Here is a 121,896-nt window from a genome sequence, read left to right as displayed (position 1 = left end):
AAGCCGTGCTGTGAGGCCAATAAATAAATAAATACAAGCCAGTTTATCTTATGCTTCAACCTCAGCCTACTTTCCTTTTTAAAGAGAATTCATTTTTATTTATTTATTTATTGGCTGCGCGCACAGCTTGTGGGATCTTAGTTCCCTGACCAAGGATCAAACCCAGGCCCACAGCAGTGAAAGCACCAACTCTTAACCACTGGACTGCCAGGGGACTGCCTTCGGCCTACTTTTGTTATCATTCATCCCAACAAACACAGCAGGTTACCAGATGGCCAGAGAGGGTGTAGGTTTTTCATGCTGTTTTGTTAGGGGGAGTGGAAAGAGCTGGATCGCGGGCTCCACCTCAACAGGTATAATTCCATGTTTGTCATAAATATTAGGGATTCTGCAAAAGACTATGAAAACAGGGCTCTGTGGTTACAAAGTTTGAATTCCAAGGTCTTTTCTGTGACTTAAATACACACCCAATCGAGGATATGGACTACAAACTAAGGCTGATCACCCCTGAACCAGGTTCTAGGCAATGCTCCAGCTCTGGACAGTTTAAGAGCTGAAAATAATTAAGACTCCCCTGGCCTCAGGAACTGGGAAAACAGCTGAGTCTTGAAGAAGCTAAATTGGGAAAGGGCAGAGGTAATGCACTGAGGACTCCCATGCAAGTTCTGACACTGGAAATAGCAAATCTAAGTTTAAAACGGGCAGCTTTCCATACGAGGGCCACTGTTGGCTCCAGATGATATGTGCACCAATAGGAAATCACCTTCTGGATTAAACCCTCAGCCTGGATGAGTGGCTTACCCTCCTAAGTTACAGGTGTTTAAGCAATCTTGCTTTCCAGACTGAAGCAGATGTCACAAAGTATCCTACTCATTTTGCAGTGTTAAGTCCAAAGTAGACTAGCACTACTGATTTTATGTTTTTCCAGGAGAAACTCATTCTCCTAAGGCATGACATGCTTTCACTATACTATTGTATTTTGCAGCCCTTTGGGCTAATGGGACCCACTAGGCAGAATAACCCCATAATGTGATTTGCTGTAAAAGAAGTACAGAATAGAATTGGAGGCAGGAATGACTGACGGGGCAGTCAAAGGAAAAACTATGCAGTGGAAGCCCGGGCTGGGGAATAAAAGCTTCCAACTTCACAAGCATCTTGTCCCATCTCAGTGACTGCAGAAGCTTAGCAGTTTAGAGTAAGCTCTGACACTTACTGGGGTAAATTACTTAACATCAAAACCATTTCTGAAGGTGCTAGGAACAGTACTGGTTTATCGCAGCTCTCAATCACCAGCGGCTGCTATCATTTTCCACAATGTGAAGGTGGGGCCGTAGTAGGTCTAAACAGCTGCCAAAGTTCATTTTGAAAGGACTCCAAGGATCAAATATTTCAAATGTAAGCTGGACTTGAAAGTGAGAGCTACCTCTGGTGAAATCCCCCTTAAGTCCTTCATTCCTTATGAGACTTAATCATACACCGTAACGAAAGTCTTTATTCAGTTCCCTCTTCTATTTACCAGAATTCCACTTTAATTTGGACCTAGTTTCCAGTCTGGATTGTTCCAAAGCCTTCTAGGTTTTGGCATCCCCAACTGCTGGACTTTTAATCCAACAAAACAAACAGAACAAGCAAAATACCCTCAGAAAAACAACTCATGTGCTTAAAATTTTCTCCAGGTCCCCCATGCCTAATGGGTAAGGTCTGAATTTCTTATCTTGGCCTTACAAAGCCATCTGAAACCTGAATTAAACTGATTTTCCCAGCCTCTTCACTTCCAACTCTCCAATCCAACAAACACTCTTGTCCCAACACGTGTGTGTGTGGGTTTCAAAGTCTTCACATCCTCATCATGCACTTCCATGTTCACCCTTCAAGGCTTAGCTAAAATGTTACTTCTTTAGTGAAGTCCACCCAATTCCCCCAATGGTTTCTTCCTTCAGGTTCCATTATATTTATCACTTAATCTTTAACAGAGCACTCAACAGAGCATTTTATTTCTTTACGTCTGCCTTTCCCAGACATACTCTTTCTTCTATTTCAAACATTTTTCTATCTGCTCGATTGCTATTGCTTATAGAGTAGTTGTGGTAATAATTCATTTGAAATGCACTTTGTAAAACTGTGAAGTGTAACACACCATTACTAAACTGATCTGAAGGAGAAATGGGACGGCTGAAGCAGAAGAATGATGTTGCTACTTTGCTTTTACTGGTTCAAAGTCTGAACAGGTTGAAAACCTGTTGTAGCCATTTTATGAGAGATAACCAGCTTGTATAATGGCTTAAAAAAATGAGTAGCCCTCGAGCAGCCCACCCAAGTAAGTACCACACATAAGGAGAATCCACAAGATGTGTTACAGTTAAAAGAGTATCTATAAAAAGTTTTACTTTTTTCTGTAATTTTTAATATAAGACATCTAATGTCTTAGATAAACGGTGAGTTGATACTATCAGGAACAAGATATGGCACAGATTCCAAAAACAAATTTTTTTTTTTTTTTTTTTTTTTGCATTTAGGCTTTGCAGTCACTATGCAATGATTATCAATTCGCCAAGGACCGTAACAGTCAGATACTGGAGAAAAAGAGATATGAGAAACATCTTTTATTTTTTCTAAAGAGGTGAAAATAAGTAAGATTTCTTATATCTCTCACTCATAAGATTTTTAAACTCTTAAAAATGCAATTTCTTTTCAAAGCACATGCCATCTTAAAAAAAATCTTAGCAATGTACATTTGCACTCAAAGAAAAACATGCAGCGCATTGTCCTCTGACAAAATTCTGCATAAAAACCCCACACGACTTTCTGCAAATATGTCTGTCCCCTCTTTATCTTTTAGGGACTCCAAACCACAAACATTCAGTGCAATATTTATTGTTTCTTATTTCCGTAGGAAACACAGGACCAATGATGTCTTCTGACTACAACTGTTTCTGGATGGCTGAGCAACAGTCTCCCTCTGCTTTATTTTAAAGTACTCTCTTTAGCTTGCTGATGTAAGGTACAACTAGAATTCAGCAAAACTTGAGGATCCAAGTGGAAGATGGAGGAGAAATACTTAAGGTGTACCCTGTGCCATAAACTTAGGAAAAAAAATTTACACAATAACAAAACAAAACCAAAAATCCTCAGATTTTATCAATGCACCCTTTTAAAAAGTTTTTTTTTTTTAGATTCCTGAAAGCAGCTTAATGTGAATCAAAAGCAGTTCCTGAGTAACTGCTGTAAACAGTGTCTTTTTAAAATATATATATATATATATATATATATTTGCAACTTAGCTCATTTTGGTTCTGCCTTAATTTACCTCCCTAGCTTTTAGTTTAATCCTAGTTCCCTTCTTTTCAGTTCTCAATGTGCAAGTACAATAGCATCAGCTCCGAGTCGGCATGGTACAGATGTTTCTTGTCACTTCTGTGTGATCACCTGCATGTCTGACAGGCCAGGTTTCCAGAGTCACTGCAGGTCACAGTTCTCTCAGTCTCACAGAACCTGTGAGAGCCACGGACACTTCACGTTTTCTTCATCAGACGCCGTGACTGCCACGTGTGGAGCTTGTTGTAAGCTGTCTGGAGCATCTCCTCTATGTGACTTACCAACTGAAAAACATAGCAAGACACTTAGGCAACAATGGTAAAGGCTGGGGAAGTTACTGCTTCTGATCCAGATCTGGCACATACTTCAGTGCTGTTCCCAAGCTCTTTTTTGTTTCTCCAATGAGGTAACATGCAAGCCCTCTGTGAAGGTGTTATCAGACACATTTTGTATAGAAAGGTAAGAGGGATGGTGGGGTATAGTAGAGGCTGGAAATTCACCTGCTTTGCCTGCACTGTATGTCTGCCCTGTCATTAATCAGCCATAGGACAACATGAAATCCTGGGTTCTAGGCTTTAGTTTCTTTTGTCAAATGAGAAAGGTGAACTAAACTGGTGATTTCTAGATATAAACATAAACCTCTTGACTAAGATCAAGAGGGTAGCATCAACACTAACTTAGAGAAAATTTGAAAAATGCCCCACTCCCCTGAAGATTCTGAGGCAACAGGTCTGGGATGAGACCCAGGAATCTTTTGATTTTCAAAAGCTCCTCCACTTAATTCTGCTGCACAGGCAACCTTGTGAAGCACTTTTCTATGTTCTCTAGGGTCTTTTCCAGGTCTAACACTTCAGGATTTCAATGTAACTCAGCAGATTACAGAAAAATCTAAATGGTCTCAAAGCTTCACACAAGTATTATGTCATGCCTTAGGTCAGGACTACGTATCTTGAGCAGAAAACAATTTTACCCTCGTCACAGACATAACTAGAAGTCAACAGGACCACACTGATCTAAGCTGACAAAGACTCCTAGGGCAGAGTGTCTTTGGATTATCTGTTTCCTCGGAAGTGGAGAGTGTAATTTACATGGTTGGAAGTAAAAGTCTTATGAAAAGTCTGCAAGTCAATTTTGGCAGTATGGGGACAGAGACCAGGAAGTTCTAAATCCTTGTAGCATGCCAATAACTTAGATTCAATCTGAGATAGTTAAAAACAAAATAAACTCTTATTTACCACACCTGTTATCACTGTGTGTGTGTGTGTGTGTGTGTGTGTGTGTGTGTGTGTGTGTGTGCGCGCGCGCGCGCGCGCACGCACGTGCACAAGGGGGAGTGTTATGTTATTTACTTCTGTCCGGGAACTACACTGCTCCATAGGCTGCAGTGGCTCCACAGAACCAGTTAGAAGAGATGAACGCCACAGCCTCCTGTAAGGCCGCACATGGCCTCAGAATCCTGTTGACTACAGTGCTCCAGGCAGTGACAGTCAATTGAGAAGGCACATAAACTGAAATCTACTTGTCACCCTTGCTCTGCTGTGGGAAGACACTTCGAGCTTCTTTTCTGATTATAAATAACGTTGTTATATTTTAAGAAAAACCACTTAGAATGTTTAGGGAATAAAAATTTACTAAAAATATTACTGATGAAGATTTTTCAACTTTCAACTGTAAAACTTGTTTTGATTATCCTACTCACTGAAACACTGAACTCTAAGTTTGTACATACTACTTTTTTCCCTGTCACCTCTGAGAAGACCTGCATTAACACATAGAGAAACAATCTTGTGTGGTTGTTCTAGCCTTCCATTAAAAACAACGCTAAAAATCCTGGGCATAAGGTGACACTTCTTACCCACTTGCCATGCCCTGCTGTCAACCAGGGAAGCTGAAGGCAGACCATAATCCAGGAACTGTTCAGCTTACTTTCATAGAATGGCAATTCTACCTTTCTCTGAATTGCTACATTTGTACTTGCTACTCAGGTTTTCAAAATAAATACCCTTAGGAACATACATATAGGTTGTAAATCTATAAAGAAAGGCATGTAGGTGATTATTACAAATCCTGGTTAGTCATGGCCTTGAGAGAGTGGGACAGGGACACTCAGGGTACTGGTTCTATTTTTACCATGATTGGTGGGTACACAGATACTTGTTTTACTATTTAAAAGAGCAAATGTATTTTATACACTTCTGAATGTATGATACATTTTACAATTAAAAAACTATTCCTGGGGCTTCCCTCGTGGTCCAGTGGTAAAGAATCCGCCTTACAATGCAGGGGACACAGGTTTGATCCATGGTCAGGGAACTAAGATCCCACATGCCACCAGGGAACTAAGCCCGTGTGCCGCAACTACAGAGCCCACGCACCACAACTAGAGAGAATCCCGCGCACCGCAAGGAAGAGCCCGCGGCGCCGCAACGAAAGATCCTGCATGCCTCAATGAAGATCCCACGTGCTGCAACTAAGACCTGATGCTGCCAAAAATAAAATAAATAAATGCTCTTAAAAAAAAAAAAAAAAGCAGGCTTAAAAAAACCCCCAGTATTCCCAGCAACAGAAAAAAAACAACATATATACTCATTTACAGGAAAACAAAGTAAATTTCATCATTTTACTACACAGAGAAAAATATTAGGCCAAAATTAAATTGTTGCCTTACATTTGTGCTTAAATACTGTCTCCGAATTTTTTCTTGGAATGGGCAGAGTTTTGTAACTTGGAATCGTTCCAAATTACTTTTCATTTTCACTACCTAAAAAAAGATGAGAGAAATAATGAATTACAGACTCTCAAAGAACCTACAGGGATCAAGAGAAAAACACACATAAGGTTTCTTTTTCTTTCTTCTTCTTTTTTTTTTTTTAAGATTAACTGGCTCCACCAGGCAGAGAAGCAATATTGAATATATTCAGATTCTTTTGGTTTATAATTCATATCCTTCCTGATGTTTTTTGTGCATGCGTATAAATGCATATGTAGAACATATACAGTATACACTGTTTTAAAATTCCACTTGGTTTAACGGGAACATCTTTAAGTCATTAAATACTAAGTCGTCATTTAAAATGGATGTATCTTTAACCAATCCCTTTCTGGTAGATATTTAGACCATTTCTACACAGACAGTGGTAGAGAAACATCTCTATGGCTCAATATTTGCATACATTCATTCTTAATTATTTCCTTAGGTTAAGTTTCTAAATGTTGAATTTCCGGGTCAAAGCGTGTTTTAAAAAGGTAGTACTTGTAGTGGAGGAAAGGACTCTCTTCTTAGCAACTTGGCCATCACTGATCATTCTAAGTTTTTTATCCTTTTACAAATTATAGATGAAAAATGCGCTTTTTATGTAGCTTTAAAGATAATTTATTTGAATACTGAGTATGAAAATTTCCTAGGTTTATTGGGCCACTTGCATTCTTTAGTGAATCGCCTGTTAAAAATGTTTTGCCTATTATTTTAAATGGGGTATTTATCTTTCTCTTAAAGATTGTTTGTAAGAGCAATCTATATAGTAAAGCTATTACTACCTTTTTTTTAAATTGAATTATAGTTGATTTACAATGTTGTGTTAGTTTCTGGTGCATAGCAAAGTGATTCAGTTAACTTTTAAGATGCACGATTATAAGTTATGGAACTGGTCTGGATCTCAAGTTTCTTTGTATTCAAAATGGGTGTCAATACCTACTCCATCAGGATGCTGTGAGGCTTAAATGAAATAATATATGCAAAGTAGTGTTTGGCACATAGTAAACATCCAATACAATTTTCCAACTTCAAGATAACACTTCACTAAGTTACACTACTACAACAGCTGGCTGTGTTTGGAATCGGTTCTGACCTTTTCTTCTAGGAATGGCGTATTAACGGGAAAGCAGGACCAGAAGTGCCGTAGAAGTTCCCCAACAGCCACATACAGGTGTTTCAATTCAGACTGAATATCATTTGGCACCATCTCTGCAAAAGAAAAAGTGGTCCATAGGATAAAAGCTATTTTCCCCTGTGTGTGGTCTCTGAAAGAATGACAACTCAGAGAATAAATCTGAATGCGCACTCTACCAATACTAAACCAAGGATGTGCTATTCTGAGACAAGTTACTGATTTTGTGGCTGAAAGACCACAGAATTTAAATTTCCTTGGGGTTTTGGAGGAATTTTCAGGTTTTGCTTTAAGAGGTAGGAGAGGAAAAAAAATGTGTGACGAGCAATATCACACATTACTAGTGTGACACAGCAACGTGCCACTGTTTGTAATATTAAAACAATACTGAAACATCAACTCTTGTCTAAATATGCTTTAGGATCTGGATGCATAAAAACAAAACAAAAATTCCAGAAATGTCCCAAAGAGAAACCAATAAAACTTAGCACTCTTCTCAAATTGCTCTTCTGAGGTTATTTAGGTAAAGGGACAGCAACATGAGGTCCAGCACATACGGTTTATGGCTTGCTGTGTCCCTCCCTGCATCAGTGCTCCTCCAGGTGACAGTGCTGTGATGGTACTACTGGCAGCACTGCTTGAGAGAACCTGAAAGAAATTAAGACAAAAAAGTGGTTTCTCTCTTTTTTGGCCATCTTTTTTACTTAACATTTCAGTTCTATAGCAAAATGTCCAATACGTCTTCATTCCTGTATAAATACATAAGTTATAGCAACCAGAGTGAACCACTTTCCATGAGGCTAGAAACACAATATGTGTAGAAACAGAATACCTACCAATCTTCCAGGAATACCAGGCAAGTCCACAGGTACTTCAAAATACACAGCTTTTGTCTAGTCAAGCCCCCCTGCCTTTTTTAAAGTATAGTTGATTTACAATATTGTGCTAGTTTCAGGTGTACAGCAGTGATTCAGTTACACATGTACATGTATATATCTATATTCTTTTTTTCATTCTTTTCCATTATAGTTTATCACAAGATACTGAATATAGCTCCCTGTGCAGTAAACTCTTATTGTTTATCTATTTTCTATATGGTAGTGTGCATCTGTTAATCCCATACTCCCAATTTATCCCTGCCCACCACCCCTCCTTCTCCTTTGGTAACCATAAGTTTGTTTTCTATGTCTGTGAGTCTGTTTCTGTTTTGTAAATAAGTTCACTAGTACTATTTTTTTTTTTTTAAAGATTGGGAGTGAGTTATTTATCTATCTATCTATCTATCTATTTATTTATTTATGGCTGTGTTGGGTCTTCGTTGCTGCATGTGGGCTTTCTCTAGTTGCCGTGAGTGGGGGCTACTCTTCATTGCTGTGCATGTGCTTCCCATTGCAGTGGTTTCTCTTGTTGTGGAGCACGGGCTCTAGGTGCATGGGCTTTAGTAGTTGTGGCACGCAGGCTTATGAGTTGTGGCGCATGGGCTTAGTTGCTCCACGGCATGTGGGATCTTCCTGGACCAGGGCTCGAACACGTGTCCCCTGCACTGGCAGGTGGATTCTTAACCACTATGCCACCAGGGAAGTCCCTGTACTATTTTTTAGATTCTACATAGAAGTGATATCATGTAATATTTGTCTTTCTCTGTCTTAGCCAAGCCCTTACTTAAGTACCAACTTAACTTATGAACTCTTAGCACTGAAGGTAAGAGTGCTAAGGTAAAACTGAGTTTAAGGAAAGAAAAAAATGACAATAAAACAAATGTTAAATCCTTAATGGCAGCTGACATAAGAAAATCCAGCAAAGCAGAAATATACCATTTGTCACTTTTCAAGAAGTGAATACACCTAGCCAAAAGGGGAAAAAACCCCACATTCCCCACTGTATCCATATCAACATTTAGGGACATAACTGATCTATCTCTTCATTGAGTGCCTAACAAGTACCAAGGGCTAGCCATGGAGAGGAACAAATCATTTGCTGAATAGCTCAAGCGCAGGTTTAGTGTGTCTCAGTGGAGTTTTTACAAGTAGAAACTTATGTGTGTATGAAAAAAATATTTAACTTGGTGTAAAGAGCACATTATAGGACAACTATGAGTCAAGGGGACATGAATGTTCACTTCATTCCTATTTCCTTTTGTTAGAAATGTTATAATGCATTGTAACCAGAAGTTTCAGTGACTGCTGAGCTTGCCGACTAGTCACTGGCTACACTCAGGTATACACATCCGAGGGCAGATGACCTCTTCATGTGTCTCAGATGATGAAATCACTTTTTTAGGGCTGTGCGGAAGAATCTAAATATTGAAGACTGACCACAGCTTAAAAAAGTTAGGTGGACCTACTTTGGCCCAAGGGCCAGATCTTGCACAAGTATAGTATCTAGAGAGTGATGTCCAGAAATTTGGGGAAATCTGGGAGATTTTTCCAATAAAACTGTGTATATGGAAGAAAAAATCAGCAATCACAAAACTCATTATCTTACTTTTCATCATCATCTTACCTTCAGGTATGCCAAATACCTCTTTTCTCTACCTCTTTTTCAATTTATTAAGCAGAAATATGTCTTTAAACCCCATTAAAGTATTAGTTTTACAGTTCAATGTGAATGTGCTCATAAACTCAGAAAACAGAATGGGAATTCTGTTTTTCAAACAGTACAAGTCACCTACCTGAGTTAATTTGGGTGTATAAGCTTCCATTTCTTGTCTAATACTTTGAAAAGAATTAATAATGTCCTGACTTGTTGCATACTGTAGTGACTGGATTGGAGTTGGACCATGATAGTACCTGAAGATTAGCAAAGAAGAAATTACTAATCACACAGAATAAAGGTGCTCAACATTTGCTTTCAAATATTTTAGCAGTCTCAAGACAACATTCTCCCCAAAGTAAAGAGTTAAAGATATTTCAATAATATAATTGAATTCCTGTAAGGGCAATAGGAAGAAAACAGCACAGATTGCCAAAATTTATTTTCTTGGCTTCCATCATTTAGGATCCTTTCCTGAGATGCAAAAAGTAAATTTTTAAGGAAATAAGATACTGTATTTTATGGTAACAAACTAATTAAAACTTGAGTTCTATACTTGCAGAATATATTCTGTAATGACTTGTAATATAAAACTATTCTGTCTCAAGTTAATTTAATATTAGTCACCAAACTTACCTATCTGACTTCTTGAGGTTTAGTGCAATTGTTTTTATGGAATTATTTTTTCCCAAGTCTTCATATTCAATGGACTCTTGTAACTTTGCCTATAATTATCAACACAACATTTTTTATTGTAAAGTTCTCTTACAAAAGTAATGAACATGACTGAAAAAGCAAAACTGTACAGAGGATAAAATATGAAGTCTTCCCAAAATGAGTCTCACTTCCTAGACATGACTGCTCTACAAATGGCTGAACCCATTTTTTTCCACCATCCACTTATACAGAGTACCTGTTTTCCTACACTCTGACCAAACTAAGCATTACTGAACCTTTAATATTTGAAAATTTGGTAGATGAAAATGTGTATTTTACTATTTTTCTCCCCAAATAAATATAAAAAAATAATTTTTTTACATGTGTTGCAAATACTTCTCTTCCAATTTGGTGTTTTTCAATTTTAATTATTCCCTTTATGCTTATTCTTTCTGTGGGTTAATTTTTTGCTTAAATCTTTGATCCACTTAGAATTATTTTGAAATAAGTAGTAAGGTAGGGAATCTGAGGGTTTTTTAAAATATTAAATTATTAATCAGTCCCCCTAACACCATGTGTAGAATAATGTCTTTCCCCACTTATTCTGAAATGTCATGTTTATCATATATGTATTTAATCCCTCCATGTAATAAATATTTGGGTTTACTTCTGGATTCTTTATTTCGGTTTTACTACTGTGTTTTCTCCTGGACTAGTAACAAAATGCTATATTTCTATAGCCTTATAATAAAAACACATTAATTATAAGACACATGGTGACAATCTATGTAAACATTTGGGAAAACAATTTTACAATATTTCATCCCTACAGAGCTATGGAATTCATCTGGTTAGCTCTCATCTGTAGCTTCCCAGACTACGATCAAAACGTTTACGATATTAAATATACCTCAAAAAAGATCAATCTGAAAACAGTATTTAAACTGCCCCTATTTTAAGAGTCTGAATAGTCCTCTTGTAGTATAGGAACAGATCTGGCCTCAGCATGCTATTCAGAGTAACACATCCATCAGTCCCACCTTACCTAGACTCAGCCTAAGCTTTTATTATTTTCTCAGCTCTACACCCTTGAGCCAACTTCAAAGCATACTGATGTCTTCATTACCTTTCCCATATGTCAAGCTCATTTCTACCCCTGCTGTTACCTTACCCAAGTCATGTCGCAACCTAACCTCTTATATAAATCCAAATCCTAAGCCTCTGCCAAGGCCTAGTTATTCACCTAACTTTCATACTTAACTGAAAGCTCCATGAATATAATACTTCTGGATCTCTCATTCTATAAATCCTTGCAGAACACACAGCAGACTACTGACTTGAAAAAATATCTATAGAGTCAGTTTATCACTGAATATTGTGAAAATTAACACAATGATTTTTGACAATTCTTTCACTACCAAGAATCACGAGTACTTAGTGCAATATTGCAAAGAAAAGTATCACTTCCTAGATTTCTTCTTTAGCATCTCTAACTTACATTTTAGATTCACTTTGCTTAGTTCAGAAAAGAAATATCTTACTTTGTTAATTTTAAAGGTGTATATCCCTGTAGAAACATATTAAGTAACTGAAATATATAAAAGACTCGCCCATAATCCCCTTTTAAAAATCATAAACTTAATTATATCGTATTAGTCTGTTCTGTGAACTTCATCTACTTGCTCACTCTTTGGTTCCTATTGTAAATCACACAATTACTATACTTTAAATTGTTTTATAATTATTCTTTTGATTTTGTTTTACCTGTAGACACTAAATTCTTTGAGGACAAGAACCCAATCTTATTCTTTCTTGTTTCCCACCACCTAATATGGCATGTAAGGCAACTCAAAAATGCTTTCTTGAATTTAATTTTAATGAACTGAACTATCGTATGGTATATGTGAACTCTTTTTAATTCAACATATCATTAATCCTTTTAAAAAGCCATCAATTGCTGCATGCATCAATCTCCACTGTATGGATGTATCACAGATATTAGGATGGTTGCTATTTTCTCAATTATAATACTGCCATGAGTATCTGTATCTGAATCTTTGCACACATCTTTATTTTTTTAAAAAATAAATGTCCAAAGTGGAATACTATCCAGAAGTGGAATTAAGGGTATAAACCTTCAAAAATTTAATACATATTGCCTGACTGCCCTCTAAGGAAGCTTTATCATAACTTATTTTTATAACGAGGGAAGGAGGAACTTAAAAAAACTGAGGGATAGCGAAGCTTGGCAAAGTTGCAGGGAGAGAAGAAACATACAAGTAGGTAACTGTTCATATTCCCCCACAACCTCTTTTCAGTATTTAATGAAAGACATTTCCAGTTCTGAAATGCCAGGCTTTAACATGAGGGCCAATCTTATCTTTTAAAATCACATACACTAACCTTTAGTTTTTTCTTTCTGTCATAGTCTTTGTTGATACTCTTTCCCAGAAAATAAAACTGTATGTTAATATGTGTATGTGTCTACAGGTGAAGGAAAAAAATAAAAATAAAAAAATAAAACAAAACAATAAAAACAGTTAACAGACTTGAGTCCATGGAAAGCAGGCTGGCAGGCCAAAACTGAGGAAGTACTCTTTAAAATGTTCTACAATTTAAGCCAAATGCTTAACATCTTGGCCAGAAGGAACTGAGTCATCTGAACTGATCAAGGGTCAACATAAGGTACTCGCAGTCAGTTACATAAGGTATCTGGAGAAATGTGAGCCGTAAATGTCCCAGACTTTTTACCCATACCCTTTTTACTGCTGGCTGAAAGCAATCTACATCTCCAGAATTTCCATCAACGCTGCTGGGCTCGCCATTTTGCTCATTTTGTGCTTCTCTGAAAACAAAGGAAAAAAAATTAATGTTGAAAACCACAGGCAGAACAACAACAAAACTCCATCTGGCTATCATGGGAAACCCAGTTACTGCATCTTAGCATGTGTACTTAACTGTTTCCTGAGACCTGCTGCCAGGACCATGGCACTGTGATGGTTAAATCTCTTGATGATGGCAGCATTACTATTCTCTCTTATGGATTTAGAATTAGAAGTAGATGGCACAGAGGAAATGCCATAGCCCTGTGAGAAACAATTTAGTAGATTAAAAATTAAAATAAACTTCTGTTTTTCTTATCTATTATGAGAGACATGTTGAGCCATAAAAACTTTCTGGATGACAGGACTTTATTAATTCTAAGCATTATCAAATACTTACAGGTAAACATTTAAAAATAAGTGACATTATACACGCAAAAAATGAAGAAATACTACTAACTGCTTTTAGTATCACAAAAATACCTTAACTGTTAAGTGCTGCATTTTTTTCCTAAAGAGCAATTTTGGATCTAGATTAAAATACTAGTTAGTGGGACGTTGGGCTGTAAGTCAGTACACTTAGTTAAAACTCACAGGGGCTACGAAAGAAGAAGTGGTCACTCCCACCGGGGTGGGGTATAGGGAGGGTAGGGTAGGTTCAAAAAAGCTTCACGGAGCACCATAAGATGAATAGGTGCTTGCAAGGCAAAAACGGAGACATTTCAGGAAGAGGAAACTAAACAAAGGTATAGAAGTAATGTAATACATATTGTGTCATGGGTTTGTATGTTGTTTGGTATACCTGGAATGAAGGGTGGGCCAGGGATTGGTGGGACATAAGGTTAAAGAGGTATGAGAAAGATCGTAAAAACTCATATGCCATTCATTCATTTATTAAATAATTACTGAGTGCCTAATACCTCCTATGTGATGGGGATAGGCCAGTAATAAGAACAGTCAGCCTCATGGAACTTACAGTCTACTGAAAGAAGACTGACAACTGACAAGTAAAACAAGGTAAAAATAAGACCACTTTTGAAAGTGACAGATGCTATGAAGAAAATAAAGAAAAGAAATGGAGAAAATAAAGACACAGTGTAGTGACTGGAATGGGAGGAGATACTTTAGATAGGGAGGTTAGGGAAGGTCTCACTGAAGAAGTAACATTAGAACACATGTCCAAAAGATGGGTAGAAGCTAGTTAGGTAGAAGAGCAGGAAGAAGGAACAGCAAGTGCAAAGGCCCTGAGGTAGAAAAAGCTTGATACGGACCTTAAAGAAGGCAATTATGTTTGGAGCACGAATCGAGTGGAAACAGCCCCAACTGAGGGAGAAGTAGGCAGAGGCCAAATCAAGAAGAGCACGGTAGGAGTTTTGATTTTATTCTAAGTTCAATGAGAAACCACTGAAGAGTTTTACATAAGGGGGGCATTATGATCTGATTTGTAACTCTGACTGCTAGGGAAGAATAAACTATAGGGAATAAACGTTGAAATAAGAAGATCAATTAGGAGGTTAATGCAAGCCATGAAGCAACGGTACCCTAAAAGCAAGAGGGTGTAAGTGTCTACGGAGACAGAGGAGATATAGACAGATCAGAGATGTGCTGTTGAGTGCTTGTTGATCAATTGAATGTTGGAGGTGAAGAAAGGGGAGGAATCAAGGAGACTCCTAGGTTTTGGCTTGAGTAACTGAGTCCGTGGTAATGGTTTTGTTTTTTTTAAACTGACATACGGATGACCCAGGAAGAAATAGGTTTTTGAGAATGGGAATCAAAGGTTCTATTTTGGACATGTTATGTTGAAGGGTGTCTGTGAACTACCTAAGTGAAGATATCAAGTAGGGAGTTGGATATATGATTTTGGAGTTCTGGGGTTAGACAGACCAGGACTAACTGGGAGTCATCATTACATAATTAGAATTTGAAGCAATGGAATGGAAAGATGTATTTACAAGGAGGCTCAAGTCTGTATCCTGGGACAGAACTACTAGAGGATGACAGGGGAAAAAGATGCATTAAAGGAACAACTGAATCAACCAACATTTTAATTAAAAGGATTGGATATATAAATTTTTATATATCCTTACAAGGGAACACTAGTTGCAAGTCTGTACCCTTAAACAACATCTCTCCAATTTTGCTACCCCTCCCCAAGGTCAGAACTATTAACCTCATTTACAAGAAAACTTAGAAAAATGTTTATAAACTACAGTTTAAGCCAGGTAAGTCTATGTACGTAACAACTGTGTGGTATGTTTAGCTCAGATTGATAGTGATAACAGGAAAAGTGAAGAAAGGTATGCACAACACACCATTTTTATTAAAAAAAAATTAAATTCCCCCTCCATCATATTAAGCTGTATCTTTTAAAAAAATATTTAAATTTTAATTTAATTTTATTTTATTTTTGGCCACGCTGCGCAGCATGTGGAATCTTAGTTCCCCGACCAGGGATAGAACCCATGCCCCCTGCATTGGAAGCGCGGAGTCTCAACCACTGGACCGCCAGGGAAGTCCCTTAAGCTGTATCTTAAGCTTCATTTTCTCCAGGTGATTAAAGAAGGCCACATTTGTAACGTGTTGAGATTCACCAAGGAAGTGACTGAATGCTGAGAATTTTCAAGAAAACAACTGAATTTCATTAGGGAAATGACTCACTGGGACATCAAGGATTACTTTCTGTTAATTTAATAATTTAGACTATAGGACACAATTTTAACATTGGTTTTCTCACCAGGTGCATGCATACACCAAGAGGAAAAAGGGGGGGGGGGAAGGAAGAAATGAGCATGTTTATATGGCCAACAGAATAGTAGCCAAAGGAAGGGCAAGAAAATTAAAAGGTAACAGTGTCAAGAGAATACCTGAGGAAAGCAGGTTCCTTCCTAGCCTAGAAGATAGAGGCAGGGATAGAATTAGCCTTGATCAGAAGGGATCACCTATTTCTCCGTGATTGGATAAACTTCTCAGTCTGGAGTCACGATGCTGAGGTAGGTACTCATACTTGATGGTCTAGCTGTTGAAACATATTGGGGCTAATATAGGGTAAGGGTCATGACTGTGCTCAAGATCTGGCAAATAGTGGGCAACCAACAATGTTAACTTTTCCCTGTATAATAATATTTAGGCACATTTATTTAGATTAATGTTAGATACAGCATAAAAAACATCGTGTTAAACCTTCATTAATACCTAGGCAACTGTTGATGGGGGAGCTAGAAAATTCTTTTAAAAAATGTTTTACCAATTCATATGGAAATTTCAGTTCTCCAAGGCAATCTTAATAATAAACAGTGCTCTTGAAAAGCACTTTTGATAAACCACTCCAAATAACAGTATTTTGTTTGTTTTACCTTCTAACAAGTTAGAATATCTATACTCAAGGCAATTTTAAAATTATACAAATGTTGAAGAGTAGGAAAAGACTGTTTTCTCTCGTAAATCCTTTTACTACTACTTACCTCATCTAATGGTTTATCTTCCAAAGCTGTCAAATCAAGTAGTGGGTTTTTCACTCCCAATGAAACCATTGTTTTTAACCCTAGAAAATCAATGAAACAAAAAGTGATTAAGTTTTCCTTTCTCAGAAATAAAAAAAATCACTAACAGCATTAATGACGAGAGCAGCAAATTAAATGCTAGAGTGTGTTTCTGCCCATGGACGCCGCCGAGTAAGCATCGTTGACGTCTCCCCGCCCCCTCCACTGCCGTCATGTCTAAGTCAGAGTCACCCAAAGAGCCCGAACAGCTGCGGAAGCTCTTCATTGGAGGTTTGAGCTTTGAAACAACCAATGCGAGTCTGAGGAGCCATTGTGAGCAGCGGGGAGCGCTCACAGACTGTGTGGTAACGAGGGATCCAAACACCAGGTGCTCCAGAGGCTTCGGGTTTGTCACATATGCCACTGTGGAGGAGGTGGATGCGGCCATGAATGCAAGGCCACACAAGGTGGATGGAAGAGTGGTGGAACCAAAGAGGGCCGTCTCAAGAGAAGATTCTCAAAGACCTGGTACCCACTTAACTGTGAAAAACATTTTTGTTGGTGGCATTCAGAAATATCACACAGTGAACGGCCACAACTGTGAAGTAAGGAAAGCCCTATCTAAGCGAGAGATGGCTGGTGCTTCATCCAGCCAAAGAGGTCGAAGTGGTTCTGGAAATTTTGGCGGTGGTCATGGAGGGGGTTTTGGTGGGAATGGCAACTTTGGTCGTGGAGGAAACTTCAGTGGTCGAGGTGGCTTTGGTGGCAGCTGCGGTGGTGGGGGATATGGTGGCAGTGGGGATGGCTGTAATGGATTTGGTAATGATGGAAGCAGTTTTGGAGGCAGTGGAAGCTACAATGATTTTGGCAGTTGCAACAATCAATCTTCAAATTTTGGACCCATGAAAGGAGGAAACTTTGGAGGCAGTAGTTCTGGCCCCTACGGTGGTGGAGGCCAATACTTTGCCAAACCCCGAAACCAAGGTGGTTCCAGCAGCAGCAGTAGCTATGGCAGTGGCAGAAGGTTTTGATTACTGCCAGGAAACAAAGCTTAGCGGGAGAGGAGAGCCAGAGAAGTGACAGGGAAGCTACAGGTTACAACAGATTTGTGAACTCTGCCAAGCACAGTGGTGGCAGGGCCTAGCTGCTATAAAGAAGACATGTTTTAGACAATACTCATGTGTATGTGCAAAAAAACTCGAGGACTGTATTTGTGACTAATTGTATAACAGGTTACTTTAGTTTCTGTTCTGTGTAAAGTGTAAAGCATTCCAACAAAGGGTTTTAATATAGATTTTTTTTTTGCACCCATGCTGTTGATTGCTAAATGTAACAGTCTGATCATGATGCTGAATAAATGTCTTTTTAAAATAAATAAATAAATAAATGTGTGTCAAGGATAAACAGTTACCTTTTTCATCTATTTTGGCACATTCTGCAAAGAGGTCCTTTGACCCAGTATTCAGCCGGTCCCTGTGAAAATAATGGGACTGAAAGAAACGTGTCCAGAACTCCTTTTCTGTCATGTTGTGGGGAACATTTTCTGCATATTTCATTTTTACTGTGAAAAAAACCCATAATAGTTACATAGTGAATTTCCAATTCTTAAAACCCCTCAAATTAGTTTCAAAATAGCCTAACAGCAAAACTAGATTATGAAAGTATTCAACTTTACAAACTGTATATAATAATTGTAAATATAAAATATAACTTGAGAGATTAGGTGAGGCACTACCTTTATGAATCTTAACAAATTACAAACAAAACCTTATTTTGAATATTTATTTATTTGGCTGTGCCAGGTCTTATTTGAGGCATGCAGGATCGTCGTTGCAGCATGCAGGCTCTAGTTCCCTGACCAGGGATCGAACCTGGGCCCCCTGCATTAGGCGTGCGGAGTCTTAACCAATGGACCGTGAGGGAAGTCCCACAAAACCTTATTTTGTACCAAGAAAATTAACGAGTTTCAAAGTTTTAGTGGAAACACCAAGCTTTTTGGAGTGAGACTTGAATCTGCTTATTTGATCACTTACATATGGACACTTTTAATCCAAGGCATCATGTTAGGTGCTGGGGAAATAAATAAAGATCTCCATAACCCACTGGACTATCAGTTCAGCACTCCAGATGCTTACACATTGTTCAATAAGTAAAGAGATTAAGAGGTTTAGGTCTCTTAAGCTGGAGAGCCTAAGTTTAAAATTCTAGGTCTGCCACTTACTGTCTGTGTGATGCTGGACAAATTACTTAATCATTCTTTATCTTGGCTTCCTCATCTGTAATGTGGGGGTAAAGATAGTACCTACTTCATAGGTACTATCTGTGATGATTAAATGAGTTAATATACATAAAGGCCTTAGAATGGTGTCTGGCACACAGTAAACACTACATAATTATGCTATTATCAGAAAGATAAGAAAATAATTACATTATAATGTGGTAAGACACAGAGCCCTATCGAAGGAATGGGGAGGGGGCTTATATCTGCCTAAGATAGTCAGGATTTTACAGAAGTGGCAATGAAGTGATGCTTGAGCTGAGTCCTGTGGGAGAGAGATGTTTCCTAAGGACTAAAGGGGCAGGAGTGAGGAAGTATAAAGAGAGAATAGTGTATAGCTTGAGAGCTTTGTTTAGTTAGAAGAATGACTGAAGCAGCTGCTCTCAACCTTGGCTGCACATCGTAAATCACTAGAGCTAGAATCAAAACATTTATACTTTTAGGATGATTTCTGCAAGGGAGGCAGAATGAAGGATGATCTGAGTTAGTGCTGTAGAGACTCATTTATTGATGCCTCTGGAGCATGTCATCTTACTCATGTATGTTAAAGGGTATATAAAGTTTAGGAACTTCCCTGGTGGTCCAGTGGTAAAGAATCCATCTTCCAATGCAGGGGACGCAGGTTCGATCCCTGGTCGGGGAACTAAGATCCTACATGCTGCGGGGCAACTAAGCCCGCGTGCTGCAACTACTGAGCCCGCACACCTCAACTAGAGAGCCCGTGTGCCGCAAACTACAGGGCCCACACACTCTGGAGCCCATGTGCTCTGGAGCCTGCACACCACAACTAGAGAGAGAAAAATCAGCAGGCCACAACTAGAGAGAAGCCTGCATGTTGCAACGAAGAGCCCATGCACCGCAACTAAGACCCAATGCAGCCAAAAATAAATATATACATAAAAAAGAAAAAATAAATATTAAAGAAAAAAAGTTTAAGAACCACCAATGGAAAGAATGGGAAAGTCATCATACCAATGGATTGATGACAGCACATTATATGCTAAGCCATTAGTATCTACCACATGTCAGGCACTGGATAACGTACTTTACATATTTTATAGCACTTCATCAGGAATAAAGGTAAAGCCTTTTGCTTTTCAATGATACATTACTGAATTCATCCAAACAAATATTTTAACTATCTGAAAGAACTGATTCTTCTTACCTGCTGGATAGGTCCGAAATATGGACTCAATGATATCAGTCGTTAAATTGTATCTCAGACCATTACATCCATCTGTTTGGGGTCGGACATCAGCCTAAAATAAAGACCACATATATATCTGTATTTGTTAGAATATTGGGGGAAGATGTCTAAGAACCCAATGAACACTGGACAAAGGTGGAAAAATAGACTCTCTGAATGAAATACAGACAGAGATAAGTCCCTCACCTATACTTTTGGCATAGAGACAGGGCTCACAGAAGCCTGACCTGGTTTCACATAATTTTAGTGAACTGTAAAATCTGCTTTTTGAAAATACAACATGGTCAAACAGGCACATTTAAGTGTGGCCAAAGGCAGATATCTAGTGGAGATTTAACATAAAACATATACAGTTACCAAATATTTAACTATTTGGTTACTAAGTAGTTAAATATTATCTGATTGGTTTCTTTAGAAGGCCTTATTAATTCAATTCACTGCTAAGCACTCAGAAAGATGCCAAACACGTAACTGCTACTCAAATTTTTGTTAAATGTATAAATACTGCTTTGGTTTTACCGTCACTTTCTAATTCCACACATAAGGTAGTCTCAATTTTCCTCTTAAGATACATTTTACAAATCTTACTTTTTTATAACCTGGTGGTCATTATACGTTTAAACTTTGCATTGTAAGTAAAATATTGCAATCATTAAAAAAAGGTAGCTGAAAGCCCTAAATTTAAAAGTAATAGGGGAAGTAAGCATTAGTCCAGTTGCTATAAGATTCTTTTTCAAAAGTCCATTTGATTTCCAGCATACTAGGGTCAAGTCCAGAAAACTAAGAAAATATAACTGGCAAAAAATATATAAATTAAAAAAGACACTGTATGTATTTTAAAAATTATTTTAGAAGAATACCATGGATACTGAAGTATCCACTAATTTACTTGAAGAAAATGCTAAATTTTACAAAAGAAGTGGCATCGTTAACACATATACCACGGTTTTTTCCCTTTAGAAATCTAGAAGGGTCACATACCAGAAATGCTGCAGAAATGCCAACATCCTGCTTATGATTAGATGTGGAAGAACTCTCTGTTGCATTCACATTTAAACGATTGGCCCAGAATTCCTCAGCACTGATCACCTGACTCACAACAAGGTCTTTATAAAGCTGAAACAAAACAGGATCTTCTTGCAGCATTCTGGTGATAGAATATATCGAACATATTGAACTTTTAGAATAAAACACCATTTAGGTAACATTCAAAAAAGACTTTAGCCACATGAAACACCCAACTTTCATTTTGTGATGACTGAGCGGCAGAGGTCATTTAGTTCATTTGTCAGTAATTAAAAGCAAAAAAATATTTTTGGAGGAACAAATTTAAGTGCAGATAAACAGAAGTCAGTCTGAAGAGGCAAAGGCTAAACTCTTTGAAGGCATGGATTTGGTCTTATTCATCCCTATATTCCAGTGATACAAAGGCTGTATTTGTACTGTACTGTATTCTTTCACAAAAAGGTGAATGGGGAAGAGAGATTTTTCTAGCAACTAGTTTTTCATGGTGATAAGCACCTGGAGCCATAAGCACAGAAAGACAATTCATCTTATCAGAAATTCTCATTATTTTAGAATGTTTGCTCAACTTTTTTACAGTATGACTACTTTCAGGTTTCTTATTCACATACACATTTCTAATGGTTTAGTATCTTCTCTGTGACAGAGAACTAGAGAATTAAGGGACCTTATTAGCACCTTCGAATCGCAGTTCTGTTCCTAATCAGATGTTAGGTTTGAGGCAGTTCATCTGAGTTTATCTCATCTGCCGAAAGCCAAAGCTAGTAAGATGCTAAAGTTAATAACCAAACACAGAGGTAAAGATAACGAAGCCCATATTTTCCTAAACTACACTGTCAAAGCACAAGGGTGAGAAATAAACTATTACTTGACTGGTGAGAACCTAGCATCTCTTTAAAAGGCTGTTCTTTTCCTCCTTCACCTGTTTTTCTCTTCCAGTTCTTTATTTGCTTTCCTCTTGAATTTGGGCAGCAGCTGCTGAAGAAGGTCTTTCACTGCATCTCGCTCTTTCACTGCTGTGCTTTCATTGGAAAAATGGAAGTTAGTTGTGTCCCCTGCATGCAAGACCAGCTGAAGTTGAATTTTAGCTTTTCCTTCTGGACTGATTTTCTGGCCTAAAAAGAAGCATGAGGCTAGTTAGATAAGGACACTCACACTGTGGAAAGTCATACAATAAGTTACTTCTCTCAAGACTCAGGCTTCCTTTGGGCTTTAGTTGCCCTATTCCAATCTTGATGCTTCAGCAGAAATGTACAATTCTCAAATAATCCCATATAACCAGAGCATGGTTCAACAAATTCGCTGCTAGCACTTGGCTTCCTTCTTCAGTATCCTTTTTGTGTGGCACTTCTCACCCACTGCTTCCACCTACGGATACTAAAGGGCTTTGGTTTCCACTCAACTGGGCAGCTTTCTTAAAAGCTTTCTAAACAGCCAACCCAGAGTCCTGAATCCACCCTGAATAGCTGCTTCCAACTGACAATATCATTAATAAAAATGATTTGTCACGATTCAAAAAACTCCAAAACATAGCCCATGGCCTAATTACTAATTGCGAAGGAAAATACATAATTTTACATTTGAGAGATCAGGTGTCAGCACTTTAACCAAGTGACCAAACTTAGCCTCATTAAAAATGGAACAACCTGACACTATGGGCTTTCTGAGGTGACAGAATAGCAACACCACCACTTATGTGTTGTTCTTGCTGAAAATGTCTAACTTGAGTATAATCAAGCCTGTAGACCTGACTTTTATAAGAAATACAGGTATACAGGAAAAAAATGAAACAAAACCTTGAGGAGACCATCAGACTGTGTGATATTCTACAAGCCCATACTCTTAAAGAACAGACAAAAGAGACTACAACTACATACATGAACCTAGACTAGGTATTGGTTAAAAAAAAAAAAATCACAGGTATAAAAAACTTTGGACAACTGGGGAAATGCAACAATGGTCTGGATATTTATTAAAATTTTCTTGGTGTCATAACGTTATAAGCAGTCAAAGTGTACACTCACATAAAAAAACAAATATGGCAAAATTACTAATATTTAGATGGTATACAATATACACGTATACATTGTACTATTCTTTAAACTCTTCTGTAACTTTGAAGATTTTCATACTAATTTGGAGCTGGAAATGTCAAAATATACCTACATAATAGAGATCTTGTATTCTTAAAAAGTGGGCCTCGTGACTTGTCTTCTTCATAAGGGAAACAGATGAAGGGGCTTTGTCTCACTAAATGGGTGACTAATGGTAGTGTGAACACATTACCTAGAGCTCTCTGCCCCAAGCAACCTACTAAAACTTAAATAAACAGGAACTTTTTCAATGAAAATGCTGCTTCCAAACCAACAGTTTAGATGAAATACCTTACTGCCAAAAAGAGCAATATGAAGCAATTTACACTGTCAGCCAGCCTGTTCCATTATCCCATACCTCCAAAACAAACTATCACTCCTCTCTACTATCTCTTCTCAGTCACTGCTTTATTCTTGCTCTATCTTAGCTCGTGCCTCTGAGAGGCCTACTTTTGAAGTTTTTTAACTATCTAACTGCTAATTTTCACCTTAGTAATGTATTATTGACAACTTTCAATGGCTTCTTTCAGAAATGAGCATTCTTTCAAATATTCAGCTTAAAATGAAAACTGATCTGGTGCAGATCTAAATTTGGGTATGTGCTCTCCTCCCCAATAGCTGAGAAGAATTGTTGAAATACAGAAGATAGGCATATTCTTTTTTTTGTGGCCTCTCCTGTTGCGGAGCGCAGGCTCAGCAGCCATGGCTCACGGGCCCAGCCGCTCCGCGGCATGTGGCATCCTCCCGGACCAGGGCACGAACCCGCGTCGCCTGCATCGGCAGGCGGACTCTCAACCACTGCGCCACCAGGGAAGCCCAAGGCATATTCTTTATTGCATGCTGTAAGTATCATATTGAGTATGTGTTTTGCAAAGGTATAAGGCTAGCTTCCCGTTTAAGAGAAATGCTAATACAGGCAGTTCCTAATTTATGAGTCTATTGTAGAACAAATGTTAGTTTGTTAAGACTACTATTAGAAACTTGGTGAGGCATTTCTCCACAGAAACAAAGGTTTGAAAGGAAGTAGTGTTACCAGGAGAGTGGACAAAGACCAGATAGCTTAGGCAGTACTGAATTATGATGAATTTTAAACAGTATTTCCTTTTTAAAATTAAGATTCCAGTTATTTCAGTGGACAAAGATGATCTTGGTCATTTCCAGCAGCAAATTAGAGGTAAGTCCTTAGGGCAACTGTTTATACACAAAGGACATTTGTAAACTGACCACTTGCAAGTTGAGGATTGTCTATGTTTTGAGGTGTCAGGTTCCTTGAAATCTGTTCAGGATTTTATCTAGGAGAAGAATCTCATATCCAGGAAAATAAATGAATCCATATTAATGGTCACAGTTAAGATACCACAATTTGTTGAGGGCTTTGTTACCCAACTCCCCTGGGGTCCCTCCTATTCAAGATCTTTTAGTTAGGTGAATTGCAGAAATCACTTTCAGAGTACAGGTTCTAAATCCCAGGATTCACTTGGTGCCTTTAAACCTAATTATTATTGAGCCACAAAGTACCATGTCCTTTGGGTAATAAATTCAAAGTTAATTTTGCAAATTTGAAAAGAGAAGGGGTTTTGATGTTAGCTTTCATACCTGAAAATCATAAAAAGGATATAAAAATATTATGCTCTGTATTCCTCCCATCTACATTTAGTATAAAATTAAGTCTATTTTCTCAACAGATGATGGATGGCCACATAACCAAAGATTAGACGACTTTACTTAAAAGATACAATTTTATGCCAGGGCAATCTGGCATCATCTATCAAGCTTTTTTTTAAAATAAATTAATTAATTTATTTTTGGCTGCACTGGGTCTTCGTTGCTGCACGTGGGCTTTCTCTAGCTGTGGCGAGCGGGGGCTCCTCTTTGTTGCGGTGCGCGGGCTTCTCATTGCGGTGGCTTCTCTAGTTGCGGAGCACGGGCTCTAGGCACAAGGGCTTCAGTAGCTGTGGCATGCAGGCTCAGCAGCTGTGCCTCGCGAGCTCTAGAGTACAGGCTCAGTAGTTGTGGTGCACGGGCTTAGTTGCTCTGCAGCATGTGGGATCTTCCCGGACCAGGGCTTGAACCCATGTCCCCTGCATTGGCAGTTGGGATTCTTAACCACTGCCCCACCAGAGAAGTCCATCTATCAAGATTTTAAATGCATGAACCATTTGAACCTGTAAGCCCACTGCAGGGATGTATTCCATACATAAAACCTCAAAAAAATATTAGTGCATAGACCAATACTGCAACATTGTTTTCAATAACAAAATTCTGAGAACTTCCTAAATGTCCTTCAATAGTGGACTGGTTAAATACATAAGTGTAAATCCATTCAGTGGACTATTATGCAACTCTTAAAAGAAGGTATGGGGCTTCCCTGGTGGCGCAGTGGTTGAGAGTCCGCCTGCTGATGCAGGGGACGCGGGTTCGTGCCCCGATCTGGGAGGATCCCACATGCCGCGGAGCGGCTGGGCCCGTTGAGCCATGGCCGCTGAGCCTGCGCGTCCGGAGCCTGTGCTCCGCAACGGGAGAGGCCGCAACAGTGAGGCCCACATACCGCAAAAAAAAAAAAAAAAAAAAAAAGAAGGTATGTGTGGAGATCTTTATGTGAGGTAGATTTACACATGTAAAGCTGTACATACTCTATTATTGTAGAAAAGACAGGTTACAGAATAATATATATTCAATGATCCTACTCTATAATTATTTTTATACAGTTGATTTTTTGACATTATAATAAAAACCCCACAGAGACTGTATAATCAGTCTTCTTATAAAGTTACTAACAAATATGACATACATCAGACTTAGTATAGCCGACTTACATTTAATATCTGCATACATATGGCTGATGGTAAATCTATCTTTGCCTTCAGGTGCCCAAGCAATTCTTTCTGCCATGAGGTACAGAGCTCCATCCTGCTTCTTTTGTCGCACCTTCTTTACAATCAGCAAAACTTCTTCAGATGAAGTCGCCATGACGGCTAGAAGGTGCTAAAAAAGACAAAAAGATTTCACATCTCAGTTAGGGTTGGATTCATTGACTTGAGTCCCTTCCAAATCTAAAATGAGTAATAAGGAAGGAAAAAAGTCTTTTCCCTCTTTCCGAGTTGAAGATAAAGCTGTATGGCGTTATTCCTTTAAAATCAAATTTCATTTTGCTCATACCACAGGTATGAATTTACACAACACTGCAAGTTGACAACACCTGGCAGTTTTCAAACCATTTCCACATATGCTAATCAGTATTTTCAATTTATTTTCCTGTTATATTATTAAATCTTAAACACATGATTTGACTACAAATATGTGGTCTGTAACCTATATTGCAGAACTTTAGAATTACACAGCACTCTATTGGATATTTAGTTCAAATTTGTTTCAACTGAAAAAACTAGGAGCCAAAGGGTTTGTGTGACCTTCCTAAAACCACTCCTAGATCTAAAACCCGGTCTAATATGCTTAAAAAAAAAAACTGAAAGAATTTAACACTTAACACTTCAGATGCTATCTTCCCCATCTTTTTTTTTTTTGTGTGTGGTACGCGGGCCTCTCACTGTCGTGGCCTCTCCTGTTGCGGAGCACAGGCTCCGGACGCGCAGGCTCAGCGGCCATGGCTCACGGGCCCAGCCGCTCCGCGGCATGTGGATCTTCCCGGACCGGGGCACGAACCCGTGTCCCCTGCATCGGCAGGCAGACTCTCAACCACTGCGCCACCAGGGAAGCCCTATCTTCCCCATCTTTTAACAATCAAATGTCTTCAACTGCTCTCCAGTCTAAGCGGAAGATTCATTTGTATATGGCTAATTTGTTACCTAGGAAGAAACAGCTTGGAGCTCCCCCCAGGTTCACCCCATCCTGGGAATCTTAAGCCACCCAACCCAAATCCTAGAGTCTTGAGTGTAGCTGTCTGGAATATGAGGCTGAAAAGGATTTTGAAGCTGTTTGGGCTCAACAGGAAAGATGCCATGATTGATGAAGTCTGCCATGGGCTGCGATGGGGAAAGTGGTGGCACAAATGGCACATATATGCCATTTCTGGTGAAGTTATGACTTTAGCTTTCATTCCCAAAGGAATGATTTAAAATATAACTTAAAAATATTTACTTCTTCAGGTACAAATTATAATTTCAGAGAAGTTAGCATATCTAAGTGTCATAAGAATTAAATTTGAGCAAACAAGTGAAGCTTTATTGTAACATTTCTTATTCACTGAAACAGTGATTTAAAAATCAAAAATACAAGTAAAAAAAAAAGAGTGAAATTTTAATTTCTCTGAAGTTGACTACCTGAATTTTGAATAGCCAGATCTTCCCTTTTAGTTTCCTTACAGGCTACTCCACCCCAAAAATGGAAAGGAAAAGGGTCAGTGTGAATACATTTATTCAATAGTTCTGTACTGAGCCAAGAAGTCTAGGGATTACCTGAAGACAAATGTCTGCCAGTAGTGATTTCTGCTTTGAGAAAGCTTCCAGTCTAGTGAGCAAGATGTGTGTGTGTGTATACAAACTAGAATGTGTAAAGTCCCAAAAGGGAGACAAAAAACAGTCCTGAATTAGGACTCAGAGGCAATTAACTTTTTCACATGAGAGGCTTTGTCAAATATTTGTCACAGATATCTTAGGGCAATAAAAATAATTCAGTTATAATTAACTGAACAAACAAGATGCAAATCACTAAATGCATAGTCCTTAGGTGTTCCGTTTGATGCGTTTTGGCAACTGTATACACCCGTGTACCATTACCCAAAACAAGACCGAGAACATTTCCATCACCCCCCAAGTTCTCTCATGTCCCCTTCTAGTCAATTCTCTTCCTCCCACCCTCGAGCAACTGTTTTCTGATTTCTATCACCACAGATTAGTTTTTATCTGTACTAGGATTTCATATAAATGGAATTCAGGCACTATGTATGCTTTTGTCTCTAGCTTTTCGCTTAACATGTTTTTGGAAATTCACCACATTATTACATGTATTGGTAGTTTATTCTTTTTTATACATAAGTTAGTTATGAATTGGGTCTTGAATGAGGGTTTTGACAGAGAAAAGGCAATAAGCATTATAGGCAAAGAGAATGGCTTGGGGCAAAGGCTCCAGACTCTCTGCAAATGGTTAGTAGTCCACTCTGGATGTAGCACAAAGTTCATGATGGGGATCAGTGGGATATGAAGTTGGACAGTTAAGATGGAGGAAGATAGTGGAGAATACCCCCCTATGTGGCAGACAACAGAAAACTTCTAAAGATTTGAATAAGGGAGTGATTTGTATTTTAGGAAATTAATCTGAGGCAATATGAGAGAGACTGAAGGGAGGACCAGAAAGGGTCTGAACCAGGCTGGTGGCAGTGAGAATGGAGAGGAAGAGACAAGGAGGAGTACTGAGGAAGCAGGATGAATAGACACTGTGCTGAAGGAGGTATCACAGCTGCTTGCTCATACCCCACTTTTAAGCCTAACTGACATGAGTACAGCGATGCCACTCACAGAAACAGTAACAAGGAAAAACAAGTTTGAAAGTGAAGGCAAGGAATTCGGCTCTGAAAATGAGTGTGAGATGCTGCTGAGTCACGCAGGTAGAAATAGTCTGTATTATGTGGGCATTTATAAATGTTGGGACAGAGCCTAGTAAGTTAACAAAAAGGGATTTAAAAAATGCCACAATCTCACAACTTTAACATCAATTTTCTTAATTTTAAATTGTGCTTATCTGTACTCACCTTACAAATGTAATCATGAAGTACAGCCAAGTTAATTATCTTGTTTATTTGCCATTGAAAACATTTTCCCATGTTACTTTACAATCTCCAGTTTTAATATCCATACATTATATATGATAAAGGGTCAAAATTCTTACTATATAATACTATCTTTTAACTGATTACCTTATTTGATGTCCTCCAAAGATTTTGATTAGAGGATTACTGTCGCTTAAAAAGTTTGAAAACCACTGTTTTAAAGAACTATTTTTTTTTTTTTGGTTGGGCCGCAGCTTGTGGGATTTAAATTTCCCAACCAGGGATTGAACCTGGGCCCTTGTCAATGAAAATGCACAGTCCTAAGCACTGGCCCGTCAGGGAATTCCTTAAAGGACTATTTAATGACATGAAAAGATAAACTGTTAGGTGATCAAAGCAAGCAAAAAAAGCATGTAGTTTGATTCCATATTCTTAAATTTTAAAAAACCTTCTAAAATTTATTGAAGGCTTGTAATACGTGCCAGGCATTGGGCTAAATTCTTCATAGGCATTATCTCATTCAGTCCCCAGTTAACAATCCTGAGGTAGGTTCTATTATTAGTTAGTTCTATTCTGCAGATAAAGGAAATTGGGTCTGAGAGATCAAGATGCTTTCCCAAAGCACCAAGAAGTAGAACTGGGTTTGAATCTGGATCAGTCTGACCTTAGAGTTCCATTATGCTATTTTGCAAATATATATGACTGGAGAGACATACACCCAATTTAATAGTGGTTACCTATGGTGATAGGACTACAGATGATTTGAATGTTCTTTTTGTTTTCTGGACTATCTACAATAAATATGTATTTTGTAATGAGAAAAGCAGTTACTAAAAATGTCTTTCCAAGAGTTTGTTCTCTATCAAACCACATCTATAAGGTAACATGGGAAGGTGTTAGGGTTGGTAAGAATTAAAACTGTTATTTTCAATTTCTGTAATATGTGTATTATTTTTATTTAGTATTAAAACTTTAATTTATAATAATTTTTATAAAATCTATGGACCCATTAAATATTTTAATATTAATTTTATAATATTCATTATAATAAACACGTAACTATTAAAAACATTTAAAAACCTGTCTATACTATGTAAAATTAAACTGCATACCATATGAACCACATTTTAGGAAACATGAATTAAAATCTGAGAAAGATAGGAGAGGTGTGTGTGTGGAGGGGGATAAGCAGATAATTACAGGATAATTTAAAATATGTCCATATATGGAGGAAACACAAGGTTACAGCTGACAGAGCAAGTCACCAATTAACTGGGCTTATGGGCACAAATAAAGTGTTAACTTTGGAAAAGAACAAAAAAACCTTTCTGAGTAGGGAAGATAAGGAGAAAGATGAATGAAGACAGAGAAACTGTAAAGTGGAGAATAAATTAGATTAATAGAACTATTAGAGTTGGCTACTTTAAATCAATTGGGGAAAAACATAGCCTCTTATGCATAGCATGTAAAACCATTCATATTAAAATCTATTTAGAGGGAGCTTTAAAAATAAATCAGAGATAAGTTATTGAACACTGGGAATAACTAGTCAATTGTCTCACAGCTAACCTGCTTGGCAAATTTCCCTGGTCATCTGTAGCACCTCTGTTAATTGTACAAGGACCAGTTTTAGGAAGTTTAATAGAACCAGTAGGACCATCCTACAAGGGCTTCTATGATTTCTAGATTTTTCTTGAAGGTGGCTCCTTGGGTGGCAAAAACTTCTTTCTAGTAGAACTCTGTAAGAGCCACAGAATATTTTATGAAAAACACCGGTGCAGTTATATTTAAACAAAGTGGCTTGATGAAGATCTAGCTTTACTTAAAAGATTATTTACTTTATAAAATAATCTGCCACAAGACTTCTTTAAATAGCAAAATCCTCCAGTAAAGGCATTTATTCATTTGCAGTTAAATATTTACTTGCTTGAGGCTAAAGGCACATGCATGCCTTGTGCTGAGCCTCTGCACATTCTCCTCCCTTTCCATCAACTAGCTTTTACTCATTTTCTGTCTAAGTTTCAAAGTTACAGTATTCTTCCCTTCACAACACTTATCACTACTGCAATTAATTTTTTTAAATTAATTAATGAATTTATTTTTGGCTGCGTTGGGTCTTCATTGCTGCGCGCAGGCTTTCTCTAGTTTCCGCGAGCAGGGGCTACTCTTTGTTGCGGTGCACAGCCTTCTCATTGCGGTGGCTTCTCTTCCTGTTGAACACAGGCTCTAGGCACATGGGCTTCAGTAGTTGTGGCTCACGGGCTCTATAGTGCAGGCTCAGTAGTTGTGGTGCACAGGCTTAGTTGCTCCGTGGCATGTGGGATCTTCCTGGACCAGGGCTCGAACCCATGTCCCCTGCATTGGCAGGCGGATTCCCAACCACTGCGCTACCAGGGAAGTCCCTGCAATTAATTTTTAATGTATTTCTTTTAATGCCTTTCTCCCCGAAAGACCGCAAGTTTCATAAAGAAGGGAAGAGGCTGCATGTGTTGTATTCATGGCAATACAGAGCCCAGCAGCATATTTTAGTCCATAGGAATAGTCCAATAAATACCTATGACATCAATTTAAGATCTCTGTTGTTAAAAGAATACAGTCTTGGTTAATACATAACAAGAAGCCATTGTACATACATCCTCGGCTAAACTCCAGGAAGCACTAAAGCTCTCAACTCACAGATCAGAGTACCATTCCTCACAGATTCCAATAACTGGCTTATAAGTAAACAGGGATAGGAAGAATTTGAAACTATTCAGGAGAAATCTTTAAATTTCCATTTCCTACATCTCATGTCTCTGCATTTCCATCACCTACATCTCCTTTTCCAATGTGCAGAGATAAATGGGGCAGACGAAAAAAAGGCAACAAGTGAAATATAAACTCCTTATCACTCACTAAAAGGAGGACTGTTATTAGAGAAAGCGCTTCTGTGTCTGCCAGCAACAAAATGGAGACTGGAATGCTGCTTGCCATCGGGCAATCCTAAAAAATGTTAACAATTCAGCACTACAGGGAATAAGACCTTGAAAGTATGTAAAGAGTGACCAAAATGTACTGTTTTAAGGATAGTTACACACATAAAGAAGATATTAAAGGGAATAACTGAGGTAGCAATTTTAAGACCGAGCACTTTTTCATTTTACAGCAGTGATGGGAGAGGCAGGAGGAGGAAAATGCGACAGAGACGCAAGATAGAGGGAAGAGTATGCTCATATTCACTAATAAATACTGCATGCTGACAAAGAGTACGATACCAAAATTGAGAGAAGAGCAATCAGTTGGTAATCATAAATGGAGCAAGGAGGGACTATTAGATGGATGCCTGACACTGTCACATTGCAGGCAGGAAAGAGAAAAAGGAGGAAGGGACAAAGACACTTCGTTTTTTTTTTAAATTAAAAAAACATTTTTTTTTGGCCATGCCATGTGGCATGTGGGATCTTAGTTCCCTGAACAGGGATCGAACCCATGCCCCCTACAGTGGAAACAGGGAGTCTTAATCACTGGAAAACCAAGGAGGTCCCCAAAGACACTTCTAGTAGCAGCATCCATGAAGTAGAAATAGTGGTCAAAATGGTAGGAAAGCTCAAGGTACACCTGACAACATTCTGATGGTAAGGGAAAAACCAGCAGCGCAGAAAAGCAGGGCTAAAAGGTGTAAAGACAGCCCAGCAGGGATAAGATATAAGCCTTGAGAGCAGGTCGTACAGGAGGCAGCCACAACTGACTGAAGCTGATCGTTGGGTGCATTCTTTTAAACTGATTCCTCTCTCTTTGCACCAACCTTCCTAGTATTTTTAAAGAGCCCTCTCTGCATTTGTGTGGATTTTTTTTTAACATTAGCACTACCATATGTATTTAATATCCCCTAGGAGAGACTCAAAGCTCATCAGTCTGATGCCCTGCCAAATGTCAGATGAGTGAGAGTAGCAGAACAGGTTTAATGCCTCCAAATTCTCTCTTCCAAATAATGGATTTCGGTCTGCTAAAAGGTACAAAGTTCTTTCCAGAGTCTAGATCTTTTGTAAGCCATAAGCCTGATACTAGAGGTTACCTTCCCCTCTGTTGTGACCTCTCCATCTCATTTGTTCTAGTTTTGATTTTTTTAAATCGATCTTAGAGTTGGCAGCTTTGGCTTAGTTACCAAAGCCCAGTTCATGATGTTCACACTGTGTTCCAAGAGGGGAGGCTGAGCGCTCCCAAACTCAATTCCACCATGGCATGCTGCTTTGTATGTTGGGGTTTCTGGTAAGAATTCAACGGGAAAAATTGTTCCACTCCTTTATGGAATCAGTACTTACTGCAAGGTATATTTTAAACCACTTAGTTTTTGTATGTTTTTAAAACTGGGTCTTCTGATGGGCAAAAGGTTGTTTTTATCTCTCTCCTCCCGCCCCCCATTTTACAGACCCTAAAGCGGGCATTTAAGAGTCAACTGAATACACTTCCTTAAACAATGCAGTCTCTGAGAACACTGGGGAATTTCTAAAATAATTATTTACTTCCATGTGTTGGTGCTTAAAGATGATCAAATTGGGCACAGACCAAAATGTGATGTGTGTGTAGGGGGTTGGCCTAGCACACATGTTAAGAAGATTTTAAGAGTGGTAAGTCTGACAGGTAAAGCAAAAGGTGTGTGGACACTAAGGTAAAAGCTTTTCCCTTACAGAAACCAAAAGACTCAACAGCACATTTTCTAACGGGACGGACTTCTCAGCCCCAGAGAGGCCTCCGTGTCCTTCATCCTCATGAGCCAAGTCTGATCCCGGCTTTGAATAAATCTTCGAGTCCCTGCTTTCAGTGGAGAGATAAGGCTTCCTACAGACAAGTAGATTAGGGGTCGCCTCTTCGTCGCGTCAGAATAATAAAGGGCTACGAGACCGCAGGCTAGGGAGTTGTGGCAACGGCGACAGGGACACAGGAAAAAGAGGCAGATTCCGCGCCGTCCTGCGGCCCCCAGGCCTGTCAGCTCTTCACCCGCCCGCCCACCCCCATTCTTCGGTCTAAACTTACCAGGTGGGAGCTACGGCCTTGGGCAAGGAGTAAGTTACTGAGCTAGGTCGAGTCGAGTTCCGCTGCGCTTCTTAGAGACGCTGCCGGGAAGAGGCTGAAACCCAGCAGCCGCAGCCGTCGCCACCGCCTCTGTTACCGGGGGGTCTCGCCTCCATCGCTGGCTGCGAGAACTCTGAAGGCACGTGACCGGAAGTACCAAGGCGGGCCTGCGGGGCACGTGACCCCAGAGCGCGGCCGCCATGACACCTTCCGCTAGTTCCCTCCCTTCCCCGCCGGTGCCCGCCTGTTTCATTTCCTCTCGCCGGCTTTAAGCGGTGAAGGGTCCCGGGATCCTGCCTGGCTCACCCCTTTGGCCTAGAGCTCCTCCGGTTCCGATCGGCGCTGCGTCTTCGGCCGGCAGCGGCCCGCTTACTGCAGGCCACAGAGAGCGTAATCACGACGGCGGCCCGAGGGGGAGGGACCACGCGCCAGCAGGGGCGTAACCTGTCACGTGACGAGGAAGTACAGTTAACAGCTTTGTCCCAGCGTCCCCGGCGCTCCGGGATGACGTAAGCCAGGGAGGGGAGGAGCAGGAGGGGAGACTGAAGTTCAGGTGCGGCTCTTAGTGCGCGGTGAGTGTTAACGGCACCCAGCCGGGAGAGAGGGTGTGACCCATTGGAATTTGGGGGCTACCGGCCTGGAGATGGTGGAGAGAGGCTGAAACCTACAGGCTGTGAGCCTGGCTTTGAAAACTTGATTACCGAGGCTCCTTTCAAGAGATCTGAGTATAGTATTAAAGTTACTGCTGTTAAAAAGGAGTTCCGCTAGTCAGGGAGCTTGTGGTCAGGAACTGTCTGCAGTGGGGTGTGCGAGGCATGCTGAGTGCATGAATGAGTGAGTCGCCATTTCTTGGTCTGAGGTGAAGAGTTGTTCTCTGTTACTTGGGTTTAAAGATCCCCATTACGGGAATGAGGGACTCTCGTACTTCCCCTCCGCATAATATCTTTAATTTTTGCTTCCTTTCTTTTCTCTTTTGCCTCCTCTTCCTTCCACGCCCCTAGTGGGGAAGAAAGAAAGCTGTGATTTGCATTGGGTGTTTGCGCAGCAAACACTAGTCCATTAAAATGAATAAAAATGAGTACTAGGACGAAGAGAAAAGACTTCTTGATTCTACTGCTCCTTTAGTTACCATCGAGCAGTGCGGGGAAATGGAAAGGTAATTAGATTTGGACTCAGGATTAGTGGATTCTAGTCTCAGCTCTACTTGTGAACTCTGTGACCTTGGGCAAGTCAACACTTCAAAAAGTTCTTTCATTGACTTTGGTAAGCATTTATGACCACCTTCTATTTGCTTAGTTTTTTGCTAGGCTAACAGTGTGACAGACTTAACAGAAGTAATAGTTAAACTCGGATCTGCAGGAAGATAGTGTTTTGTTAGATGGAGGAAGGTTCAAGGAACAGCATATATTAAACCATGGAGGCACAGAAAGTTTATAGAATGAAAGGTTTGTACAGAGCTTTTTGTTGTTAAGCACATACTTAACAAAATCTTGAATATATGTGACGAAATCACTGTGCTGTACACTTGTAACTAACACAACATTGTAAATTAACTATACTTCAATAAGAAATCTTGTTCAAGAAAATTTAAAACATAGACAAAAGTAGACAGGATAATATAACGAACCCTCATGTGCACCAAACCAAACTTTAACAGTTATCAGCATTCTGCTGTTCTGGTTTGAACAGTTTTAAATTTTCTAGGTACTTTTTATATCCATTATCACATTTGATTAATGGCAGCTTTCAATTTGAGCTCAATTCTACTGTATCTAGGTACTGGCTAGGAAGATTATATTCATTTTATTTGAAAATTTCTTTGGGTTTTAGTTAACTGCTTGCTCTGTTGAATCAAAAGTGTGACATGGCACATTGTAAAGCAATTATACTCCAATAAAGATGTTAAAAAAAAAAAGTGTGACATGGCTACTTTAAAAACATATCTGGAAAAAAAAGTCTGATACTTTTTTAGGATGTAACATAGAAATTTAGTGTCCAGGTCAAGGAACTTAGTGTTTCTACTCTATTCTGTGTATCCAGCTACTTAAGGAGATTTATGTTCAGTTCTGGAGACCACATTTTTAGGCAAACTAAAGCTCTTGTGTGGAAGGCTGATCAGAACAGAGAGGAATTTGGACATTGTCAGGTCAGGAAGAACTGGGGTTGATGAATTTTTAGAAGACCTCATAACACTTTTCAAATACTGAAGGACTGTTTTGAAAGGAGTGAACTTATTTCCTTAAACTGTAGAAGCCACAGTTGGAAATAAAAGCTCCAAGTCATCAGGTTTCAGCCCAATAGTAGAAAAAGTACCGTATAACAGTGAGAGCTGTGGAGGAGTGGAATGGGCAGCTTCATGAGAGGGAGCACTTCCTTTCCCTTGCTGAAAGTGTTCAGGGATCCAGCACAAGACTAATTCCTGAATTATGTGGATGTGTGCACTGAATTACCTATGAGTCTTCCACTTTGAGAATTCTGGGAAGTGGGACTTATGCTGGGCCTGAAAGGCTGGGCAGATTTTAGTAAGTAGATCTGGAGGGAAAGGAGTCGTTTCAGAGAGTAAACGCAAAGAAAAATATAAATTTGGAGTTGGCTCAACACTATCACTAGCAACTTCTCTTGAGAACTGACATTGTTTATGCTATTCCTTTTTCATTCTCGTCTCTATTAAGTCTTTTTCCGAAAAATAGAAACTTACTAGGTTTTTTACTCTGTTAGGTCATAATTTCCAGGTCATTCTCTCTTCACTGAGATCAAGACCAAATGGTCTATCCGTCTCAGAGATTGTTTTAAGATTGCAAGTGGAAGAGATAGCCGCTGTGGTCCTGATGTCATTCCTTTCTGTCTTTCTTAGGATCTTGTACAGTGATTTTATTTTCTTTTTCTTGTATTTTCAGTCCCTTTCATTTTTTAAAAAAATTATTTATTTATTTGCCTGCTCCAGGTCTTAGTTGGGTCACACAGGATCTTAGTTGTGGCTGTGGAATCTTTGGTTGCAGCATGCAGGAATCTAGTTCCCTGACCAGGGATCAAACCTGGGCCCTCTGCATTGGGAGCACAGCGTCTTAACCACTGGACCACCAGGGAAGTCCCTTCAGTCCCTTTCATTCTAAAGCCTTTTCTTTTAGCTGCAAATCTTTCATTCTAAAGCCTTTTCTTTTAGCTGCAAATCTGTTTGCGTCTCCCCTGCTCACAAGGTCGAGAGGTTTTCTCCTTCTCCACCAGATTTCTTGAGTAATTGAAAGGCCTTGTCTTTAGTTCCGCACCACCCCTCCCACCTTTTCTCAAGTCTTTGTTTTCTAGTGTCTACCCACAGCGCTTCACAGAAATTATGTGATCTCCCAACGCCAAATTCTTCAGTGCCTTTCTGTTGCCTACCAAATTAAAATTTGTGCAGGTTCCTTAGTTTGAGATTCACAGTGCCTTGTACCTTGTGACTGAATTACTGTTCCAGCTTTATCTTTCATTTTTCTGTTGCTTGTGTCCTGTGTTTCAACCAAAGACTAAACTTGTATTCTCCAAATATATCCTCTGTATCTTTGCTTATTACTGCCCTACCTGCTACCCTTTCTTTTTTCCTTGTGATAAAACCTAATCAGCTCCAGTGCTACTTCCCTTAGGAAGTTTTCTATGGTTACTTTTAACTCAGTGTGATCCCTCTGTCCTCTAAGTTCCGACATTGGACCTTCCTTACGTTTCCTTTATGAGGGTGTGTGTGTGTGTGTGTGTGTGTGTGTGTGTGTGTGTGTGTGTGTGTGTGTGTGTGTGTGTGTGTGTGTGTATGATTTGTCTTTTTCTCCCTAGTTGATTATAAAGTGACTGATTTCAGGAATTATTTTATTTGTCTTGTTCGCACCACTGTGCCTCATATTCTACTAGAAACTGTCGACTCAGAGAAAAACACACAAGATGAGAGTTGTGAGTTTAAGTTTTATTCAGGGTCTTGCTGAGGACTATAGCCCAGCTAACAGCCACTTAGCCCTGAGGAAACTGCTCTGAAGAGGTAGGGGAGAAGACAGTATATTTTATGTTATTTTATTTTTAAATTTTTATTGGAGTATAGTTGCTTTACAATATTGTGTTAGTTTCTGTTGTACAACAAAGTCAATCAGCAATGCATATACATATATCCCCTCTTTTCTGGATTTCCTTCCCATTCAGGTCACCACAGAGCAATGAGTAGAAGTTCCCTGTGCTATACAGTAGGTTCTCATTAGTTATCTATTTTATACATACTATTAATAGTGTATATAGAGAAGACAGTTTATATATGATTTTTGGCGAGGAAATAACTGCAAGTTAAGCCTACATCTTGGTAAAAGATTACTGCTAATCACAAAGAATAGATATCTCAAGTTAATGATGTTAGTGCTTTTCTATGTATGGGAAGGTGCAAAAATCTGGGGTGATTAAAATTCTTCCTGAGATATACATCTATGAGGGGCCTGCTTTGTCCAAAGCAGAGGGCCTCATCCATTTGTTAATTTCCTCTCAGTGCACTGGTGGTCAGCAACTGTAGTGGGTTATGATGTAACCCTTGTAGAACTGGATGGTGAGCAAAACTATTTGTCTTAGCAATCCTGATTTTTCTGTATCTACAGTACTTAATAAAATGAATGAGTGAAAAGGATGAGAGAAGATTTTTCTTAGATTAGGAATTCGCAAATATTTGAGTATAGGAGGACTACTAAAGAATTTTGTTTTTTCAGAACACCATTCTCCTTGCAGAGATCAGCTGTATTACCAGCAGAAAATAAGACTATATTATGTGTATGCAGTAAAAAGTATTGCAAGCTTATATATGGTTTGCCCCTGGAAAGTGTGCTCCATGAACGTTAGGACTTTGTTTTGTCCTCTGTTTTATCTCTGGGACCTAGAACAATGCCTGGCACATAGTTGGTGCTAAGTATATATTTGTTGAATAAATGAGTGAGTGAATACATGTGTTTCTGAAAAAAAAAATTAAAACCACAAAGTATAAATTAAAAACAATTAAGCATAAACAGTTGTTTCTGAATTTTTTTGTAGTATTTGTTTTTTATTCTCAATTTGGTAGGCAACAAAGGATTGAGGAAAAGTTAAAATTAATGGATAGAATTTTCTTAAACTCTGCTTTCTTCTGGAAACTGGTGTAATTTGACAAAAATGTACACTTGAGAGTTGTTGAACAGGTAAGAACTCTTGTGTTAGTTTACAAAGTCTTCACTGGGTAGTTGGCATTTGCTACCTTGTATTCTTATTTCTATTCTTTCCTATCAGGCCTCTTATTGAAGCTCTTATTCCTCTTTCTGCCTAATTCCCCACACCTGACTTTTCACTTATTCACAGGCTGGAGAAAGCTATCCAGAGGCCCTTTGCTATTAAGCACGGTTAAACTGTGGGCTGATAACCATTGAATTTAACAAGAGACTTAAAAGCAGAAGATTTACAGCTCAAAGAATTGCAGCTGGAGGTGCTATTTTACCACAGAGGAGCTTGACAAAATTTCCCCTTATATCCTGCAAGCGTCTATTTTATCTGTTTACACTGTTAGGTAAATAGAATGGGATAGGATTGTGGAGGGCCTTGAGAATCTGGATTTCGTTCTGTGGGAGTTTTAGGAGTCAGGGAATAATCAGTACAAGCTGATGGTCACCTATAATGTCACCTGCGTGTGTTTTCTTTCCACCTAGATGCCAAGGAGCTCCAGAATAGGGACCCTTGTCCCTTTCTCATGTTTCCCTGTTTTCTCCACCTGTTCATTAAATGCTTGCTGAAGGAGTGGTGAGCTTCTTAAATTATATTTTTGCAGGTTTTATTCAGGAATACTGTGCCTATCCCTCAACGTAGTTTCATCTTTCTGGGTAAATGACTTCCGTGCCAGTGATACCAGAGTCCTACAACCATGTTCTTGCAGAATTTGAGTCTCTGGATCCATTACTTTCAGCCCTGAGGCTGGACTCCGCTCGTCTAAAGGTGATTTTCGTGATCCTTATATCAGTTTTATTTTCACGTTCATATTTTTGTGTGCTCTCGGTTACGTGCCCCTCCGACCCCGTTCTTTATGTTTTATAGAATCTTGGGTGTTCTTACCTGTGCTAGTAATACCTCACATAGCAGTAGTATGTTCATAGTGCTTTCTTGATTTATTTTTCAAGCAATCGTTTGAATTCTTCTTTCCCATCCTTGGAAACTATGATATAGATTACTGAATTTTCCCGCCTCTAATCTTGCTGTCTTCTCTCAGAAAGTAATGTATTCAGTTGAAAATAAAATAGTATAAATGAGTATACCCCATTGCATTTTGAGCAACACGAACCATTGCTATTAAACTAAGTTTGTTCCAAAACAAGGAGTTTGATGTACCCCCTCTGTTTTAGGGAACAGAGCTAAAAATTAGCTTTACAAAGTTAGCTAAAAATTAGCTCTGTGGGAAGGAGTATGTGCTTCCCTCAAACCTTGAATTCATTTGATAAACTCAGGAATGACATGGTAAAGAACAGTTTCATAACCAATTCCAAAATAATTTCATTCTTACCCTTTTGTTCCCACCCCAAAGCACCTTTCTAGCCTCTGAGCAAAGGGAAAATAGGAAGTAATAGGCAAAGTAATATGGACAACAATTATGAGGGTTGATATCAGAGGTTTTTTAGCTGCAAGTTACAGAAAACCTTCTCAATAATATCTTAAGCAGTAAAGGTGTTTATAACCTGGTTGGAGGTTATCGTTTCTGGGTTTAGTGTAGTGGCCTTTGATATTCCTTAGGACCCAGGCTCTCCATCTTTCCTGTTCTACCATCATCTGTATATTGACTGTTGGTCACAGTTGCAAGATAAGTGTCCTGGCTCCAGTCTTAATGTCTCCATTAGCATCTCAAGCAAGAAAGAGGTGGCCGAGGACAAAGGCTTTTTTCTCTTCAGCTTCGGCCATTTATCTGGGAGGGCAAAGCTTTCCGGGAAGCCCCAGTAGGGCTTAGTCTTAGTAGCTGGATTTGAGTCACAGGGCTCCCCCTAGCTGCAAAAGAAACTGGGTAAGTGAAGATTTAGGTTTTCCAGCTTCTACGGTAGAAAGCAACAAGTTCGAAGAGGATTGGGAATTCCTGTTCGTTCACCAACCAATAATTTTTGTCACAGGGTATTGGGCACAGCCTGGCCACTGCTTTCTCTGGTGGGTAAGGAGAAGAATCAGTAGGCTGAAGGTGTGGGGAGATGTAATAGTACACTGACTTGCATTTGTGTCCTCTGCAGTCTCACTTGCTCTCAAAGCTGTGGACATTTTGTGCTGATTATACAGACGAGAAGTGATTTATGTGAGCAGGTGATTAAAGTGGTTGCTTTATCCCCTAGAGACTTACTTGATCTTCCATCATTGTGGTCAGTATTGGAATGAGCTAGCTGAATTGCACAGAAGATGAATGGGCTAGTAACTGGCTTTTGCCAAGGGAAAATTACTCATTTATACAATTGAACCTATTCAGCAATTTTGAGATTCAATTAAAAATTTAAAACCAAAATGTTCTTTCTTCTGTATCTTTCACTATCTAGAATAAGAGCTTGAGTGCCATTATGTGGTGTCTAACTGGGCAGGTGGGTTGGGTGCGGGGAGGAACCTGACACAGATCCTCAGTATTTATTTCCAGTACATAGTTTATTTGTTAAATGACTGTGACAGTTTCACACTTGTCTGTTGCCATGTTTTTTAGTGCACGAGCATAGCTGTGTCTCGAAAATGGTTGGCTTTGGGCAGTTCAGGAGGAGGACTCAATCTCATTCAGAAAGAAGGATGGAAGCACAGGCTTTTTCTTTCGCACAGGGTAAGATTAAGGGTAGCCCTGTCACGTACCATCCGGAGTATCTTTCATAAATTTGAATTTCTCCATTATCAATGATCATTTGGACTAAAAGAAGAAGGTAAAACTTGAGATTTAAAAGTAAAAAATTACCCATTTTTGAGGAGCTGCCTAATATTTTTCCTTTTGTGCTCTAGGAAGGTACAATTTCTCAGGTCGCCTGTTGTTTACATGATGATGATTATGTTGCTGTGGCTACCAGGTAAGAAACTGTTCTAAAACTGTCTGATCTTTTCCAAATGCATTTGAAGTTGACAAATGTAGTTGTGTGTTTGTTAGGGTGACCAGCCATCCCAGTGTGCCTGGGCCTGACCCTGTTTTAGCACTGAAAGTCCCGTGTCTTAGGAAACCTCTTAGACGCAAGCAAACCAGGATGGACACTTGGTCACCCTAGGGCCTGTGGAAAACACTAATATGAGGCAACAACATTTCTGTGACCTTAAAAGAGAAAGGTAACAGGGATAATTTAGAACATCTAAGTTCTCCTATTATATTGGATTGGTGGACTAAAGCAAGGAAATTAATACCTTGGCTTTCTACTTCCTCTTTTCTGAAGAATAAGAATTTGCTTATATATTTAACATAGTTGATATTGTGATGCATTGAAATTGTACCTTTTTCACCATTGCCAAAAATTTGCTTTTGTGTCTCAATACTTGCAGTCAAGGTCTTGTAGTTGTTTGGGAATTAAATCAAGAGCGTCGTGGGAAACCAGAACGAATTTATGTGTCTTCAGAACACAAAGGCCGAAAAGTTACAGCTCTCTGTTGGGATACAGCTATTCTTAGAGTTTTTATAGGTGATCATATGGGGAAAGTTTCTGCCATCAAACTCAACACTTCTAAACAAGCAAAGGTGAGAACCAGTCCAGTTCTTTGTGTATGTAGGTGAGATATAAGGTGTTGTCTCACAGAATTTCAATTAAAGGACACAATTTGACCTACTGTATCTCTTGGGGACTGATCTAGAGCCCAGACTATGAATTTTGAGAAGACTTGTTTGCATGTAGTGCATATGGTACCCTGGTTTAGCTTGACACTGTTACAGAATGGCTTCTGTGAGCTAACTTCAGTAATTTGCAGTTGTCTATTATATTACTCCATAATTCACCTTCATGGCTCATTTAAGTAAAGCATCCTTTAATACTAGGCTGTTAAGAAAGAAAAGATGGCTGGACTTCGCGGGCGATTCAGTGGTTAAGACTGCGTGATCCCAATGCAGGGATCACAGGTTCGATCCCTGGTCGGGGAACTAAGATCCTGCATGCCACATGGCGCAGCCAAAAAAAAACAAAGGAAAGAAAGAAAAAAGAAAAGATGCCTGTTTATTAGTTGTGTGAATAAAATGGCAAACATAGAAATGGTACCAATTGCCCAGGGTCCTATTCTCCTGGTCCCTGGTTAGAAGAAACTTATGGGTCTAGGTGTATTTTCTCAGGATGGATGTAACTTGTTGTGAATGGAATCTTAAAGACATCTCCTGGATTACGCTAAGCAGTGTGGTTCCCCAGGCTTCCTGCCACAGTTGTTGGAGTAGAAAAGTTGAGTCTCAAGTTATCCTAACAGAATGCTCCAGTCTGTCATTAAGGCAGAGCCAGCCTGCTCCTCGCTGTCCCTCTCCTCCAAAGCTATGATATCAGAAATGGGGGACTTGTCTCTCATTGGCTTATTTGCATGTAGGATCCTGGTAGAGAAGAAGAGATCTAACTACTATTGGCTAAGTTATTTTAATTAACACATCAGAATATTCTTGATGTATTAATTAAATATTCATGATGACCCATCAAGGTTACTACTTGATTCCTAACATATTTTTGATATACAGTTGGAATTCTACACTTACTACAGCTCTAATTTGTCTTTTTTCCAAAGGGAGAAGTACTGTCTACAGGTGAAAAATTGTCTCACGTATTCTAAAACTTGCTTCATCTTTTTCTTCCCAACTTCTAAGAATAGATAATCACAAACAGAGCCTTAAGAATTCTCTTCTGCAGTTATGTAGCAAATTTTTTCACAAAACTTAAATGAGTGAAACTTGATATTCTAACAGGCAAATTAATTTTGGCCCATTTAAAGTTTTTATTTTGCTGTCTAAGCTGTTTTCATGTAAAAGCACATAATCCCCTTCTCTCTAAAGAGAAGGGAATTATGTGTATACGTAAAGATAAATAAACTTTATTTCCTTGTCACATCCCCTTTAGGCGGCTGCTGCCTTTGTGATGTTTCCTGTTCACACAATAACAACAGTTGACTCCTGTGTTGTCCAGTTAGATTATTTGGATGGAAGATTACTTATATCTTCACTTACTCGATGCTTCTTATGTGATACTGAGAGGTATATTGACTAACCATGAGTCATTGGAAATACAGAATTTTAGTCCCGGAAAGAAGTCATCTCGCCCAAACCCCTCAATTCAGTTATACAGATATTGATAAGGAACCACCTGTGTGCAAGCTGATGTTAGTGAGTAGAGAGGAGGTAGAGGAGAGTGACATAGTCCAGTGTGTGACTAAGACAAATATTCAGTTAACTCTACCAAGAAGCCTGGTCTAAGTGTCATGTGGGAAGACCGAACAGAGGCCTGTTTCTATATGGGGAATTGGGAAGTCTTCCTTGATTGAGTTTGTTGTTGTTGAAATTTGTTGTGTATTTAATAGAATTTTACTATAGGGTAAAATTGGATGAAAAATAAGAACTTTATGAAGCTGACAGATATTTAATGAAATCTCAACAGTGGAACCAAAGGTCCAATGAATGGCAAAGGAGTATATTGGCGGTAGCTGTGAAATACCAGAACAGAATAGGAAATGGTTTGAAATGAATGTTGTGTATTGCTGTGTTTAAGTTCTTCAGCCATTCTCACCACAGGGAAATATTCACTGGGCATTTTTTTCCCCCTCCATTGGCCCTGTCCAGCTAGGATATTCCTCAGGACCCAGCCCTTCTGTTAAAAATTTATTGTGGAGAATTTTGAGCACACACAAAGGAAGAGAGAATTGCATAATAAACCACTGTGAGCCCACTAGCCAGCTTCAGTAATTTGTTGAGGATATTTAATAGGCGAAGTTTGAAGGAAGAGAGGTAAGAGGGGATAGGATATTCTAGCAGGAAGGAACAGCGTCTTGGGGAGAAGTAAGAAAGAATTAGGCATATTCTAAAACGTGTCCTCTGGCTTGAGTAGGGGAGTCGTGGGAGATCACGTTGGTAAATTAGCACCACATGGAGAGTGACAGTCTTAAATGTCACACTAATTAAGTATGTGGGTTCTCAGATCATTTTAAGAAAGTGTACATGTAGAAAATCAGGGTTTGGAAATTGATTCCCTTAGAACTATCAAGGATTGGAAACTTTTTATGTTTTTCCAGGGGTTCTTGTATCTCAGTTAGAAGACTGCTATTCTAGAAAGTAGGAGACTGGACTCCAAAAGTTTTGAAGGAATGTATGTTGACTGTCAGGGTTAGTAGAGGGAAGGATGAGGAGAGGATGCACTTTTTAAAAATTTTCTTGGGATGAGAAAGGTATGTGGGAAGGAGACCAGTAATAGTAGGTTGCAGATGTCTGGTATCAGAGAACGTAGCTGTACAGCAGAGGGGCAAGGCTTTGAGATGCGAAGGATCAGTTTACCTGGAATTAGTAGGAAGGATGGTGTACTTGGTTCTGACTTATTTCAGACTGTAGATCGGTGATGAAGTTAGACTTACAGAACTGGAGATCATGTAGTGTCACTCTTTCATTTTTGCCGATCAGAAAGCCTAGTGAGTGATAGAGCTTGCCTCACATCATGCAGCTGGGAGGAGGCAGACTAGAATCTTTCCGTCTTGATTTTGTGCCTTTCCTGTTACCTCTAGTATATTCTTTGACATTGGACCTTTGGCCATTAAATCCATCCTTGAGATTTTGGTAAAATATTTGTTAGCTTCACAAATTTCTCAAATATTCTTCATCTATAGGTTTTCGAGTTTACCAAACAGCCCAATTCAGAAATTTGGCTGAAATTCTGACAAATGGTCAAAACACTGCATTGAATGAACACCTTATTGGGGTTGTTTTGAGAATCTAGTCAAATGGTATAAAGAGCTAACTAAGTGGAGGCTTATTCTTCCCTGTGTGCAGTACAGTTGCTAATCATTTATGCTCCCATTTTACAGGATTGTGGCTAGAGTTGGTTATGAGAGTAACTAACTGCAAAAATAACATGTTTTAGAAATGCCTACTTTGTTAGCTAGAATTCAGTTTGGGGGTACATGGATAGTACAATAATTGAAAATTTTTATGTATGTTTTAAGTTTTGTTTCAAGGTATATTCCCTTCCAAACAAAGAAGCATTTTTCTTTTTTAAACAAAGGCTCCTAATAACTAACGGAAGTGAGGTATGAGTTTGCTTTTCCTGCTACTTTCTGTCAGTATTGTTAATGAACAGGGTGGATCCCAGGAGGAAATAGAACAAACAGAAACAAAGAATTATGTTGTAGTAGAGAGAACATTGGATAAGGGAGCCTGACAATATGGTTTCAAGTTCTAGTTCTACCACTTCTTAAACCTTGCCAAATGTCAGTTTCCCCATCCAGAATGTAGAGGTAGTTTTAAGGATTAACTAAGATAATGTATAGGAAATACCTAGCCTTGTGCCTGTCACATGTCATTTGAAAATGTGGAAAGCAAGATTAATGAGCATGCAAATGAGAATGAGTTGACTGTATTGGTTTACTCAGGAAATATTTATTGCACTCCTCTGAATTAGTAGCACTGTTGTTAAGCACCATAGAGGATGTGAAATAAGCAAGAAATATATTTTATTTCCCAAATAAGGAACATAGGTAATAAAACCGTAACTTTTTGTATTGCTCTGTATACATTTTAAAGCACTTTCACATCCATGTTCTTCTAGTAAAGCTGATGTTATATTTTATTCATAAAGCAAATAAGTACAGGGATATTTATTGAATTATCTAAGGTCATGTAGAAAGTTCATGCTAGAGACCATATCAGGCCATTGTCCAAATAAACAGTTTGAGTTTATGGAGCACAAAAGGCACTGAGTGCTTTCCGTGGGCCAGCTACTGTGCTGTGCACTGGGAGTTCAGCTAAAGAGGAAAAAGAAATGACGTTTGTCCTGAAGAAAGTCATAATCTACTGTTCAAATAGACACAACTACCATATGTAACGTGGTGAATGCTTTGAAAACATAGCATGGGAAGCATATCCTTCTGCTTATAGGAGTCAAGGAAGTCTGTCAGAGGAGGAATGGTGGAGTTAATTTATGAAGAATAAGTAAAGGAGTGTTTGGAAAGAGATATCCTCATTCTCACCTTCCATGTTCTCAGGCAGTTTTGTATATGCAGTTCTTTTATATATCTAGCTCAGGTAACCCTCAGGGAACAGAATGTTCCAAGGTACAGCCTTTCAGAAGGACTTAGCATTTTGAGGAAAGAGTGAGGCATTTATTGGGTATATGTGGCCGAGGAGTGGCCTGGAGACAGGGCAGATCAGTAGCCTCCATGGAGTGGCCAAAGAACAAGGTGATTTGGAAAGCAGTCAGTAGGATTTAAGGATGTAGGAAATGGTTTGGTAGCACTTACTTTTTAGTTTTGAAAAGAGCATTCACATTCTGTGGATAATAAACTGAGTACTAACTTGAAGTCATTTGCTTTCTGTAACAGAAATAGTTAATGGCAAATCAGAGCTAGAACCCTATTTTGACCTTTCCATTCTGTTGTTCTTTCCAGTAAATTGCTAATATGAGGAGAGAGGGGACATTGTAGGTGGGGTTATTATGGCCATGCCGATATGTAGTGCCATTGCTTTTGACTTTTTTGTGAGTAAACATGCTTTCTCTTTTCTGCGGGGGTCGGGTATTAGAGAAAAATTTTGGAAAATTGGAAACAAGGAAAGAGATGGAGAATACGGAGCTTGTTTCTTCCCTGGAAGATGTTCTGCCAGCCAGCAGCCCCTAATATACTGTGCCCGCCCTGGCTCCAGGATGTGGGAAGTGAACTTTGATGGAGAAGTTATAAGTACACATCAGTTTAAGAAACTCCTCTCATCACCACCTCTTCCTGTGATTAATCTAAGGTAATGATTTGTATGGCCAGTAGGGAGTATTTGAGGAACTTACAGGGAGGGTTTGGTTTGAAACCTCTGATATTCTGCATGAGTTAAAGATTTTATCATGCCTTTTAAGAGTGAAGTAGAATTTTTATTAAAAGATTCAGAGAAACCAAAAAGTCTTTAATCAATTATCTTTCATATGCTTAAAGCAAATTCAATAAGGGTAAATGCAGTTAGGCTCTTGAATTTGTTTTGGAGGCAGAAATTTTCCTATATAGGGAAAAAGATACTTTTATATTTTGATTAAATCATTAATCATGTTTACTTCCTAGATCAGAACCTCAGTATGATCATGCGGTTGGATCCTCCCAGTCTTTGTCTTTCCCCAAACTCTTACATCTTAGGTAAGTTTCTCCCTTCGATCCTTTAAAAAAAAATGAACACTTAACTTTTCCTCTTTGTTTCTTGTTCAAGGTAGTTAGCTTTTCAAGTTTGTTTTTGTACTAAATCATTTTTAGAAAATTAGGAAATGACTGTGTTATGTGAAGTGTTCTACATATAAGAGGAATGAAAAAAAGCATAGAAATATGCTTCCCTTTCTGTTTTGAACTGGCCTAAACCAGTTGGACACTTCACAGTTGTCGAGAACTTTTGACAAATTAGAGCTCAGAGCTGTAGATACACATTCTTTCATAACCTCCTCTCCCTAGTGGAATATTCCAGTGAAAGCAAGTCTCAGACTGAAGTCTGCTGCATATGTATGTTTCTTAGTAGGCAGGCACAAAAGTAGTTGTAGAACTTGTTCTTGTAAGCTTGCTGAAATTTCAGCTCTCTATTCTTCAGGTACTTTGCATGAAAGATCTGCTCAAGGTGGATCCAGCCAGCCATATTTTAACATCTGAGTTCAGCTAGCCTTCTAGTTGGATTAGGTACAAAAAAGTCCACTATTAAGTGGCAGCACAGAGTGCCACTTAAAGCTATCAACTGCTGGGCTTGCCAGTTCTTACAACTTGTTCTACAAGCATGGGCATGCCAGCGTATGATTTCCAGTCAATCTGTGTGTCTTGAACCCTTCTTATTTCAACAGCAGAATATTATTTCTAATATCTCTTAAGCTAATTAATAAGATCCCTAATGCAGATTCAGAGAATGTTATTTAGAGCTGGTATAGGGTACTCTGGAGCTTGGCTCCTGATCGAGTTCTTTCAAAGGCTAACTAACCGTGCTTTGAATGTAATTTTAAAAAACACTTGAAATGTTAATGTTAACTAACTGCCCCTAACTAACGTATGTGTATGTCACACTACCTATAATGCAATATTTGAAAATAAATTATAAACAGTATAACTCTTTCACAAGTCCATAATTCATCCTAAAAGTTATGGGAGAAAGACCACTATTTATTTGCCCATAGTTAGATAAAGCATATTAAAAACTCTTTCTTTACGGCACTTATCACAGTTTATAATTACATATTCAAACAGTATTTATGCCTCTCTTACTCCTAGACAGTAAGGCCCTTGAGGGCATCATGTCTGTTTTGTTCACTGTGTTATTCTCAGTGTTTGGCATAATGCCTGGCACATCATAGACACTTAACATTTGTTGGCTATGGTGTGATATGTGGGGTGTGGGGAAGTCCCCTACCCAAGAGTATGTTTTCTAATGGCAAGGCCAGTCTGCTTGGTTCTCCTGGTAGTGTTTTTCCTTTGAGTTAAACTATTTAAAGCTCCCATACAAGTTCCTGCCATAGCATTCAAAGCCCTGCATGATCTGGCTCTGCCTACTCCTCAGCTTAAGCAATAATTAATGCCACTTTGAAGCTTTTACGGACTCCTCCAGTGACTCGCGTTAGACACTTATTCCCTTGCACTGTTGTCACAGCTTGTTCATTTCTCTGTCACCACCCTGTTTCACTGTACTATGAATATCCATCCCAGTACCAGATTGTCAACTCCTTTGCTATGGGCACAGTGCTAGGCACATAGAAGGTTCTCAAATAATGGCTAAGTTAAAGAGTTTCACAAAGATTTTTTTGAAAAAACATTAGTTATGCAGGGCTTTTCTTTACTTTTTTTCCCATGTGTACACTTGTGTTTTGGTAACCTTCACTGTTACACCCACAAGTTCTACGGGGAAGCAAATTTGTATGCCTCATTTTCTTTGGGGTACACTGATGTCACTTTCTCTCCCTTAACTTTTTAAACAATGTTGTTAGGCTTGTGTCCCTGTCTGTTTATTATCAGTGAAGGGGAAGGGGATGAGGGATGTGTAAATTACCAAGTCTCAGCTCTGATATTAGTCCCCCCCACCCCCCACCTATTCTTAAGGAATCTTTCCAAGCTGCATGTCAAGTTCAGTGTCAAAATCCTGATCCTGTGTCTCTTTATTCAGGGATCTTCTGGCCTCTGGGGTTTTTTTCCCCTCTGGCTCCTAAAGGAAGCCTTCCAATTTTACTTATTTTGGACTAGGATTCTGACGATTTCTTCCTTCTTTGTGACAAAGATTACTTTCCCATAGGGACAGTGATCTGATCTTATATTGGCAAAATGTTTAACATTTGTGTGAGGACCGAATTCCCGTTAAATATCGCCCTTAGTTTCATCGCCACATGTTACCTTTTTTAGTACTCTTGGAGGCATAAACTTAAAAAAAAGTCCCTGTTCTCAAGATTATAGTTCGTTGGAGAGATGTAGTTTATTTCTAGAAAATGTTTAACAACAATAAAAAGTAAGAGTTGTGACAGTGCAATACATAATTAAGTGCCGTTTGAGCGGGGTTGATGAGAAATAGGTTGCGTGCAGGAGGGAGAGTGCTGTGGGCTGTCGGGGAGGATTTCAAAGGGCAGTAGAACTGCTGCTGATGCTTAAGTGGTGACTAGAATGAGACTGTTATATATGGGGAATGCTCTGACTGGGGATTACCAGTGGTGTATAAAAAAATAATAGCAGCCTCGAGAGAGTAAATGAGATATATGAGCAAAGGAGTATAGAAGGAGATGAGCAGAGATGGAGAGTACCAGAGGACTGGAAAAGAAGATGGACCAAGAAGTAGTGTCCAGAGTCTAGGAAGGCGAGATTCAGGAAGGAAGGAACAGTCTGCAGAGTTGGCCTCTGCTTGGGGATCAAGAAGGAAAATGAGAAAGTAGGTTATTGGGTTTGGCATGTAGGAGATCTGTGACTTTCCAAGAATGTAGTTAAGTGGAATGATCAGGATTCCAGATAACAGTGGGTGGGTCAGTGAGGATAAATGAGGGTAGAAGTAGCTTCTGTGAGGTATGGAGAAAAAAGTCCAGGTTTTGGAGCCAGACAGTCCTTGGTATAAATTCTGACTCTTCCGTATTCATACTGAATGGGCTTCAACATGTTATTTCTCTCTCTGGGCTTCAGTTTTTCTTTTTTGTAAAATAGGGATAACACTCCTATCTTGATGAGATGCTACAAGGTTAGATAATATTGGTATAGCCTTTAATGAAAAAAATAAACTCCCATAGTTGACTGGTAGTTTTCAACCTTTTATTGCCCACAAACAACTAAGGACATCAAAATATTGCCCTCCCTGGGACTTCACTGGTGGCGCAGTGATTAGGGTCCGCCCGCCAACTCAGAGTACACGTTCGAGCCCTGGTCCAGGAAGATCCCACATGCCGCGGGGCAACTAAGCCCGTGCGCCACAACTACTGAGCTTGCGCTGTAGGGCCCGCGAGCCACAACTACTGAAGCCCGCGGGCCTAGAGCCCGTGCTCCTCAACAAGAGAAGCCACTGCAACGAGAAGCCCACACACCACAACGAAGAGTAGCCCCTGCTCGCCGCAACTAGAGAAAGCCTGCGCGCAGCAACAAAGACCCAATGAAGCCCAAAACAAATAAATAAATAAACACATTTAAAAATATATATATATTATCCTCCCTAAAAGTGGCTCACTAGAGCAGTGATTGGTGGTTAGATGTGATGTTTAGTCTTTGTTTTAGATGTCATACCAGATATGGGAAGTTTAGATACTTTAATAAATGTCAGGTAAGATACCAGCCTTTTATTTTTCTAGAAGATATTTCGTGTATCTGAATTTTTCCCACTTTGGTATCATATTATGCTATCTTTTACTGGCTTGTTGTTACAGACAGAAAAGAGGTGGTAGGATGTAATTGGCTGGATCAACTGTTGCTTTCTTTGTACAGGCTGATTCTGCTTTAATAGCTAGTGTGAGGGTCTGAAATCAGGGAATTATGAACTTCTGATTCCGAGCAAACTACAATTCTCTTGACCTCTTCCATTTTCTCTTGCAGTGAGCACTGTGTGCTGACCTGGACAGAAAGAGGAATTTATATTTTCCTTCCTCAGAATGTTCAAGTTCTTCTTTGGAGTGAAGTCAAGGGTAATTGTGTTTTTCTTCCTATGTAATTTTTAATCGCATGCTTGTGAAAGATTTAATTATTGTAGGAGGATTCTCTTGCAGTGTAAGAAGTAGAAAATAGAATGAGGTGACATTTCTTTTAAAGATTAACATCATAGGTGTATCCCATTATAAGATACTTACGAAGTATACATTTGTGAATCTACGTATAGTTATTTAGTTATTTTAAATACAATTTTCATTTATTCTTAAATATTAGCAACCACTGCTAAGAATTGAATGGGTTAATTTTTCCCTCTACTTACCCTGAATATTTATCCCTGTTAGAAGTCTTGCTTTAACTCCTGTTTTGTGTCTTAATAATTTAGGGTTGAAAAGTGGGAACAATAGCCATTTTATGTGGCTGAGGCAGAGAAAGTCAATCTCTGTATTCTTCTGGTTTAAACCAGAAATGGAGGAAATACATCTAGCATTTTTAACATGACTGCTCAGAGAGTGTATCCTGACTTTTGAGTCATTTTCTACTTTGTAAAAACATAAAAAAGATGAAGGAACCATTACATACTGATTTCTCGTGAATTAAGTTTCCTAAAGGTGTCCCGTGAAAACTAGTTTTTTAGGTCATTTCATGGTATTCTGCCAAGACAGGTGTTTTTTCACGAACAGTTTGTTGATTTACATACTGCACTGAAATCTGTTACTGGTATCAGATTTGTAACTCAGAAATGTGATAGTCTGGCCTCCGAAGTGCCCCCTTTTAAAGTCCCAATTTCTTTTCACAAAACATAGCATTTTTAAAAACAGGATTTTAGATCAGAGAGATGTTTCTTTCTCTGTCTCTTTTATTCTTGATCTTTTTTAAAAGAATAGTGTCTAAGATATGATTTCTTCATTGAAATGCAAGTATAAAAATAGAAGTGAAATTCAATCAAGCCAAACCCTATATAGAAAATGAATCTATTAGAATAATTTCAGCCATTGCAAAAATGGAAAAGGAGTACTTGGTTAATGTCCTGTGTGTTCACCCCTGTGGTTTTTGTAGATATTCAGGATGTGGCTGTCTGTAAGAATGAGCTGTTCTGTTTGCACCTAAATGGGAAGGTCTCCCATCTTTCCCTGTTATCTGTGGAACGTTGTGTGGAACGCCTGCTAAGGAGAGGCCTGTGGAACCTGGCTGCTCAAACTTGCTGTCTTTTCCAGAATTCCGTCATTGCCAGCAGAGTGAGTCAGAAAGCTTACATGTTCATCTGGGTTGTTAAAACCATTCTAGCTTGCAGGATTGTGCTACGCAGTTGCTTGTCTTTATTAGCCTGCTGATTAAGCAGCAGTAAATCCCCAAAGGAAACATGACAGATAAATCTGGAGTGGGGATGGGGGTGAGAAAAACTGTATACTTTCCATTAAAAAAAAATCAAATTTACCCACAAATTTATTTGAATTTCAGGCCTTGTTTTTATTAGATGTTGGGGGTAGGAGTTAATTAATTAATTAATTAATTAATTATTTTTTGCTGTGTTGGGTCTTCGTTTCTGTGCGAGGGCTTTCTCTAGTTGTGGCAAGCGGGGGCCACTCTTCATCGCGGTGCGCAGGCCTCTCACTATCGCGGCCTCTCCTGTTGTGGAGCACAGGCTCCAGACACGCAGGCTCAGTAGTTGTGGCTCACAGGCCTAGTTGCTCCGCAGCATGTGGGATCCTCCCGGACCAGGGCTCGAACCTGTGTCCCCTGCATTAGCAGGCAGATTCTCAACCACTGCACCACCAGGGAAATCCAAGGCCTTGTTTTAAGTGAAATTATTATATGTACAGTAACTCTAAATTCTTAGTTCCTAAGAGAATTCTTATTAAGTCTTTTACTAGCTTTTAAAGCCTTTTAAAGCACCTTTGAGATTTTATGTTCTATGTAGACCTCTTTTAATGTATTGGCCATTTGAATATAGATTTAGTTACAAACAGAAAACTCTCCTATTGGTTCTACTTATCGTTTTATTAGGGAAGAAAAACTTTGACTATAGATAAATTGGAACATTTGAAATCTCAGCTGGACTTAACAACCTATGGTGATCTGATTTCCCAACTGGAAGAATTGATCTTAAAATTTGAACCTTTGGATTCAGCTTGTAGCAGTAGAAGAAGCTCCATTTCATCACATGTAGGTATTCTCACTTTTAAAAGGGTTTTGCTGTACAGTAAGATTGTTCTACATTAGTTTGTACTCATTTACCTCTAGGATCCCAAAACTTACCTTCCTTTCCATGTTGTATATTGTTTGGGGGTGGTGGTGAAGGGGGGCTTTCTTTCAGGTGTTGGACAACCTTATGAAGCCTTCATTTAGGTGTGTCTTAGAGCCGCATTTTGTTTTGTCATTGTTTATTATGTTCTGTTTGAAAATATACCTCATATAGCCTCCAGAGCAAGTTAAGTTACCCCTAATATGTAATTTCAGATGCTTCATGCCAGCTTGAATCTCAGTGCAGCTCAGCATTGTCTCATTTAATCCTCATTCTCACATTCTCACAGCCAGACTTCATGGAGACCCACTAGAGAAATATGGTAGCATGATGCCATGAGCAGGTGAGAGGGACCTGGCTGCCAGGAGCCTAGACCTTGCTCACCATTTTGTTCTAATAAGCCATAACTGTCGTTAATGACTTGTTTCTTTTAGTGTTGATTTTTCTCTTAAAAAGCTATATCGTGTTATAAAAGTTTAACTTTTCTTTAATTCTTTTTCTTTTTAGGAAAGTTTCAGCATCTTGGACTCTGGTATTTATCGTATCATTAATAGTAGAAGAGGCAGTCAGTCAGATGAAGACTCTTGTTCCCTTCACAGCCAAACCCTCTCAGAAGATGAGAGACTTAAAGAATTCACCTCACATCAAGAAGAGGACCAACCAGATCAGTGTTGTGGTTCACACGGAAATGAAGGTGAGGAATGTGTCTTTTATTGGTTGCTGATGTGAAGCAGTTATTTTCTGTGACTTCTGTTTGCCAAGATTATCTCATGCATAGAGTTTTCTACAAGGTGTTAATAATTTTTATTAAGTTGTTAGACTTTCCATCCAGACCTATTGATCAGTTCACCATTAGAAGAATGGATTTATGTTTAGTTGGGGTTTTTTTCCCCTCCTGTTCAGGCTAACATTGGTAAATTACCTAATTATTATCATGCATCAAAGTGCTGGAAAGGTTAAGAAAGGAGGTCATTAACCAAAAGAGTGGAACGATTTTATCCTAACCAAATTATTTTCCATTCGGAATGAAAAATTACTACAGTTTTGGGGGTCATTGCCTTCACTTTTCGATGTTCAAGTACTCCTGTGACCGAACTTTTGAGATTAATAGAGACTCTAAGCTTCCTTTCTGACTTGTGGGGATTCAGGGCTAGTAGGAAAAATGAAGGTACCTGTCCAAGTGTTTTATATGTGGACCATCCCATGCTTCTTGTAAAACCTGTGTTCCACTCATTTGTATTTGGGTCAGTTGTGATTTTGGTATTGAATCCTTCATTTCCTTTGCTTCATTCATTTCAGAATTTCTTTAAAGATTAAAAAACTCTTCATGTGATTAGATTTTGTTTTTTCTCCCCAATTCCATTCATCAGACAATGTTTCACACGCTTCAGTGATGTTTGAGACAGATAAGAATGAAACTTTTCTCCCCTTCGGCATTCCACTGTCATTTCGTTCTCCATCTCCTCTTGTGTCTCTTCAGGCTGTCAAGGAAAGGTAAACTCATTAGTCTTGTCATTTAATCCCACTTCTGGTTTTACTTCAGTTGTCATGTTAGGCACTTTTGCGCTGAGAATGGAAAGACATTTTAAATGAGGAAAAAGAAAGTCTCTAGATTATTCCTCATATAGCCTGTTATACGAAGCCGTTTACTTCTCATTTCAATCTTGGGGAATTTATCTTCCCTTTTGTTTGAGTACCTGGATATTTGAGTTGTTACAAATGTGTTTTTTTTCCCCCTCAGGCTGAGCAAAAGTTAAAAAATGTTTTTTCCTCATCCCTGATAGGAACAGTTTCCATATATCATTAGTCATTTCTTAACTTAATCATTTCTCAGTTTGGGCTCAGAATTGAAGACTCTTCAGAAGTCTTTCTAGCTACTCCGTGGGCCCAGAATTGACTTACGTGAATTTATGTCCAAGTTTTTCCACTTAAACGTTTTACCATAATAGGATAAAGTCTTCATAATTATAACTTAATAATTATACAATGTGTCACTGAGTCCCTGTATTATGAATATACTAATGATTTCTGTAAAAAAAAAAAAAAGACATTTAAGTTTGAAAGAGAAGACTTCTGTAGCTCCTTCATTGCTAATGGGAGTTTTACTGGATACAAACTTTGCTTTTTCAAAGGATATATTGTGACAAATCAGCAGCTGAGTTTCCTGAAGAAATTCTTTGGCTAGGATGGGGCAGGTTTTCACATGGCCTTCTTTGCCTAAGTAAACAGAAACATTGCAGGCACAGCTGCAATTAAAGACCTTTTCTTTAGGATTGAATCAGAGTAGTTTAGTAAATGAAGTAAATCCTTATTATAAATTTTACATGGGCCTTATGTGAAATATGTGATTGATTAAGGAAGTTGCTATAAAGAGTCTTTCTTTATAGCAAGTAAAGAAAGACTTGCTAAGTCCAAGTTGCCTTCAGGGACTGACAGGAACATAGAGAACTCAGATACTGAAATTTTCATTCTTGGCAGTAATGAGATTCTTTTCATATTAGTTTATTGGTATTTGACTTCCAGCGTTTCTAGCTTTGTGCGTAAAACTACTGAGAAGATTGGCACCCTTCATACGAGCCCTGATCTGAAAGTGAGACCAGAACCCAGGTGTGATGAGCAGTCATGTGAAGAGGATGTGGGTCCAGTCACTTGCCCAAAGGAGGAAGACACTGAGTAAGCCATTGCAGAGAAATCTGTGTAAATTCTAGAGGATACAATTGTCGGTTTGAAGAGAGCCATAAACCATGTCATCTTGAAGAAGACACATGTGTGACTCTGTTCATTGTAGATTATTTGCATAGCTTATAAAAACTGAATACCACAGAGTAAGTGTTGGAAAATTACATCAACCCATAACAAGTCTGTAGAGACAGAATTTTAATTTAGCACCTCTTCTTCCATCTTTCCCCTGAACAACTTCCCTCACCTCCAAATCTCTTCAAACTTCTGCAATGTTAGAGAAGGAGTATTAGAGTAAGAGTAGGATGACCAAGGATATAGGCCTTGTTCTGGTTCTGCTTCTGACTAGCATGTGACGTTGGTGACGCCCTCTGGCCTGTAAGATGAGAGCATTGGCATTAATGTCGTCACGTGCCTTCCTATGGTATGCTGGTGGCATAGTCCTTATGTAGTGGAGTTGTAGCAGAGCCCTTGTTCTGGCACAGTGTGAAGTATCTTGTCCATCTGGTCTCTGCCTTATCTCATAATTCAGGGGATCTGGGCATTGGAGGCAGGCAAGCTCAGCACTCACACAGGAATTGAGATAGACCCACAGGGCCAGTGTATACTGACTGGACATTCAGATGAGAAAAAAGGTGTGTTACCCTTAGAGTAACTTAGTTATGAATCCGTATGTATATCGGGAAAAAAGTGTAGATAGTGCTGTGGCATTTAAGGCAGCCCTCAGTCTGACGTTAGCCCACCTTTCCAGCTTCATTTCCAACCACGTCTTTCTAAGCACTCTAAATTCTAGTCATGTCAGAGAAGTGGGTGTGTACACCTCACTACTTTTCTTCATGCTGTTTCTCCCACCTGCAGTATTTTCCCCCCATTTTTCCTAACGCAAATACACCTCCTCAGGAAAGCTTCTCGTGATTGCCTAGTCAGAATAATTATTCCTTTTTCTGTGCTTTCGGATCACAGTGCTTGTGCTGCTCTTTAGCATTCATTCTATTCTTTTTTATATTACAGTTGTTTTCTTGCCTTTCTTTCTGACTAGGGCTTACTCTGACTTGAACTTACTCATCTTGAAGCCATGGACCATTTTTTATACTCATCTGTTTGTTTCATGTATCATTAAGTACAATACCTACCACTTAGTGAGCACTTAGAAATATTTGCCCAAGAAGGTTCTAATCCCCTTTAACTCTTCTCACACTTCTCTAGGGGAAAAGAAGAAGTAACTAGTCAACCTCCAGAAGAGGACAAGTTTCAAGAGCTCAGAATGGCAACAGCAGAAGCAATGTGAGTATTTATGGGTGAGAAAGTTTTATAGAGGGTGGGAATGACTTTTTGAGATCATTAGTAGTGGTCCTGAGACAGTGTGGGGCAGAGGCAGTTTCATTTGGAATGGAAATTCATGAATTAATACAAAGGTAACGTTCTCTGTGTTGTTGTCTTGCTACTGAGATAATTGTTATTTAAAGAGTTGAAAAGTAACATTTATTCTGGATAAGTAATGTTGTATCTGTTAGGCTTATTTAGCATGAAACAATTTGTTTTTGAAAAACCACATAAAACATAAATTTCTTACTTGTCTGTCTTATATAGGACCAAGCTACAGGACCCACTGGTATTGTTTGAACCACAGTCTCTGAAAATGGTTTTACAGGAGTGGCTTTCACAGTTAGAAAAAACATTTGCCATGAAGGACTTTTCAGGCATTTCAGATACTGGCAACTCATCCGTGGAATCAAACCAGGGTATGCTATTGCTTGATGAGTCAAAAAAGGGAATATTAGACGAAGAAGATGAAAAAGAAAAAAGGAACTCTTTAGGCAATGAAGAAACTGTTGATCAAGCAGCGTGTGACTCTGTAAATAGTCTGAGGGAGTCCCTGGATGATGACATTTTTCAAGTATGTTCTCCATGCAGTATACCAGGCAGTCTTCAGAAGGACCTGGCTGAAGTGACAACATTGTGTTTGGAACTGAATGTATTGAATTCTGAGATCAAAAGTGCAAGTAGACATGTAGACCACACTTTGCAACAGTGCTCTCCTGAAATTCTGGCTTGTCAGTTCCTAAAGAAGTACTTTTTTCTTCTGGACTTGAAAAGAGCAAAGGAGAGCATCAAGCTGAGTTATACTAACAGTCCTTGTGTTTGGGATACTTTTATTGAAGGATTGAAAGGTAATAATCAGATTGCCTTACCAATAGAGGACAGTAGCATCTTGGCATTTTTGAGTTTAAAGAAGAAGATTTAAGTAGAAAATCACCTCTGTTCTGGTCAACCATCCCTTCAGTTTTCCACTCAATTTAGTCTTTTGTTGCTTTTTTTTTTCTGTTGAGATTGCTCACTTTTTTTTTTAATTGAAGTATAGTTGATTTACAACGCAATTTAATTTGTAATAGTTCTTGCAACTATTATAAGAAGCTAGTTTTATTTCTCTCACAGTCATTCAGAAAATGATACAGCAATGTTGGAGAAGTTGGGTTTAAGTAAAATTTTATAAGTGCAGATATATGAAAACCAGAAAATCCCTCTTGTAACTTACTAATATAGAGATAATATATACCATTTATTGAGTACTCAGCAAGTGCCAGATAATATGCTAAACACTTTGCCAGCATTCTTTCATTTCATCCTTGCAACACTTTGGAGTAGATGGTGTTATTCTGTTTAATAAGTAAGGAAACTGAGGCACAGAGAGATTATAATAGTTGAGTAGGCTAAACTTCTGTAATATCTCATAATAACTCAGATACAATATAATAACTCAGATATGGTAGTTTATTTCTTGCTCATATATCAGCCCAGGACAGATGTTCCAGGTCAGTGGGCAGCTCTCTTGCATGTGGTAACTCAGGGTTCCAAGTTCCTTCCATTTTTTTGGTCTCTATCCTCCCTTAGGGCTGATGATTAAGACTGGGTTGCTATGTCCAGGGGGAAGCATGTGGAAGAGGCAGACAGGCTCTTACAGGGAGGTGTGGCCTGGTAGTGGCTTACATCTCTTCTGTTGGTGAGAATTCTATCTCATGGCCCCACCTAACTGCAAAGGAGTCTGGGAAATGACCTCTCCAGGTGTCTAGAAGGAAGAGGATGGACATGGGTCAGGAGCTTGCATGTCTGCCTCAGAGATTTTGGTGGGCAGTCAGCAGCCTCTACTTCACACTTGACTGAAGGTCACACTGTTGGTCATCCTCATGTAGACACCAGCTTTCATACCCTAGAGGCCATGCCTGCCCTTTCTACTACATAGTCCCATGTTTTTGAACAGGTGGATTTTCTTAACTCAGAACTCTGAATAACAGATGTCATGTTTCTAATAATTGATGTAGACTCTAAGCAAACTTTTCATTCATTACCAAAAGTGAGTAGTCACAAGTAGAGATACATTTTTATATTATCTGACTTAAAGAGCGTTAAGGTGTCTAGAAACAAGGATCTATGGTTACAGTTCTGCCTCAATTCACATTTAGCAGTTAAAAGCATAAGACATGATTTCAGCTTCTTTTTCTGAATTGAGGTAGACTGTCTTTTATGTTGAAGTAAGAAGAGTTATTTCTTTTCAAATAAGTTCAAATGTTTGATATTACTTACTGGAAATTTGCTATATCTGTCTCTATTATGTGATTGTACCCAACCTTGGTTACAGGAAAATAGCAAAAAAAAAATAACCACTTCATCAACCTGAGTGGTTAACTTATTGCCAGGGCTGGCTGGAGCAAGTGTGGTGGGTGTTTGAGATGATGCAGCTGCTTCCAAATTGAATTTAAGGGGATAAGTTTGGCTTAGCGCCCACCCAATCATAAAGCTTTCCCTCACTTCATATGCTCTAAATGATGGCCTTCTCCTCTAAATCCCTTTAAATACTTACTGTCTGACCCAGTCAAATCGGAAATAATGAAACTGGGAAAGATTGATATATTTTTTTAAACAAATATATCGGAAATTGAAGGTTTGGCTCTTTAGAAATGGTCTATTGAACAGGTTCTACTCTTCTAATGATGTTGTAATCATGAAAACAGCTTTGGAACAGTTCTTTGGGATTTATCTTCAGAGCTAGTTGAAAACTTCTTGAAAAAACTCATTTTACTTTAGATTCATATATATGTAAACATATTTTTTAACTACAAGTAGTTTTAACTAGATCTTCACTCACTTTATTTACACACTTCGCTTTAAATGACTCGGCTATTCCCCAAAGTCAGATCTTCCTTTGGAAGAAGATTTGCTATAACTGATGTTTTTTAAAAATAGATAAAATATTTTTAAGTTAATTTAATTAAATTTAATTAACTAATTTTGTTCCAAAAGATTGATTAGGGATATCAGTTCTAGAAAAAAACTGAAGAATTTGGCATTGATGGTAGAAATATAGCTTATATATATATTAGCTTGCATATATAATAGCTTATATATGTAATACATATATTACATATATAAAGGGTACATTTTCTTTTTTTTTTTTTTGCGGTACACGGGCCTCTCACTGCTGTGGCCTCTCCCGTTGCGGAGCTCCGGACGCGCAGGCTCCGTGGCCATGGCTCACAGGCCCAGCCGCTCCGCGGCATGCGGGATCCTCCCAGACCAGGGCATGAACCCGGGTCCCCTGCATTGGCAGGCAGACTCTCAACCACTGCGCCACCAGGGAAGCCCTAAAGGGTACATTTTCAATGGTAATAGTCATGTATTGGTTATCTGTTCCTTTATCTTGTTTAAAACTTCCAATATGCTTTGCCTCCCAATTTGATTTTTTTTAAACATCTTTATTGGAGTATAATTGCTTTACAATGGTGTGTAATGGTGTGCTTTATAACAAAATGAATCAGTTATACATATGCATATGTTCCCATATCTCTTCCCTGTTGCATCTCCCTCCCTCCCGCCCTCCCTATCCCACCCCTCTAGGTGGTCACAAAGCACTGAGCTGATCTCCCTGTGCTATGCAGCTGCTTCCCACTAGCTATCTATTTTACGTTTGGTAGTGTATATATGTCCATGCCACTCTCTCACTTTGTCACAGCTTACCCTTCCTCCTCCCCATATCCTCAAGTCCATTCTCTAGTAGGTCTGTGTCTTTATTCCCGTCTTGCCCCTAGGTTCTTCATGACTTTTTAAATTTTTCCTTAGATTCCATATATATGTGTTAGCATACAGTATTTGTTTTTCTCTTTCTGACTTCACTCTGTATGACAGACTCTAGGTCCATCCACCTTACTACAAATAACTCAATTTCATTTCTTTTTATGGCTGAGTAATATTCCATTGTATATATGTGCCACATCTTCTTTATCCATTCATCTGTTGATGGACACTTAGGTTGCTTCCATGTCCTGACTATTGTAAATAGAGCTGCAATGAACATTTTGGTACATGACTCTTGGAATTATGGTTTTCTCAGGGTATATGCCCAGTAGTGGGATTGCTGGGTCATATGGTAGTTCTATTTGTAGTTTTTAAGGAACCTCCATGCTGTTCTCCATAGTGGCTGTATCAATTTACATTCCCACCAGCAGTGCAAGAGGGTTCCCTTTTCTCCACACCCTCTCCAGCATTTATTTCTAGATTTTTTGATGATGGCCATTCTGACCAGTGTGAGATGATATCTCATTGTAGTTTTGATTTGCATTTCTCTAATGATTAATGATGTTGAGCATTCTTTCATGTGTTTGTTGGCAATCTGTGTATCTTCTTTGGAGAAATGTCTATTTAGGTCTTCTGCCCGTTTTTGGATTGAGTTGTTTGTTTTTTTGATATTGAGCTGCATGAGCTACTTATAAATTTTGGAGATTAATCCTTTGTCAGTTGCTTCGTTTGCAAATATTTTCTCCCATTCTGAGGGTTGTCTTTTGGTCTTGTTTATGGTTTCCTTTGCTGTGCAAAAGCTTTGAAGTTTCATTAGGTCCCATTTGCTTATTTTTGTTTTTATTTCCATTTCTCTAGGAGGTGGGTCAAAAAGGATCTTGCTGTGATTTATGTCATAGAGTGTTCTGCCTATGTTTTCTTCTAAGAGCTTGATAGTGTCTGGCCTTACATTTAGGTCTTTAATCCATTTTGAGTTTATTTTTGTGTATGGTGTTAGGGAGTGTTCTAATTTCATACTTTTACATGTACCTGTCCAGTTTTCCCAGCACCACTTATTGAGGAGTCTGTCTTTTCTGCACTGTGTATTCTTGCCTCCTTTATCAAAGATAGGGTGACCATATGTGTGTGGGTTTATCTCTGGGCTTTCTATCCTGTTCCGTTGATCTATATTTCTGTTTTTGTGCCAGTGCCATACTGTCTTGATTATGCAATTTGATTTTAAAGTTCTTAAAAGCAGTGGTTGTCTCTTGTTCTGTTTTTGTCTCTCCTATGATGCTTTACAAATGTTGGGACTTGCACACAGTAGGTGCATGACTAATGATTGTTGATTAATGTGTTCATGAATAAAATATTTACCGCTATGAGATGAAGGGAAAGGGGTGTGCTTTGTCTTTTAGAAATGGCAAGTTCCAATCCTACATATATAAAGATGGAAGAAGGAGACCTTCCAACAAGATTAAAGTTATTGGATGACTTGGTCTCTTTTGACAGTCCTTTGTTGATTGCTTATGCTACCCGGTGAGTGGTCCTGTATGTTGTTTATGTGAACTAAAGCACAGACATTTTCTTCGTCTCAGTCTGTAAAGTTTTACTCTGTTACATGTTGAGCAGCTTCTTGTTAGTATATTTATTTTTATTTCTAATAAATACATAGATAATGTAACCAAGTTATATTATCTTACTGAAGTTGGAGACTAACATGTTTTGTTTTTAAATGCAGATTGTATGAGAAATTTGGAGAATCTGCCCTTCGATCCTTAATCAGGTTTTATCCATCCATTTTGCCTTCAGATGTCATGCAACTTTGTCATCATCATCCTGCTCAGTTTTTGGCTTATTTAGACAGTCTGGTAAAATCAAGGCCTGAAGATCAACGGTGAGAAGGAGAGAATATTTGCGGACCCTCCTTTTTTTTTTTTTTTTTGGACTCTCTTTTGATAGGGCACTGTTTCTCTAGTATAAGCAGTTGGAAAATTTATACTATTAACTGCCACAGGATTGAGGCACCTGCTATGGAAGAGGAGGATTTTGGCAGTTGTGTTCCATTCTTTCACAATTCACAGCACACACCACAAATGTGCACATAACCCACACTTCTCTTTCCTCCCTCTCTCCCTCTCAGAGATTCTCAGATCAACAGTGTAAAATTAAACTCCGTTTCAAGGCCTATGCTAAGACAGATAAGCTTCCTTGTTGTCTCTGCCAGTGAGTGGATTTGCTGCCACCTTTTTGTTGGTGATATATCCCAGCTTTTTGTGGGTGGATCTCAGTTACAGCTCTTAACTTCTTTGGGCTGAGGCCTCACTTCCTATCTCCACATGGCAGTGAACACACATGTCCTTTGGTTATTGAGAATGACAACTTCCCCCCTCTGTTTCTTCTGATTGGTTCACATTTGCTATACTGGTATTTATTTCTCCTTTTTTTTTTTGGCCCTTTGGTATTTTCCTTATTATCTTGAAGCTCAACTGTTCAGTTAAAAGGCTATCATATTTTCACCAGCATTTCTATACATTTTGTAGCAGAAGAGTTTTCAGGTTATTTCATCCACTGTCTTGATCCCTTAATAACATTTTCTTCACATCTGCACATTTTATCTTTCCTTTCTCAGCATGAATATTGGTGATTTTTTTCCCAACTTTCTCTTAGGTCATTCTTCCTTGAGTCCCTCCTACAACCAGAGTCTTTAAGATTGGATTGGCTGCTGTTGGCAGTGTCCCATGATGCTCCCCCAAGCACCAGCACTATGGATGATGAAGGAGACCCCAGGTATAGAAGGAGTCCTGTTTCTAAGCTCTGCTGCTCCTTTGGAATGGAACCAGTTTATTCACATATAGCATTCTGGGCTTACTTCAGGAATAGCTATGGAAGCGACTGACTCAAGTCATGGTAGTAATCAGATTGAGTGTACTGCTTAGTGGTTCTGAACATTTTTTGAATCACAGACCCTCTAAGAATCTGATGATTCCTCTCAGAAAAATGCACATTCATACAAAATTTTGCACATGATTGCAGAGAATTAAACTGGGCTACTGAAACTCTTTCATGGACCAACATTAAGAGACCTTGGTGACTAAACCTGTGTTAGAAGAAAATTGTTAGAAAATTGTGTGTGTGTGTGTGTGTGTGTGTGTGTGTGTGTGTTTTCTTCCTAGAAATTTGCCAAGGGATTTTTAGATGTAACCTGATGTAGGATTTTCTTTTAACTTTGACTCTTTTTTTTAAAGCTTTTCTAGTACATTTTAAAAACTTTTAATTAATTTATTTTTTGGCTGCATTGGGTTTTCGTTGCTGCGCACGGGCTTTCTCTAGTTGTGGTGAGCGGTGGCTTCTCTTGTCGAGGAGCATGGGCTCTAGGCACATGGGCTTCAGTAGTTGTGGCACATGGGCTCAGTAGTTGTGGCTCACGGGCTCTAGAACACAGGCTCAGTAGTTGTGGCACATGGGCTTAGTTGCTCTGCGGCATGTGGGATCTTCCCGGACCAGGGATTGAACCCGTGTCCCCTGCATTGGCAGGCAGATTCTTAACCTTTGCGCCACTGGGGAAGTCCCTGATTAGGATTTTTTTAAAAAAAGAATTCATAAAAAATACACACTGTTACTTGTAATCTATCAGAAATATTCCTTGTGTTTTCCTCCAGGAGAAACTTTTAAAAAGCTCCCAAAATGCCTATTTTATATGCCTAGAGAAAAAGGTCTGGAAGGATATAAAATGGCTATCTGTGAGTGATGGAATTATGAGCTTCTTTCTTTTGCTTTTGATTACTAAAATACATAATTAAAAAAAAATAAACAGGTATTTGTCATTGGAAAAATAGCTATTTTAATTTTTCAAAGGCCAAGTAGAAATGTTTGAAAAATATAATAATGGAAAAAATGTAATTAAACTCTGATCTTACCTATCAGCTGACAAATAAGCATTTTTGTAGAGTTTATTTCCTGTCTAATTTACTGATTTTTTTTCATTTTTCAGGCCTCATTCCCACCTGTTTTCCTGGGGTTACAGTCAGCTAATCCTTCATCTAATTAAACTTCCTGCAGATTTTACAACAAAAGAGAAAGTGACTGACATCTGTAGGTCTCATGGGTAAGTGAGAATTTTCCTAGAAGCTGAAGTTAAGATTAGAATCATTTTAGTTAGTAACTTTGTAGTTAGGGGCCTGAACAGATATGCTTTGTCATTTGGGATTTTTTTTTTTTGCTACATAAAGGTGGCTTTTTGTTTTAATAATAAACATCTTTTTTTGTCTTAAATTTTGAGTGTATTTTATTTTGTGTGTGGAAGAGACTGGTCCTTGCTCATTCCTCTCTCCCCCTTTTGCTTAGTTGTTAGCCCCGGTTCTCAGGTTTATTTAATTAAGCACCAGACTGTGTGATACAAGTTATAATTGATACAGTTTCGGAGAAGGGAGAGATCAGAATGGGCTTGGTAGAATGGCTGGTGAAGGACTCAGGGAGGAGGTGAGACTTTGAGGTAAGCCCTAAGCCTGGGTAGGATTTGTATTCAAACAGGAGCCAGGAGGAGGGCAAGTCAGGTGAGAGAAACAGCAAGAGCAAAGCCATGAAAAACTGACATTGCTTTTTATCTGTACCACATATTCGTCAGTTATTCATGGCCTGAAGATGTTATCTTATGGCTTTACCTGGATTACAGGCTTTTGGAGATAGGGACATGTGTCTTGCTTTTCCCTCATTATGCATAATTCATAAAGTGGTAGGCACTTGGTACATATTTGTTCACTGATAATGAGGGATGAGACTGGCCAGGTTGTGGGTCATGAGATCATATAGGACCTTGAAAGGTGGTTAGAAGAATTTAGTTATCAGCAGAGACCCTTTTAGGTACAAAAATGACAGGATAAAATGGAGGTTTCTGGAGATCATTTCTGGTTTCATACATGAGAAAGATTGGAGATGAGAAAGGAAGACCAGCTAGGAAGCTGGTGCAGTAATTCAGGTATGACCAAATTGATTCTAGGTCAGCAGAAGGAGCACATCTAATGGCACATTTCAAAGGAAAATGCAGTGGGACCTGTAGATACTGGGTATAGCAAATGAAGGAAGGGGAAGAGTCAAGGAGAACTTCCAAAGTTTGCATACTTGGGGAAGAAATATGCTAGTTTGTTATTGAACCTTAAAGTTTGTGAAGTGTATAAGCTTAAATGTCTCATAATTGGGGCTTGGCCTCAAATGTTAGTATTTATCACTAGCTTTATTTTTTTTCTTAAATGCTCTAGATCAGGGCTGTCTAATAGAATTTTCTGAGGCAGTGGAAATATTCTATCACGCTGTCCAGTATGGTAGCCACTAGTCACATGTGGCCATTAAGTACTTGAAATATGTATTGGTCAACTGAAGAACTGACTGTTAAATTTTATTTAATTTAAATGTAAGTAGCCACATGTGGCTAATATCTACAGTATTGGACCACACAGCTCCAGATAAATTCACTGCCTTTTATTCCTCTCTCCAACTTTGGTCTCTTTCAAGTTTCTGGCCTGGATATCTTATCCTCTGTTTGGAGCTGGGGAGAAGAAGAGAGGCCTTCACGAATATTGTGTATCTGAATGATATGAGCCTGATGGAAGGGGACAATGGTATGTAAATCTCAATCGGTTATTCTTGGTTATAGTATTTTAGAAGTCACTACAGACTATTCAATAAAGAAATTTGCTAAATATTTCAATGATCATTTATGTTATTCTAGCTAGCTGTCACATTTTTGGAGTTTTTTTTTTTTTTATCTGTACTACTTGGTATACCATGAAATCATAACTAGAAATAAACTACAGGCAACTTTTCTGTTTCATGAGTGCCTACCGTGTGAGGCATTATATTGATACCTGATGCTTTTCCATATGCTGTTTAAATGAGATATTAAACCTGTGGGATAGTTACTATTATTTCGATTTTTAAAAAGTTATGATTGAGGCCCAGAAAAAGGATAATTAGTTTCCCCACAGTCATACAACTAGTTAATGCTGGAGCTGGTGTTCAGACCAGGTCTGACCATCTCTAAAGCTTGTGCTCAGGTTTTTTGATCTGCATCATGTTGCCATTTTACACAGCCCAAAGTTAGAGATCATTAAGATGAACTTAGAGTAGCAGTCAGATTTTCCTAAGCCTTTACAGGTACTTAGGGTTTTTTTTTTTTAATTTTCGTGAATTCAATACAGATAAAATGGCAGTCAGGAGGCCAGGACTTTGACACACTGATTTCTGAAGTCTGAGAGTTCATCCTGCACTCAGAGAGGTGGTCTTGGTCTGTTTTGTAGTGTTACTTTATTCATCTCAATGCAGAGATGCCAGCAGCATGACATCAGGATCCTTCATCTAGCAGTGTGATCTACAGCCTTTTTCAGCCCTATTTCTGTAGAGGAAGAAAAGTTACAACCAAGCAAAGAAACCAGATGACTGGCAAAGAGATAGCCTCAGGTGTCACAGTTACAGCAATAATAACTGAATCATCTGTGTTTCAAACATGAAACAAGAGGGTCACATGGTTTTGTAGAACTATAGATGTGTTCACTTTGGAAAAATAACCAGAAAAGTTAAGATATAAATGGTTTATGCTTTTAAAGTTACAACATGATGTTTGTTATAGAAAAAAATGGAAAATCTAGGAAGAATGAAGAAGATATCACCTAAAATTCTTCCCACCCAGATAAAAGTACTCTTAATATTTTGTTAATATAATAATAATAGCTATTCTTACCCTTGGTGTATTAAATGGGAGTCTTTTCTTGACATTTTTCTCTCCTAACTTATATTTCACTTCAAAGAATGTTGCTTTTGCTGCCAAATATATATCTCATATCTATCTACTTTCTTTGGCTCCACCACGGTCATTCTGATCCCAGCTACTTGCCTGGTTACTGCAATAACTTTATAATTGGCCTTCTGGTTTCCATTCTTGCCCATCTTTAACCGATTTTCCTTAGAGCCGCCAGAATGGTTCTTTTTTTTTTAATTAAAAAAATTTTTATTGAGATAACATTGGTTTATAACATTATATAAGTTTTATGTGTACAACATTATATTTCCACTTTTGTATACCCTGCAGTGTACTCACCACTAAAAATTTAGTTTCCATCTGTCACCGTGTTTGTTCCCTTTTACCCATTTCACCCTGCCCCCACTCCATCCCCTCTGGTAACCACTACTTTGTTCTTTGCATCTACATGTTTGTTTTTGTTTGGTTTGTTCATTTATTTTGTTTTTGTTTGTTTTTGTATTCCACAAATGAGTGAGATCATATGGTGTTTGTCTTTCTCTGTCTGACTTACTTCACTTGGCATAATATGCCCAAGGTCCATCCATGTTGTCACAAATGGCAAGATTTCTTCTTTTTTTTATGGCTGAGAAGTATTCCATTACGTGTGTGTGTGTGTGTGTGTGTGTGTGTGTGTGTGTGTGTGTGTATCACATCTTCTTTATCCATTCATCTATCGATGGGCACTTAGGTTACTTCCATATCTTGGCTATTATAAATAATGTTGCAGTGAACATAGGGGTGCATATATCTTTTCCAATTAGTGTTTTCATATTCTTTGGATAAATACTCAGAAGTGGGATTGCTGGATCATATGGTAGTTCTATTTTCAGCTTTTTGAGGAACCTCCATGCTGTTTTCCCCAGTGGCTGCACCAACTTACATTCCCACCAACAGTGCACAGGGTTCCCTTTTCTCCATATCCTTGCCAACATTTGTAGACTTTTTGATGATAGCCATTCTGACAGGTGTGAGGTGATATCTCATGTGGGTTTTTTAAATATAAATTTATTGTTTTTTATTTATTTTTGGCTGCGTTGGGCCTTCGTTACTGCACATGGGCTTTCTCTAATTGCAGCGAGCAAGGGCTACTCTTTGTTGCAGTGCACAGGCTTCTCATTTTTGTGGCTTCTTTTGTTGCGGAGCACGGGCTCTAGGTGCACGGGCTTCAGTAGTTGTGGCTCGCAGGCTCTAGAGTGCAGGCTCAGTAGCTGTGGCTCACAGGCTTAGTTGCTCTGCGGCATGTGGGATCTTCCTGGACCAGGGATCGAACCCGTGTCCCCTGCATTGGCAGGCGGATTCTTAACCACTGAGCCACCAGGGAAGTCCTCCCATGTGGTTTTGATTTGCATTTCCCTAATAATTAGTGATGTGGAACATCTTTTCATGTGCTTCTTGGCCATCTGTATGTCATCTTTGGGAAAATGTCTATTCAGTTCCTCTGCCCATTTTTTCATCCAGTTGTTTATGTATTTTTGGTTATTAACCTCTTACTGGATATATTATTTGCAAATATCTTCTCCAATTCAATAGGTCATCTTTTCATTTTGTGGATGGTTTCTTTTGCTGTGTAGAAGCTTTTTAGTTTGATGTAGTCCTATTTGTTTATCTTTGCTTTTGTTTCCCTTGCCTGAGGAGACCTAGCTAGAAAGATATTCCTAGGACTGATGTCAGAGAGTGTTGTGCCTATGTTTTCTTCTAGGAGTTTATGGTTTTGGATCTTACATTTAAGTCTTTAATCCATTTTGAGTTGATTTTTGTGTATGGTGTGAGGTAGTGGTCTACTTTCATTTTTTTGCATGAGGCTGTCCAGTGTCCCCAACACCATTTATAGAAGAGACTATCCTTTCTCCATTGGATGTTCCTTATTCCTTTGTTGTATATTAATTGTCCATATATGTATGGGTTTATTTCTGGGCTCTCAGTTCTGTTCCATTGATATATGTATCTGTTTTTCTGCCACTACCATGCTGTTTTGATTACTGTGGCTTTATAATATAGTTTTAAATCAGGGCGTGTGATACCTCCAGCTTTGTTCTCTTCGCTCAGGATTGTTTTGGCTATTTGGGGTCTTTTGTGGTTCCATGTAAATTTTAGAATTTTTTGTTTTATTTCTGTGAAAAATGTTTTTGGGATTTTGATAAGGATTGTATTGAATCTATAGATTGCTTTGGCAATATGGTCATTTTAACAATGTTAATTCTTCCAGTCCATGAGCAGGGAATATCTTTCCATTTATTTGTGTCTTCTTCAGTTTCTTTCAGCGGTGTCTTATAGTTTTCAGTATACAGGTCTTTCACCTCCTCGGTTAAATCTGTTCCTAGGTATTTTATTCTTTTTGTTGTGACTGTAAATGGAATTGTTTTCTTAATTTCTTTTTCTGCTAGCTCATTGTTAGTGTATAGAAACGCAACAGATTTTTGAATGTTGATTTGTACCCTGCAACTTTATTATTTCTAGTAGTTCTTTGGTGGAGTCTTTAGGGTTTTCTATGTATAAATCATGTCATCCACAAATAGTGACAGTTTCACTTCTTCCTTTCCAATTTGGATGCCTTTTCTTTTTCTTGCCTGATTGCTCTAGCTGGGACTTCTGGTACTATGTTGAATAAGGGTGGTAAGAGTGGGCATCCTTGTCTTGTTCCTGATTTAGAGGGCTAGCTTTCAGTTTTTCACCATTGAGAATGATATTAGTTGTGAGTTTGTCATATATGGCCTTATTATGTTGAGGTATGTTCCTTCTATACCCACTTTATTGAAAGTTCGTTTTATCATAAATGGGTGTTGAATCTTGTCAAATGCTTTTTTTTTTTTGCATATATTGAGATAATTATATGGTTTTTATCCTTCATTTTGTTAATGTGGTGTATCACGTGAATTTATTGTGGATACAACTATTCTTGCATCCCTGGAATAAATCCCACTTGGTCATGGTGTATGATTCTTTTTATGTATTGTATTCGGTTTGCTAATATTTTGTTGAGAATTTTTGCATCTATGTTCATCAGAGATGCTGACCTGTAATTTTTTTGAGTCTTTGTGTGGTTTTGGTATCAGGGTGTTGTTGGCTTTGTAAAATGAGTTAGAAAGCATTCCCTTCTCTTCAAGAGTTTGAAAAGGATAGGTATTAAGTCTTTTGAATGTTTGGTAGAATTCACCTATGAAGGCATCTGGTCCTAGAGTCATGTTTTTTAGGAGCTTTGATTATTATTTCAATTTCTGTACTAGTGATCGGGCTATTTAGATTTTTCATTTCTTCATGATTCAGTCTTGGAAGGTTTTATGATTCTAAGAATTTGTCCATTTCTTCTAGGTTGTCCAATTTGTTGGCATGTAGCTGTTCATATTATTCTCTTATAAGCCTTTCTATTCCTGTGGTATCCATTGTTATCTTTCTTCTTGCATTTCTGATTTTATTTATCAGAGCCTTCTCTAAGATTAGTGAGTCTAGCTAAAGATTTGTCAATTTTGTTTATCTTCTCAAGAACCAGCTTTTAGTTTTATTGATCTTTTCTATTGTCTTTTTAGTCTTTATTTATTTCTGCTCTGATCTTAATTATTTCCTGCCTTCTCCTGATTTGGGGCTTCATTTGTTCTTTTTCTAGTCAGGGTTAGATTGTTTATTTTAGATTTTTCTTGTTTCTTGAGGTAGGCATGTATTGCTTAAACTTCCCTTTTAGTATCACTTTTGCTGCATCCCATAGATTCTGGTATGTCATATTTTCATTTGTCTTTGGGTAACTTTTGATATCTTCTTTGATTTTCATTGACTTGGTAGTTGTTCAGTAGCATGTTGTTCAGTCTCCACATATTTGTAATTTTTCCAGCTTTCTTATAGTTGATTTCTAGTTTCATAGAAATTGGAAAATATTCTTGATACGATTTCAGTCTTCTTAAATTCACTGAGATTTGTTTTGTGTCCCAACATACGGTTTACCCTTGAGAAAGTTCCATGTCCACTTGAGAAGAATGTGTATTCTGATGCAATTGAATGGAATGTTCTGTACAAATCTATCAAATCCATCTAGTCTGATGTTTCATTTAAGGCTGCTGCTTCCTTGTTGACTTTCTGTCCGAATGATCTATCCATTGATGTCAGTGGGCTGCTAAATTCCCCTACTATTATTGTGTTGCTGTCAATTTCTCCTTTTAAGTCTGTTAATAATTGTTTTATATATTTTGGTGCTCCTGTGTTAGGTGCATATATATTAATAACATTATGTCTTCGTGATGAATTATCCCCTTTATCATTATATACTATCCACTTTTGTCTCTTGTTATCTTTTTTGGTTTGAAGTCTATTTTGTCTGATATAAGTATGGCTACACCCACTTTCTTTTGGCTGCCATTTTCCTGGAGTGTCATCTTCCATCTCTTTACTTTGAGCCTATAATTGTCTTAAACTCTGAGATGAGTCTCCTGGAGGCAGCATACAGTTGGCTCTTGGTTTTTAATCCACCCAGCCTTTCTGTGTCTTTTGATCGGTGAATTCAATCCATTTACATTTAGGATGATTATTGACAGATGACGATTTGGTACTGCTATTTTATCTTTCGTTTTCTGGTTGCTCTATATCTTCATTATTTCTTTTTCCGTGTATTTCTGCCTGCCATTTTGCTTTGGTGTTTTTTTATGATGTTTTTCTCACTTTCCTCTTTTTTAATGTTTTGTGTCTTTGCTCTAGATTTATTTTTTGTGGTTACCATGGGGTTTGTATGAAACATGTCATAGATAAAGTAGTCCTTTTTCTGCTTATAGCATCTTACCTTTATGTACCTATATGAGTTCCACCCTTTTCCTCTCCCCCTTTTGTATTTTTCTTGCCTCAAATTATCCCTTTTTATGTTGTGAGTTTGTTACCAAATTGAAGTAGCTATAATTACTTTTTCTACTCATCTTTGCCCTTTAACCTTTATGCTGTAAAGTGTTTAAAAAACCTATTCTGATAAAGAGTTGCAGTTTAAAGATTCTGTCTGCTTATCACTTTACTCAAAGATTTGTGTACTTTGCTCTTTTCTGTTTGTTTGTTTCTGGTAAAGAGCTCCTTTCAACATTTCTTGTAAATGCAGGTCTAGTGTTGATGAACTTCCTCAGCTTTTGTTTGTCTGGGAAAGTCCTTATTTATCATTCATATCTGAATGATAACTTTGCTGGATAGAGTATTCTTGGGTGATGGTTTTTATCTTTCAGTATTTTGAGAATGTCATTCCACTTTCTTCTGGACTGTAGAGTTTCTGCTGAGAAATCTGTTAATAGCCTAATGGAGGTTCCTTTGTAGGTTACCCTTCCTTTTTCCCCTGGCTGCCTTAATTCTTTGTCATTGACTTTTAACAATTTTAATATAATATGTCTTGAAGAAGGTCTTTTTAAAATACATTTATTTATTTATTTATTTATTTATTTTTGGCTGCGTTGGGTCTTCATTGCTGCGTGCGGGCTTTTTCTAGTTGTGGCGAGCAGGGCCTACTCTTGATTGCAGTGCTCTGGCTTCTCATTGTGATGGCTTCTGTTGTTGCAGAGCACGGGCTCTAGGTGGGTGGGCTACAGTAGTTGTGGCATGTGGGCTCAGTAGTTGTGGCTCATGGGCTCTAGAGTGCAGGACCAGTAGTTGTGGCACACGGGCTTTGTTGCTCCGCGGCATGTGGGATCTTCCTGGACCAGGGCATGAACCCATGTCCCTTGCATTGGCAGATGGATTCTTAACCACTGCACCAGCAGGGAAGGAAGTCCCTTGAAGAAAGTATTTTTGTATTGAGATAATTAGGTGTTCTCTTAGCTTCATGGGCTTGTATATCCAGTTCCTTCTCCAGTTTGGGAAGCTCTCAGCTATTACTTCTTTAAATAAACTCTCTGCTCCCCTCTCCCTTTCTTCTCCTTCTGGGAAACCCATTACCCTAATGTTGTCTTTCCTAAGGAGTTGGGTAGTTCTCATAGAATTTTTTCAAATATCTTATTTCTTTCTTCTTCTGCTTGTGTCATTTCTAGAGTTCTATCTTCAAGCTCACTAATTCTCTCTCCCATGTGATCTGCTCTATTTTCAGTGCTTTCTAATGTTTTCTTCAACTCATTTATTGAATTCTTTAGTTCTAGAATTTGTTTTTCTTTTTTAGAGTTTTAATCTCTTTTGTAAAGTATTCCTCTGTTCATTAATTTCGTTCCTGAGTTCATTGAACTGCCTGAGTTTTCTTGTAGTTCCTTGACTTTCTTCATGACAGCTATTTTGAATTCTCTGTCAGTTAGATCACAGTATTCTGTGACTTTAAGTTTGGTTTCTGGAGAATTGTCATTTTCCTTTTGTGGTACAGTGTCACTATGGTTCTTCACAGCGTTTGATGAAGTTGTTCCTCTGACACACATTTAAAGTAGCAAGCACCTTTCTGCTTGATTCTAATGATCCAACAGGTTAGAAATTAGAGGCCTTTCTTTTGTTTTCCAGTAGGTGGCGCTATAGCACAAGTTTTGGGTTTCTCTTACGTCAGCTGCCTCTGGTTATATTTGAGAGTCTGCACTTTGTGCTCTCTACCATCTCCATCTGTGGTGTGGCCCGATGCCTGCATTATCACTTCCTGTACCTGCAGGCTCGCCTTACTTCTGCCAGTGTTGCTAGCATTGCCACCTGGTGCACCAGGATGGTGGGCTCCCTCCTGTCCAGGAGCCCTTGAGTGGCAAGTTCCACTGCTATTGGGGAGGAAGGGGCAGGGGCAATAGCTAGGATTGCTCAGGTGGCCCTGCCCTGTCCAGTGTTGTAAGATTCATGGGCTTGCTACTTCGAGTGGGGGGCTGGGGGCTGGGGTCATGTGCACTGCTTCCCCTGCTACCGTCAGCTTCTCTGGGGCTGGAGGGCTGGGACTGCAGACACCGCCTCCACTGTTTCCCTGGTTCTGCCTCTTCTATGTGTTCCAGTCCATCACCTTTAGTTGTATAGATATGTGGAGAATTCTCTGGTTTCTTGGTATGTCGGACAAAAGAACCTTTGTTGTGTTGTGGATGTTTTACTGGTTGCAGGTTAAGGGGAGAGACAAAGGTAGCTTTTCACTCCACCACGTTGCTGACTCTCAGAATGGTTCTTTTAAACAAAAATTGGATTATGTGGCTCTCCTCCTTGAAGCCCCTTACACTGGACTCAAAATAAAATCCAGATTCTTAAGCTGTTCCCTTATGGCCTGGCCCTATCATCTCATTCTCACTCCTCACTGCCACCTTTGTGCATTGTAGGCGTTTTTTGAGTTCCTTGAACTCACCTAGTTCCTTCCTGTGTCGAGTCATTTTCCATGTTTCCTTTGTCAGAAATGCAGGCTCCTTCACCCTCCATTCCTGACACCTTCCCTGCACGTTTGTGTACATATGGGCCACAAGCACATGCTCACTAAACTTGTCTCATCTTTCAGCTCTCTGCTTAACTGTCGCTTCTCATACAGCCCTTCTCTGATCCTTAAAAAAAAAAAAAAAAAAAAAACCCAAACTTGCCAATCTCTCTAATGGCTCTTTGATCTTTTCCTTTATAGCAAGCACTTAGCACAGTTTATAAGCATAGATTTATTTATGTGTTTGTCTAAGTTCTGTCTCCTTTACTGGACCATGAGTTCCACAGGAGTGCAGGCCGGGCTCATCATGTCTGTTTGTTCCTCATTCACATTCAGTGCCTAGTATGCAGTGTGCCCTGGGTAATTACTTACTGCGTGAGCAAATGAAGGAATGTTGGAGCTAATTTTATGGCTTCTCCTTTTCGTGAGCTATTTATTCAACAAATATTCAGAAAACAACTCTGTATTGGGGGTAATGAGATTATATTCTTTAATATTTTTATGTTTTGGTATGAAACATTTTCACGAATGGTTTCTCCTGTATGCAGGCAGAGTGCTAAGAGCGGTCAGAGCCCACATTGTTTCTCTGTGTTTGAGTAGGTTGGATCCCAGAGACTGTGGAGGAATGGAAGCTTCTCCTACACCTGGTACAGAACAAGAGCACAAAGCCAGCCCCCCAGAAGTCACCAAATGGGAACTTCAGCGATGGGCCTTCCCCTATCAACGTGGAGAATGTGGCACTCCTGTTAGCTAAGGTCATGGGCCCAGACCGGGCCTGGTCACTGCTACAAGAATGTGGTTTGACCCTTGAGCTGTCAGAGAAGTTTACCAGAACCTGTGATATCCTGAGGATTGCTGAGAAAAGGCAGAGGTAATGTATGTCTGTCCTGCCCTATCCACAGGCACCTGGGGAATGTAGAATTGCACAGATTTTCAGAGGTGGATGGGACTATAGAGATCACATAGTCTCAACCCCTCATTCATAGATGAGGGAACAGAGACTCCTCTGTTGATGAAGGTGATTAAGAGAAGAGGTTAAAGAGGTTAAATATTTTGTTCACAGTCATCACCAAAACACTGTTTAGGTTAATGTAAATACCCAAATCTGATGTGTACTCAATTCTTTAAGACTATTATTGGTACCGCATACCTAATTGTCTCAGTCAGGGTTTTGTTTTGTTTTGTTTTTTTTAAACTGTGGTAAAATACAGATAACATAAAATTTCCTGCCAACCGTTTTTAACCACTTGGTTCAGTAGTGTTAAGTATATTCATATCAGTGTGCAGGCAGTTTCCAGAACTTTTTCAACTTACAAAACTGAAACTCTATACCCATTAAACAACAGCTCCCCCTTTCCCCTCCACCTAAGCCCTGGTAACCACCATTCTACTTTCTGTCTCTGACTTTGACTACTCTAAGTACCTGATATAAGTGGGATCATACAGTGTTTGTCTTTTTGTGACTGGCTTGTTTCACTTAGCATAATGTGAGTAATGCTGCTATGAATATGAGTTTACAGATATCTCTGAGACCCTGCTTTCAGTTCTTTTGGGTGTATACCCAGGTGTGGAATTGCTGGATCAGATGGTACTTCTATTTTTAATTTTTTGAGGAACCTCCATACTGTTTTCCGTGGAGCCTGCACCATTTTACATTCCCACCAATTATAGCACATCCCCACCAACACTAGTTATTTTCTGGTTTTTTTCTGTTTTGATTTTTGTTTTGTTTTTTTGGATAGTAGCTATCCTAATGGGCATGAGGTGATATCTCATTGTGGTTTTATTTGCATGTCCCTAGTGATTATTGATGTTGAACATCTTTTCATATGCTCGTTGGCCATTTGAATGTCATCTTTGGAGAAATACCTGTTCAAGTCTTTTGCCCATTTTTAAATTGCATTATTTGTTTTTTGTCATATGAGTTCTTTACATATTCTCAATATTAACCTCTCAGATATGTGATTTGCAAATAGTTTCTCCTATTGTATAGGACAGGATGCCATATTCACAGGATGCCTTTTCAGTCTGTTGATTGTGTCTTTTGATGCACAGAGTCAGTCAGCTTTTTTAATCCTTTCTTCTGAAAAGAATGAACAATGACAGCTAAATTTGCCTGTTTCTTTTCTTTGGGATTTCAGAGCCTTGATACAAAGCATGCTTGAAAAATGTGATCGGTTTCTCTGGTCTCAGCAGGCCTAATCGAAGAAGATTCAGCAGGGTGTTATGACAGTTTGAGAAAAACTGAATCGTGCTCCGGAACCTTCTGAATGCATTTGTTATTGAAGGAAAGGCCCCACCTGAGATCCCTGCCACCTTATTGGGAGCACTTTTGTCCGTGTCTGTAACCTCTGCATTTGTGGCTCTATCTGTACCTCAGTGTTTTTCAACTGAAGTTGAATTTTGAAAGGAATCAGTCCTTGTTTGCTGAAATGAAGTGCTCTGGAAGGAATCAGAATGTGAATATCCCCAGCTATGCAGTCCTTATTCTGAACAACAGTGTTATTTGTTCCTTGCTGGTGGACTGGGGGAATTCTTTTCCTGTCGTGACTGCCATGTAGGGAGCAGAAGTTTCTCATCCTGGTCACATGAAGACATACAATGTAATTGACAGAAATTGAATTCCTTTTTTATCTTCTCTGGGACACTTGAGAAATTGCCAAAGTAAGATCTGGTATAATGGAATTAACACATAAAATGAGTGAAACACTGAAGATTCAAATCAGATGTTTAAATGAAATGGCCCCATATTTAAATTGAGCTAATTTAAAATGTATTTTTTTTCCAGTGCTTGACATTTTCTAATCTGAACCTATATACAACTAATTCATTACTGGAAATGTTTTACTCCAGTCTTTCCTAAACAGTAGCCTAAAGGAATCATGTACTTTTAAAATTTGTTTTTTAAAAGCCATAATAAAGGAAGGCTGAGTACTGATAAAGATCACAGCAAGTGCTTGTATTATTTAAGCCAAGTACTAGATTGCCATTTTCAGGCTCCTGTATACTTACACAGCATGTTATATTAATAATAAATGTAAAATCTAATTTAAAAATTATTTGAGTGGAATGTAGACATGAGGTTTATAGTGAGCAATTTGCAGGAAGGTGTGGTGTAAACTCGGTGTGGAATAAGCAAAGTGTTGGGCACATTGAATGATTCACTTCTTCCTTTCATTTATAACACAGCCAGAGAACTATAGACACAAATTGCTGTCATACTTCCATGTGACATTTGGATATGACATAACCAGATTAGTTGAAGAGATGATCAGAGAAGGGAGGCTTCACAAAGCTTCTTAGCATTTTGGGAAGTGTGGAAAACCTAACAATTTTGGTCACCAGTGTGTGGCAGAGTGTGTGTGTGGTGTCTCCCCACGCCAAGCAATTCTCCAACACCAGCTGGGTGTCCTACAACTCAACTCAATTGAACGTATCTCCCTGGAGATAGCATCCGATTTCACAGGTTAGGGACTCAGAACCACAAAACTGCCCCCACTTAAGATGCCAGTCACAAATCCAGGTTGTTAACCGTACAGGCGTACCTCTTTTTTTTTTTTTTCAGGCATACCTCTTTTTATTGTACTTTGCTTTATTGTGCTTCACAGGTACTGTTTTTTTTCTTTCTTTTTTGTTTTCTTTAACAAATTGAAAGTTTGTGGCAACCCTGTGTTCAGTAAGTCTATCAGTACAATTTTTCCAACAGCATTTCCTTACTTTGTGTCTCTGTCACATTTCCCTGATTCTTGGAATACTTCAATCTTTTTCACTCTCATTATTTGTCAGGGTGATCTGTGATCAGTGATCTTTGATGTTACTGTTGTAATTGTTTTGTGGCACCACTGCACCCATGTGTGATGGTGAACTTAATGTGTGTTGTGACTGCTCCAACTGGCCGTTCCCCATCTCTCTCCCTCTCCTCAGGCTTCCCTATTCCCTGACACACAGCAATATTGGAATTAAGCCAATTAGTAACCCTATAATGGCCTCTTAAGTATTCAAGTGGAAGGAAGAGTTACACATCTCTCACTTTAAATCAAAAGCTAGAAATGATTAAGCTAAGTGAGAAAGGCATGTTGAAAGCTGAGATAGGCTGAAAGGTAGGCCTCTTGCGTCAAATAGCCAAATTGTGAATGTAAAGGAAAAGTACATGAAAGAAATTGAAAGTGCTACTCCAGTGAATACAAGAATGAGAAAAAAGTGAAAGAGCCTTATTGCTGATATGGAGAAAGTTTTAGTAGTCTGGATAGAAGATCAAACCAGTCACAACATTCCCATAAGCCAGAGCCTAATCCAGAGCAAGGCCCTAACTCTTCAATTCTGTGAAGGCTGAGAGAGGTGAGGAAGCTACAGAAGAAAAGTTTGAAGCTGGCAGAGGTTGGTTCATGAGGTTTAAGGAAAGAAGCTGTCATCATAACATAAAAGTGAAGCAGCAAGTGCTGATGTAGAAGCTGCAGCAAGTTATCCAGAAGATCTAGCTAAGATCATTAATGAAGGTGGCTACACTAAACAACAGATTTTCAGTGCAGACAAAACGGCCTTATATTGGAAAAGGAGGCCATCTAGTACTTTTCCTAGCTAGAGAGGAGAAGTCAATGCCTGGCTTCAAAGCTTCAAAGGACAGGCTTCCTCTCCTGTTAGGGGCTAATGCAGGTAGTGACTTTCAGTTGAAGCCAATGCTTATCTACCATGGTGAAAATCCTAGGACCCTTAAGAATTATGCTAAGTTTACTCTTCCTGTGCTCTATAAATGGAATAACAAAGCCTGGATGACAGCACAAGTGTTTACAACATGGTTTAATGAATATTTTAAGCTCCCTGCTGAGACCTACTGCTCAGAAAAAGAGATTCCTTTCAAAATATTACTGCTCACTGACAGTGCACCTGGTTGCCCAAGAGCTCTGATGGAGTTGTACATCAAGTTTAATGTTGTTTACATGCCTGCTAATACAACATTCATTCCGCAGCCCATGGATCAAGGAGTAATTTCAACTATCAAGTCTTATTTTTTAAGAAATACATTTTGTAAGACTATAGCTACCATAGATAATGATTCCTCTGATGATTTGGGCAAAGTAAATTGGAAACCTTCTGGAAAGGATTCACCATTCTAGATGCCATTAAGAACATTCATGATTCGTGGGAAGACGTCAACATATTAACATTAATAGAAGTTTGGAAGAAATTGATTCTAACCCTCATGGATGACTTTGAGGGGTTCAGGACTTCAGTGGAGGAAGTAATTGCACGTGTGGAAATAGCAAGAGAACTAGAATTAGAAGTGGAGCTTGAAAATATGACTGAATTGCTGCAATCTCATGGTAAAACTTGAACGGATGAGGAGTTGCTTCTTATGGGTGAGCAAAGGAAGTGGTTTTTGAGGTGGAATCTACTGGTGAAGATTGCTGTGAAGATTGTTGAAATGAAGACAAATGATGTAAAATATTACATAAACTTAGTTAATAAAGCAGTGGCAGGGTTGAGAGAAAAATGACTCTAATTTTGAAAGAATTTCTACTGTGGGTAAAATGCTCTCAAACAGTATTGCCTGCTACAGAGAAATCATTTGTGAAAGAAAGAGAAGGAAGAGTCGGTGATCTGCCAAACTTCATTGTTGTCTTATTTTAAGAAATTGCCACAGCTGCCCCAACTTCATCAAACACCACGCTGATCAGTGAGCTGCCATCAACATGGAGGCAGGACCCTCCACCAGCAGCAAGATTACAATTTGCTGAAGGCTCAGAAGATGCTTAGCATTTTTTTTTATCAATAAAGCAGTTTTAAATTAAGGTATATACATTTTTTAAGACAATGCTATTGCACGCTTCATAGACTATAGTATAGTGTAAACATAACTTTTATATGCACTGGGAAACCAAAAAATTCATGTGACTCACTTTATTGCTGTGGTCTGGGGACCGAACCCACAATATCTCCAAGGTATGCCTGTACTTCTGACCAAGTGGCTATAAATCAGAGGTTCCCGTGACCCGCTCCTTGGGTTCAATTAATTTGCTAGAGTGGCTCACAGAATTCAGAGAAACATTTTACTTACTTAGATTATCAGTTTATTATAAAAGGCTCAGGAACAGCTGGCTGGAAGGGTAAGGTATGGGGAAGGGGCAAGGAGCTTCCATGCCCTCTCCTAGTGCCACTCTAGACCAATCTCCACATGTTTACCAACTGGAAGCTCTAGATAAAGCAGCGGCAGCATTGAGAGTGGAGATAGGCTGGACGTTGAGTTCAGTTGCCAATGGCCAGTGTCAAGAGTGGGACTGAAAGTTCCAACACTAATCACATGGTTGGCTCCACTGGCAGCCAGCCCCCATCCTTAGGTGTGGTCCAAAACTCACCTCATTAACAACGAAAGACACTTTTCTGCCTCTCATCGCCTTGGAAATTCCAAGGGTTTTAGGAACTCTGTGCCAGGAAAGGAGATGAAGACCAAATATAAATTTCTTATCACAATATCAAACCTTCCCACTAGTTCAGCTGGATTGTGGCTGTATTGGATTAAGTTGACTGTGAGTCTATAAGGTAAAGGGTGAGAGCCTTCGGGTCACTTTCAGCTTTTGTCATTACACAGTGACTGTCCAGAAGAGGGTGTGGAGGAAATCTCAGGAGGAGGGGACACCCTGAACTGGCACAATTGTGCAATTATTTCCCGACAGATCGTTCTAGGGCACGTTACAGCAATCCTCATTTACCTAAAGGCTAACAGAATTTTCTAGCATTAAAACAAACCCCCCCCCCCCCAGAAACCCCACATCATCTGAATTTATTTTCTAAGGAAAACAAACAAAAATCCCATTCAGTTAAACATTTAAATTTGAACAGTCTACTTGGATATTAGGCAGTGTTTTCAAATACAACTTGTAATCTTTTCACTTGCCTAAAAATGATAGATTGATTCATGGTTGCCTCACTTTTATTTTTGCATCCAGACTTGACTGGTGTTTAACAGGGCTTCAGGGTATCATAATGGCGGAGGGCTTGGGTTTGTCGACTGAAAAAAAAGAAGCACAATGTGAGAATTGTGAGGTTTTTTTGTTTGTTTTTTTGCAGTACACGGGCCTCTCACTGTTGTGGCCTCTCCCGTTGTGGAGCACAGGCTCCGGACGCGCAAGCTCAGCGGCCATGGCTCACGGGCCCAGCCGCTCCGCGGCATGTGGGATCTTGGCAGACCGGGGCACGAACCCGTGTCTCCTGCATTGGTAGGGGGACTCTCAACCACTGCGCTGCCAGGGAAGCCCATGAGTTAAGTTTTATTTGGGGCAAAATGAGGACTACTGCCCGGAGACTGCATTTCAGATAGCTCTGAGAAACTGCTCCAAAGAGGTTGGGGGAAGGTCAGTGTTGTAAATGATTATAGTGAAGGGGGGTGGTGCGTGCAGTCAAGCATGCAGTTGGACAGAGGCTTGTTGCTAGTCAGGAGGAGCAGATGTCACAGTTTATAATTTTAGTTCTTTTCTAGATGTGAGTAGATGTAAGAATTGGAGCTCATAAGATCTTCTCCTGAAAATATCTAACTATATGAAGACCTGTTTTGCCAGTTTTTCCCAGATCACAGAGTGCCGCATTCCTGATCTCCACCCTGACCTCCTTTCAGGGGGTGTTGAAGGTCAGCAGCCACAGTGGTTCGTGATTCAATCCTTGTAGAGGTAGATGGCAATGCCAAATTTTAGTTGGCAGGTTCTGATGCAGACTGGCTTTGAATGTCTGCTCTTCATCTAGATGACCTTAGGTGAGTTCCTTTGTTTCTCCAAGTTTCAGCTTCCTCATCTGTCAAATATGGATAATAGTAGCAGTCCCCTTGGGGGTAGTTTGAGGATTAAATGAGATAATGAATGTGAACCAGAGCTACCTCCTAGTGACAATTAAATGAGACTAAAATGCAGAGCATAGCGCCTGTGGCATAGTGTCTGGGTAATAAATATTAGTTGTCGTTTGAAAGATTTGGAATATCGTTTCACCCAGTAGTGATCAGACCCATGTACGCTGGTTTTCATGAATGAAAGACAGTGGGAAGACCAAAATTGAAATAATTTCCTTGCATGTATTTAATTTGTCACTGCCCTGGCCAAGGCTCAAAACCTTGTTGCCATCCTTGCCCCCTTCCTCAACCCTCACTTCCAATTACTAGGTAAATTCCCTCAATTCTACATTGGTGGTGTTTTCCGTTAGTCGTTTATTTTTCCATTCTCTATTGCCACCATCCCACATTCTCATTACTTCTTGCTAAGACAATTACATCAGTCTTACGGGAACTTTCTTCACTTCTGTTAAAAAAACAAAATTCAACAGTACATTTGAAGGTCTAGTTGGCTTTATTCAACAACTCATGAATCAAACAGCATCACACCTAGCAACTAGAAGAGTGCTCTGAGTGGGTGTACAAAACGGAGAGCTTTTATAGGAAGAAGGGTGGGACAAGACAAAAGAAAAAAGATTATTTCTAGGTCAGGATATCTTCTTTTTGGGGGAAAGGGATCATCAAAACTTTTATCATGCATGTTACCTCTTCTGGGGGTGGGGCGTGGATGGAGAGGGCCCACATGCAGATTACCTCTTTGGTGCTGACCAGAAAATTCCACTGGTTAAGATTACATTTCTGGGGAGGGTTGAAACTGCAACTAAGTCAAGTATTAAGTCTAGGCTTGGTATCACGGGAGCACAAGTGGCACCATTTTGGGCCTGTGGTTTTCTCGTTAACACTTCTAAAGACTGCCTTCCCCACCACCACTGAGTCTCAGCACATCACGATGGAACCAGCATTAGGTACCACCCAGTCAGGTGATTCACGAACTTGCCATGCATCAGAATCATCACAGGAGCTCGTTAAAAATACAGACGCTGGGATCCTGCCCCAGACCTGGAACTTGTAGATCTAAGGACTAATTTAACCTCCTTCATCTTGTCTCCTACCCGCACGTTATTCCTAAATTTAGATGTAGAGTTATCCTAGTTTGTAGATAAACCTAGGCCCCTGAGAAAGAGTGCTTCCCTGGGTCTCATGGGAAGTTAATTGGAGATATATTGTCAGAATCCTTGTCCTCTGAGGCATAGCCTTAAGCCACTTCCAATCAGAAACTTTCGGTGGCTCTCCTCTGCTTTCAAAATAAAGCCCAAATCCTTGAGATTGACATTTAAACTGATGAAACAAAATTATTTTAAGGCAGGACAAGAAAAAAATCTAACGTAAAATTTTCTCTGCTTTTTGAACCACTATCCCCTCCCCTTTAGTGTACATTGTGCATCTGTACTACACATTAACTAGGTTCCCTTAAAAGACACAGGAATGCCTACTTGCCAAAAAGAAAAAAAAAAAAAGCAATTTCCTCCTGGCATCAGCAAGGTAACTTTTTTTAAAAATTATTTTTATTTATTTATTTTTTGTGTGTGGTACGCGGGCCTCTCACTGTTGTGACCTCTCCCGTTGCGGAGCACAGGCTCCGGACGCGCAGGCTCAGCGGCCATGGCTCACGGGCCCAGCCGCTCCGTGGCATGTGGGATCTTCCCGGACCGGGGCACGAACCCGCGTCCCCTGCATCGGCAGGCGGACTCTCAACCACTGCGCCACCAGGGAAGCCCCCAGCAAGGTAACTCTTTAGGAATTAACATTTCCTTTTAATCCTGTAAGGAGTCACAATGACCCACTGCTTGCCTGTTGGACTACATAGTCAATATGTCACTTTGATATATAACCCTTTGCCTCAAAAACTTATATAACTGCTTTGACCTCTAATGGGTGGAACGGCTTGCAGGATCTTAGTTCCCTGACCAGGGATCGAACCCGCGTCCTCGGCTGTGAAAGAGCAGAGTCCTAACCACTGGAGCACCAGGGAATTCCCCTCAGAGCTTCTTTTTTACATTTTTTTTCTGTTATCACATCTTTTTTTTTTTTTAACATCTTTATTGGGTATAATTGCTTTACAGTGGTGTGTTAGTTTCTGCTTTCTAACAAAGTGAATCAGTTATACATATGTTCCCATATCTCTTCCCTCTTGCATCTCCCTCCCTCCCACCCTCCCTATCCCACCCCTCCAGGCGGTCACAAAGCACGGAGCTGATCTCCCTGTGCTATGAGGCTGCTTCCCACTAGCTCTACCTTACGTTAGGTAGTGTATATATGTCCATGCCTCTCTCTCACTTTGTCACAGCTTACCCTTCGCCCTCCCCATATCCTCAAGTCCTTTCTCTAGTAGGTCTGTGTCTTTATTCCCGTCTTACCCCTAGGTTCTTCATGACATTTTTTTTTCTTAAATTCCATATATTTGTGTTAGCATTCGGTATTTGTCTCTCTCTGACTTACTTCACTCTGTATGACAGACTCTAAGTCTATCCACCTCATTACAAATAGCTCAATTTCGTTTCTTTTTATGGCTGAGTAATATTCCATTATATATATGTGCCACATCTTCTTTATCCATTCACTGATGATGGACACTTAGGTTGTTTCCATCTCTGGGCTATTGTAAATAGAGCTGCAGTGAACATTTTGGTACATGGCTCTTTTTGAATTATGGTTTTCGCAGGGTATATGCCCAGTAGTGGGATTGCTGGGTCATATGGTAGTTCTATTTGTAGTTTTTAAAGGAACCTCCATACTGTTCTCCACAGTGGCTGTATCAATTTACATTCCCACCAGCAGTGCAAGAGGGTTCCCTTTTCTCCACACCCTCTCCAGCATTTATTGTTTCTAGAGTTTTTGATGATGGCCATTCTGACCAGTGTGAGATGATATCTCATTGTAGTTTTGATTTGCATTTCTCTAATGATTAATGATGTTGAGCATTCTTTCATGTGTTTGTTGGCAGTCTGTATATCTTCTTTGGAGAAATGTCTCTTTAGGTCTTCTGCCCATTTTTGGATTGGGTTGTTTGGTTTTTTGTTATTGAGCTGCATGAGCTGCTTATAAAATTTGGAGATTAATCCTTTGTCAGTTGCTTCATTTGCAAATATTTTCTCCCATTCTGAGGGTTGTCTTTTGGTCTTGCTTATGGTTTCCTTTGCTGTGCAAAAGCTTTTAAGTTTCATTAGGACCCATTTGTTTATTTTTGTTTTTATTTCCATTTCTCTAGGAGGTGGGTCAAAAAGGATCTTGCTGTGATTTATGTCATAGAGTGTTCTGCCTATGTTTTCCTCTAAGAGTTTGATAGTTTCTGGCCTTACATTTAGGTCTTTAATCCATTTTGAGCTTATTTTTGTGTATGGTGTAAGGGAGTGATCTAATCTCATACTTTTACATGTACCTGTCCAGTTTTCCCAGCACCACTTATTGAAGAGGCTGTCCTTTCTCCACTGTACATTCCTGCCTCCTTTATCTAAGATAAGGTGACCATATGTGCGAGGGTTTATCGCTGGGCTTTCTATCCTGTTCCGTTGATCTATCTTTCTGTTTTTGTGCCAGTACCATACTGTCTTGATTACTGTAGCTTTATAGTATAGTCTGAAGTCACGGCGCCTGATTCCTCCAGCTCCATTTTTCGTTCTCAAGATTGCTTTGGCTATTCGGGGTCTTTTGTGTTTCCATACAAATTGTGAAAGTTTTTGTTCTAGTTCTGTGAAAAATGCCACTGGTAGTTTGAGAGGGATTGCATTGAATCTGTAGATTGCTTTGGGTAGTAGAGTCATTTTCACAATGTTGATTCTTCCAATCCAAGAACATGGTATATCTCTCCATCTATTTGTATCATCTTTAATTTCTTTCATCAGTGTCTTATAATTTTCTGCATACAGGTCTTTTGTCTCCTTAGGTAGGTTTATTCCTAGATATTTTATTCTTTTTGTTGCAGTGGTAAATAGGAGTGTTTTCTTGATTTCACTTTCAGATTTTTCATCCTTAGTGTATAGGAATGCCAGAGATTTCTGTGCATTAATTTTGTATCCTGCTACTTTACCAAATTCATTGATTAGCTCTAGTAGTTTTCTGGTAGCATCTTTAGGATTCTCTATGTATGGTATCATGTCATCTGCAAACAGTGACAGCTTTACTTCTTCTCTTCTGATTTGGATTCCTTTTATTTCCTTTTCTTCTCTGATTGCTGTGGCTAAAACTTCCAAAACTATGTTGAATAAGAGTGGTGAGAGTGGGCAACCTTGTCTTGTTCCTGATCTTAGTGGAAATGCTTTCAGTTTTTCACCATTGAGGACGATGTTGGCTGTGGGTTTGTCATATATGGCCTTTGTTATGTTGAGGAAAGTTCCCTCCATGCCTACTTTCTGCAGGGTTTTTATCATAAATGGGTGTTGAATTTTGTCAAAAGCTTTCTCTGCATCTATTGAGATGATCATATGGTTTTTCTCCTTCAATTTGTTAATATGGTGTATCACGTTGATTGATTTGCATATATTGAAGAATTCTTGCATTCCTGGAATAAACCCCACTTGATCATGGTGTATGATCTGTTTAATGTGGTGTTGGATTCTGTTTGCTAGTATTTTGTTGAGGATTTTTGCATCTATGTTCATCAGTGATATTGGCCTGTAGTTTTCTTTCTTTGTGACATCCTTGTCTGGTTTTGGTATCAGGGTGATGGTGGCCTCGTAGAATGAGTTTGGGAGTGTTCCTCCCTCTGCTATATTTTGGAAGAGTTTGAGAAGGATAGCTGTTAACTCTTCTCTAAATGTTTGATAGAATTCGCCTGTAAAGCCATGTGGTCCTGGGCTTTTGTTTGTTGGAAGATTTTTAATCACAGTTTCAATTTCAGTGCTTGTGATTGGTCTGTTCATATTTTCTATTTCTTCCTGATTCAGTCTTGGCAGGTTGTGCATTTCTAAGAATTTGTCCATTTCTTCCAGGTTGTCCATTTTATTGGCATAGAGTTGCTTGTAGTGATCTCTCATGATCTTTTGTATTTCTGCAGTGTCAGTTGTTACTTCTTTTTCATTTCTAATTCTATTGATTTGAGTCTTCTCCCTTTTTTTCTTGATGAGTCTGGCTAATGGTTTATCAGTTTTGTTTATCTTCCCAAAGAACCAGCTTTTAGTTTTATTGATCTTTGCTATCGTTTCCTTCATTTATTTTTCATTTATTTCTGATCTGATTTTTATGATTTCTTTCCTTCTGCTAACTCTGGGGTTTTTTTGTTCTTCTTTCTCTAATTGCTTTAGGTGCAAGGTTAGGTTGTTTATTCAAGGTGTTTCCTGTTTCTTAAGGTAGGATTGTATTGCTATAAACTTCCCTCTTAGAATTGCTTTTGTTGCATCCCATAGATTTTGGGTCGTCGTGTCTCCATTGTCATTTGTTTCTAGGTATTTTTTTATTTCCTCTTTGATTTCTTCAGTGATCACTTCGTTATTAAGCAGTGTATTGTTTAGCCTCCATGTGTTTGTATTTTTTACAGATTTTTTTTTCCTGTAATTGATGTCTAGTCTCATAGCGTTGTGGTCGGAAAAGATACTTGATACAATTTCAATTTTCTTAAATTTACCAAGGCTTGATTTGTGACCCAAGATATGATCTATCCTGGAGAATGTTCCATGAGCACTAGAGAAAAATGTGTATTCTGTTGTTTTTGGATGGAATGTCCTATAAATATCAATTAAGTCCATCTTGTTTAATGTATCATTTAAAGCTTGTGTCTCCTTATTTATTTTCATTTTGGATGATCTGTCCATTGGTGAAAGTGGGGTGTTAAAGTCCCCTACTATGAATGTGTTACTGTCGATTTCCCCTTTTATGGCTGTTAGTATTTGCCTTATGTATTGAGGTGCTCCTATGTTGGGTGCATAAATATTTACAATTGTTATATCTTCTTCTTGGATTGATCCCTTGGTCATTATGTAGTGTCCTTGTCTCTCCTAATAGTCTTTATTTTAAAGTCTATTTTGTCTGATATGAGAATTGCTACTCCAGCTTTCTTTTGGTTTCCATTTGCATGAAATATCTTTTTCCATCCCCTCACTTTCAGTCTGTATGTGTCTCCAGGTCTGAAGTGGGTGTCTTGTAGACAGCAAATATATGGGTCTTGTTTTTGTATCCATTCAGCCAATCTGTGTCTTTTGGTGGGAGCATTTAGTCCATTTACATTTAAGGTAATTATCAATATGTATGTTCCTATTCCCATTTTCTTAATTGTTTTGGGTTCGTTATTGTAGGTCTTTTCCTTCTCTTGTGTTTCTTGCCTAGCGAAGTTCCTCTAGCATTTGTTGTAAAGCTGGTTTGGTGGTGCTGAACTCTCTCAGCTTTTGCTTGTCTGTAAAGGTTTAAATTTCTCCATCAAATCTGAATGAGATCTTTGCTGGGTAGAGTAATCTTGGTGGTAGATTTTTCTCCTTCATTACTTTAATATGTCCTTCCACTCCCTTCTGGCTTGCAGAGTTTCTGCTGAAAGATCAGCTGTTAACCTTATGGGGATTCCCTTGTGTGTTATTTGTTGGTTTTCCCTTGCTGCTTTTAATATGTTTTCTTTGTATTTAATTTTTGACAGTTTGATTAATATGTGTCTTGGCGTATTTCTCCTTGGATTTATCCTGTATGGGAGACTCTGTGCTTCCTGGAGTTGATTAACTATTTCCTTTCCCATATTAGGGAAGTTTTCAACTATAATCTCTTCAAATATTTTCTCAGTCCCTTTCTTTTTCTCTTCTTCTTCTGGAACCCCTATAATTCGAATGTTGGTGCATTTGATGTTGTCCCAGAGGTCTCTGAGACTGTCCTCAGTTCTTTTCATTCTTTTTTCTTTATTCTGCTCTGCAGTAGTTATTTCCACTATTTTATGTTCCAGGTCACTTATCCGTTCTTCTGCCTCAGTTTTTCTGCTATTGATCCCATCTAGAGTATTTTTAATTTCATTTATTGTGTTGTTCATCATTGTTTGTTTCATCTTTAGTTCTTCTAGGTCCTTGTTAAATGTTTCTTGCATTTTGTCTATTCTAGTTCCAAGATTTTGGATCATCTTTACTATCATTATTCTGAATTCCTTTTCAGGTAGACTGCCTATTTCCTCTTCATTTGTTAGGTCTGGTGGGTTTTTATCTTGCTCCTTCATCTGCTATGTGTTTTTCTGTCTTCTCATTTTGCTTATCTTACTGTGTTTGGGGTCTCCTTTTTGCAGGCTGCAGGTTCGTAGTTCCCATTGTTTTTGGTGTCTGTCCCCAGTGGCTAAGGTTGGATCAGTGGGTTGTGTAGGCTTCCTGGTGGAGGGGACTAGTGCCTGTGTTCTGGTGGATGAGGCTGGATCTTGTCTTTCTGGTGGGCAGGTCCATGTCTGGTGGTGTGTTTTGGGGTGTCTGTGGACTTGTTATGATTTTAGGCAGCCTCTCTGCTAATGGGTGGGGTTGTGTTCCTGTCTTGCTAGTTGTTTGGCATAGGATGTCCAGCACTGTAGCTTGCTGGTCGTTGAGTGAAGCTGGGTGCTGGTGTTGAGATGGAGATCTCTGGGAGATTTTCGCCGTTTGATATTATGTGGAGCTGGGAGGTCTCTTGTGGACCAGTGTCCTGAAGTTGGCTCTCCCTCCTCAGAGGCACAGCACTGACTCCTGGCTGCTGCACCAAGAGCCTTTCATTCACACGGCTCAGAATAAAAGGGAGAAAAAGTAGAAAGAAAGAATTAGTAGAAGTAGAAAGAGAGAAAGAAAGAAAGAAAGAAAGGAGGGAGGGACGGAGGGAGGAAGGAAGGAAGGAGGAAAGGAAGGAAAAAAAGAAAGGAGATAAAGTAAAATAAAATAAAGTAAGATAAAATATAATAAAGTTATTAAAATAAAAAAATAATTATTAAGAGAAAAAAAAGAAAAAACTTAAAAAAACATCAGAAAAACGGACGGATAGAACCCTAGGACAAACTGTGGAAGCAAAGCTATACAGACAAAATCTCACACAAAAGCATACACATACACAATCACAAAAAGAGGAAAAGTGGAAAAAATAATAAATCTTGCTCTCAAGTCCACCTCCTTAATTTGGGATGAGTCGTTGTCTATTCATGTATTCCACAGATGCAGGTACATCAAGTTGATTGTGGAGCTTTAATCCGCTGCTTCTGAGGCTGCTGGGAGAGATTTCCCTTTCTCTTCTTTGTTCTCACAGCTCCCAGGGCTAAGCTGTGGATTTGGCCCCGCCTCTGCGTGTAGGTCGCCCGAAGGGCGTCTGTTCTTTGCTCAGACAGGACGGGGTTAAAGGAGCTGCTGATTCGGGGGCTCTGGCTCACTCAGGCCGGGGGGGAGGGAGGGGCACGGAGTGCGGGGCGGGGGGGGGGGGGGGGGGAGGGAGGGGCACGGAGGGCGGGGCGAGCCTGCGGCGGCAGAGGCCGGCGTGACATTGCTGCAGCCTGAGGCGCGCCGTGCGTTCTCCCGGAGGAGTTGCCCCTGGATCCCGGGACCCTTGCAGTGGCGGGCTGCACAGGCTCCCCGGAAGGGGGTGTGGATAGCGACCTGTGCTCGCACACAGGCTTCTTGGTGGCGGCAGCAGCAGCCTCAGCATCTCATGCCCGTCTCTGGGGTCCGTGCTTTTAGCCGTGGCTCGCGCCCGTCTCTGGAGCTCCTTTAAGCAACGCTCTTTTTTTTTTTTTTTTTTTGCGGTACGCGGGCCTCTCGCTGTTGTGGCCTCCCCCGTTGCGGAGCACAGGCTCCGGACGCGCAGGCCCAGCGGCCATGGCTCACAGGCCCAGCCGCTCCGCGGCATGTGGAATCTTCCCGGAACGGGGCACGAGCCCGTGTCCCCTGCATCGGCAGGCGGACTCTCAACCACTGCGCCACCAGGGAAGCCCTAAGCAGCGCTCTTAATCCCCTCTCCTTGCGCACCAGGAAACAAAGAGGTAAGAAAGTCTCTTGCCTCTTAGGCAGGTCCAGACTTTTCCCCGGACTCCCTCCCGGCTAGCCGTGGCGCACTAATCCCCTGGCAGGCAGTGTTCACGCCGCCAACCCCAGTCCTCTCGCTGCGCTCCGACCGAAGCCCGAGCCTTAACTCCCAGCCCCGCCCGCCCCGGCGGGTGAACAGACAAGTCTCTCGCGCTGGTGAGTGCTGGTCGGTACCGTTCCTCTGTTAGGGAATCTCTCCGCTTTGCCCTCCGCAACCTTGTGGCTGCGCTCTCCTCCGCGGCTCCGAAGCTTTCCCCCTCCGGCTCCCGCAGTCTCCGCCCGCGAAGGGACTTCCTAGTGTGTGGAAACCTTTCCTCCTTCACAGCTCCCTCCCACTGGTGGGGGTCCCGTCCCTATTCTTTTTTCTCTGTTTATTCTTTTTTCTTTTGCTCTACCCAGGTACGTGGGGGTTTCTTGCCTTTTGGGAGGTCTGAGGTCTTCTGCCAGCGTTCAGTAGGTGTTCTGTAGGAGTTGTTCCACGTGTAGATGTATTTCTGGTGTATCTGTGGGGAGGATGGTGATCTCCGCGTCTTACTCTTCCGCCATCTTCCCAGAAGCCTCCCCCTCAGAGCTTTCTGAAAGACTGTCTCCTGAGTTATAATCTTCATATTGGCTGGAATAAAATTCTCTATTTCTTTCTTAGATTGACTACTGATTAAAATTTTTTTGTCGACAAGGCCCTCTGTGACTTGTTCCCGGACTCTTGTTTTCAGTTTCAGAGCCCAAGTTTGTCTCTCATCCTGGGCTCTCTGTTCTTGGACACACTCTGCACTTGCCCTCTGGTTGTGCCTCTGCTCAATCAACCCTGAGCTGCCCTTTGCCTCAGGGCCCACCTGCTGAAATTCCACCAGGGTTCTGTTTCTTCAGGTTCCACATGTCAAGTTCGTTTTTTTAATTGTAAACTACAGATACCATAAAATTTACCATCTTAACCATTTTGGGGCACAACAAGGGGCTGAAATCATCCCTTGCACCAGGAACAGTAACTTTAGAGTAAGGTCAGAGCAAAACCCAGCTTTTCCCTCTCCTTCATTTAGAAGAAATCTGGATGCCATGAAACTTCTTGAGTAACAGTACAGAATTACTACACAATGCTGCCGTGCAGAGTTGACCAGCCTGGAGTTTCCAGTCAACCCTGGTTTAGTGGATCAAATACAAACCACAAGAGAGGCCTGGAAAATTCCTGCTTGGCATTTCTTCCCAGAGGGTTCAGAAAAATACTAACTGGCACCGCCGTGTCCTAAATACAGAGAATGTTTTCCCGGATTGTGGTTTTCCCATCTTCCCCAGGTAATAATACATTATTCCAGATGGACGACTCTGAATCAATCTGAATATTCGAGTTGATATATTCTTCTAGCAATCTAAGCATGATTTTATCTGATACTAATAGGCAAAGCCTGGGTTTAGTGACTTTGTATCAGAGTTTTTAATCCCCTGGCTGTCTGTGTAGCTTTTCCTAGGAAACTGCCCATCTTTGTGGCATGAGGCTTGTGCAGCTGTGCAGAGCCCCATGCTTAGCACGGCCCAGTGCTTGGTTAATGCCCTGCTTTCACCATCTTAGAATTTTTAATAATTTCTGAACAAGGTCCGCACATTTTTATTTGGTACTGGTACCACACATTATGTAACTGGTCCTGGCTGCCATAGTAGATCTGAGGTAGAACTTGAGATTTTGCATTTCTGGGAGGATCCCAGGTGACAGTCTCACAGCTTGTTCTGTTCTCAGTTTATTTAGGCTTAAATAAACTTTCTGTGCCTGGGAACTTGACTCCAGCTGGATCAAACACAAGCTCAGGCTCTCTGGTCCCTCTCTTCCAGTGATTCTGGGTGCTGATTAGAATGGCCTTTATTATTATTTTAATTGAGATATAATTAATACATTACATTAGTTTCAGTTATACAACATAATGTTTTGATACTGGTACATATTGTGAAATGATCACCCCAATAAGTTTAATTAACATCAATTACCATACACAGTGATGAAATTTTTTTCTTGTGATGAGAACTTTTATATACTTACATGTGGAATCTAAAACATAAAACAAACTTTAATATAACAACAACAAAAAAAACCCCAACAGACTCACGATATAGAGAACAAATTAGTGGTTACTAGTAGAGAGAGGGAAGGGCATGATAGGGGTAAGGGATTGAGAAGTATAAACTACTATGTATGAAACTACAAGGATGCACAGGGAATAATAGCTAATACTTTATAATAACTATAAATGCAGTATAACCTTTAAAAATTGTGAATCACTGTGTTGTACACCTGAAACTTACATAATATACATCAACTGTACCTCAATTAAAAAATTTTTTAGAAGATACATGCACCCCTATGTTAACTGCAGCATTATTTACAACAGCCAATATATGGAAGAAACCTAAGTACTTAAATGTCCATCAATGGATAAATAGATAAAGAAAATGTGGTATCTGTGTATAATGGAAATACGTTTTATAAGAAAGGTAATGCATTTCTCTTACCTTGCAAAAATTCCCTTCTTACTAGTAAGTTAAAAAATAAATTCTCTCAATCGTTCATGTGTTCAATAAGTGTTTGTTGAAGTCCTGTTATGTGCCAGGTACTTTTCTTGGTGCTAGATAAATGAGACAGAAATTGTTACAATCTAGGGTGGAAGACAGACCAAGAAAACAATCAAAACCAACAAACCACCCAAGTAACAGAAAAAGTAAACCGAGAAATGAATAAAATCATCCCACATATTGATAATTGCTAAGAAAGAAAGAATAGTCATGGTAGGTCACTCAGAGTAGTCAGAGAAGGCCTTTCCGAAGAGAGATTTCAAGTGAGAGGCACAGGAAAAAAGGAAGCACCCATGTGAAGGAGAGGTGGGAAGCGTGTTCTAGGCAAAGGCAATATCATGTGTAGACACCCTGGTAAATTAGAGCTTGACTTGTTGGTAGGACTGAGGGAAGAACAGTGTGGCTGGAGAGCAGTGATCTGGGAGGGTGTGGCATGAGATGATGCTGGAAGGTGACCAGGGACCAGATCTGCTAAAGGGTTTTAAGCAGAAGGGACACATGATCAGATTATGGTTTGCAAAGATCAGTCTGAAAGCTAGACAGACAGACCTATTTTGCCCAGAACAGTTCCAGTTTATTCCTGTCATCCAGGTATAATTATCAATAATGTCCCTTTCACAATGGAAAGTGACTTGGCTTAGATGATAAACTATACAGTCACACTTAAGCAGAGGCGGAAGCCATGAAGATGGGGAGACTACTGAGACAGCTGTTGCAGGAACCCAGGTGAGAACAGGTGTGGCCAGGAGCGTGGAGGTGCACGTGAGACCAAGCTGATGGGCTAGAGATGAATTTTGGAAGTAGAATCACAGGGCTTGCTAGTGGATTGGATGTGGAGGTAAAGGCAAGGGAAGCATCGAGCACATTTCCCAATATCTGGGGTGAGCCACAGAGGGAAGAGTCGTGTCATTTGCTGAATTGGAGTGGCCTGGGGGTGAAGAGTTCTGGACGGAGATGAGCGTTTCCTTTGGACAAGCAGAGTGTGAGATCTCTGGAAGCCATCCAATCAGAGGTTTCAGGAGGCCAATCAGATAAACAAGCATGGAGCTTGGAAACCAGGTTCTGAGGGGGAGATATAAGTTTCAGAGGCGTCAGCATGTAGATACTATTAGCTGCGCTTGTTGGGGAGAATACAGAGAAATAAAAAGTGCGAGCCCAGAACCAAGTCTGAGGGACACTTAGAGTTTGGGGAGATGAAAAGACCCAGCTAAGGAGATAAAGGAAAACTGAAGGGAAGCAAAAGGAGAGTGTGGTACTATGAAGCCAAGAGAGAACCTTCCAGGAAGGAGGGAGAGGACAACTGTGCTGAGCATGGCTCAGAGGCCTCCTGATAGGAGGAGAGAAACATGTCAGTTGTTTTGGCAACATGGAGGTCAGTGGTGACCAGAGCTGTTTTGCTGAGTGGTGGGGACAGAGGACAGGCTGGTGTGGGTTCAAGTGTGAGTCAGAAGCGAGGAATCAGAAAGTGCAGATGGGCAGGTTTTCAACAAGTCTGACTATAAAGAGGAAGAGGAAAACGTGCAAGAGTGAAGAGTGATGTGGATTGAACGCAGGGTTTTCAATGTGGTGCTTTATTGGGAAAGCTGTTACTGACTGTCTGGACTCTGCAAGGTTTTGCCCATGTGAGGAACAAGCACATTTTCCTCCCTAGTGTGAGTGTCACTGCGTATCCTGTGCAAGAGAAGAGCACCACAGGAGCTGGGCAGAAGGAAAGCACAAACCAGGAAGTGTTTGTGTCCTACAACGTCCCTCCTGCGCCCTGAAAGGACAGAGATTAACACTGTGCCCAGCTGGCACAGGAGAAATGTTTACCAGTTCCAGTATCACAAGCGGGGCAAAGAAGGGTGGACGTGGAGCTCAGAGTAAATAAACTGATAACCGGCACACACTTCTACTCTGAAAGTGGGATTCAGGAGCACTCCTAAGGGGAGACGATTCATGATGAAATGATCCCTGTAGGGGAAAGACAAGTTTAACTTCCTTGTCAAGGAGGAAGAAAAAGTGTGTCTGTAAGGTAATTAGTCACAGGAGAACTTTCTCATACAGTTCCCATCAGAAGGCACTGTCAGAGGTGTACGTAGAGGCTGTGTCTCAGAAAAGTGAGTCTAACAAAATAAAGCAGGAGCAGGGTAACAGGGATTAGGGAGTGTGGTGGCAGATTGGCTGGCAAGAACAGGCTCAAAGCACTGCTGAGTTTAGGGCTCTAGTGGTAAAGTCTCAACAGACCCCAGGTTGTAAGGAGACTCCTGTTATGAGAATGTTCACTATTAGATTTCTATCCCAGGTACTGAAGGTATAGAATTTGCAAAATGAGGGGAAAGAAAGGAAAAGTAGGAGAAAGGATGACTTGAAAGTTTAGATAAAGCAAGTTCTCCAAATTATTGTAAATAGGAAAAATTTAATAATCAGCCTTTTTATTACTTGAAATAAAAGTTGGATACAGAAGTCTATTCACCATTCCTTTTTCTTTTTTTTTTCTGGCTGCATTGGGTCTTCGTTGTTGCACGCGGGCTTTCTCTAGTTGCGGCGAGCGGGGGCTACTCTTCGTTGCGGTGCGTGGGCTTCTCATTGCGGTGGCTTCTCTTGCTGCGAAGCACGGGCTCTAGGCGCACGGGCTTCTGTAGTTGTGGCGTGTGGGATCAGCAGTTGTGGCTCGCGGGCTCTAGAGCGCAGGCTCGGTAGTTGTGGTGCACAGGCTTAGTTGCTTTGCGACATGTGGGATCTTCCCGGACTAAGGCTCGAACCCGTGTCCCCTGCATTGGCAGGTGGATTCTTAACCACTGTGCCACCACAGAAGCCCCTGTTCCCCACTCTTTAAAGTGTTAGATCATTTTACTTCTTGGAATCTGTAATCTGAAAAAACCAAACACCAAAACCAAATTTTTATCCAAGGAAGAAGGTTATTGGTTTCTCTAGGAATTTGTGATTTATAGAGTCACTCATAATTCCTGTGCTCTAACAGGCCCAAACCCCTTTTATTAGACACTGTTTTCCTCAGTAAGAAGTAACATGCTGGGACTTCCGTGGCAGTCCAGTGGTTAAGACTTGGAGCTCTCACTGCCGTGGGCCTGGGTTCAATCCCTGGAGGGAGAACTAAGATCCCACAAGCCATGCGGCATGACTGGAAAAAGAGTAACATGCTACTGGCTTTCCTTTGTTGGGAAGGGTCCAGGGAGGGAAAATGACTTCTTCTCAAGGACCTGATACATATCCAATGCAATACAAAACCTCCTGATACTTAATCTTGATGGCGTCCCTATGCCTCCGTTTCTGGACATGTTTGTTCCTGGACACTTGCATCAGGCAAGGAATATAGAGTGAAGGGAGACAGCGTTGGAGGCACTTCTGGATGGCACAGACAGAAATTGGTTCATAGATGGATTTGTAGGTGTTGCTGAGAAATGAACAGAAGATCAAGGTGCAGCTGCTGGAGCAGGATTCCACGATCCAGTCGTCCCGAGGCTGTGTCCCCTGCCCGCACACAGACACCACTGAGGATGCACTAAGGGCACTAGACCCCAGGGCAGAGAAGCTGACAGGACACAACTGCCAGGGAGTGAAGAGGCCTGAATACAGAAGGGCCTAGAAAGAGCACCACAGTAACCAGAGGGGCCTGGAGGAGAGCGGGTCTGATTAGGGGAAGGGGTGGAGCAGGGTGTCTGCCCTGTATGATGCTGAGATTGTGGCCCTGACACCCAAGACACAGGCACAGACTCGGCCTTCACGTGGGTGTCCAGCCATCACCCCTTGGGAACAAGCAGGCTGTCCTTATATCAAAGAATAATACACGGTTTTCAACATTCAATCTCTTAAGCATTTATTAGATCTGCTGGCTTCTGTGGACAGAGAACTCACTAGCTCAGCGTCCCTGCCCTTGGGGGCTCACAGCCCCGTCGTCTCCTGAGCAGAGTGAGAGGCAGCTCAGTACTTGTCGGGCAGGCCAGGAGGTCGGAAGTAATTGGGGTCAACGCCGCTCCGGCCCATTCTATTGGCAAACTGGTCGGCCTCCGAGTCCTCCCGTCCGTGGCCACTGTCTCCATGCTTAAAAAGGTCTGTGACTCTCTGAATATTCTCCCTGGCATCGCTGGAATGGAGGAGGGCAGGTAGGGGATTACTCCAGGGCTGACGAGCAACAGCCCACCCTCCCCATCTCTCCTCTTTCCAAGGAATCGAGGACTCTGACAGGAGCTAGGAAAGAGGGAATGAAGCCTGAGGCTGCCCGGGCTCAGCCCACCTCAGCCCTGCGGGTCCCCTTATGCTGGGTGAACAGCACCCATGGGGGAGGCTTGGGAATCGTCTGTCCCACCAGCCTTGCTCTGCTCTTCAGCCACTCAGACCCCACACAGGACACAGAGGGTGAGGGTGGATAAGAGGAGGAGAGGCCACAGCCCTACAGGAAGTTCTCCAGGGCTTGGCCCCTCCTGGCTGTCCGAGGCTCTCACACCCATCCCTGCATCCTCAGGGCCCCTGGTACCTGATCACTTCAGCAGCCCAGACGCCCCCAGGTCCCCTTTGGGCAGCATCATAGTTGCCCCGGGCATGAAAGTACTTGTCTGCATCTTTGTACCTGGCTTCTTTCATGTCAGAGTAGGCTCGCCACATGTCTTTAGCCCCTGGGAGGAAAGCACATAGAGAAAGGATTATCAGGTGGACAGAAAACTGTGACACACCTAGGGAAGAATCAAGGAATGAAAAATCTTCCACTGACTCAGTTTCATCCTGTGGCTATAGCACCGTGAGTGCCATAGATTGAGCAGAGCATTCTTTGTGTCTAGTTTCCTGCTCCTGGTAACTCGAATGAGAGTCGTTATGGGGGGAGGGGCACAGCTGCGTTGGACCTGGTTGTTGGGCCCCTACGATGCTGTCTCTGGACTGCATCTCACTTAGGGCTCTATGTGATACGTTTAAGGAGAGAAGGGAGCTATCTTTATAGGGCAGGATTCCTCAGCTTCATACTATTGACATTTTAAGCCAGATAATTCTTTGCTGTTCAGGGCTGTCCTGGGTATTGTAACACGTTTAACAGCATCCCTCACTTTTACCCACTAACGGGCAACCTATTCCCCAAGTGGGACAACCAAAAGTGTTTCCAAACATTGCCAGACATCTCCAGGACACAAAATTGCCCTTGGCCCCGAACCACTGTTATAAAAGGAAGCCGCATAGGATGAGATCCAGGGGATTTGGGTGAGTGAGGAGGTGACCTGGAGGACAGATTCTGAGAAAGGGACAGACATGCAGCACCTCTGCCCTGACGCCTAAGAAATGTATTCCTGCTGCGCGAATGCGCTGAATGTGACTTGATTCCCCTGCCTGTTAGGCACGTGAATGGCATCCTGAGGACTTTCTAGTGGACGGTATTGATGATGTGGGCTGCCTGAGGAAGCAAGCCCTCGAGCAGTGGGTCTTTGCCTCAGCCTGGTTACACCTTCCAATCAGCTGGGGAGGTACTGAAAGTCCCCTGAGACCTACCTCACAGCCCAGGCCACTTACCTCACACTCTCTGGGGTGGGTCTCAGGCATCAATAGTTTTCACTGCTCCCCAGGTGAATCCAACATGCAGCTGAGATTGATAAGCCCCCAGCTTGAGGGAGTGGCACGGGACAAGTCTGCCCAGCAAGAGCTGTGGCCTCGTGCACAGCTGGGTTCAAACTTCTGTCCTGCCACCTGCTGACTGGCACTTAGTCCCTGGGCAGCAGACTCGGCTGCTCTCAGCCTCGGTTTTCTCCCCTTCAGATGGGGGGAGATGCCTCCCTCACGGAGGTATTCTGCAGGTAAGTAGGTGACCACCTGTCCCAGCCTAACCAGAACTGCACCTGTTTTCCTGGAACTGCCCCAGTTAGCGTTGAAAGTGTCCTGGAAAAGTCCTCAGACCTGGGCAAAGCAGGAGAGTTGGTCACCCTGAAGTGCATATAAGGGCCGAGTTCCTACCGGAAGCTTGAGATATGTTATTAGGTTCCCCAGCCCGGTCGCACACGGGTTTTTTTGTCAGTTAAAAGGCTATAAAAGGGTAGGAAACAGACTGAACCAGGGACAGTGTCACTGAGTATAGGAAGCAGGAGCAAGAGCTAAGCTGAAGGTCCCTGAATTATCCAATTAGGAAATGGAAGGTAAGAAGGAAGAGAAGAGGAAGAGAGGAAGGAAGGAAGGAAGAGGGAAAGGGAGGGAGGAAGGGAGAAGGGAGTGGAGGGAGAGAAGAAGAGAGGGGAAATAGATGGATAGCTTCCATCCTCCTTCATGCAATTGGTCTGAGGGAAATGCTGTACCATTTCAAGACTTATTTTATGTCTTCCATTCAAACTTCCGTTTCAGCTGGGAATGATGACTGTTCTTTCTCTAGTGACTGATTGACATAAATCCTGTGGTTTTCAATCTGTCTGAAAAAAAGCTCCCCAAACACCTGGCACATTCTACCACATAGGGCAGCACCGCCTAAGACAGTAGCTCCAACCCTTAAGAGCGCTCATGGTGAATCCCAGAGGCCCATGGGTGTCATCCCCCCTCCACCAGCCTTACCTTCATAAGCCTCACCAAGGAAGGAAAACCATCGGCTGTGGACTCCCAGCACCAAGGAGCAGAGAATGAGGCCTGTGAAAAGCTTCATTGTGCTGAAATGAAAGGAGAGGGTCAGGGAGACACGGACAAGCCTTGTACACCCACTTTGGGATTTGTATGTCGAGGAGAGCCCGGCTGTTCTTTCCACTTGTTCTCATTAGACTCTCAGTGGTCCACCTAGGCAATATTGCAGTAGGACCTCACTCGGAGCCACTAGCCCTCAGCTCTGAACCCACCAACCCTGAACCCAAGCCTGTCTAAGAGGTCACCAAGGTGTCTATGGTGGAAGAAGAGAGCAGCTGGGACGTAGCTGTGTCTTGCTAAAGCAGCCTGTAATTAATCAAAAAGCATTTCCCATGCACCACGCTGCCAGCACTGACCTCATTCAGCACAAATACAGAAGAGAAGAATTAAAGTAAGTGTTTTCAAAGAAATCACTCCTTGGAGAACTTTCTCACCTGAACCCGGTGGAGCAGACCTGCTGGGGACAGGTGGCTGCATTTATACTGAGCCATCCCTGCTGGGGTCATGGGGTGAGAAGGAAAGCTGGACTGGTGCCTGGGGGAGAGTCCCTGCAGGTCATTTCTCCTACAAAACTGCAAAGGGTAACTTACTGGAGACCAGTGGCTGTCCTCATCCACAGGTCATATTCCGCATTGTGCAACCCTGAGAAAACAGCAAGGCCTGTTCTGCCTGGTGGCCACTGTCAGGGGTGGAGGGGCTGAGGCCTGGGCCACCTGGGCTGTGGAGAAGAGGGTGTGGAGCTCCAGGAAGGAGGCCCCCAGGCTGCTGGCAGGTGTGTGGTTAGAGGATACTCCTCCAGCCTGGACCTTGCTTTCCTGGTCGTTTCCTCAGGATGGTCCCTTCTGGACCAGACAGCCGATGTGTCAGAAATTAAATCCTTTGAACTCCCGTGTAAAGCTCTTGAGCTTCAAAACTGACAGGCCACCCCACTGAATGTCGTGGGTGCCCCGAGCACTTTCCACCACTCTGTGTACCTGTGCTGAGCTCTCCGCTCCAGGGCAGAGAAAGCCCTCTCAGCCTCTCAGCCATGCCTTTCATATGGGTCAGCACCTATCATGACAACAAAAAAGAGAGGTATTATAAAATAATGAGAGGCTTTTTGACTTGATAAAGGTTAAATACCAATCATCTATAGCAGCAGTTCTCACAGTGTGTTCTAGGGAAACCTGAGGGTCTCTTAAGACCCTTTCAGGGGAGTCTGTGGGATCCAAACTATTTTCACAGTAGCACTAAGATATTCTTTTCCTTTTTCATTCTCATTTTTTCATGAGTGTCCTGGGTATGAAATGTTCATTGATATGGTTTGAGATTTCTGCATTGCAACTGACCTTTAAGAAACTACCACTTGTCAAGTTTTGGTATCGTATCAAAGAATTGCCTGAATTATCTTAAAATGCTATTAAAATGCTCTCCTGTTTTCTACCTATATGTTATATCTGTGTGATGTTGAATTTTTTTGTATACTTCAACCCAAATAATGTATTGTGACAGATTGAGTGCAGGATCAGATGTGAGAATCCAGCTATCTTCTATTAAGCTAGATATTTAAAGTTTTTCAAAAATGTAAAGGTACTATATTTGTTATTAATCTTTTTCTTTTGGAAAAAGATTATTTTCATTAAAATATATTATTTATGTTAACATAATGGATTTATTATTGTGTTTTTATTATTCATTTATTTATTTGACCATTTTTTAGACACTCTGCAAAGGGTTTTCCATAAATTAACTCAGTCCTCATAAAACTTCATAACAGCACAATATATTATTGTGTTTTTAAATGCTCAAACATTTTTTCTTTCCAGTGTGTTAAATCCTGATAGAGTCAGGATAAATTAAATTTCTTTGAGGTCCTCAATAATTTTTCAGAGTATAATGGGACCCTGAGACGCGAAGCTTGAGAATCATTGCTCTACAGCAAATTTATGTGTAAAGAAGACACTTTAGGTGCATTCCCAAGAAGGCCAAGAAGGAGACATGGGTGTCCTCTTAGAATCACCTCAGTTTCACATTCTCCTAGAGGACCTGTCCATTGCTAAGACAAGAAACATGAGGAGGATAAGAAATGGAAGAGAAGAAATGAAACTATCATTATTTCTAAATGATGCAAGCTTTTACGTAGAGAGCCCATCAGAATCAAATGGCACACTATTGAAGCCATTAAGAGAATTCAGTGAGATTGCCATGTTTCGCATAAAAATTCAATTGTGTGTCTCTACACCAATTCTTTTTGTGTTGTTTTTTTGGCTGCGTTGGGTCTTTGTTGCTGCCCGCGGGCTTTCTCTAGTTGCAGCGAGCTGAGGCTACTCTTCAATGCGGTGAATAGGCTTCTCACTGCGGTGGCTTCTCTTGTTGTGGAGCACAGGCTCTAGGTGTGCAGGCTTCAGTAGCTGTGGCTCGCGGGCTCAGTAATTGTATCTCACGGGCTCTAGAGCACAGGCTCAGTAGTTGTGGCACATGGGCTTAGTTGCTCCACAGCATATGGGATCTTCCCGGACCAGGGCTCAAACCCGTGTCTCCTGCATTGGCAGGCGGATTACTGACCACTGCGCCACCAGGGAAGTCCCAACACCAATTCTTAACAGTTAAAAAAATACAATACAAAATACTACCAAAAACATTAACTATCTAGGGAAAACTTTAATAATACACAAATATTTACAGAGAAAATTTAAGTTTGTTAAAGGATAAAAAGTGGGGGATGTATGTCATGTTCATGGAGAGGATGTTTTGACTTAGTAAAGATATCAGTTCTCCTTGGATTAATTTATAAATTCAGTGCAATGCTAATCAAAATTCCCAGTGGAATTCTTTTAGGGACACAACAGATTTATGTTTTATGGATGAATAAAGGTCCCTGAATAAGTAAGTTAAAAAATATAAGGGCCTAGGGGAGACATACGCTGGTCTCTAAGATGCGTGATCTTGGGATTTACCCCAAGGGGGGAGACAACTGTGATGGGAAGGCCAACAGATCGGGAGACAACTGCCATGAAAAAGAAGTTTGTTACTCACAGATCCCCAAAGAAGGGGGCACATCACACCAAGGGGTGGCCACACGAGGAAGCACCCAGGGTGGGCCAGGGGACAGAGAGAGGGGCAGAAAACGTGACAAACGCCTTTATTGTGGTTTCTGTGGGAGGACCAGTGAGGCACAGTGAGCGGGTTAAGGACTGGCTCATGTGAACACTTTCAGCTCTCGCTCGGCATAGGGGCTGGTTCCTAGTTGTCTGGTACCTGGCTCTGCTGTGATCAGGGCAGGTGGATAGTGGCCCAGAGCGTGAGGGCGCAATGAAGGAGGTGGTTGAAGTGTGAGCTCTGGATTGGTTGGTTTGTATTTGAAAGGCTCACTCACAGGTTACTTTACTATCACAGGTTAGTTTACTAATCTGTAAGAATTGGCTACCTCTGGGAGAAGCAGTCCCTCCAGGGGCAGGGAGGCCCCAGGATGTGAAAGCATCAAAAACACAGATACAGAATGGAAAAACATGTTCAACACAACTTCTGAGGCATCCTTGGAGGGGCTCGGGCATCTCGCTGCTGTCAGATGAGCCAGGCTGTATGAAGCTCTTGTCAGTGGATGTTGGATCCTTGCCTGGCTTGCTTTATCTTGTTGTAAATCCCTGTAATCTCTACTCTTCTACCTAAATGTCTCCGGTCTCAATCCACACCCAGCGGTCCACTCTTCCTCCTCTGCAGAATGGTCAAGGACCTAGTGAACTCCTCAACGGCAGGTTCAACTATGTTCTAGAGTTCTTGTCAGGCAGAGTGCAAGTGTCTCCTCTTCTCGGCTTTTACACATTTTTGTCCCCAGCCTGCCACTCCACAATCACAACCCAAAAAGTGCACTCTCTCTGTCCTCCGCCACCTGCCTGCATCCATCCCACGGAAGCTTCCATTCCTACATCCCCAGTGTGTTCCATCCACTGTTCACACTCTTCTTTCCCCGGTCTGCACCACACCTCAAGGAACAATCCGGTCACCTTGATGCCACAGAGCACTGGCTGCACTACTTGTGCCTGTGCAGGGAGGATGAGATCGGGCGCCCACTGGGTCCTCACCATCTCTGCCACATCTCTCATGACCGTTCCCGGGTGCAGTCCAACACCATTTTAACATTGCCTGTAGGATGGTGAGACGGAGGATGGTACACACACTTCTCCATGGGTACCCATTGCTTGATGTGAAATTGTTTCATCCACATCTGGGTTAAGGACGATCTTCAAAGCTGTGTGGCTCTACTTCTCTGGTGCCTATTCTGGACATAACTGGTGCTGCAAACATCTCTCAGTTCTCTTGGTCCCTGGGGATGCCCTCTGGCCCAAAGACAGAGACAGCAGTCACAGTTGTCTCCCCCCTTGGGGTAAATCCCAAGATCACGCATCTTAGAGACCAGTGCATGTCTCCTCTTGGTCCTTATTTTTTTTAATTTACTTATTCATGGACTTTTATTCATCTATAGAAAACAAATCTGTTGTGTCCCTAACGGAATTCCACGGGGAATTTTGATTAGCATTGCACTGAATTTATAAATTACTCCAAGGAGAACTGATATCTTTACTAAGTCAAAACATCCTCTCCGGGCTTCCCTGGTGGCGCAGTGGTCAGTAATCCGCCTGCCAATGCAGGAGACACGGGTTTGAGCCCTGGTCCGGGAAGATCCCATATGCTGTGGAGCAACTAAGCCCGTGTGCCACAACTACTGAGCCTGTGCTCTAGAGCCCGTGAGATACAATTACTGAGCCCGCGAGCCACAGCTACTGAAGCCTGCACACCTAGAGCCTGTGCTCCAAAACAAGAGAAGCCACCGCAGTGAGAAGCCTATTCACCGCATTGAAGAGTAGCCTCAGCTCGCTGCAACTAGAGAAAGCCCGCGGGCAGCAACAAAGACCCAACGCAGCCAAAAAACAACACAAAAAGAATTGGTGTAGAGAGACACAATTGAATTTTTATGCGAAACATGGCAATCTCACTGAATTCTCTTAATGGCTTCATTAGTATACCATTTGATTCTGATGGGTTTTCTACGTAAAAGCTTGCATCATTTAGAAATAATGATAGTTTCATTTCTTCTCTTCCATTTCTTATCCTCCTCATGTTTCTTGTCTTAGCAACGGGCAGGTCCTCCAGGAGAATGTGAAACTGAGGTGATCATAAGAGGACATCCATGTCTCCTTCTTGGCCTTCTTGAGAATGCACCTAAAGTGACTTCTTTACACATAAATTTGCTGTAGAGCAATGATTCTCAAGCTTCGCGTCTCAGGGTCCCATTATACTCTGAAAAATTATTGAGGACCTCAAAGAAATTTAATTTATCCTGACTCTATCAGGATTTAACACACTGGAAAGAAAAAATGTTTGAGCATTTAAAAACACAATAATATATTGTGCTGTTATGAAGTTTTATGAGGACTGAGTTAATTTATGGAAAACCCTTTGCAGAGTGTCTAAAAAATGGTCAAATAAATAAATGAATAATAAAAACACAATAATAAATCCATTATGTTAACATAAATAATATATTTTAATGAAAATAATCTTTTTCCAAAAGAAAAAGATTAATAACAAAAATAGTAGCTTTACATTTTTGAAAAGTTTTAAATATCTAGCTTAATAGAAGATAGCTGGATTCTCACGTCTGATCCTGCACTCAATCTGTCACAATACATTATTTGGGTTGAAGTATACAAAAAAATTCAACATCACACAGATATAACATATAGGTAGAAAACAGGAGAGCATTTTAATAGCATTTTAAGATAATTCAGGCAATTCTTTGATACGATACCAAAACTTGACAAGTGGTAGTTTCTTAAAGGTCAGTTGCAATGTAGAAATCTCAAACCATATCAATGAACATTTCATACCCAGGACACTCATGAAAAAAATGAGAATGAAAAAGGAAAAGAATATCTTAGTGCTACTGTGAAAATAGTTTGGATCCCACAGACTCCCCTGAAAGGGTCTTAAGAGACCCTCAGGTTTCCCTAGAACACACTGTGAGAACTGCTGCTATAGATGATTGGTATTTAACCTTTATCAAGTCAAAAAGCCTCTCATTATTTTATAATACCTCTCTTTTTTGTTGTCATGATAGGTGCTGACCCATATGAAAGGCATGGCTGAGAGGCTGAGAGGGCTTTCTCTGCCCTGGAGCGGAGAGCTCAGCACAGGTACACAGAGTGGTGGAAAGTGCTCGGGGCACCCACGACATTCAGTGGGGTGGCCTGTCAGTTTTGAAGCTCAAGAGCTTTACACGGGAGTTCAAAGGATTTAATTTCTGACACATCGGCTGTCTGGTCCAGAAGGGACCATCCTGAGGAAACGACCAGGAAAGCAAGGTCCAGGCTGGAGGAGTATCCTCTAACCACACACCTGCCAGCAGCCTGGGGGCCTCCTTCCTGGAGCTCCACACCCTCTTCTCCACAGCCCAGGTGGCCCAGGCCTCAGCCCCTCCACCCCTGACAGTGGCCACCAGGCAGAACAGGCCTTGCTGTTTTCTCAGGGTTGCACAATGCGGAATATGACCTGTGGATGAGGACAGCCACTGGTCTCCAGTAAGTTACCCTTTGCAGTTTTGTAGGAGAAATGACCTGCAGGGACTCTCCCCCAGGCACCAGTCCAGCTTTCCTTCTCACCCCATGACCCCAGCAGGGATGGCTCAGTATAAATGCAGCCACCTGTCCCCAGCAGGTCTGCTCCACCGGGTTCAGGTGAGAAAGTTCTCCAAGGAGTGATTTCTTTGAAAACACTTACTTTAATTCTTCTCTTCTGTATTTGTGCTGAATGAGGTCAGTGCTGGCAGCGTGGTGCATGGGAAATGCTTTTTGATTAATTACAGGCTGCTTTAGCAAGACACAGCTACGTCCCAGCTGCTCTCTTCTTCCACCATAGACACCTTGGTGACCTCTTAGACAGGCTTGGGTTCAGGGTTGGTGGGTTCAGAGCTGAGGGCTAGTGGCTCCGAGTGAGGTCCTACTGCAATATTGCCTAGGTGGACCACTGAGAGTCTAATGAGAACAAGTGGAAAGAACAGCCGGGCTCTCCTCGACATACAAATCCCAAAGTGGGTGTACAAGGCTTGTCCGTGTCTCCCTGACCCTCTCCTTTCATTTCAGCACAATGAAGCTTTTCACAGGCCTCATTCTCTGCTCCTTGGTGCTGGGAGTCCACAGCCGATGGTTTTCCTTCCTTGGTGAGGCTTATGAAGGTAAGGCTGGTGGAGGGGGGATGACACCCATGGGCCTCTGGGATTCACCATGAGCGCTCTTAAGGGTTGGAGCTACTGTCTTAGGCGGTGCTGCCCTATGTGGTAGAATGTGCCAGGTGTTTGGGGAGCTTTTTTTCAGACAGATTGAAAACCACAGGATTTATGTCAATCAGTCACTAGAGAAAGAACAGTCATCATTCCCAGCTGAAACGGAAGTTTGAATGGAAGACATAAAATAAGTCTTGAAATGGTACAGCATTTCCCTCAGACCAATTGCATGAAGGAGGATGGAAGCTATCCATCTATTTCCCCTCTCTTCTTCTCTCCCTCCACTCCCTTCTCCCTTCCTCCCTCCCTTTCCCTCTTCCTTCCTTCCTTCCTCTCTTCCTCTTCTCTTCCTTCTTACCTTCCATTTCCTAATTGGATAATTCAGGGACCTTCAGCTTAGCTCTTGCTCCTGCTTCCTATACTCAGTGACACTGTCCCTGGTTCAGTCTGTTTCCTACCCTTTTATAGCCTTTTAACTGACAAAAAAACCCGTGTGCGACCGGGCTGGGGAACCTAATAACATATCTCAAGCTTCCGGTAGGAACTCGGCCCTTATATGCACTTCAGGGTGACCAACTCTCCTGCTTTGCCCAGGTCTGAGGACTTTTCCAGGACACTTTCAACGCTAACTGGGGCAGTTCCAGGAAAACAGGTGCAGTTCTGGTTAGGCTGGGACAGGTGGTCACCTACTTACCTGCAGAATACCTCCGTGAGGGAGGCATCTCCCCCCATCTGAAGGGGAGAAAACCGAGGCTGAGAGCAGCCGAGTCTGCTGCCCAGGGACTAAGTGCCAGTCAGCAGGTGGCAGGACAGAAGTTTGAACCCAGCTGTGCACGAGGCCACAGTTCTTGCTGGGCAGACTTGTCCCGTGCCACTCCCTCAAGCTGGGGGCTTATCAATCTCAGCTGCATGTTGGATTCACCTGGGGAGCAGTGAAAACTATTGATGCCTGAGACCCACCCCAGAGAGTGTGAGGTAAGTGGCCTGGGCTGTGAGGTAGGTCTCAGGGGACTTTCAGTACCTCCCCAGCTGATTGGAAGGTGTAACCAGGCTGAGGCAAAGACCCACTGCTCGAGGGCTTGCTTCCTCAGGCAGCCCACATCATCAATACCGTCCACTAGAAAGTCCTCAGGATGCCATTCACGTGCCTAACAGGCAGGGGAATCAAGTCACATTCAGCGCATTCGCGCAGCAGGAATACATTTCTTAGGCGTCAGGGCAGAGGTGCTGCATGTCTGCCCCTTTCTCAGAATCTGTCCTCCAGGTCACCTCCTCACTCACCCAAATCCCCTGGATCTCATCCTATGCGGCTTCCTTTTATAACAGTGGTTCGGGGCCAAGGGCAATTTTGTGTCCTGGAGATGTCTGGCAATGTTTGGAAACACTTTTGGTTGTCCCACTTGGGGAATAGGTTGCCCGTTAGTGGGTAAAAGTGAGGGATGCTGTTAAACGTGTTACAATACCCAGGACAGCCCTGAACAGCAAAGAATTATCTGGCTTAAAATGTCAATAGTATGAAGCTGAGGAATCCTGCCCTATAAAGATAGCTCCCTTCTCTCCTTAAACGTATCACATAGAGCCCTAAGTGAGATGCAGTCCAGAGACAGCATCGTAGGGGCCCAACAACCAGGTCCAACGCAGCTGTGCCCCTCCCCCCATAACGACTCTCATTCGAGTTACCAGGAGCAGGAAACTAGACACAAAGAATGCTCTGCTCAATCTATGGCACTCACGGTGCTATAGCCACAGGATGAAACTGAGTCAGTGGAAGATTTTTCATTCCTTGATTCTTCCCTAAGGTGTGTCACAGTTTTCTGTCCACCTGATAATCCTTTCTCTATGTGCTTTCCTCCCAGGGGCTAAAGACATGTGGCGAGCCTACTCTGACATGAAAGAAGCCAGGTACAAAAATGCAGACAAGTACTTTCACGCCCGGGGCAACTATGACGCTGCCCAAAGGGGACCTGGGGGCGTCTGGGCTGCTGAAGTGATCAGGTACCAGGGGCCCTGAGGATGCAGGGATGGGTGTGAGAGCCTCGGACAGCCAGGAGGGGCCAAGCCCTGGAGAACTTCCTGTAGGGCTGTGGCCTCTCCTCCTCTTATCCACCCTCACCCTCTGTGTCCTGTGTGGGGTCTGAGTGGCTGAAGAGCAGAGCAAGGCTGGTGGGACAGACGATTCCCAAGCCTCCCCCATGGGTGCTGTTCACCCAGCATAAGGGGACCCGCAGGGCTGAGGTGGGCTGAGCCTGGGCAGCCTCAGGCTTCATTCCCTCTTTCCTAGCTCCTGTCAGAGTCCTCGATTCCTTGGAAAGAGGAGAGATGGGGAGGGTGGGCTGTTGCTCGTCAGCCCTGGAGTAATCCCCTACCTGCCCTCCTCCATTCCAGCGATGCCAGGGAGAATATTCAGAGAGTCACAGACCTTTTTAAGCATGGAGACAGTGGCCACGGACGGGAGGACTCGGAGGCCGACCAGTTTGCCAATAGAATGGGCCGGAGCGGCGTTGACCCCAATTACTTCCGACCTCCTGGCCTGCCCGACAAGTACTGAGCTGCCTCTCACTCTGCTCAGGAGACGACGGGGCTGTGAGCCCCCAAGGGCAGGGACGCTGAGCTAGTGAGTTCTCTGTCCACAGAAGCCAGCAGATCTAATAAATGCTTAAGAGATTGAATGTTGAAAACCGTGTATTATTCTTTGATATAAGGACAGCCTGCTTGTTCCCAAGGGGTGATGGCTGGACACCCACGTGAAGGCCGAGTCTGTGCCTGTGTCTTGGGTGTCGGGGCCACAATCTCAGCATCATACAGGGCAGACACCCTGCTCCACCCCTTCCCCTAATCAGACCCGCTCCCCTCCAGGCCCCTCTGGTTACTGTGGTGCTCTTTCTAGGTCCTTCTGTATTCAGGCCTCTTCACTCCCTGGCAGTTGGGTCCTGTCAGCTTCTCTGCCCTGGGGTCTAGTGCCCTTAGTGCATCCTCAGTGGTGTCTGTGTGCGGGCAGGGGACACAGCCTCGGGACGACTGGATCGTGGAATCCTGCTCCAGCAGCTGCACCTTGATCTTCTGTTCATCTCTCAGCAACACCTACAAATCCATCTATGAACCAATTTCTGTCTGTGCCATCCAGAAGTGCCTCCAACGCTGTCTCCCTTCACTCTATATTCCTTGCCTGATGCAAGTGTCCAGGAATAAACATGTCCAGAAACGGAGGCATAGGGACGCCATCAAGATTAAGTATCAGGAGGTTTTGTATTGCATTGGATATGTATCAGGTCCTTGAGAAGAAGTCATTTTCCCTCCCTGGACCCTTCCCAACAGAGGAAAGCCAGCAGCATGTTACTCTTTTTCCAGTCATGCCGCATGGCTTGTGGGATCTTAGTTCTCCCTCCAGGGATTGAACCCAGGCCCACGGCAGTGAGAGCTCCAAGTCTTAACCACTGGACTGCCACGGAAGTCCCAGCATGTTACTTCTTACTGAGGAAAACAGTGTCTAATAAAAGGGGTTTGGGCCTGTTAGAGCACAGGAATTATGAGTGACTCTATAAATCACAAATTCCTAGAGAAACCAATAACCTTCTTCCTTGGATAAAAATTTGGTTTTGGTGTTTGGTTTTTTCAGATTACAGATTCCAAGAAGTAAAATGATCTAACACTTTAAAGAGTGGGGAACAGGGGCTTCTGTGGTGGCACAGTGGTTAAGAATCCACCTGCCAATGCAGGGGACACGGGTTCGAGCCCTAGTCCGGGAAGATCCACATGCCGCAAAGCAACTAAGCCTGTGCACCACAACTACCGAGCCTGCGCTCTAGAGCCCGCGAGCCACAACTACTGATCCCACACGCCACAACTACAGAAGCCCGTGCGCCTAGAGCCCGTGCTCCGCAGCAAGAGAAGCCACCGCAATGAGAAGCCCACGCACCGCAACGAAGAGTAGCCCCCGCTCGCCGCAACTAGAGAAAGCCCGCGTGCAACAACGAAGACCCAATGCAGCCAGAAAAAAAAAAAGAAAAAAGAATGGTGAATAGACTTCTGTATCCAACTTTTATTTCAAGTAATAGAAAGGCTGATTATTAAATTTTTCCTATTTACAATAATTTGGAGAACTTGCTTTGTCTAAACTTTCAAGTCATCCTTTCTCCTACTTCTCCTTTCTTTCCCCTCATTTTGCAAATTCTATACCTTCAGTACCTGGGATAGAAATCTAATAGTGAACATTCTCATAACAGGAGTCTCCTTACAACCTGGGGTCTGTTGAGACTTTACCACTAGAGCCCTAAACTCAGCAGTGCTTTGAGCCTGTTCTTGCCAGCCAATCTGCCACCACACTCCCTAATCCCTGTTACCCTGCTCCTGCTTTATTTTGTCAGACTCACTTTTCTGAGACACAGCCTTAAACCTCCTTAAACCTCCTCTACGTACACCTCTGACAGTGCCTTCTGATGGGAACTGTATGAGAAAGTTCTCCTGTGACTAACTACCTTACAGACACACTTTTTCTTCCTCCTTGACAAGGAAGTTAAACTTGTCTTTCCCCTACAGGGATCATTTCATCATGAATCGTCTCCCCTTAGGAGTGCTCCTGAATCCCACTTTCAGAGTAGAAGTGTGTGCCGGTTATCAGTTTATTTACTCTGAGCTCCACGTCCACCCTTCTTTGCCCCGCTTGTGATACTGGAACTGGTAAACATTTCTCCTGTGCCAGCTGGGCACAGTGTTAATCTCTGTCCTTTCAGGGCGCAGGAGGGACGTTGTAGGACACAAACACTTCCTGGTTTGTGCTTTCCTTCTGCCCAGCTCCTGTGGTGCTCTTCTCTTGCACAGGATACGCAGTGACACTCACACTAGGGAGGAAAATGTGCTTGTTCCTCACATGGGCAAAACCTTGCAGAGTCCAGACAGTCAGTAACAGCTTTCCCAATAAAGCACCACATTGAAAACCCTGCGTTCAATCCACATCACTCTTCACTCTTGCACGTTTTCCTCTTCCTCTTTATAGTCAGACTTGTTGAAAACCTGCCCATCTGCACTTTCTGATTCCTCGCTTCTGACTCACACTTGAACCCACACCAGCCTGTCCTCTGTCCCCACCACTCAGCAAAACAGCTCTGGTCACCACTGACCTCCATGTTGCCAAAACAACTGACATGTTTCTCTCCTCCTATCAGGAGGCCTCTGAGCCATGCTCAGCACAGTTGTCCTCTCCCTCCTTCCTGGAAGGTTCTCTCTTGGCTTCATAGTACCACACTCTCCTTTTGCTTCCCTTCAGTTTTCCTTTATCTCCTTAGCTGGGTCTTTTCATCTCCCCAAACTCTAAGTGTCCCTCAGACTTGGTTCTGGGCTCGCACTTTTTATTTCTCTGTATTCTCCCCAACAAGCGCAGCTAATAGTATCTACATGCTGACGCCTCTGAAACTTATATCTCCCCCTCAGAACCTGGTTTCCAAGCTCCATGCTTGTTTATCTGATTGGCCTCCTGAAACCTCTGATTGGATGGCTTCCAGAGATCTCACACTCTGCTTGTCCAAAGGAAACGCTCATCTCCGTCCAGAACTCTTCACCCCCAGGCCACTCCAATTCAGCAAATGACACGACTCTTCCGTCTGTGGCTCACCCCAGATATTGGGAAATGTGCTCGATGCTTCCCTTGCCTTTACCTCCACATCCAATCCACTAGCAAGCCCTGTGATTCTACTTCCAAAATTCATCTCTAGCCCATCAGCTTGGTCTCACGTGCACCTCCACGCTCCTGGCCACACCTGTTCTCACCTGGGTTCCTGCAACAGCTGTCTCAGTAGTCTCCCCATCTTCATGGCTTCCGCCTCTGCTTAAGTGTGACTGTATAGTTTATCATCTAAGCCAAGTCACTTTCCATTGTGAAAGGGACATTATTGATAATTATACCTGGATGACAGGAATAAACTGGAACTGTCCTGGGCAAAAGAGAGCATGTAGTTACCCTACCTCTCAGTCCAGCATACAAACTATACTCAGATCATTTCTCTCCCCTGCTTAAAATCCTTCAATGGATTCCCATGTCCCTTAAAATATAATCCAGGTGCTTATCATGGCTTACAAAGCCCAGTGTGATCTGTCCCTGGCCACCCTCCAGCAGCATCTCATGCCACCCCTTCCCAAGCTCCCCACTCTCCAGTATCACCAACAAACTAAGATTTTCTTTGGCACAGGACGTTTGCAGGTGACATTTTCTCTGCCCACATACTCCTCTGCTCGCTTTTCACAAGGATGGGAATGTCTCACCTGTGGGGCTCTCCCGAATTCACTCTTTCTTGAGAGAGGCCTTCCTGGTCATCCTGGCTGACTCACTCTGGTTATTCTTTACAGTTTACCAATTTTTAACATGTGGGATTCTTTTACTCAATTTTTGGTTTATTCTTCTAATTTTTGTTTGGGTTTTCTTTTGGTCCATCTTCCTCCCTTGTATTATAAAATCAGTGAGAGAAGTGACCATTTCTCTCTTGTTCACCCCTAATATCCAGTACCTGGCATATAATGGCATCTCAACAAATGCTTATTGAAAATGAATAATTGACCTAGTCTTTTATTTTACTAATACAAGAAAGGTTTTCTTTCAAAGAAGGTCAGACTAGTTATAAGGAACAGGAAGGCGCTAAGGAAGAGGGAGATAAGAAAGGTAAAGAAGAAGGAATAAGAGCAGAGTCAAGGGGAAGCAAGAGGCAGAGGGATCAAACCCACAAAGGATGGTTAACCCCAAGGGGAGCAGAAACTTCTCTGGCTCTGAGAAAGGAACGAGGGTGAAGAGAGTGGGGTCAGGGGATGCAGCACATTTGAGATGGACGACAGGGACCTGCGGGAATCTGGTTGTACCTGCTCTTGCTGTAGGTGAGTGTCCCCAGGACTCGTCACACTCCAGTGCGTTCGCCCGTTTTCCTGTCTGTCTTTAGAGCCAGTAGGTAGGGAACCCAAGGGCAAAGGCCTGTCTCTTTGATTGTGTGTTGTCATTGTATCCACAGTGCCTGTCATAGGGCCTCACAAATAGTAGCTGCTTTATACATATTTGTTGAAATGAATGTATAAAGTCTGAGAAGAGTATTGTTCAGAAGTGGACAGAACTGGGGGGAGGGTTTGGGAGTTGTAGAAAGTATGGATGTGGTTTGGATCTGCAGAATGTGGTAATGAGTCACTTTGAGGTGACTACTAAATCTGTACAAATATCATACTCACACCAGCCAAAATGATATAATTTTACTTCATCATAGAAAATATTCAGTTTTCTCCAACGATACTGTGCACACTCCCTCATAGAAATGAAAATGAGGAACACCATGTGCAAATAAACTGTTAGTCGTTGTGGTAGCTGATGAGAAGCCTTGGGAGAAATAAATGAATATTTTGAATTTCCAAAGTACTGTGCTGATTATCAGAGGGGCAAGTTAGCAGAGAACACTCTGTGAGACTAGAGGAGGGGAAAAAGGACACACTGTATTTCTCTGAGTCTAAGACCCCTAGACTGAAAGATGTGTTACTATTTATACACCACCAAGAAAAAAGATGCTACCATTTAGATTCAGACATAATGTTTTCTTATCACTCTGAATTTTTTCTTTACACTTACTGAGAGAGTTCTTTTAAACTTAGACATAGATTTTAATCTTACATCACTCTTGTGTATAAACAAAAAGGAAAGCATACACAAAATTAATATATTAATATATTTTATATTAATAATATAATAATAATATATTAATATATTTTTAAGGTTTTTCCAGTTTTTGAACTTTCTGTAAATAGATTTCTATTGTATGGATTCACTAGTCATTTGCTTATTTTGGTCAACAATATGTTCTTTAGACATAGGCATGTTGATGACTGTTGCAGTAGTTCTTCCATTTTCAATGCTGAAGACTATTGCCAAGCATGAATGTAACACAGCTTATTTCAACATTTGGGTTTTTTCTGTTTCGCTATTACAGTGTTGCTTCTGGCAATCTTGTGCAAATATTCCAGTACAAGAGTTCAAAAGGTAGAGACCTAGAAGTGAAATAGAATATGATTATGTTGAACCTTAGTTGGTAATACCAAATTATCTTTCCAAAATGGTTATATATATATATTTACAATACATATTTCTATATTTTATATATTTATATTCCCACAAGTAGTGGATACATGGCCCCCTTGCTCCACATCCTAGGCCATATTTGTTTTTTATGTCAAGTTGGTGAGTGATAAATAGTATCACATTGTAGTTTAAATTTGTGTTTTCCTGATTGTCAATGAGATTCCCCATTTTTACATATTGATGAGCCATTTGTACTTTCTCTTCTGTGAAATTTATATTTATTTCCTTTTCCTTTTTTATTGATTAGTAGGAGCTCTTTATATACTTCATATAAAGCCTTTTTGATTATGTATGTTACAAATATCTTCCCCCAGCTTGTGGCTTTTATTTTCATGTTTTCAGTCATTTTCATGGGAGTAATGTATTTGGTTTTATATTTAACAAACTTACAATTCAACAAAATTATAATGTACAGCTATGCACTAATTCTTTTAAAATGCTTTCTTTCCCTTTATTTATCAATGTTTAGAGTAATAAGTTTAATCCCAGCAACTGCAAAGTTGTCTAATAAATTTGCTTTTTTAAAAAGTTTCTTTATGGTATCTTTTGATGAACACTAATGCTTACCTTTGTTGTAGCTTTTTTTCAATTAAGAACCATCTTTTAATGTGGAAAATTATCTTATTCATTCTCTGACAACCAACTTCTATAACTTATTAATGTATTTGCTCAAGGTACAGAATATATATAACCTATGACGTAGCTATCTTTGCAAGCACTGTGGGAAGTAAACTTTAATTTTTCTCTCAACAGAGTTTTCTTAAAAAGCCAGTACTTTTTATTTTTTATTTATTTATTTATTTTTAGGCCATGCTGTGCCTCATGCAGGATGCTAGTTCCCCAACCAGGGATCAGACCCGTGCCCCCTGCATTGGGAGCTGAGAATCTTAACCGCTGGACTGCCAGGGAAGTCCAAAGCCAGTGCTTTTTAAAAGAGTTTGGTTTGCTTCTTATTTTCACCTGGGAAATCTTTGAAACTTTCAACTTAGTTTCAAAGGTATAGCTGGTAGTCTCTACCCTTTGGAAGTGGATTACCTTCTGGTGTGCTGGAATCAGCTCATACTAGCTCAGGAGAGCTAACTGTTACATTTTCAGGGATTTTGCAAGCCAACTGTTAAGTCTTCGTCTTTTGAAATTAGCTGTGGTGGCAGTATTTACACCATGGAAATTGACAAACACTTAAGTCAGGGTTTTTTTGTTTTGTTTTTTGGTTTTGCGGTACGCGGGCCTCTCACTGTTGTGGCCTCTCCTGTTGCGGAGCACAGGCTCCGGACGCGCAGGCTCAGCGGCCATGGCTCACGGGCCTAGCCGCTCCGCGGCATGTGGGATCTTCCCGGACCGGGGCACGAACCCGTGTCCCCTGAATCGGCAGGCGGACTCTCAACCACTGAGCCACTAGGGAAGCCCAAGTCAGTGTTTTTGTTTTTTCTTCCAGAGAGCCATCTCTTAATTCCCAGCACATGCCTGGGACTACTTCTAATTCCAAGTTCCACAGGTCCTTTCCTTTGTTCTTCTAGGCGCTGACAAACCAATCCTTGAGGCAAGGGCAGCTTCTGCGAATACACAGCTTCAGCACCAGAAAGGCTGGATTCCCCATTCCCTATCCTTCAGTTCACTCAGGGAGATTAAAAGAGATATTACATTCAAACAACTTAAGAAATATTAAATTCTTGTGTACACTCTTGATTATATGACTGCATTTTCTCCCCAAGAAAACAAACATGGGGGGCAAATGCATCCATCAGAAAAGGAAACATTTTTTACACAGCTGCTCTGAGCTTCCTGAGACCAGGACCTACACTTGCCTATATGTTTATCTGGTAGAGGGCAGCAGCTCCCTAATACTGAGGCGAGGCAACCTGCTAGGAGGTGGGTGGTTTCTGCTCTGGGGGGCTTCTCACTCTTCCCATGCTCCAAGAGTGCGGGAAAACACCCTCCACTGGACTGCAAGTGTCATAAAGAAATGACCGACTTCCTAGAATCACACACAAGTCTAACACAACTCACTATCAAACCTAGAAACAGCCATTTAAGAGAACAGATCTACCGCGTTTCTCCTCTCAGTCAACCACTGGTGGCTCACACGTAAGACTGCACCTGCATTCTTCTGGCAGAAGTCACAAGACAGCAATCAACAACAACGACTGGACTTCCCTGGTGGTCCGGTGGTTAAGACTCCATTTTTCCAATGCGGGGTACGTGGGTTTGATCCCTGGTGGGGGAATTGGGATCCTACATGTCACATGGCGCGGCAAGAAAACCCAACAACAATAACTGCAACACAACCAAACCCAATAATTATCCTACCTTTAAACGACTATAGCATTTCTCAGCATAAAAGCTCTTCAGCAGCATTATTCTGAGCTGGTTAGAACCAGTTCACAGAGACAGAGATTCCCTATATAGACCCAAATGAGATTAATCTGAGTTCCCCTTTCCTTGTTCAAATTTGGGCTTAATACAGAGTCACTGTTCTCAGATATTCATATAATCAACTTACTGGTGACACACCGTTTGTTAATTTAGATGAACCAACACCCTCAAGGTTATTTGTTTAAGTAAGCATCCTTTTGATGCAAAGAGACATAGACATCTTTAGGAAAACAAATAAGTATTGATAAGTAGAAGTGGTTGTCAAAGATCTCTCCTCCCAGTATCCTCCACTAAAGCCAGATGGTTTTTCAAGACAGTCTGCTAAAATCTCAGGGGACAGTTAATTCTAAGTTACACAGATTGTTGTAGAAAACCGATAAAGAATGAAGTTGGACAGCCATTTTAAAGAAGCTAGAGTAACTTGGTTCTAAAACAAGAGTGGACAGTACAAGAAAACAATAGTCCCATTTCAATTCCAAAGGTGCAAAAAATTCAAAACACAGCATAGCGTTACCAAACCAAATATGAGTATTAAAGGTGCCTCATAATTGAGTGCGGTTTATTCTTGGAATGCCAACATTACAGAATCAATGTAATTCACCACAATGATAGCTTAAAGGAGAAAATAATATTATCTCAACTGACTTTTAAAAAGCATTTGATAAAGCTGAAGGCATATTTATGGTTGCTTTTTAAAAATCCTTTAGAAAACTACGTATCAAAGTGAAATTTCTTAATTTTATAAGGTTATTTGCCAAAAAGCTACAGCACATATTTTATTTAATGGAAAAACCTTTAATTCATTGCCGTTCAGGATCTGGAATGAGAAAAGGAATGCTACTATCACCACTGTTGTGTAACACAGCTCTGGAAGCCCTGGCCAATGCCACAGAAAATTTCGAAAGTAAGAGATACAAGGATTGGAAAGGCAGAGATGAAACTGTCATATTTGCAGTTAGTATAATCTTCAACCTCAAAAAGCACACAAAATCAACAAACTATAGAATTACTAAGGAAATTTAATAAGGTTGCCCAACACTTGATCCAAAAGCCAAATCATTTCTCCATAGCAGAAATAACAAAATGGAAAATATGATTAATAATAATAAACAATTCATGGTAACAACATAACTATAAAATTCCTAAGGACTGGTTTCACCAGTAATACACAGCACCACAATGGAGATTTCAAACCTCTAACAAACACCTTAAAAGATGATTCAAACAAATGGAGAGAAGTTCCTGGCTCACTGATGGGATGACTTAATATTGTAGACATGTTGATTCTACCACAAATTAATCCACAAATTTAATGCAATTCTAATGAAAATTCCAGTTGAATTTTCCCAGAACTGAAGAAAATTACTCCAAAATTCATATCAAGAAGTAAAGGTTCATGCATACAAAAGTCAATCCTAAAAAAGGAGAATATTAAGAAGAGGCACTTACCATATGAGGTGTTAAGATGTACAGAAGAGCACAGTAAAAAACAGTAGTATTTGCTCAACAAAAGATATATTGACCAATGGAATAGGATAGAGAGTACAGAGCTAGGGTCACACATATAGGACATTAGTATACGATCAAGGAGACATCACAAATCATTGAAGACAGGATGGGTTACTTAATAGTTTTGGAAAGAGAAAAATAAAACTGGATCCTTACCTAATACGTATACAAATGTTCACTCCAGAAGTATTAAATACATAAACATGAAGGTAAAACTATAAAGTTAATAGAAAAGAATATCAAATAATATATTTGTGATGTAGAGATGAGGAAAAAATTCTTAAACAAAACTTCAAATGCGGGCTTCCCTGGTGGCGCAGTGGTTTAGAGTCCGCCTGCCGATGCAGGGGACACAGGTTCGTGCCCCGGTC

At 40.7% G+C, this 121,896-nt stretch overlaps 5 protein-coding genes across 7 annotated transcripts; 3 read left to right on the top strand and 2 right to left on the bottom strand.

The window, feature by feature from the left end:
• Nucleotides 1–3,149: 3,149 nt before the first annotated feature.
• On the bottom strand, nucleotides 3,150–34,195 carry GTF2H1 (general transcription factor IIH subunit 1). The gene is made up of 15 exons (XM_082845347.1): nucleotides 34,032–34,195; nucleotides 26,110–26,278; nucleotides 22,123–22,315; nucleotides 21,159–21,324; nucleotides 20,136–20,229; nucleotides 18,104–18,253; nucleotides 16,675–16,754; nucleotides 13,350–13,477; nucleotides 13,149–13,236; nucleotides 10,371–10,459; nucleotides 9,874–9,991; nucleotides 7,760–7,850; nucleotides 7,164–7,279; nucleotides 5,984–6,076; nucleotides 3,150–3,599 (listed from the first exon to the last, which is right to left on the bottom strand). The coding sequence occupies exons 2-15, from the start codon at nucleotides 26,261–26,263 to the stop codon at nucleotides 3,513–3,515; spliced, it is 1,647 nt and encodes a 548-aa protein (XP_082701473.1). The 5' UTR covers nucleotides 26,264–26,278; nucleotides 34,032–34,195; the 3' UTR covers nucleotides 3,150–3,512.
• LOC309965282 (heterogeneous nuclear ribonucleoprotein A1-like) lies at nucleotides 16,926–17,723 on the top strand (the record flags this gene model as incomplete). The annotated part of the gene is made up of 1 exon (XM_082844683.1): nucleotides 16,926–17,723. The coding sequence occupies one exon, from the start codon at nucleotides 16,926–16,928 to the stop codon at nucleotides 17,721–17,723; it is 798 nt and encodes a 265-aa protein (XP_082700809.1).
• Nucleotides 34,196–34,541: 346 nt separating the features above from the next.
• On the top strand, nucleotides 34,542–79,281 carry HPS5 (HPS5 biogenesis of lysosomal organelles complex 2 subunit 2). Of its 3 annotated transcripts, none has more exons than XM_082845338.1 (24): nucleotides 34,607–34,642; nucleotides 39,127–39,241; nucleotides 39,862–40,025; nucleotides 41,752–41,862; nucleotides 42,036–42,100; nucleotides 42,561–42,753; nucleotides 44,099–44,232; nucleotides 47,758–47,970; nucleotides 48,279–48,350; nucleotides 52,233–52,321; nucleotides 53,343–53,521; nucleotides 54,291–54,449; nucleotides 55,036–55,222; nucleotides 55,899–56,022; nucleotides 57,052–57,201; nucleotides 58,414–58,491; nucleotides 58,798–59,378; nucleotides 63,675–63,795; nucleotides 63,998–64,153; nucleotides 64,927–65,046; nucleotides 66,251–66,364; nucleotides 67,768–67,874; nucleotides 76,953–77,223; nucleotides 78,494–79,281. In XM_082845338.1, the coding sequence occupies exons 3-24, from the start codon at nucleotides 39,918–39,920 to the stop codon at nucleotides 78,552–78,554; spliced, it is 3,393 nt and encodes a 1,130-aa protein (XP_082701464.1). In that variant the 5' UTR covers nucleotides 34,607–34,642; nucleotides 39,127–39,241; nucleotides 39,862–39,917; the 3' UTR covers nucleotides 78,555–79,281. The 3 variants fall into 3 exon arrangements, with proteins under 3 accessions (XP_082701466.1, XP_082701464.1, XP_082701465.1); XM_082845339.1 differs by lacking the exon at nucleotides 34,607–34,642 and adding an exon at nucleotides 37,838–38,073; XM_082845340.1 differs by lacking the exon at nucleotides 39,127–39,241 and having other exon boundaries at nucleotides 34,542–34,642.
• Nucleotides 79,282–99,499: 20,218 nt separating this feature from the next.
• On the bottom strand, nucleotides 99,500–102,749 carry LOC309965578 (serum amyloid A-2 protein-like). Its single transcript, XM_082845129.1, has 4 exons — nucleotides 102,644–102,749; nucleotides 102,225–102,316; nucleotides 100,183–100,321; nucleotides 99,500–99,792 (listed from the first exon to the last, which is right to left on the bottom strand). The coding sequence occupies exons 1-4, from the start codon at nucleotides 102,646–102,648 to the stop codon at nucleotides 99,630–99,632; spliced, it is 399 nt and encodes a 132-aa protein (XP_082701255.1). The 5' UTR covers nucleotides 102,649–102,749; the 3' UTR covers nucleotides 99,500–99,629.
• A 6,223-nt stretch (nucleotides 102,750–108,972) lies between these two features.
• Nucleotides 108,973–112,223, top strand: LOC309965388 (serum amyloid A-2 protein-like). The gene is made up of 4 exons (XM_082844862.1): nucleotides 108,973–109,078; nucleotides 109,406–109,497; nucleotides 111,402–111,540; nucleotides 111,931–112,223. Exons 1-4 carry the CDS (start codon nucleotides 109,074–109,076, stop codon nucleotides 112,091–112,093), a joined length of 399 nt encoding a protein of 132 aa, XP_082700988.1. The 5' UTR covers nucleotides 108,973–109,073; the 3' UTR covers nucleotides 112,094–112,223.
• The last annotated feature ends 9,673 nt before the right edge of the window (nucleotides 112,224–121,896 follow it).

Source organism: Leucopleurus acutus (assembly GCF_964270905.1).
Source record: "Leucopleurus acutus genome assembly, chromosome: 8".
In the NCBI taxonomy this organism is placed as follows: domain Eukaryota; kingdom Metazoa; phylum Chordata; class Mammalia; order Artiodactyla; family Delphinidae; genus Leucopleurus; species Leucopleurus acutus.
This window is presented reverse-complemented; position numbering and strand designations above follow the sequence as displayed.

What these genes read in the sequence shown, in the direction of transcription:
- GTF2H1 (XM_082845347.1), bottom strand. Translation starts at nt 26,263, where the DNA reads ATGGCGACTTCATCTGAAGAAGTTTTGCTGATTGTAAAGAAGGTGCGA. An exon ending in TGCCAAAATAGATGAAAAAG is followed by an intron (nt 16,755 to 18,103) that starts GTAACTGTTTAT and finishes TTGATTTTCTAG; the next exon opens with GGTTAAAAACAATGGTTTCA. An exon ending in TTCAGCCAGCAGTAAAAAGG is followed by an intron (nt 10,460 to 13,148) that starts GTATGGGTAAAA and finishes TGATAATTATAG; the next exon opens with GCAAAGTTACAAGAGTCCAT.
- HPS5 (XM_082845340.1), top strand. Translation starts at nt 39,918, where the DNA reads ATGACTTCCGTGCCAGTGATACCAGAGTCCTACAACCATGTTCTTGCA. An exon ending in TTCTTATGTGATACTGAGAG is followed by an intron (nt 44,233 to 47,757) that starts GTATATTGACTA and finishes GTCGGGTATTAG; the next exon opens with AGAAAAATTTTGGAAAATTG. An exon ending in ATTCCGTCATTGCCAGCAGA is followed by an intron (nt 53,522 to 54,290) that starts GTGAGTCAGAAA and finishes TCGTTTTATTAG; the next exon opens with GGAAGAAAAACTTTGACTAT.
- LOC309965578 (XM_082845129.1), bottom strand. An exon ending in CCTTGGTGAGGCTTATGAAG is followed by an intron (nt 100,322 to 102,224) that starts GTAAGGCTGGTG and finishes CTTTCCTCCCAG; the next exon opens with GGGCTAAAGACATGTGGCGA. An exon ending in TGGGCTGCTGAAGTGATCAG is followed by an intron (nt 99,793 to 100,182) that starts GTACCAGGGGCC and finishes CCTCCATTCCAG; the next exon opens with CGATGCCAGGGAGAATATTC.
- LOC309965388 (XM_082844862.1), top strand. An exon ending in CCTTGGTGAGGCTTATGAAG is followed by an intron (nt 109,498 to 111,401) that starts GTAAGGCTGGTG and finishes CTTTCCTCCCAG; the next exon opens with GGGCTAAAGACATGTGGCGA. An exon ending in TGGGCTGCTGAAGTGATCAG is followed by an intron (nt 111,541 to 111,930) that starts GTACCAGGGGCC and finishes CCTCCATTCCAG; the next exon opens with CGATGCCAGGGAGAATATTC.